Source organism: Urocitellus parryii, chromosome 13 (assembly GCF_045843805.1).
Source record: "Urocitellus parryii isolate mUroPar1 chromosome 13, mUroPar1.hap1, whole genome shotgun sequence".
Classification (NCBI taxonomy): domain Eukaryota; kingdom Metazoa; phylum Chordata; class Mammalia; order Rodentia; family Sciuridae; genus Urocitellus; species Urocitellus parryii.
In genome coordinates, this window is record NC_135543.1 from 44,003,623 (window position 1) to 44,147,801 (window position 144,179).

Genomic DNA, 144,179 nt, shown 5'->3' on the forward strand with positions numbered 1-144,179 from the left:
TTAGGTGGACACAATATCTTTATTTTATTTTTATGTGGTGCTGAGGCCCTGGATTTTTAACAGTACCAACAAAGGTCAGTTTAGCACAAGAAAGTATCAGAGCAGTTACACCTCCAATGTTTTGCTTCCAGTCTACAGAACTATCAAAAGTTTATTAGTGGCAGCAAATTAGTTACAAAATTAGCAGGGAACAAGCAGTGTTGGCCTTGATTAAGCCCTCAATGGATCCTGTTAATTATTTTTTACTTGTATCATTCTAAGGTATAACAGTTTTAGATGCAAGAGGGTATAAACAACTGCCTTTTTATTCTACCTCATTTTTTTAATGTCAAAGGGAAAAAATATTTTAAAATGCATGAACTGGCCCATTTATATTTGTTAACTACCCTACTTTCTCCCTTGATAATTCCTCTTATATTACTTTGGCTGTATTTAGAGTTTCATTTAACATTACCTTATGGAATCTGCTCATCATGCTTCATCAAGTAGAGAAGAAATGGGTAGGAAATGAATTTTCCAATGACCATAGAAGAAAAAAAAAGACCTAAAATACTGTGCTAACTTAAAAGCCTACAAATGTTTAAGAAAATGATGGCCTTGATTATCTTGATTTTGATTTCATAAACAATATTTTTCTGAAAAGACATAATTCCAGTGTTGTTTTTCTTCCAATGAGAGATTTCCTTATTTTAAAATGCTGTTGAAAGAGGGAAATCAATTAAGATAGATTAAAAGAAATCACAATCATCATCCTCAAAGTGTGGATTCATCTCTTCCTTTCCCTGTGGAAGATGTTTTAAAAGCAATACCAAACCTCCATCTCTGGACCAACAGTTCTGATTCCCACCCACCCCGGAAGGTCTTACAACAATGACTGTACCCTTACTCTCAAGAAAGCACCATTAAAACTGTAAGTAGATTCCAGAGCAGTTGTTATATAATTTTTATGTAAATAACTTTCCAATTTCAGCACCTTTGAATTAGTAACACATTTCTTGAAACACTTGAGAAATGCCTGGGGATTTCTTATCCTAACCCAGGGAATAGCAGAAACCATGCAATTCCCTGTTCTGGGGAATGTACTAAAAAGAAAGAAGCCCTGAGTGGTGATTGCTGTGTCTCTTTATAAAGTGATTTGTAGAATATGAGGCAAGTGGTATCAAAGGAGGGCCGATCAGTATTTGAACTCCATAGCAGAGTCAGGATTGGCAGAAGACCCTCAGAACCCTTTGCTTTTATTTCTTCCTTAACTCCCAGAGAATCAAAGGGAAACGTCCTTGCTCTTTTGCCTCAGGGAGAAGCTCTTTGTGGCACTGCCCTCAAGGCTAATAATGCCTTAACCAGCCTGGGGACATTTTCCTGGATGGGGAGGTGGGGGACAGATGGCTGGGTCACAATCTCCTCCTATCCCCTTTGAAAACTCGCCTCCAAAACAGAGCTGGGGGATTATTGTCTAATGTTCTCCAAGTCTCCAGAGGAAATGCCAGTTGTGTGGGCTGTGACTTTGGGATGAGACCACAGAGCCTGTAGAGTCAAGTTGAACCTCCAAGTGCCAGCCCTCATGGATTTCAGCACACAGGCTGCTCCACAGAATGTTCATGCAGATGCTCTGTGAACAGACTCCCTCTCCAATCTGCAAGTTCAGACTTCCCAGACAGATTTGACAAGTTGGAAATCTCTTCTCTATACCCATCTTCGCCCTCCCTAGGCAGAGCTGTCTTCTCCTAGAATCGTTAACCAGCTCAGAGCCTGGCCGTGCAGAGTGGGAGTGGCAGGTTCTATGGTTTGTTTTGGGACAGGAGGAGCTGGGTGGAACTGGTCCGGTGCCTTTGCAATGCAGGTGTGGGGCTGGTGGGGTAGGAAATACAGCCAGGGAAAACACAGGGCAGGAGGCGGCAGAAACTGTCCATATGGAAACTGGCTTCCTACTCTTTATTTAGGTCACAGATAACACTAAGATCCTTGGACAGATCATGAAACCTTAAAAAGTTCAAGAAGAAAATGGTTAGAACTTCCAAAATCTTGCATTGAATTACTTGGGAGAGGAAGCGATATTTAATTTCAGCTACTTGATTGCATTTCAAAATGGCAAACCATTCGATTTAATTCAGTTCAGCCAAAAATTTGTTGGTTCCCATTCTGTGCTTTGGTTCTGTGTTAAGCACTGGGTATTAAGTTGAAAACCAGAAGAGCCACACAGTTCAGACTCCACCAAGATATGAGAGTTATCTTGGGCGAGAAATGTAAAGAACACTTGTGAAAGAAACACATTTTTCTAAAATAAAACTGAACGTCATAAATCCAAAGAGAAAATTATCCAGGAATAATACACTCCTGGAATGGCAAATTCCTACAATAATAACAAAAAATAGCAATGATACTTAGTACAGATCTATTTTTGCCTTTCATCTAATGAATTCAAAGAGTTTAACAACTACTGCTGAGTTAATCCTTAGTACTAAACCTGACTTTTCCATCCTTCTTTGGAAAAAAAAATTTTTTTTTGGCACTAATATCCCAACATCCCACAGGGAAGAAATTCTGGAAACAAAAAAATGCTGACCCCATACCAGCATCAAGCAGCAAATAAAGAAGTCCAACTCATCCAGAAAAGTAGGGTGGGATTCAGAAGAATCAAACTAATGCACACAAAATACAAGCCACTGATAAAAGAAGTATACATTTAATTTCTTGCAGGTAGACAAGAATACTTCTATCATTTACCATTGGGTGTTCTTGATGGGATTTCTGTACCTCTCAGACACTTATGGTATATTCTAGGAAGGCTTGCTTCCTTTTCAAAAAGGGGATTTAAATCTTCTTGTTTAAAAACAGTAAGAAAGATAGATTTTTGTCTCCCTAATATGACAAGTAAGGACAACCTGATTCCACTGATTCTCCAAGCCTTTTAATGGGATCCTTCAGAAGCATGTCCCTATGGAGGGAAAGGTTATGAATGAAAGAATTCAATTGTCTGCAAAAAATAAAGTGGGACTCTGCCAGAGATGGAGATGATCTGGAACAGAACTGATCCCTAATTACAAAGTAGTCCAACTTAGCACCCTCACAGGTCTGTCTTCATCTTCAAAGGGTCTTACCCATATCAATGGATTCATCACTTCTGTTTCTTTCATTGATTCCAATTTGTCTGCTCATCAATGAAAAATTGGCTTAACTTTTGAGTAGAACTGACTCACACTATCATATTCTAGGGTACAGTTGTTTCTCTTTCCTTTTGGTGCTTTGTGATGTTTCCTTTACCCTGGTTTTGAATAGATATTATAATTCCTATGACCCTGTAAAGCTGTTCTTAAAAAAAAATGTGCATACCTGTGCGTGTACACACACACACACACACACACACACACACACACACACACACACACACTGTAGTCTCTCTGAGAAGGTATTATTATAATAAAGTAGTATAGAACTATTACCGTAGAATAAAGATCAGAGATGGCTACATGAAAGTCTCTAACATGTATAAGCTTGGTCATAACAGATGACAAGTATGCAAAAGGGAAGAACTCCTAGGCAGAGGAGAGTTGCTTGGAGAAATGTCCAGAACATGAACAGACATTGATGGCTCAGATATAAATCTTCCAATGCAGCGAGGCCTTTCAGGCTAAGGAAGTAGTACAAGTTAGTTGGAGTGAGACTGGAAAAGTGACCTGAAGTTTACCCAGCTAGAAAGTAGCAGTGTTTAAATTCAGTGAGACTCTCCGGCTGCATGTCCAGGCTCAGCCTAAATTTACCATCTCCCTGTCTCTCCTTGTACAGGGAGGAAGATGGACACAGGGAGCTAAGAATAATAGGAGCTCAGCTTAATAGGCAATGCAAGCAAGTATATCCACAACCACGATACATGCAACAGACATCTACAGAACACTTTCTGTGTGCCAGTAATGATACTACCTAAAGTGAATACAAAAATAAATAAGTCCTTCTCTTTTGATAAAATCCTAAGGACTGTGGTTAAGGAGAAGACTAGCAATTATAATGCATGCAACTGCTAAGATGAGGGTCTCCCCAAAGTGCCAGGGAAACACAGGGAGATTTTCCATAGATAGTCTGAGAACATGGCTCGGGGGACTTGATTTGAGACTGGACGACATAATTCTGGGGTGGAGCCGTGAGTCCTGGTAGGATCGAGGTGGTTGCTAACACGCATGAGTACTTCCAGAATGCTAGGCATTGTCCTAAGCACTTCAGCCAGATCACCTCATTTCATTCACACGTCAATCCCCTCCCTTCTACAAAGAAAGACGTAGACACAGAGGGGTGTAGCATTTTTGCCTGAGATCACACGACACACAAGTGACTGTGTCTCAATTTGTGCAGTCAACCATTACACGTCTTGCTGTAGAGAAAGGGACACCCAGCCTGCTGAAGCCAGAGAAGGTTCCTCTAAGAGGAGGTAACATGGGAAACCATTCCCAAAAGATCTCTGGGGGTTCAGCTGTTGAGCAAGAGGCTGAGGAGGATGTCAGGCCAAGGGAATCTGGAGCCAAGGTATGCAGGACGAGGGACAGTGTTGTCAAGGAAAGAATAGCTAGTAACTGGAGGGCAGGATGGGTGGAGGGGAGTGATGGTCCATCAAGGCACAGACAGGGAGCATTTGGGTCTGGTTCGTTGGTTTTCATGGAAGAGAAATGTACATAAATATCTCCAGTTAAGGACATGAAGGCATCCCACACACATCCGGGGATAAGGAGCTGAACACAGCCTGGATGCATTGAGAGGCCACTCCTCTGCAGTGGGTGGTGCTACCTCCAGTCTGGACCTCTACTCTGTTCCCTGCATCTCTGAACAGTGGAAGGGGCCTGAATTAGGGCTATGCCGTTGGAACCAGAGAATATGAAGTAAATAAGACAGATTTGACATGAATATGAGGGTGCCGTGGAGGTGACTGCCAGGTTCTTAGCTCAAATGCCCTGTAGAATGGGAAATAAAGGAGGAGCAGGTTTGCAGAGTGTGTCCCCCCACCAAATTCATACAATGAAGCTCTAACCCCCAATGTGACTCTTTTTGGATACATGGTGTTTAAGGAGATAAGTACAATAAAATGAGGTCATAAGGGTGGGGCCCTGATCTGGTAGGGCTGGTGCCTTTATAAGAAGAGAGAGAGACACCAGAGATCTCTTTTTCTCTCTCCACGCTCTCACACAGAGAAGAGGCCACGTAAGGATGCAGAAAGAAGCCAGCTATCTACAATCAGGAAGAGAGGCCCCACCGGAAACCAACCCTGCTGGCACCTTAATCTTGGACTTGTAGCCTCCAGAACTGTGAGAAAATAAATTTCTGTTGTTTAAACCGACCAGTCTGTATCATTTTGTTATGGCAGCGCATGCTGACTAATACAAAGGAAAAGACAACTCACATAAGGATAAAGACACCTAGATGGATTCGAAGCAAACAGTGAGTTAGAATTGGCAGGGCTTGGAGCTTCCATGGAAGTGGAGTGGAGAAAGAACTTGGAGTGGGGTGTTGTCCAGATTTTTTATCTTGGATTGATTGAGGTGAATTTAGGTACCTTTCCCTGTGTCTGAGATATGAGAGCTAGTCCTAAGCAGAGGGTGAAGCCATAGTTAGTATTTCTTGGAGAAATTTAAGTCAGAGCGATTAACCACAAGGACGTAGACAGTCTCTAAAGGAAGTGGAAGCTTTCTGAATATTCTAGAAGGCTCAGGTGGATCTGGACACAGAGCGGCCCTGGGGACCTCAGCAGAAACTCACATGGGAGTGGGATTGGAGTGTTTCTATGGCTCTGCCCCCATTTCTCTTCTGTACTGATTGACTGACTGGCTCTCACTGTAATTCCTCAAGAGACAGCATTCAAGTTTCTGGTTAGCCCAGGAAATGATTGGCCAGGGACCTATCTCTGGTCACATCAGTTATAGCTGCTGGTCACATGCTAGACAATTTGACTTGACAAAAGTGCCCCATCACCAATGGCTGCGGACAAGACAGCAATATTGCCTTGAAAGGTGTAGAAGCATCAGGTATTGGGGTGTCAGGTAGTGTAACAGAAGCATCTAGCGTGAAGGGTAGGGGTGGTTTCCGGCTGGCTTGGTTTGGAGGACCTGCCTGGCTTGCAAGCAGTGGACTCAGGACATATTCAATCGATACCTGGAAACGTGAGCCACTCAGAAGAGCAGTGAAGGCCACAGAAACAGGGTTCAGAGGTGTCACCCAAGCACCTATCTACTAATAAATAAACAACAAGGGAACACACCTCAGGGTCCAAAATTCAAACTATATCAAAGTAAAGAGTATAGAAAATTCAAGTCCCTTAATACCACGGCCTTCTGAAAGTCACCACTGTGAATTATTTCATGTACTGCACCCACCCCATGCATTTATTTGTGAAATACAGGTTTATCATTTTATTCCTGTTTGTTTTTCAGTAGATACATACTTTAAATTAATGGTCTTTACTTGTTTAATAAAATGCCTCAGAGATGTGCCACTCAACATCTACAAATCTATTTTTTATGTCTACAGATAGTGTTCTGTTGAGTAGACGAGACATTATTTATTTACCATTCACTTCTAAAATTCGATTATGTCCAATGATTCGAAATTATAACAATGCTTTAAGAGCACCATGTACATGTATCATTGTGCATAGTTCAGACTCTTAGAAATGAATTGCAGGGTTGAAAAGTATACACATTCTACCCACCGACACTACTACCAAATGTCCTCTAAAAAATGGTGCCAATTTACACCTCTACCCATAGAGATTTGCACATGCTTGTCTCTCCTCATCTGTGTCAATGCTGCTTAACTATTTTGGGTCACAGGCTCTCCTTTAAGATTCTACTGAAAGCTTTGGATCATTGTTCTAGAAAATATGCCAATGTACATATATGGAACATTTTTGCACACAGCTTCTGTGGGTTTGCAGACTCCTGAAGACCATCCAGAGAACCCTCAGGTCTTATATTCAGGACCCCAGAATAGAAACATGTGAACAGTTTTCTTAATCCAGGGTCATGGGTCTTTGTTGTAGCTAGCTGCACAGAAAAATCACCCATGCCCAGCTGCTGCAAGGTGAATTCAATCAGGGTCCTTATGGAAAGGATCTCATGAATATTTTGGGCAAATTCTCCAAGTGATTCTAATGTGCTACCAGAACCATTGTAGTGAGGATAGGCTTGAAGAAGAAAGAAAGGAAGGAATTTGATAACAGAGAGCGTATAAGAGACTCTCAGAGGCCTCGAACCTGCTGCAGGAGCCTTAGTAAGGGCCTCTTGCTGCTTGCTGGGATGGGACCTAAGACTGTTCAGCACACACAAGTAGAATACCCAGGAAACTCAGGTGACCTAAGTTAAGCACTTTTTAAAAAGTACTTTGCCATATTTCCCTTTTTCTTTCTTTCTTTCTTTCTTTCTTTCTTTCTTTCTTTCTTTCTTTCTTTCTTTCTCTCTTTCTTTCTTTCTTTCTTTTCAAGTGAGGGCTGCTGTTTCCCTCTTATTCAGTGACATTGGCTTTTCTTCAAATTTCCTGATTATGCTATGGTTTGGTCAACATTGAGAACCACTATGCATTGTGAAGCCTCCCAAAGATTTTTTTTTAAAGCCCAAGGACCAAGAGCAGAAGAAAGAAAAGCCAGCTGCAACCCCAAGAACTTGCACATGTCCCAAGGGCCTAGAAGAAAGCATGAAACATAAAGATCACTCACTGCTTTTACCTTCATGGAGAAGCAGGATTTGGAGTTGGGCCTTGAAGAAGCAAAACAAATTAGATCAGCAGAGGGATAGGAGGAATATCCCAGGGGAAATTCCCAGGAAAGGAAGCCAGGATTTTAGGGCCAGGCCAACCAGGATTGAGGCCTCCTATCATCCTTCTCCCATAGGCTCAGCCAAGGGAGTGATATGAGAGATTCCTTCCCCTAGTCCTGCTGAATTGCTGCAGGAAGGCTCACTAGGCTTCATGCCCTCGTCTCCATTTCTTTCTTTCTTTACTGTTTTAGTTTATTTTCTGTTGCTATAACAAAATACCTGAGACTGAGTGATTTATTAGGAAAGAAGTTTTATGTCTTCCCTGTGTCAGAACTTTCCAGCACTGTTCTCTCTGGAGTCCACCCCCACAGAGGACTAAGGAGATGCAGGAGATGCAACTAAGGACACTGGGAAATTAGATCAGAACAAAATAATGGGGAACTGAAACTAAAGAAAAAAAGCCATGATTTTTTTTTTTCCCTAGTACTGGGTATCAAACCCAGGGGCATTTTATTACTGAGCTACATCCCCAGTCCTTGGTAGTTTTTATATTGAGACAGGGTTCCATTAAGTTGCCAAGGCTGACCTTGAACTCGCCATTCTCTTGCTTCACCCTCCCAAGTAGCTGAGATTATAAGTATGCATCACCTCACCTGGCTCATGATGCTTTGACCATCAAGTGGGGTGGGTATTATAGTGGTATTGGAGACCAGATTTTAAGAATGCAGCCTCTCTGAGCCAGGGCATAGTGGCACTCATCCAAGCAATTTGGGAGGCTAAGGCAGAAGGATCACAAGTCTTAGGCGACCCTTGGCAACTCAGTGAGACCCTTTCTCAAACTAAAAACTACCAAGGACTAGGGATGTAGCTCAGTAATAAAGCACCTCTGGGTTAATATAAACAAACAAACAAACGATATAGCCTTGACCCCAATCCCTTCCTCCCAGAAACAGTAGGCAAAACTGAATAGTGCGTGTGCAACTTCTAAGAAAGGTTTCATAACTTTCATCTGATTTTCAAACAAATTCTTGACCCCCAAATGCTAGAGAAAAAATTATTTTATTATTGGATAAGTTATATTACCTTTCAGGTAGTGTTTCTCAAAGGGTGGTCAGATAAGTATTAGAATTCTCTGAGCTGTGTTTGTGAAAAATGCACATTCCTGGGCCACCCCCCATGACCTAGTACATCAGTATCTCTGGAACTGGTACCCAGGAATCTGCATCTTAAACAAGTTATCCAGGTAATTCTGATGCACTGTAAAGTTAACATACCTCTGCCTCGGGCTCTGAATCTAAAAGCCAGGAGTTCTAAGAAAGTTAAATAAATCACGAATTGAGAATGCGTGTCAGCCACCAAAGCCTGGTGTTAAGGTCTAAAAAGCCTTTACAATATCCCAAATGTCACAGAACTGGGAATGATGCCACAGCAAGCACTTTCCCAGGCCTCTCAGTGATCATCCACTTAAAAAGCTGTATTCTATATGTCACCATATGGACAGTAAAAAGGGCCTAGAGGAGGGCTCCTCTTCAATCCCCGACAGTTCAACTCAGCTTCCTAGGGTGGGATTCGAAGTAAGGTCATGCGTTTTTCTATGGCAGATTGAAATAAGATAACCAGGAGAAAGGCAGAAGAGAAAGCGTGGACTGACGTGCAGGCCTTCTGCAAGCTCAACCCTCTCTGGTGTCAGCTGAGATTCCTCCTTCCTGCCTGCCTCTTAGCGTGTGCTTGACAGAGGTGGCCAAATCCCCACTGTTTGAGTCTATTTTCTGTTGCTGAATTCAACACACTGAGTAATTTCCTTTTTCATTCCTAGGGATTGAACTCAGGCCTGCTTTACCACTGAGCTACATTCCCAGCCCTTTTTATTTTGAGATAGGATCTTGCTATGTTGCCGCTGTCCTCATTAAATTCCTGAGGCTGAACTTGAATTTGTGATTCTCCTGCCTCAGCATCCAAGTGGCTGGGATTCTGGGATTATAAGTGTGTAGCCACCATGCCTGGCCAAACTGGGTAATTTATAAAGAAATTTATTTCTGGGAAGCCCAAGGTCAATGGGCTGATCTGGTTGAGAGCATTTTTTTTTTTGGGGGGGGGGTGGACTCAAAGGCAGTACCGTGCATCACATGCAAGACAGCAAGTGTATCAGAGAGAGTTTTTATAACAAAGCCACTCCCTCAATAACCCACTAACCCACAAATGAATCACCTCCCAGAAGTCCCACCTCTCAAATACAATTAACATATGACTTCAGGGAGTAAGCCTCCAACACAAAATTGGGGAGACACAGTCAAACCACAGCATCCACTGATAACATATTTGGATTTACAGACTTCAAAATATGTAATACTTACACAGTAAACCATATGGGGCTGAACACATAGAAATTCCCCAGAATATAAAATGGTTTGCTCTAGGCAGTGGAAATAGAACCAAAAGGGCTGGTCTGGTCAATTGTAGGGAAAATGAGTGTGCTTTTGGGTCCAATTTACTAGCTGGGTGATGTTAGGCGAGTTAATTAACCTCTCTGGGTTTTTACTCATGTAGAAAATGGAAACCATTCTCACATGTACTCATAAAAAATAAAGTTGACAGTGCTCATGTCAAAGACCAGACCCCCATAAAGCACTCACTAAATGTTAACAAGAAAGAAATATGGCATATATATTCTTCCAGATTTCTGTACTTTCCAAATCTTTGCCAATGACTGCTTTTATAGTCAGGAAAAGAATGGTAAACCACAGTTTTGTTTGTGTTTTTTAATTTAAGGGAATGAGCCATAAAGAGAGAAAAGATTGTAAAACGGATGCCATCAACATTGGGGGAGTTTGTTTTTATTTGGAGTAAGGACAACATGTGACCCACACACACCCCCGCCCCCGGGGTCTTGTAATCAAAGGACAAACTGTAGGAAGACTGAATATGAAAGATTGCAAATCTTCTACTGGTTGGATCATAGGATAGAAGAGTTAGGTCACAGTGTTTCCTGCTTCCCCACCCCTCTCCAAAGCAGCCCTCCTCCATCACATGCAAAGCCTGTATCTCCAGCATCAAATTAAAGAAATAGAACAAACGCATCCAGGGCTTCTTTAAATATTCAGATAAACCCATGTGCCCCATCAGTTAAATTAAGCTTTTCTAAGAAAAAGTAAGTCAATTAGTTCAAAATGTGGGTTAGTGCTTCTGGGTATTTAAAAGGGGATTTTTTTTTTCTTTTTTAGTTCATTTAAAAACACAGCCACAGGGCAAGTACATACCCACTCTTCCGTGCGTCCTGTGAATTGCCACCATATACCTAGATATCAATTTCTGCTAGCTTCAAAATCTGGTCCTTAAACTTTCTCAAAGTCATAACAATACTGAAATATGACCTTTAAATTTTATCTTGTGTTGCTCTTTAGTTAATATCCTTTATCTTCATCATCATTATCAAGATATTTGTCAGTGCGTGACCTCACTATAGAACACTGAGAAAACATGATTCTACCCTCATTGAACTTCGTCTTTCTTCATTCAACAAATATTTACTCTTTAAACTTTTGTCAACAAAGGTAGGTCTCCAAGATATTATGAAATATCATTCTGGAGCACGATTTGTGACATAAACTGCAAAACTCATTTGTCTAAGTTGTCTAGACGTAATAAACCAAGCTAACCAAAATACAAATAAAAAGATGTTTCTTAAAAAGATTAATTTCTGGAAGTGATTTCTTGGTCAAAGAATATGAAAATTTTTATAGCTTTTGGAAAGGTTGCTTAATTCTTTCTTAAAAGGCTATCCTAATTGATACTGACCAAAAAATAATAATACGAAGAAGAATAACAGAGGTTTTGGGCACCAACATTTGAGTATAAAGTGTTTTTTTTAAACATTGTTGTTGGTTTTATTTTGATTTTACTAATTTAATAGACTTCTTTATTTGAACACAGCAAGTAGTTTCAGGAACATTTTATATTCTGAAACCATTGTAAATAGCTCCCTCTTTGTTAAAAAGGGAGCTATTTACATGATATTAACAAATATCTTTGGTTCCTTCTCCACCTTAGTATTCCATTGCAACGTGAACTGCAATGGCATTGAAATAAATGTTTTTTAATAGTAGGACTAATATCTACTTCAATCCCACATACACTTTAAAGACAAATGACTAGAAGATAAATAAATACCATAACTAATTTTATGTTAGACTTTGACAACCTTTATATTTGAATTCTTTATTAACCAAATGAAGTTGCATTATCAGATTATTATAACAAAGGGAGGTAACACATTGTTAGGATCCACAAACACACAATTTACTTATGGAAAACTACATTCCACTTAAATATTGTTTGTTTTTAAAATAGCCTAAGAAAACAGTAGGTGATCATTTGGTTGAAAGGTTCTGATTTATAATTAGCAGATGGCAATAAGAAACTCAATATTTTATTCCTGTCAATCACTATGTAGGTTTCCTCTGACCTGAAAAGACAGGTAATACCCTCCTTGCCCCCAGAAGATTTATAAAGAACAGCCCAAGAATTCAAGAGAAATCATCTCATTCTAGTCTGGTTGGGTTTGTGGGCATTTCTTTTTCTGTTTAAATTCTTCACTGTCATTTTTTTTTCCTAAGACACAAATGGGTTCCTACTTCCAGTAGCCCAGGAAAATAATGTCAGTGTACAGGTGACCAGGTGACAAAATAACACAAAATAACAGCCCATTTCTGCCGTGTTCACAGTCCAAGGCCTTGACTTAGTACTATTCTGCAAGATTCCCAAATCAAGTTACACACCAGGGTATTTTAACAGAAGGGAATCATTCCCTTGAAGTCAGTCCCATCTGTCCTTCCTTCCTTCCTCCCTCTTTGCCTATTTTTTGGTTCCTAGAGGCTGAGTGTGGTCAAGAAGCTCAGGCATGAGCTATGGAATAGAGTTGCCTGCCACAGCAAGGCCTGGTAGACCTGGCCACATGGCTTAACCCTTTAATGTATCTCTAACCTTTTTTTTTTTTTTTTTTTTTTTTGCTATTGTTAATGAAGCTTGAGAAAATTAGAGCCTTAATAAATAGGAGCTAATGATTAAATGCTTACTAATATTCCAAACACTATGTTATGTGCTTTACTGACTTATTTAATTCTCAAAACAACCCTTTATAAGATAAGTACTATAATTATTATTTCCCAGAAAATGTAATAATAAGAGAAGTGGAACATAGAAAGGGCATCAGGTAAGGCAAACTAGGATTCAAACCCATGCAGTCTGGTTTCAGAGAGGAAGCTGATCCACTTTGCTAGACAACCTTTGGTTGAAGTTAGCTCTCTCCTTACACAGAACTGTTTGTGTGTTCATTGAGTGTTTCCTATGTGCCCGCTACCCTGCTAAAAAATATGCTACGTAACTGAATTGGAAATGAATGGGAGTTACGGTAATAAGACATAGTTTCTGCCCTTGTGGAGTTATTTTTCTTTTCTTCCACTTTTAGTTAGATTACATGGACTCAGTTTTCATCAGAGTTCAAAAAAACATTACTCAAAATGATCTTCAATTGAATTCAACAGAATTAATAGTGAAACTGAAACAAAGATATGTCAAAATAGCTTCAATATGAATTCATATTTAACCTCCAAAGCACTTTATGAATCTTTTAGTAATCGAATCAAGAGAGTAGGGCATTCTCTTTTGATTTGTTTCTTTAAAGTGATTAGCTAAATGCTTTTCTGGCCTTTGCCCAAGAACCTACAAAATCCTTTGAATTTACCAATTTAAATCCTCTCCTAAACACCTCTTAACACATAAACACCTCCCATTCAGAGATCTGCCTTCGGAAAGGTCAACATTGGTTCCACTAGGAAAAACAAAAACAAAAACTGGACCTACACTCTACTTATACAATAACAGTATAGCATATTTCTCTAGAGAAAGAATTAATGTAGGAAAATATCAATTCAAAGTAATCATTAAATTCACTTTAATTCGAAAGCAATATGTTGTCTTGTAATTACTTTTTGTTCTGGTTTTACTTGCTAGAAGCTCAGATTTATGATATTATATATTTCTCACACAAAAAAAGTTTCCTGCTAAATGTAGGATTTAACTACACACAGATCCTATACATTCATTCATTCAATATAAATGACTGGAGTTCTCACCATGTTGCAAGTACCAGCCTGAAACTACAAAAGTATACTGTTGAGTAGAGGAAACAGGCAAATAAATAAGCAGCTATATATAGTTGTACATGTATGTGACATATTATGTTCAGAAAACTGGAATCAATTTATGGGTCAAAAAATATGAACACTTTCATAGCTTTTGGTGAGGTTGCCTAATTGCTTTTTAAAAAGGCTTTCCCAATTGATATTGATAATTAAAATATAATAATAATATATTTGAATATGTATCTATATGGTATAAACTTTCATAAAGTGTGAGCATACAATGCAAATAGAATTTAAAAGGGGAGAAACTTGGAGGGTTTTCTCCCCAAATAACTGCTTCACTATCTTTATGTATTCTGACAGTGTAGTAATTACGTGTTCCATATTATACTGGAATTATTTTTATAATAAAGAAGCCACAGGTCTTGCACAAGAAACAAATGTCCTTTCAAAGGAGTGATGGGCAGCCATCAGTTCTAAGTGGTGGGCTGAATGGATTTCACGATGCTAAGAGTCAATGGAGGAATTAGCAGTGTCCTTATAGGATGAATAACTAATATTGTGTCTACACAAAAATAATAAGCAGAAAGCTTTTCTTTCTCTCAGTTTGGAATTATGTGTGTGCAAACACAGAATGTTTTTAAAGGATCATTTATTAAACCTGGACTTAAACTCCTTTATGAACTCAACTGTAATTTTGTGTTATTGCATTTTAAAAATTAAGCCACTTTTTTTTTTTTTTGGTCAAGGGGGTAAAGGGTACATATTTCCTTGATTTTCCCCCCCCCGCATATCCCACCTGGTGACTATTGTAGTAACTAACCTGAACTAGTCTTTCCCATTATATGGAGTATCACTGGCCAACATGTATATATTGGTAGCGTTTCAGGAGCTGGTACGACGAAGCAGATTTACAGTTACCCGATAATCAGACCAAGGCATACTTTCCAAGGTGAGTTTTTAGCACGTAATTTAAGTGCGGGTCTTGCCCGTTGTTTGCAAACAGTCCAGGCAGTACCTGAAACTGCTGTTTTTCCAACTCCGTTAAAAAGTTATTCGCGCTTGGGGTTTTTTAGTTCTGCTACTCCCCCACCTCTTTCCCCTGGTTTTTGCCAGTAGAGACCTGCCCTGGGGGTTATTTTGTCCTGGGAGCAAAAAACTATTTTCTTTTCTGGAAATACGTTGACGTCAACTGGGAGCTGTTTTTGGTTGCTTTGTTTCCCGGAGCGTCCAACCCAGCACACAGCCTCCGGCAAACTGCAAGCAATTCAAAGCAGCTCACCCTGCGGGGAATGGATCTGGTGTGTGTCTGTTGAGGCAGGGGTGCTCCCCAACCATGCACAAGTGGGGAACGGCTCTCCAATGGGCCGAAGCATGGGCCTAGACCCCGAGGCCAACCAGGAGCCCACCCTGTAACCAGCGCGGGCTCTGGGTTCACTGCGCTCGCGGTGAGGGCTGCCAGAGCAGTGGCCCCTGCTGGGTTTCTTGCCTGGCGCCCACCTGAGTTCTAAGCGCTGCCGAAATTCTCCGCTCCAGTGACGGGTGGCCGGAAAACCTGGGGGCATCCCGGGACAAAGGGCCAGCCCTCCGGAAATAGTGCGCGACTGACGTGTGCCAGCTCTTGAGCTTGGGTCCTTGTGTGCAACTGACAAAACTGCCCACCGCCCTAGGCTCTGTCAAACTTATCTTTCTACATATTTCTGGGGGCGGGTGGGGAGGGTAGTGCATTGTGAACAAAGCCGACCACCTCTCTGGAACAATTTACGAGGGGTGCAACCTCAGAGTTCCTTGCCTCCCAGGAAGGCTCTCTGCGGAAAGCAGGGCGGATGAGAGGGAGAGAAGGAGAAAGTGTGTGTGTGTGTGTGTGTGTGTGTGTGTGTGTGTGTGTGTGTTTCCCCAAGGAGCCGGAGGGGGCCGTGAGGCTGGGACTTGCTTTAACTTGTTTCGCACCTGGCGCTGTTTCCCCGACGCTGCTAGGCGTCCAGGGCCAAGGCACGCAGAAAACAAGCAATGATCTCTGCAGAAGACGTAGTCAACTCCCACTTAGATGCCCGCGCACCCCAGAAACCTGGTCTCCCTTCCTTTCTCTTTCTTTTTAAATGATAAGTTGAGGGGCTGGGGATGTGGCTCAAGCGTTGGGGCGCTCACCTGGCACGCGTGCGGCCTGGGTTCGATCCTCAGCACCACATACCAACAAAGATGTTGTATCTGCCGATAACTAAAAAATAAATATTAAAATTCTCTCTCTCTCTTTAAAAAAAATAAATAAATGATAAGTTGATGGGTGGGTTTTTATTGATGCCTAAAATTATAAACTTCCCTAAAACAAGTCGGGAGAGCCAGACAAGGGGCAAAGGACAGTTGACAGACCTCACATAGCTTAAGTGCCCAGAATTCGAACTTTGAAACAAATTCTAGGACGCACGAGGAGCTAGCAAGGCTACCTCCCCGAAGAGCGGGCCTGGCTGGGGAGGGGGGGGCACTCCTGGGCTGACACCGTTGGTTCTCCTTGGGCCTGGGACTCGGAGCTGGCCAGCGTGCCAGGGGACACTCGGGTTGCCAGATAAGGGGAAAGTTAGGATGCAGTGCGTGCTCTGGAGGCGGCCAGAGTTGCGTAGCCCAAGAGAACAACGGAGGTCTGGTGCGGCACTGGGGCGCTTGCCCCTGGGTCGAGAGAGCGAGAGGTGGTGACGAGAGGACGCCAGGAGCTTGGGCGCGCCAGGGTCAGGGGTTTGGCTGGAAGTGGGACAGCGTCTCCTATGGGAAAGCGGACCCGGCGAGGTCTTTGGCTGCCTTTCCAGTTTCCGAGGTGCCCGCCCCCGCGCGCCGGAGGCAGCTCAGCCCCGAGGGCGAACGAATGGCGGTTGGCAAACTTCGAGTGAAAGCGCACTGGGGTTCTGAATTGCCGGAATTGTGGGGCGGCCGGGGCGGCCGAGACCCAAGTTCACTTTTTCCGACCGCCTGCGTGCCTGGCCTTGGGGACCTGCGCTGCTTTAACTCCAACCTGGTGGAGCGCCTCGCTGGAGGGTGTTGTTATTTTGCTCGGGGGCTGGGAGGGCCGAGGTCTGGGGGAGTGGGAAAGGGGTCCCTGGGGTCCTGAGAGCCTCTAGCTGCGTCTCCCCTCCCACCCGCCCCTCCCAGCCTTTTTTTCTCGCTCCCTCCCGAGGCTGGCTAGACCGGCGCGGACTTGCCCCAGACCTACGGGGAGCGCCCCAGGTCTTTAATGACAGCTTAAAAGTGGCAGTTGGAAAAGTCGAAAGGGATGAGGCTGACGTGGGGCGTGTTTCGCTCCTTTGCAAGAGTCGGAAAGGGAGCTGGGAGCCGCGCTGCTGGCCCCAGGCCCCCGCGCCTCGCCGCCAGCAAGTAGGTGGGGGAGCCGCCGCCGCCAGCCCCATCCCGCTCCCAAGCCTCGCCCGCTGCGCCCTGGCCGCGGGCGCTGAGAGGGTGCGGGGCCTCGAAGTGCCTCCTCCACCCTGCTCATTAACCTGCCTGCTCCACTCCGCTCCAGGCGGCCCCAGACACGGGCTTCTCGAAGCAGCACCGCGGCCCGCCCGGCGCAGCCGCCTCCCCGAACCCCCCGGTTCCGGGGGGCAATGAGGGGGCGGTGGAAGGGGCACTGCTCCTCGGGCATTACTTAGAGACGCGAGACCGCCCCGCCCTCCCGCCGGCCCTCCCTCTCTCCCGCCGGGGCCCGCGCGCCTCTCAGCCAGAGGGTAAGTTGGGAGTGTTTCGCCCCCATCGACAGCTCTCCCTCCCCTTCCTATTTTTTTTTTTTCCTTCAAAGTTTTGTTAGAAGTGGGGAGCGGGGTAGGGGAAGAAGAAGGTCCTGCCAACCTCCGTCCCTTACCCTCTCCCAGTCTAACTTACCCCCACCTCCCCTCCCCTGCATCCCCTGCGCGCCGCTGCCCCTCCAGAACAGCGCTCCGGAATGACAATTGGAGCGCGGCTCCTTTAAGAGCCCGGCTTTGCCTCCCGGTAGCTGAAGGTCATTAAACACAAAAGCTCTCAGCGCTGCGGTCCAATATAGCGCATGCGCCCTGCCCGAGGACTGGCAGAGAGACGGCAATATGGCGAGAATGCCTGGCAGCGGGGACTGTAACACCAGCGCGGGCGGCAGCGCCAGCGCCGCCGCCGCCGCCGCCGAGAACAATGGGGAGCGGGGCGAGGGCGAGCGCAGTGCTGGGGGCCGCGGACGCCGCCACGGCCGCCCGCACTACTGCAGCGCGGGCGAGGAGGAGGAGGAAGAGGAGGAGGAGGACGAGATCCAGGAGGTGCAGATAACGGGGGACGAGGAGGAGGAGGAGGACGGAGGTGGGGGGCTGGAGGAGGACGAGGAGGAGGAGGAAGAGGAGGAGATGGGGCTAGAATGGGACGAGCCCCTGGAGCCTGAGGACTCGGCCGGGGAGGAGCTGGAGCCGGAGCCGGTCCATATGATAAATATGGACCAGAGCGCTGCGCTGGAGCCCGAGGCGCCGCCGCGACTGCTGGCGCCCCGGGCCCGCGGCGGGCCGGCCGGGGACGGCGCGGAGCTGGACCCCGACGTGCTGCAGCGCCCCGAGCGGGCCCGGCTGAGCGAGAACACACGGCTGGCCACCCGCTATGCCGTGCGCATCTTCCGGGAGTACCTGAGCGAGAAAGCGCAGAGCCCGGACTTCGAGACCATGGACAAGGGGGCGCTGTGCCGCGTGCTGCGCTCCTTCTATGCCGAGGCCCGCTCTAAGAGCGGCCAGCTCTACAGCAAGTCGTCGCTCATCAGCATCCGCAGCTCCCTCAACCGCTACCTCAACGAGCCCCCGTACTGCCGCACGCTAGACCTCACCAAGGACCCTGAGCTGCGCAGCGCCAACCTGACGCTGGCCGCGGTCATCCGCAAGCTCGAGGAGCAGGGCGCCGGGCCGGTGGTACAGAAGCAAGCTATCACGCGCGCTGACCTGCGCAAGCTCTACACCTCCAGCGTCTTCAGCACCAACACACCCTTTGGGCTGCTCAACAAGGTCTGGTTCGAGACGTGCATGTACTTCTGCACGCGCGGCCGCGAGAACCAGCGGGAGCTGGAGGAGGACTCTTTCGGGTTGGCCATGGACGAGGACGGTCGCAAGTTCGTCTACTTTAAGTCCCTCGGGCCCTACCACAAGTCGCGCTCGTCATCCTGGAGCAAGAAGCGCGCTGAGAGCAGCGACGAGGAGAACTTACCCCGCATGTACGAGACAGGCACCGAATTTTGCCCGTATGCCAGCTTCGTCAAGTACCTGTCGAAGCGCAATCCCCTGTGCAAGGCATTCTTCCAACGGCCACGGGACCACTGCAGTGAGGGCGATGTGACCTGGTACGAGAACAAAGCCATCGGCAAAAACTTGTTGGGCACCAGGATGCAGATGCTCTCGAAGGCAGCCAAGCTGTCCAAGACCTACACCAACCACTGCATCGGCGCTGTCTCTATCGCCACACTCAACAGCATCGCGGGTATTGGCACCAAACTGGGCTCTCCAGCCCCGCAGGGCTGCTACGCCGAGGCTTTGAACGGGGCGACTCGCCACCACTCCCACCATCCCCCCACCCATCCCTCTCACCACCACCGCCCCCAGCCGCCCTCGCTGGGGAACACTTATATCCTTCCCAAAGACAGCCAGGTCGGGCCCGACGTGAAGTCCGAGGCAGCGCCCAAGCGCGCCCTTTACGAGTCAGTGTTCGGGTCCGGGGAAATCTGCGGCCCTTCTTCCCCCAAAAGACTTTGTATTCGCCCCTCGGAGCCTGTGGATGCGGTGGTGGTGGTTTCCGTGAAACACGACCCCCTGCCTCTTCTTCCAGAAGCCAATGGGCACAGAAGCACCAATTCTCCCACAATAGTTTCACCTGCTATTGTTTCCCCCACCCAGGTAACCAAACCAACCTCTATGCATGAAATATTTCTCTGGTACCACTTCGGGACTAACTTTTGTGCTAAACGTAGATCTGGGTGGGGGGGGAGTTTTTTAAAGTAGCCACTATACTGCATCGAATCTGACTTCACTTTTTGAAGTTTAACTCTCTTGGTGCTTTTCTGGGCAGGGGGGATGTTTACACCTAACCATAAAAGATTTGGGCGGGGATGTGCTACCTAACAAATCACTGCTGTGCAGTAATGCTAGAAACTTCAAAGTTCCCAGAACAAAAGGATTAGCTGGCTCTTAAGTGCGGGGAGGAGCACATATATACATGGAAAAGGTACTTAAAACATTTGAATAAAGTGTTAAAATACTCCATTACATACTCACCATAACTTAGGAAGGCAGAAAAAGTTATAAATTATTAAAAAGAAAACATGCCAATCCCATTTCCTGTTTTTTTTTTTAAAGAAAAGGGGTGGAGACTGGAGAGAAAAGTAGTTGAGTGCCCCCTTTATATTGTATCGTGCAGTCCAATCCAATGTAAAGTGACCTTTGGGGGTGTAGTTTCCATAAACTAAATTCACTCATTAATCACTTGTTAAGGTTATTATTCAGATGGGAATTTGGTCTCTGTGCTAACAGACTACACAGAAGTGTATAGGAGGTTCCAGCCGGATTGCTGTGGGGCACTGAAACATTTCTGCCTGTCTGTGTCTGTCCCTAGCTCTCCCAAGCTCAACATCTAGGGTAGGAGGAAGATAGAGTGGCACTGGAGCACCAGAGCAAGCAAGCTAGCCTAGACACGGAACCTACTTGGGCAAATCAAAATCAGTTCATCTCTCTGGGCTTCAAGGGTCCTTATCAAAGATGTGGAACTACATCCACCCTAAAGTTACTTAATCCTCAACAGTACCAAGTACCAAAGTCCAGACTGGGATTGGGGCCTGAAGTGTTAGATGCTTCTTCCCTTATTATTTTACCTAGAGAAATGTATTCATGAGTGTAATTCAAGTTACACTCATTTTTGGGATACTCTTCTCTAGGAGCCAGAAACGAGGTTCTGGGGATCCAATTCTGCAGGCAACAGTAGTCATAAGAGGTTTTACCACTTCAGCCTCCTTGACACTGAGCAGAAGTAGGAATTTTGGCCCTAAAGTTGGAGGTGTAGGGACAGATGTCAGGTACCTACCTCTGTGCTTTTTCCAAAGTGGAAATTCCAGTTCTGGACAAACTGACCCTTTGAGAGGTTTACTAGCTAATTGGCAAGCCTCAAGGCCAACTGAGAAAGGGGCTGTGAATGGCAATATAAACAGCAGAGTTCTCTAAAAATACACAAGACCTGTAGGCTGTGTGTCTTTTCTGTACTGCTGGTATAAGTATTCCATTTCTGACAGGTAGGTTGTTTTAGAGAGTTTTTAAGGATAGGAGTTTGCGTTTGCATTTTCATTGGAAGCAAAAATAAATGTTCAATGTTCACATTATTTCCTGATAAATTAGAAATCCTTAAACCCTGGGTTAGAATTGCACCTTAGTAATTAAAAGTCTAAGAAAGTTTCTTGAAGCATATACATACTTGGAATAACAATGAAACGAGTTGTCTTCTTGCATCTGTCTGCTTGTCTCTTGACACTGGTGTCATAGAGAATTGTGACTTAACAATCCACAAAAGATTAGGGTCTTTTTGGTTGTCATGGTCATTGTTGGTTTTGTTTTGTTATAAGGAGTTCGATCCCCCTGCTACAGTCTTTCGTTTACCTGAGATAAATCAGTTTCATAAAATTATATACTGATGCTTTTATTATTCTTGAATTATTGTCAGGTAACTCCCAAGTTATATTCACATTTGAGGGTCCATGTGTTGTTTATGATTATGACTCTCAAACAAGATCTTAGCGTTGTCTAAGGCTAAGACTTAGCCTTAAGTGTCATTTTGTTAAAACACTCCATAAAGTTATTCTGTTTGCATCTTTCTCTTTCCCTCTATTTCACTGCGAATGGAACCTAGACCTTGCACATACTAGGCAAGCTCTCTTATCACTGAGCTACATCCTCAGTCCTCTTTGCACGTATTTAATTTTTAGTTTTTCACTTCTGTTAGAATAAACTTTTTTTTTTAATGAACATTAAGATGTTTAAGGAACTCTTTAGTAACTTCTGAAGAACTCATGCTGAGAAGTCTGAGCAGTTTTAAGTATGAAACAGCTGTTTATAGTTTAAGTAGAAAGCCAATATTAAACTTTTCCTTCTGTATTTATTAAAATCACTGTAATGATTGAGGTCCAGGGCATTTTCCAGGAATTAATGACTGGCCAGAGTTACTGGCCAGTGGCATTTCTTGAGGCCACCAAGTCTCCTGAAGGGTTGTTAATCCCCAGGAAATGCCCTCTGTACTTAAGCTTCAGTCATTATTCCTTCATTAGTTCTTCACTCTAACCTCAGTACCGACAGGCCTCATCAAGTGGTGCCTCTGAGCCCGCTGCTGACCGCATTATTACAGACTTACTCATAAGACAGAGGTCACACACTGATGCTTTGATTCTCTTCTAATGCTTTAAGTCACCTTAAAGCATTAGAAGAGGTGACTTAAAACAAAATAATGAAGAATCTACTACTTAAAATGAATTTATAGCAGTCCCACTTTATCTATGGGATATGTGTTCCAAGACCCCCAGCAGATATCTGAAGTCACATTTAGTAGCAAACCCTATATATCCTACGTTTTTCCCAGACATGAATTGGTACAATAAAGTTTGATTCATAAATTGGCACAATAAGAGATTAACAATAATGATAAAACAGTAGAACAAGCATAACAAAATATCGTAATAAAAGTTATTTAAAACGTATGAATTGTTCATTCCTGGGATTTTTCCATTTAGCATATTCACACTGTTGACCTTGGGAAGTGAAGCCATGGGTAGGGGAGGACTGCTGCACTCATTTTTTTTTTTTCTTTTTAAAGTCTTGATGGTGGTAACAAGTGTATCATTTATGGGACTGGTAGGAAATGAATGCGCCCAGGGATAAAAAAGATTATGGGATTTGGGATTTTTACTCTTATGAAATATCTGGCTTTTGGGAGGTAGGTTTTGTAATGATTCCTTTAACTTGTCAACTCTAATTTGGTTCAGTGGGTTGTGTTACAAGTAAAGGGTAGTTTCAGCCCCCTTTCCCACCACTAAGCTATTGAAATGATTCAGTTAATGGTGCAGCATGCTAGCTCCTAAGTGTCATTGCATTTAATATATTTTATTTTTAATTTTATTTATTGGGGGGGTGCTAGAAATTGAATCCAGGGCCTTGCATGTGCTAAAACACATAGTATACCACTGAACTATGCCACCAGCCCACATACTCCATTTTAAATAGCTTAACACTGTATCCTGCATCATCATATTTATTCTCTTTGCATGAAAATCACAGCATATTTTTCCTGCCTCAGAGAACAGTATGGGTAATAGAGTTTGTAATTTTACTCTAGATCATTCATAGGGAAAAATACTAATGGAATTTTAGATTCTACATGTCATAGTTGTTGCTAATGTTTTTGTAGACTGTGCTTCTCTTCAGTACCAAACAAAAGTATGCACATAAGCTCACTGTAAGATTGTAGGATGTATTTAGGGGCTGAAGACGTAGCTTAGTGGTAGAGTATGGGCTTTACCTGAGACGGGGGGGGGGGGGGGAACTACTTAGTATTTGCAAGCTTTTGACAAAAGTGTTTGGTTGTACTTGCTTGGCCCTAATCCAGATTATTTCCGGAACTACTTTTAAGGAATTCTGTAAGTAGGAAATCTATTAGCATAAAGATTCTGGTGGTGCACATCCACTTTTTATGTTTGACTGGCCTCACTGTGAACCAGATTTGCTCCTTACAGTGTCTAATCTAGACACAGGCTCAACCACCCAGCAGATGCACACAATTGTTCCTTAATTTACTTTGGGGAAGAAGCCAGAGGCTGACAGCAGTGGGAATCCAGTTTTCATTCAGGTACTACAGTGGGAAGGAAGAAGCAATATTGGATTTATGTATTTCATAGGAAAAAAAGCATGCAGTTTATCTATTATTGAAGTAATTGCTGAAGTTCTATTTTGAATTTGAGGACTAGGTGGGAGAGAGAACTTTTTTCCCCCTTAAAGATGGAATCAAATGTCTATGCTTATGAAAGGAGTATAATAATTGTAACAAGACTTCTTTGCAATAGTTATTTCTTTAAGGAGCTACAAAGATAACTGCATTGTTTTAAACAGGTATTTTCCTTATTTTGATGTGACTACATTCCTTTTTGTACAACAGAATGTTTACAGTCTTATGAAAACTTCAAGTTGGTGGAGGAACTGAATGTCTGGTACATAAGTACATAACTTTCTTTATTCATTCAGGAAATAGTTACTGAGTACCTACCATTTTGGGTTTTGTACCGGTAATCTATAAATCTATAAATCAGTTTTCCACTGGCAAGTAATCTTGGTGAGATTTTGACCTTTTTAAATATTAAAACTTGATCAGAATAAAAGTAAAAGTTGATGCATTCTGTGTTTTGCAGAAGTCATTTTAGGAAAGCAATCTGTAATTTTATATCCTCTTTTATGTACTCATATTAATATTGCAATCAGTATTTGAAGATATAAATGTGTGTGTGTGTGTGTGTGTGTGTGTGTGTGTGTGTGTGTATATAATCTCATACTAGGAATTTAACCTAGGGGCGCTTAACCACTGAGCCACATCCCCACACCTTTTTTTTATTTTCATACAGAGTTGAGTCGAGTCTCAGTTGCTGAGACTGGCTTTGAACTTGTGATCTTCCTGCCTAGCTGCTGGGATTACAGGCATGTGCCACTGCACCTGGATATTATTCTTATTTGTTCTTTTTTTAAATATTTTTTTAAAGAGAGAGAGAGAGAGAGAGAATTTTAATATTTATTTTTTGTTTTTTTTCGGTGGACACAACATCTTTGTTTGTATGTGGTGCTGAGGATCGAACCCAGGCCGCACGCATGCCAGGCGAGCACGCTACCACTTGAGCCACATCCCCAGCCCTCTTATTTCTTCTTGAGATGAGATCTTGCTTTGCTGTTCAGATTGGCCTTGAACTCAAGCTTCCTGAGTAGCTGGGACTTAGGCATGTATTACTACACTAGGCAGGGTATATTATTTTAAACTGATATAACCCATATCAAATGCTAATTCACTATATAGTAATGCTGATGTATGAAGTAAAAAAAAAATGCTGCCAAACAAGAATATGCATACCATTAATCTAAAACTTAAATCTTTTTTTTTAAGTTGTAAATGGACACAATACCTTTATTTTATTTATTTATTTTTATGTGGTACTGAGGATCAAACCCAGGACCTCACAGGTACGAAGCAAGCACTCTACCGCTAAGCCACAATCCCAGGCCAAACTTAAAATCTTTTTTGAGCCTTAAAATCCAGCTGTCCATGCTGGGGATGTAACTCAGTGGTAGATTACTTGTCTTGCATGTGTGAGACCCTGGCTTTGATCCCCAATACTGCAAAAATGTAAAGCATATTGTCTGCCATTAAAAAAAAATCTGGTGCTCCATGCAAATATTACCTAAGGGCCACCCTCTTGTCATTGCTAAGTACATTTTTAGTAAGGAAAAGCCCTTCTTTCCAGAGAACTGCTACTTTTATGAGAGATCACCTAGGAATGGCTCTTGCTTTGGCCTCTGCCAGTCAAAGACATCCACTTAAGTTATATAATAAAAACTTGGTTTCAAGTTACCTTTTTGGTGTCTTAGCTGCCACTTCAAAAGCAGAATCAATAGAAGAGATACTGTATAGGTACCTGTGTTAAAAGTGTTGGGACCAAATATGTAAACCAGTCATCTGTGGGTCTGTCGTATGACAAAACATTTATTTCTAGAATCTGTTTGACTTCTATCCACGTATCATTTGCTGCGTTATAGCAATTGGTCAAGGTGCCTTTTTAAAGACATCTTTGGAGAATTTAGATAAGGAATGGAGTAGTGTGAATTAATTGGCCCCAAACAGGATATTGATTGACCTTGATAAAATGAAATGAAAGAAAATGTAGCCTTAGGATTTGAAACATTGAATGAGGACACTTCAGCATTTTTTTGATGTTCTGAGATTCTGAACACATTGTTCATGGAGCATCTCTGTGCTTGCTAGTGCTGCCAAGAGGAGCAGGATTCAGATGTCGCTTTCAGTGAGGATTCTCAGAGGATGGACAAGTGAGTGGGTTAATCTCCTGAAGTGGAAGACATTCTCTCCTTGATACATAAATATCTGAGTGGGAACAGGTGACCCCTTAAAGTTTGGAGCATCAAACTTCTTTTGGGTTTTAAGATTTAGCTTGTACTTCTCCTTTAAGAGTGGACATCCCAGAATGGTAGAGTTTCTGTACATCAGAAGGAGCTTCTGTGTGTTCTGGAAATGAATGATTCCACCCCTGAGATGCCTCACTGCAGTAGGGAGATTGCTGAATGTGAGGGTGTGTTATCTCACGCCCATGACTATAGACTGGATCACATACTCTGCTGTACTTGCTGCCACTGTAGGAAACTGAACCCCAGAGAGGTTTTAGGTTTTCCGTGATTCTCTAAAACCTTCTATTTAACACTTTGTTTTCTTTCTTATTTATTTTTGTTAAAGTTTTTAAAATTTTAAGACAGGGTCTTGCTATATTGCCCAGGCTGACCTTGAATTTGAGATCCTCCTGCGCCTCAGTCTCCCAAATCTCTGGAATCACCGTGCACCACTCAGCCTGGCTTCTCAACACTTTCTTTGTCATTGGATTGCCTTCCTTTCAGCTCTTCTTTAACGGACTGATGGAGTCTTCTTTCACCCTTCAAAAAGACCCATCTATTATAGAATGATGAGCTTGCATTAGTGGTACTTTTTTATATGTCATATCTTAAATTTTGCCCAACTCTTGGGTAACAGGATATTTTTAAAATAACAGAAGTAGGAACCATGTTATAGTATTGTAAGGCCAGGGTATTTTTTTTTTTTTTAATCACATGTGCTTTTAAATCATTGTGCATGCAGTTGGTTTGGGTTTTTCACATTTTCAGTCCCAGTGGGAACTTCCTTTTTACAGAGACCTTCTACATTCTGAGGTGTTTGACTTCAGCTCCTGCTTTCACCCAGGCAGTGACTTTGGTGGTTGTTTTTAATCTCGTGAGGGTTTAGACAGTGTGATGGTGCAGGTCTCCCATGGTGAGCCCTTACATAACTTGAGAAGTGAGGGAGGCTGGGGTGATCTTGAAGAGGAGGATGGGGGACTGGCCAGAGCCACTCAGGTGTTTTCCTCCCAGCCCCATCTCTACCAACGCCATCAGCCATTTAAAAATCCTCTTTGTAATTTTTTTTCCTGGAGGATCCAGATTCATTCACACCTGAATTAGAATTACTGCTTTCTCCTGACTTTCCGGCAGCAAACCCTGCAAGATGGGTGTTTTGATATGGTCTGGGAGGAAGAGGGTAAAAATGTGCCACCAGAAGGGGCTGACAGATTTAAGACAGTTAGGTGGTAGGCCTCTGGAGAGAGGCAGAGGAGTTGAGAAAGGAATGCTGAGGAATGACAGAGACAGATGTGGCTTCCTCTGTGAGGAGTTCAGTACCAAATTAAAATGTCAAGGTTAGTTGGGAAGCACGTAGCCATCAATTTCTAGTTTTACTTCATGCACCTAGACCAGGTTAACCCAATTCAGTCCAGAGTCTCACCATTCAGTCCCCATACTTACTCTCTGGGCAGAAGGAAAGGGAGGTATTATTTTTATATCGTCAGTTCCCGTTTGGGCTCATTCCACCAAAGTAGTGACATGCACTATAAATGTATTTAAAATCTAATATTTGTAGATTTCTCTATCACATCCTTTCTTTAAACAAAATGATCACAGATTTTATATATATATATTTGTTTATATATAATATATGTATATACATAGAAATGCAAATATAAGTTTGATACTTTTTAAAAATTCTTCATTTTGTTATAGTCTGACAAGTAAGTGCTTATGACAAGTTTCTTGAACTTGTGGGTTAATTCTGATACCTCACACGCTGTGGTTTCTGACATGTTGTTTAAAGGACCATATCTTAGAAATGTGAAGTATTTCCACATTCCTGGCTCTCATGGGTCAGTGCGTGGACCAGTAGACCAGATCCAGGCAGGAGGGAATGCAGGGAGTGCTGGGGCAGAAGGCTCTCATTTCATTGGGCCAAAATCTTCAGAGACAAGTATGATTCATTCATTGCAGAGTTTCGATGTCAACTCTTACAACCTCTAACTGATTCTGTAGCTATGAAGTGAAATATAATCGTTAATAATAACCAAGAAATACTGAAGGCTGTAAAGGGGTCTGCTGATTGGCAGCACGCACATCACTTGTTGGAAATACAGAATCTTGCTTCCTGCTCCTTCCCCTGGAATGAGCACCTGTGTTTGGGCAGGGATCCTAGGTGGTTTTGTGTACTCTGGACATCTTACGGAGTGCTGGTCTGCATGGTCTTTCATATAATCCTATGGAGCTCTTCAGAGAGTTATGGTTATCTTTCCATTTCACAAAAGAGGAAGCTAAGGTTAATAGTTATTAGGAACTTGCTTTAAGGCCTTGCAGCCGGCAAATAACTAGGCTGGGATCTGAACCCAGACCTCTCTGGTTCCAGAGCCTGTGCTTTTTAAATCCACGGTCTATTGGTTCCAGATTTCTCAATTCTTCAAATAAAAGAATCCAGTAGAGAAGCTGATAGAGCATTATGTCACCTCGCTACATTAGGTGTTCTCCCACAACTGAAGAGGAGGAGGGAGCTCATGGGAACATAGCACTACACGACAGTAATGCTATGTGTGGGAAACATGAAAGAGTATTTTCAGTAGGCAGTGTGCCCATGTGGCTATGTGAGAGCCCCTGGCCTTTTGCAGGGTCTGGAGACTGGGACATCCTCTCTTGACAACCAAATCACTAATGGTTAAGAACAGACTCCAGAGCCAGGACCCCGGACCAGATCTCAGCTCTGCCCGGGCCTCCCTGTGCGTCAGTTCCCCTCCTTGGTCAGATAGGGTATGCATCTGTCCCTCTTAACTTTTTTGAAAAGTGCTGAGGACATGAGTACTATTGGAACATTTGCTGTCCTTTGATTCTCTTACCACAGAATGTTACATGTGAAAAACTGCAGTTCTTTATGATCAAGTCCCAGCCTCAGGCTTCAGCTTTTCTCTTGGAAGAAGCCTGTCCAGGTGCTGGGCAGGGCCCCTGTGCTGTATCTTTTGGGGCATCCATGGACCCTGGCCAGTAGCACTGCTACTGGTATTCTGGTACACATGAAATCCCAGGGCAGGTTCCTGCCCTCCAGCCCTCTCAGACTGTCCCTCTACTCATGAGGACCTCACAGACCCATGCACGGGGAAGGTTTTATTCCAAAGCCTATTTCCCCCTCCTCTGCTCCCTTGTAAGATTTGCCTGTGCTGTGGTCCAGGTAAGAGTTAACTCTACACCTTCTTCTAGGTTTGTTCTGCAGACCCTTCCTATTTGTCTTACAAAGCCTTAGGAATTTTCAAGTGTTAAAGGTGATTGAATATCCCACTTGTGGAAGTAATTGCTGCCCCAATCCAAGAGTCTCAAAAAAGTTGATTTAGAATGAAATCAGCAGTCAGCCTGTCAGTCTGCCTGCCTCCCTCCCCAGCTCCTTTTTTCTTTCTTTCTTTCTTCCTTCCTCAGTCCTGGTGATGGAACCAAGGGGTGTTCCATATCTAAGCTATATCCCCAGCCCTTTTTATTTTTTTATTTCCAGACAGGGTATCTCTACCCAGTTGACCAGGGCGTTGAGATATTGGGATTACAGGCATGCGCCACTGTGCCTGGCTAACAGTGTTTCATAAAGACATTAAATTTGGTTTGAAATGACTTGGAATTAAGGATGTGATCACAATGCTGAGATTCTTAAAACTGAAGGTTGTTTTATGTTTTAGCAATCACTGTCATAAATCTCCTCATTTGAGTATACTAGAAGTAAGCCTCTGGTTTGATCCTATGTTATGTATTTGCATTTCCCTAATGCATAAATGGGTTACAGTTTTCTAATGCTTGAACTCTGTCTTGGATACTGTATAATAATTAATAGGCCGGGCACAGTGTGCATGCCTGTTATCCCAGCTACTTGAGAGACTGAGGAGGATCTGAAGTTCAAGACCAACTTGGGCAACTTAACAAGACCCTGCTTCAAAATTTAAAAAGGTCTAAGGGTGAGTTTTAGAGCTCCCCTAGGTTCAATCCCCTGTACTGGGGGGAAAAAAAATAATAGAAGTGCCTCTTAAAGTTGAGGTATACTGATAGATGTTGTGAATAGAATACAGGATCAAGGTAATTGGTTTTTTGATATACTAAAATGCCCACCAATTAATAACCTCTAGTGACTTGTATTTAGTGTGACAAAGTATTCTTAGAAGTAGAAATGATTCATATGATAATGTGGGATTTGGTTACCTTTGCTTTATTTTTGCCCTTCAAACATTCACAGTTTTGAGCCAGCATAGCGCTTGTCGGGTAAGTTTGTAGCTTTTAGACAATCTGTTTTGTGAAGACAGCTCATCTAGAATTTTGGTTTCTCTTTTATGGCTTTCATTTTAGGGGCAGTACTGGGGATTAAAGCCCAAGGTGCTTTAGCACTGAGCTACATTTTATTTTGTGACAGGGTCTCCCTAAGTTACCCCAGTGGCCTTGAACTTGCAATCCTCCTGCCTCAGCCTCCTGAGTTACTGGCATTACAGGAATGTCCCTCTGTGCCAGGCTTGTGGCATTCTTTCTGACAGAACTATATCTTCGTAGGTTTTAGATATTTTAGGTATTTCATCTTGAACAAATGTCTTTTTTGTTGTTGTTGTTCAAAGGGGGGGATAAAAAAGAAACTTGAAGAATATTTATTTTTTTTCAATGGATTGAGATAGCAATTTAAAAATATGTTGCTTTAGAAACACACAGCTCTAAATGAAAGTATAACAAGAACTTCAGAAAACTCGTATGGCTAGCTTCATTTTCTGTTGCCCACAACCCACTTGTTCATTCACATGTTATTTTTAAAAGTGGTGGCAGGGTATTCACAGAGCTAATGAATTTGCTGCCCTTCAGGTTCGTCATATGAGGGTGGTGATGGTTTTTAAGTTCCAGGAATATTTCTCAGAGTTTTTTTTTTTCTTTTTCTTCTTTTTTAACTTACAAGAGGTTCAGGGAATCATAGAATCCAATTACTTATGTATGTTTTCTAGAACCATCTCTTGGGATGTAAGTTATAATCTAAAAGAGATGGAAGGTGAAGGAGAATGCTCTACAGAAAAACTCTGAAAATTGGACTTGCTTCTAAAAGCATTTATTGAGTACTTAATGCATGCAAGGGTAGGAATTTGAAAGTGGGGGAAAATGGAGATATATTTAAGAGAAGATACTGGAGAAACTGCATTGGGACCTCTAGGCAAGTCCCAGGGATGGTGGGAGAATAGGGTCTCCTCTTATCTGGTGACCGTGCACTGGTAAACCCTGGGAACAAATAGCATATACTGGTATCTAAGAATTGGGACTCAAGGCAGCCTGACTAAACTAAAAGACTAAATATTTAAATCTAAATTTGTGAAAGCAGAGTTTGGAAATTCAAAAAATAAAATAAAAATATTTGTCAAAACTTAAAGCCTTTTCTTTGCTATAACACTCCAGTCCTCTTGGGAAAGACTTAGTACAGGCTGAGTGTCCCTTATCTGAAATGTTTGGAACCAGAAGTGTTTCAGATCTGATTTCAGATTTTTTTTTGAATATTTGCATCTACATAATAAGGTATCTCAGGGATGGGACATAAGTCTGAATAAGAAGTTAATTTATGTTTCATTTTCATATATACCTTATACATATAGACTGCAAGTAATTCTTTTTTTTTTTTTTTTTTTTTTTTTTTTTTGGTGGTGCTGGGGATTGAACCCAGGGTCTTGTGCATTCTAGGCAAGCACTCTACCAACTGAGCTATATCCCCAGCCCAGTAATTCTATATAGTATTTTTAGCATGCCTATGTTTTACCTGGAACCCCTCAATGAGGTCAGTTGTGGAATTTTCCATGGAGGCTGCATATCAAAGTTTTGGACTTTCATATAAGGGAAACTAACCCATCCATTAGAATTTTGATGTCTGAACTCAGAGTAAGCTGCTACACATTCACTACATATCAGATTCTCTAAATATCCACCTGTTATTAATCCTCATATTTTAAGATTGAGTCTATGTATAATAACCCAAAGAATTCAGAACCAGTACTGAGTCTCAGTTTGTTTCACTTACCACTTTTATGATCACTAAAAGCCTGGCTCCTCTGGTACCCAGCATCAGTGACATCTCATGGTCTGTGGGACAGTCTTATTAATTATCAGTTTATAAGCTACACTTGAAGAGTGCTTTACAGTTTACCAAAGACTTTCCTGTAGGTGATTTCAGTGTAAGAAGCTTTGTAGGCCTCTTCTGAGCATCAGGTACTGGGCTAGGTAGAACGTGGGATGGATAAAAAAAATCCTCTTCCTTGGAGAGATTACTCATGGGGAGGCAGACACATAATGAGAAGAATAAGCTCTTATTGTCCGATAAGTCCTGGATGCTCTATACACAGAGGAAAAGCCATGGGCAGTGGGTGCAGGAACCCTGAACATACCCATCCCACAGATGAGAAAAACAGACCCACAGAGAGCTCCGCTTTTCAACTTCTTCTACCTATGAAAAAGCCAAGTTAAAGTTCTAGTTCCAACTCCAGGTCTAGGCCTCTCACAGAGCATACTTTTTTGTTAGCTATTGTACTTGATAGCTAACAATATAAACATGGTGCAGTTAGCATTAAGGGCAAAAAGGACACTGAGTACAAGTGTGTGTGTGTGTGTGTGTGTGTGTGTGTGTGTGTGTGTGTGTGTCTTTTACATACTAAGAGAATTTTAATGTGATTTTTTGTGTGTGTGTGCTTTTGGAGATTCAGAGCAATAACAATGACATTATGAATTAGGGTAAAATAGAATGGCCCCGTCTTCCAAATGTCAGTGCTCATCCCAGATAGCAGTAACTAGAAGCTGTGGTCTTAGGTTAATTTGGGAACAGATTCTTAATTCAAAGTCAAGCTCCCCTGCAGAGCACTTTCTGCAGTGCCTGAGTGCTGGCTGGTTCCTTGCTGGGGGACTATGCTTGCTGGGACCAGTCCCAGGTCCCTGCCACTCCTTATCTATTCTCTGACTTTTTGGCTCCCCAAGGCCTTCAGTCTTTTCCAAATTACTCAGAGCACTTAATTAAAAGAACTAAAGAAAAAAAAAAAAAGAAAGAACATGATTCTGATGCAGAGTTATAACCAGTAAAAAGAACCAATAAAAATGGCTATAAAGTGCCTGACAAATAGAAAATGTTTAATGACACTAAGGCACTTTACGGACAAGGGTTTGCTTGCTGGCACAGGACAACAGGCCCTCCATGCCTGGGCCTTTCCCTTGCTGGTGGTTGGCAGCTCTTGCCCAGCCAGAACAGGCAAGTAAAAGGGGTGAGCCCTCTTGGAGCAACCCGGCTTCTTACTGCAGGAACATCATTGAGAAGTGACAATCACAGATGTGTAGAGCTTTTGTTGGTGAAGACAGATAAGACCAGGGATAGAAGCCATTTTGGTGACATGGGAATAAAAGGGAAATCAAGATAAAGTCACAGGAGGAAAAAAGTATAGGGGAGGCAGATGGGGAAGGCACCTCTAGTCAAAGAGGAAAAAAAGTACCGTCTGTTTAGAACAAAACCCATTCCCTATTGATTCCAATAGAATCACTGTAGGATAAACCAAGTTCAAGTTGTGTGAATAATTAACTTGAATGGCCGTGGGCAAGTTACTTCTCATCTGTTAAATGGGGATAATGAGGGCACAGTAGATCCCTCTTATCCTCGGGGGATACAGTCACAGACCTCCACATGAGTGCCAGAAACTACCTATTGTACTGAACCCTGAATACATTGTTTTTTCCTACACACACACAGCCATCATAGCTACACCTGTCACATACTGTGGTCATAACTTTTGTAGTTTGAGAAGCAAGAGCAAAACTAGCACACATTTCTTTTTCCTTCTGTATAGTTGTACAGAAAATTCATAATTAGTGTGGATCTCAGCAACATCAGCATGTGATTTTTTTCTCATTAAAATAAAAAACTTCCTCTCCCCTTTGTTTTAATCTCAATATCTATCTCTATCTCCCTCCTCCCCACCCCCTCTCTGACACAATATATTTATTTATTTATTTTTATGTGGTGCTGAGAATTGAACCCAGTTCCTCATGCATGCGAGGCAAGCGCTCTACTACTGAGCTACAACCCCAGTCCCAGACTTTCACCTTTTAAAGAGTACTCTATGGCTTCTCTTTGACACATGTGAATCACCATGCATCACCACTCTTGCACTTTGGGGTGACATGAACACAATCACTATGATGCCCTGACAGGAGATCCCATAACTGAGGTGGCCACTAAGTGATTCACCATGGTGTAGCGTGTAGAGCCCGGATATGCTGGACAAGGGATGGTCCGCATCCCTGGGATAGAGCTGAATACAGGATCTCCTCGTGCTACTCAGAATAATATGCAACTTGAAACTTGTAAATTGTTTACTTCTGGAATTTCCCATCTAGTATTTTCATACCTCGGTTAATCAATAGTAGCTGAAATCTCTGAAGGTCTAATCTTGGATAAACAGAGGTCTAGTAGCTTATATTAAAAATTCATAGTGGAGCTGGGGGTATAACTCAGTGATAGAACACTAGCCTGACATGTCCAAGGCCTGGGTCTGATCCCCAGCACTGCAGAAAAAAACAAAAACCAAACGTAGTAAGTGCTCAGTAGATAATAGTTTTTTTTAAAAATTCTGTTGTTTACAGATTACTAACAGGTTAGAAAAAAACTAGAGCGTTATATACATTTTACAGCTGATCCTCAGTATTTTCTTTTAAAGATAAATGGTCTAAAAGAAATCAAAATATTTATAAACACAGATGAAAGAATGGAAATCTGTAATCATTTGGGAAACTTACACATCTATCGTAAAATAATAATTAAAGAAAAATGGAAGTTTAGGAAGAATGAATATTAAATTATAGGTATTCCAGTTTGAATTAATATGTGACTCATTAAAATATAAAGTTCTCAAACTTGTATTCCCTCATTTATATAATGAAGAGGATAACAAATATTCTTTATATAAAATTTTACAGGACTAATTTTGTAGTAATTTTCTTTCCTATGTAGCAAGCGCTCTTATTACTGAGCTACATCCCCAGCCCCCTCCCATCCTGCTTTTTCTTGAATTTTGAGATCAGGTCTTGCTAAATTCCTCAGATTGGCCTTGAATTTGCAATTCTTGTGCCTCAGACTCCTGAGTAGCTGGAATTACAAGTATAAACCACTGTTCTTGGCAACTTTAAGTGGATTTTAAGCAGAAAAAAAATAAAATAAAGTGACTTACAAATATTGACAACATGTTTTCAGCATTCAATAAAACTACCCATCTCATCAAAAATACATAATTTGATTTTCCCTAATATAAGCCATGAATTTATAGTACTCACTTTTTTATTAGAATGTTGTGATACCAGTAAAACAGATTCTAAATTTGTTTCAAGAAACAGGGTTTTTTCTCCCCGAATTTGTTTCAAGAAGTGAGTAAAACCACTTACTTTTCTGGAATGTACAACTAAGATCTTTTAAGCTTTCATCATTAAAAACAGCACATAAGACCAGATGATATTTATAGGTTTTGTAGATAGTTTTTAAAATATTCTCATGGCCACTGAACCAGAAAGACCTCATCCAAATACAAGGAAGAATATGAAACTTTCTGGCAATGTACTACATAGAACAGTGGTATTCTTTGTGTTAAAGTGCTCATTTGAGAGAGATTATGTCATTCTCTTAACCCCCACCCCAACTTGTCTGATACATAAATCATCAAATAATTCACATTCTAAGCCTACTTCAGTTTACTTACTGGTTTAGAATTGATGTCAGCACCATCTATATCATGAAGTGTGATCCCAGCTGGATTATTAGCCTTCTCTGCATTGCTTGATCACAAGGCTATACTTCTTTCTGAGCAATCCATCCTCATGATCAACTTAGTAGCTGACATATATGTACAACATGTTACCATAAATTCTCAGTGTATGTTATTACATATAATCTTCCTAAAAATCTTGTAGGCTAAAGAGGTTAAATGACTGTCCCAGGAAGTATAGTTAATAAATGGCAAGTCTGGGTCTATATCCCAGGTTTCTCACTGGCTCAGTCATTCAGCAGTTATTTACTGAGCACCTACGATGTGCTGGTCATGGAGAACCCAGCGAGGAACACAATAGAGAAGGTCTAATTTCTTGTGGATTTGCCATATTAAATGGAAAGACAAACCTTGAAACTAACAGAACTGTCATTAAAATAGTGAAGTGACTGAGCAGCTGCTTTACACTCCTGGTAACATGCATTCCCTTTTTTCAACATTTGGGTCCCACCTACACAGAAGCAGGTCACACACACTGACAATCACAAGGGGCACTCCATGCAAACCTAGGGCACATGAAGTTGTGCCTGGCCTCATCTGCTCTTCGGTAGAGGTGGTCTCTGTCGATTAGCTACATCAGATTTGGAGTTCCCTAATTAAACTGTTAGGGGGAGGATGGGTAGACTGTATCAGAACAGGTATTAGCAAAGTTCTTTTTTTATGAACTCGAGTGGGGAACACATCTGACCTCCCCAACCTGTTGTCAGGTAGGGTGGACAGCTCAGTTGAGGAAATGGAGGCTCAGGGAGGTTAGGGAGCAGAATCTGGACCAGGGCCAAGAACTCACCCTGACTCACAGATGCAGAATCTCTTTCCTGGTTGACAAAGCCCTATGTCCTCACATGCCAGATTCTGCTTGGCTTTACAACATGCAGTTGGACAGTGCCTCCTCAAACCAGCCTCATCCTGGGCCGGTCTCCCACGCCACCCAAAAGTTGAAGGAGTCACTCAGGACTGAGTTCTTTCTTCTCCCAGACACATACTTTCCCCCAAACTGAATAGGTCTGTCAGAACATGTGTCCTGTCTCCTCTACTTCTGTCAAAGAAAGCCGCTACAATGTTATTGATAGGATCAAAAGAGACTGTTAAGATTGGTAGGCACTTGTTCCGAATTCTGGGATTAGTTTTTGAGAGTGAGAGCTCCTCAGGCAGGGTTGCTGGACCCAGTTAAACCATCCTGCCCTCCATGTTGGACCATCAGCAACCAATGTAGAAGAACCCCTGCTGAATGGGACCATGAGGATCCAGGAATAACACTTGGCCAGATGAGGTTTAGAATTGCTTCCTATCCTCAGAACCTATGCTTCTAAACTGGCAAAATGTTTGAAAATTAAAAGTTTGTAAATTAGATCAGAGTTTAAATACACAGAGGGAATTCCATTTTAGAGCTCTCATTTGTCCTTGATGTGAATTCCAATATTAGATCAGATTATTTAATGATAAACATACTTTTGTCTACAGATACAACAGTCTCTGTTGTTAATTCCAGTTAGCATTTATATGCTTTAAGGGTGTGTCTTTTTTTTTTTTTAACAATATTAGACTTCATGTAATGTATGCATTTGAGTAACTGAATTTCAACCAATGATTGAAATTTTGTAATTGATTTAGGGTTGTTTTATTCTTTTATTCACTATATGCAGAGTAGTTCTTTAAAAAAAATCTGAATTTTTTAAGAGTGTTAATAGCTTCATGATCTTTATTCATTATATCCTTAAAATATTTTATTATTTTATTTTATTTTATGGTACTGGGGATTGAACTCAGGGGCACTCGATCACTGAGTCACATCCCCAGCCCTATTTTTTATTTTATTTAGAGACAGGGTCTCACTGAGTTGCTTAGGGGCTTGCTAAGTTTTGAGGCTGACTTTGAACTCGTGATCCTCCTGCCTCTATTGTCCATTTCCTGTTGACAGGAATACTGTCTCTCTTGCTCACTGCTCTATTTCCCATGCCTGGCCTACATTAGGGAATTGGAAATGCATTTTAAGGTTCATTTATCATCTTTGCCCTCCTCTCTGTAAGCAGAAAAGATCTAAATATTTTACACTCATTTGAAAATATGAAAAAACTAATTTTTTAGCTGTGAAGTTTAGAAATAAAAAGCTTTTCCAGTTTCACATAAAGGAGAGAGAGAGAGAGAGAAAAAAAAAAAAAAGCATCCACTACTCTTAAATACTTACCTGCTACTGAGTGTCTGGCACTGTAGTCTGCTTGGAAAGGTCAGGGATTAAGATGGCATCCCTGAAGGTTAAAGTCAAGTTCTCTGCTATCTATGTTCCAAATCTAATTTATCTTCTGTTGATTAGTTAGCACATGGTGGGAATTGCATATGTTCGAAATCTCGAAATCTCACCTACCCTGTCAACTGTGATGTCCTGTGAGTCCCAGGTGGCTCTGGTTGGCAGGTTGAGCCCCCCTGGAAATGAGGGAGGTCCAGGACTAAGATGAACTTGCCCAAAGTCAACTCAGATTCTCTGCCTGGTCTGTGACTTAGGTCTGTACCCATGTTCTTCTGTTCTTCCCCTCTGTACCCCAAGCCTGCTCATGCTTTCTTTTCTTTCCTTTTTTTTTTTTTTTTTGGTTTTGCTTCCTCGTAATTCTCCTGTCTCCTCCACCCTTCATGGGCTCAACCTTCAACCATGGAAAGGCAACCAGGAAGAAAGCCTTTTATGAAGGCACTTAATTCACAAAATCATCCATCCATATATAGTATTTGCTCAAAGTATAGGTCCATAGAGCAAAACTGAGAATTTCTTCAGGAGGGGACTCCAACTTTGAGGACCAATGTTATAATTTGGGTTTAGGGAAAAGTGTAAAAGAAACTCTGGACATACTGCTCTGAAATACCAAGAAAATAAACATCAACCATTTCCAAAGCAAACTTCTAGAGAAGAAAGGGGAAGGGACCAGACAAGGGCTTGTATCCTGTCTGTCTGTCTAGCCATCAACCTTGGGGCTTCGCTGATGTAGTTATTGTTTAGCATGCTCTTCTCAATCTCCTATTTGATTCTATTAATATCAGCATGCATCATGTACTGTATTAGGAAGTACCAGAGTTTTAAGTACAGGAGACTGAATTACAGGAAGGATGTGAAGTAGAGTGACTTACCACTAGTCCCATTATACAGGATTTGATCACAGACCCAGTCATCTTGATCATTCACAACTACAGAAATTAAAATCAGTCTTCTTAAAGTTATTTACTATCATTTGGAAATATGTGTTCCTTTCAGCTTTAAAAACAAAATCCTTGTGTACCATTTTATTTTAAATTTAAAGACTATGATCTGAGAGGACAGAGTTAATAAAATGATAAAAAAAAAAAAAACCCATCTGTCTGTTTTTTCTTTCATTCTGACACTTTTTTTTTTTTTCAATTGGTCTGTTTCTCTGGTCCCTATCTTCCTTTGGGATTTACTCTTTGTTGTCCCTTCTGGGAGTGCAGAGAAAGCAAAGGAAGAGAAAAAGATTCTGAACTGAGAGACATGGTAGATGGAAATGCATGAGCAGAGGCCTTTATACAGGAGAGTTTGTGGAACATTCCAGAATATTCCAGAACAGAAAGTCTATGAGCTTAGAGCATAAAGAGGGATAGGGAAATGGTGAAAGAGAAAATCGAAGGGCTCTGCATGGTCCCATCCTTCAAATGCCAAGGCCATGGGAAAGGTTTCAAGCTTCACCTTATAGGCAGGGCAGTTATGGAGGAGTCTTGGAGGAGAATAGAATCCAGCTTACTGGCTCCTCCTCCTCCTTCTTCCCCCCTCCCACTTCTCTCCCCATCCAGCACTGAGACTGGAGATGTGGATGGTGGGTTGTAGAGGGACCTGAGCAGGAGAGGGGTGATGAAGGACAAGGACTCGGATGGCCTGCTGGGGTGAGATGTTGATATTTGGGAGTTGGCAGCCCCAGGTCTTGGAGGTGCTGGCATAGCAACAAGGTGAACTGGGGTGCTGCACATTGAAACAGGGGCCCCTGCAGGGGAGCTGGGGGGAATTTGACGGGTTTATTGGATTAGGGAGGCTTATGGGACAACCAAGCCAAAATGCTGGAAGAGGAACCAGTCTGGCAATGGGGGGGCGTGGGGGACAGTTATCACTTTATAAGTGATAACTGAAGTCATTTGGGTAGATTATTTTGCTTAAAAATCAGAGAGAACAGGACACCAAAAAACTGGAACATCTGGAGGCAGGGCATAGAAGGGGTACTGGTGGGGTAGGGCGTGGCAGGATCCTGAAGACATGGTGTCAAGGGGTAGAAGGAGAAGCCATGGGGTATAGTTTCAGGAGCAAGGAAAGTGGTGGATCTCATTAAATGCTACTGAGATGAGACTGCCTTCTAAGTCCTTTGACTTCTCAGCAGGGAGGCCATTAATCCCCTTTGCACCTTTATGAAGGGAGCCTTACTGGAGTTGAGGAAGGAGAAGCTGCCAGAAGCTTATTTCTGTCAAGGAAGGAGCACTGGAGCAGTATCTGGGGCAGTGGGCGGTGTTCTCTATATTTTCAAGATGAGAGAAATATAGTGTTTAAATAAAGCAGGAGCCTGTAGTCCCAATGGCTCAGGAGGTTGAGGCAGAAGGATCATGAGTTCAAAGCCAGCCTCAGCAAAAGCGAGGCACTAGCAATTCAGTGAGACCCTGTCTCTAAATAAAATACAAAATAGGGCTGGGGATGTGGCTCAGTAGTGGAGTACCCCTGAGTTGAATCCTTGGTACCCACCCCCCCAAAAAAGCAGAAAGATGGTGGCATGAGTGTATGGCAAGATCCTGATGACAGGTGGAGTGATTGGTTTTAATTAGTTTTATTAACTTTTTAATTACTTTTTTAAAAACAGGGACCAGAAAGATTGACTCAGTCTACACCAGCACTTTGGCCTCACCTCCCTGGCCTGGCCCAAGGGGATCTTTCCCCTCTGCAGGGCTCCCAGCCTTTCCTTGGGAGTCCTGGTTTGTAAAGGATCCTGGCTCCTCCATAAAGGATGTCCCTCATCGAAAACCAGTTGAACTGGAACATCATTTTTGTTTGTTTGTTTCTTTCTTTCTTTCTTTGTTTTTTGAGTACCGGGGATTGAACTTTGAGGCACTCTGCCACTGAGCCACATCCCCAGCCCTATTTTGTATTTTATTTAGAGACAGGGTCTTACTGAGCTGCTTAGCACCTTGCTTTTGCTGAGAATGGCTTTGAATTCGTGATCCTCCTGCCTCAGTCTCCCTAGCTTCTGGGATTACAGATGTGGGCCACCGCACCCTACTGGAGCATCATTTTTATTTGAAATGAGTCTGTGACAAAGCTGAGGATCAAGTTTATGAACACCATCTGCACAACATGCTGGGCCTGGTGTTTCTTAGAATTCAAACAGGCTTAGTGCCAGGCATGTTGGCACATGCCTGTAATCCCAGTGGCTCAGGAGGCTGAGGCAGGAGGATCACAAGTTCAAAACTGAACTTTAGCAGCTTAGTGAGGCCCTAAGGAACTTAGAGAGACCCTGTCTCAAAATCAAAAATAAAAAGGGTTGGAGACTTACCTCAGTTATTAAGCGCCTCTGGGTTCAATCCCTGGTACTAAAACAAAACAAAACCAGGCTTAGCATTACTTTATTGATTTTTATTGATTTTAAGTAGTGTGCCTGTGTGCAGAGAGACAATGTCTAGATTTTAGGCTGAGTTGGGTCTGCTTAAACCCGATAGATGTATGTAAGGGGAAAGGCTTCTGTTGCTGCTTTATTTTTTTTTCCTGGAAAAGTGTTACTGATTTATATATTTTTTCCTCTTATTTATCTTTTCTTAATTAATAAACTTGAATTTTTTAGAGCAGTTTTAGGTTCAGTAAAATTGAGTGGAAAGGCTGGGCACAGAGATACGCAATTATGATCCTTACTACTTGGGAAGCTTAGGCAGGATTGTGAGTTCAAGGCCAGCCCAGGCAATTTAGGAAAATGATGTCTTTAAAAAAAAAAAAGCCTGGGGATGTAGCTCAGTGATCAGTGATCGTGTTCTTACCAAGCATGTGCAAGGCCCTGGGTTCAATACCCAGCCCAGCAAATAAATAAAATTAAGTGGCAAGTACAGAGAATTCCCCTATACCTCCTGTCCCCAGTACTGGCATTCAGAAGTGGTGTATGTGTTCCAATCAATGAAACTGACACATAGGTATTGCCAAAGTCCACAGTTGACATTAGGGCTCACTCAGTGCTGTCCAAATATGTAACACCGTGAGTCCCCCTTTACATTATCATTCAGAACCACTGCCCTAAAAATCCTTTATGTCCCCTATTCACCCCTCCCTCCCCCAGTGATTTCCTTATTTGCAGTAGTTCTCTTCCCTGTTAACATACAAATTTGTTTTTCAGTCTCACCTTTCTGGAAGATCTGGATGGAGCTTTTATTAATAGCTTTGTTTTGGTTTGAGTACACAAGAGAAAAAATTAGTCACTGGCTTGGAATTAATGACATTAAAGCAATAAGTTACTTAATTTGTGTAATTGTCCTTATCTAATTCCAGCTTTATTCTTCTCCTGTCAGTACTCCCTCCCCCTCTTTAAAGCTCTCAGTAGTTAACATTTCAACAGAAGCTTTTTTCCCCTTTGGGCACTGGAGGGAAAAGCCTGCCCTTGATCTGACTCTTCCTAAACACTGGGGGTAGTCAGCTGAGGACCTGTGGGCCTCTCCTGTGTCCTGCAGAGTGGACTTGTATTCCTAAAGGGCAAGGAGGAGATGCTGTAACTTTTTAAAGGCACTCACAGTGGGCAGGGATGTTACAAGAAAGAAGTGTAGTGTGGGGATTAAGGGGTTAAAGCTCTCCTGTTCATTGTTCTGCTGCTTCCTTATTATACTTTGTACAAATTTTATATATATATATATATATATATATAAGAGAGAGAGAGAGAGAATATATCAAGGAAACTGGCCAGTGTGTATCTTGTGGTTTGAGAGCTGTTGAGGGGACAAAATCCCAAACTGTGCAGAATGCATTAGACTAAAAATATCATTTTTCCAGGGAAAGGTGCCCCGGGAATTGAGCATCTTTATCCACCTAAAAGGTTCTCCTTCACCAAGTCTGGACCCAGTGAAGCATCTCCTTCTCCTTGCCTTCTGGGTGCTGCACAAAAGGAGCAAAGAGGAATCCCTCCCAGACTTCATCATGCCCCTGTAGCTTGAGTCTTGCTCTGAGAAAGCAATTTTGCCATGTTCCTGTTCACCTTGGTGTCTTTCTGTTGGTTGTTTTAGCCTCAAGAGATAGTAGCCACCAAATCACAGGTTTCGTAGGCTAGTTAGATTTTCCAACATCTGCTAAGACGCCTGCATAACTATTTAGAAACAATAAAATAGTCATCCACAGACCATGTCAGCTAACCCTGCAACTCGGCAGAGGCTACATGATCCACTTTAAGATCCCTCTAAGATCCCAGCCTCCAAAAGCTGGAGGGGACCCTGCAGAGTTCTTGAACTTTATTGGCTGGGGAAGGTCCTTGCACATGAGTGACATGGTCTCCCTACTCAAATTGCTCTTGGTTCCCCAGAAATGCATAACTAACACATGTATCAAGGAAAGGGCTGCTCCTGTGCTGGTGTCTTTTTTAAAAAAAATTTAATTGGTGAATTATAATTATGCATGTTAATGGAATTCATTGTCACATATTCATTCATGTACACAACATAATTTGATTAATTTCATTCCTTTCCTCCCTTAGCTGGGTCCTCTTCCTCTATTACTGGTTTCCCTTCTGTTTTTATGAAGACCACCCCCTCCTCTCTCAGAACACATGCAACCCTTGACTTTCTGAGTTTGGCCTATTCCATTTAACATTTTCCTGCAAACAACATAATTTCATTCTTCTTTATGGCTGAATAAAACTCCATTGTGTACATATAGCACATTTTCTTTATTCACTCTTCTGTTGATGGATACCTAGCCAGGTTCCAGAACTTGACTGTTGTGAATTATGCTGCTATAAACATGGATCACTACATATATGCATGGATCACTACAGAATGCTAACTTTGGATCACTGCAGAATGCTAACTTCTTGGATAAATACCAAAGACTGGTACAGCTGGGTCATATGGTGATTCAGTTCCTAGGCTTTTGATGAACCTTGTGCTGGTCTCTCCTCACATTTAACTAACTGTCACAACTTCTTGCATCCTTAGATTTTTTTGTGGTTGTTGTTACTTCAAGGAAAATGCCTCCTGCCTTCGGGAACAGAAGATCTGAATTCCATTGTGAACTGAGAGCCCCAGCCCTGGGGGCTGGGATCAGTAATCTGCATATCACTCCCAGTTACTTTCATTGAACACCTAATGCAGGAGCTGTGGAAATGACAGCTGGCAACCAGACTGACAAGGGCCCTGCCCTCTCAAGCTTAGGTTTTAGGGGGGAAATGGGATGGATAAAGTGGGGACAAGAAGAAAAAACTAGGGCTGGGTATGTGGCTCAAGCGGTATCGCGCTCGCCTGGCATGCGTGCGGCCCGGGTTCGATCCCCAGCACCACATACAAACAAAGATGTTGTGTCCGCCGAGAACTAAAAAAAAAAATAAATATTAAAAAAAATTTCTAAAAGAAGAAAAAACTACATGGTAGTAAAATGTTCACAGGATATGAAAATGAGGGGAGGTGACAAGTGGTTGTCAGAGGAGAGGGGCTTCTTAGATGGGACTCCAGAGGCACGACAAAGCTGACCAGAGGAAGAGCATTCTAGACAGGGAACAGGTTGTGCAAAAGTTCTGGAAAATCTTTGGGAAATAGCACATTGCTTCGATTTGACTTGGGTACCGAGAGAGAAGGGAGATGAGGTGGGACAGTTTGTTGGACCTTGCTGGAAGCCAGCAGGGTGGGGGATGCTGGCTTTCAAGGGGGAATCACACCCTACAACTCAGACCTAGAACTCAGTGGAGGAAACCAGAGTGCACACATGCTGGCTGTCGCAGTCTATTGTGTGGCCTTAAGCAGATTACTCGGTCTCTAAGCCCCAGTCCACCTGTGAAGAGGAGACCCAAGCAGCCCTCCAAGCATCACATGAGTGGAGGTCAGCTAGTATCCTCTTCTCAACCCTGGAGGATTCTGGGAAGTGTTTACTGGTAGGGGGTGAAAAAAGTGCAGGGGAGAAGGGAGGGTAAGCTTGCATGTAAGAAATAAACCAAGATTTTAAAAGCTGGTATTTGGATCATTCTGGTTTGTGCCACTCATCAAAGGAAGGCTTTAGAGACTGGAGGCTGGAATTGGGAGGTTTTTTTTTCCCCTAGGGAAATGAACTTTTTTGATATTCAGCCTTCTTTCCAGAGGCCCTTTTTGAGTACATTGCATCCAGGCAGTGCCTGGGGACTGTGAGGACAAGGCATTTTGCTAGAGGAGGAATAGAAGTTGTGGTTCTAGCAAATGACTCTCAAGGAGCATATGTGGTTTGGTGTCTTTGGATTTTTTTTTAAGTTAAAAAAAAAAGTCTTAAAGTTTAACACATGTACATGTTAAAATTTAAAAATATACCATGAAAAATGAGCCTGCCTCCCGGTTCTGACTGCCAGTCCTTCGTTTTTGTCCCCAGAGACAACCACTGTTAACATTTTCCTATGGATTCTTCAGTTATATGTGTATGCATTGCATATGGTTTTTGAAAGGTAGGACTTTCTTAAATGTTTGAAGGGCATCTATTCAAAGGTTTGGGGAAAAAAATAGAACAGTAGAGAAAGAAAATGGAATAATGTCATCGAGATAGTGATGTCTGAGCATTAGTAAATTGGGAACTTAATATAAATAAGCATCATTGCTATGGGGTAAAATGGAAGTAATATGTAACTGTTAGATTGAGCTCCTCTGTCTGTAGAGCAGGATGTTTTGAAATAGGACCTTGAATTTTCTCCTTTTGTATGCATGAGGGAAGGAATCATCTGGAGTCTTTTCTATCAGCAAAGCTGAGATGGGAGCTTATGAGCTTCCTGGGACCTTTACCTGGGCAGGTAACCCCTAGCAGAGAAATATGTCTTATAAGTAAGGGGCGGGTATGGTCTAAGTGGCAGGCAGGCCCCTGCCAGAAGGCAGGCAGTGTGTGCTGGCCAGATGCTTCTCCAGGTGCAATAGAGATCACCTAGAGCTAGACCCCAGGGCTACCTCCTCTTCTGGCAGCAGCAGGAGGTACCAGCAGGTGGCCTGGGGGTATTTGCATTAGAAGCCCCAAGGTAGCAGTTGAGAAAGTCCTATACTAACTCCTACTGCCATTATCTCTAGTGCTACTACTCTAGCCATCATATCCTGCTTAGGTGGAGGAATTCTAGTACCGCAGATAAAGTCTGACCTTGGCTTGAGGCCACATTGGCCAACTGTGAGCATTCCCAGATCCTAGAGAAGTGGGCTGGATGTGTGCAGGGGTCAGGGTAGGGGGGGATCATTCTTAATGGCACCAGCCAGGATTTGATCACTTAAACCCTAAAAGTTGTTTCACAAACCGTTTTTGTTTTCCAATCTGCCAGAAGTTCTTCTCAAATTGGGCAGGAGGATGCATACCTGTAATTCCAGCAACTCGGGAAGCTAAGGCAGGAGGATCACATATTTAAGGCCAGCCTCAGCAGCTTAGCAAGATCTCATCTCAAAATTTAAAATAAAAAGGGCTGGAGAATGGAGCTCTGTGGTAGAGCACCCCTGGATTCAATCCCCAGTAGGGGAGCGGTGGGAGGATTCTTAATTTACAAAAGAAGAAACAGCAAGAGATTACCAGAGACTCCCCACCACTATTTTTCCAGATGCAAAAAAAAAAAAAAAAAAAAAAAAATTAGGTTAAATAGTAAGATTTCTTTTTCCATGATACCATACATTGCTTACTTTAAATATATGATTTTTTAGTTTTTAATGTCCTTCTCATATATGTCTAATTTGATCCTTAGAACAACCCCTTGAGATGGTAGGGGGAGAAAAGGACTGTTATCTATATTTTACTAATCCAAAAATCGAGTCTCAAGATAGCCAAATCCTATAGTAATTTTATACAGAGAGTATGTCATTGGGATAGTTTCCCAAGGTTAAAGGAAACACTGGTTCTGCAATAGGTATTAGAAAACATATGGTTCCACCATCAGATAAGTTCCGGGGAAACAGTGCCATCCTCTTGAAACCTCATATAAATAAAATTGGATTTTGTTTTGTTTTGATTTTTGCAGTGCTGGGAATCTAACCCAGGGCTTCTTACATGCTAGGCAACTGCTCTGCCACTGAGCTACTCCCACAGCCCGAGAAACATGATTAATTCAGTGTTTCCTAAATGTACTCGATCATTAACCCTTTCCCTACCCCCACTTGGTCATATTTAATCCTGCAATTTCTCATAACAATTTGGGAAACACAAATCTACATTGCCATGAAAAAATAAATACTTTTTCAGTAACTTGAAATAAATTTCTGTAACTTTGTACTGTTCAAAATAATTTTAATTTTAATATAGAAACTCCTGAAGTCATCCATGTGGCTAGAAATAACATTTCTAGGTTTATGGAGAGGTGTACAAGGTACTTCAGGAGGTGCCTGCAGTCTTTTTTGGGTCTCAGCCAAACCAGCTTTGTGCATTGATTGAAGTACTTAGCCTTTGTAAACCTGTTTCTCTTTTTGCAAATGGTATTCTATGAATTCCTACTGTGGTTATGGTAGAGGTGACACTCAGAGCACATGACCCAGTGCCTGGCTCACAGTAAGTGCTCAGGAAATACTGACTTTAATTAGTACATAAACTGAGCAGATTTGCTGCTCAGAAGAGTCCAGCGGACTGTCTTGGGGACAGCAACGGGCTTGACTGGAAATAGATGCCATTAGATTTGATTGAACTTAAGAAAGTGGCAGTTGGCTAATGTGTCCAATCCTATACAGCTGGAGAAAAGAAATTTACCTGATTATTTATTGCCTAGGGCTGCCATAATAAAGGACATGCACCAAGTGGCTTAAACAACCAAAATTGATTGTCTCACAGTTCTGGCAGCTAGAAATTTGAGATTAAGGTGTTGGCAGAATTGATGTCTTCTGAGGGCTATGAGGGTATATGTGTCCCATGCATCTCTCCTGGCTCCTGGTGGTTTACTCGTTCTGTTTTTTTCCAAAAATATGGGGTCTCACTATGTTAACCACATTGGCCCCAACTCCAGAGCTGAAATGATCCTCCTGCCTCAGCCTCTCAGTAGCTGGGACTGCAGATGCATGCCCCCACACCCACTGTCTACCTTGGCATTCCTTTACTTCTAGATGTATCACTCCAATCTGTGTCTTAACATTCATATGGCATCCTTCCCATGTGCTTATCTGTATCTGAATTTCTGGGGCCCACACTAATAAGCCTCCATCTAGTAAGACCTCACCTTAATTCATGGCATCTACAGGGCCCCTAGTTTCCAAATAAGGTAACATTTTGAGGTTAGGAATTCAACATATGAATATAAATTCAACATATGAATATAAATATGAATATCCACCAATACAATATATAGTCCCAAAAAAGAATATATGAGAGAAGAGATTTGATTAAACATATAGACCATTTCCATCATTTTAGACTCCTACCTATAGACCCCCTCTCACACCCTGGCAACAAGCAATCTCTGACCCACCTCCTGCCACGCCAGAGTTTCAAGCAAATGAAATTATCTAGCACATATTCTTCCTTCTAGCTTTTTTGTTCGTGTCTGCTTTTAAAGTGAACTATGAGTCAACAAGAATCTAGTGCAGTTTCTAATAACTATAAATCCAGCCCTTAGAAATCTATAGTTAGTAGATGACAATTTTGATCTTGTAAAAAAAAATAATTGCTTTCCTATTATCCCCCCTTGGCTCTTTATTAGTATCCCATACCCCCTGTCTGGCTGACTTTGAGCTTGCAATCCTCCTGCCTCAGCCTCCCAAGTCGCTAGAATTATGGGTATGTACCACCTTGCCTGGCCTTTTCCCTGTTTATTAAAGAGGCTGTTTCTAAGGATGTATTTTTGTCTTTTTAAGTCTTTGATTACTGATATCTTGAAAATAGGTCTAATTGAGGGAAACTGAGCAATTTTGCCAAGATTAGCTCTTTAGAATATCGGAGTATGCTTGTAGCAATATTTCCAGTGCAGTGTCACAAGATCATTGTAAAGAGTAAACGAGACAGTGCATGTTTCCAACGGTGCTGGCTCCCAATAGCACCTCCAAAACACAGTCACTGCTATCATTAGAGGACTCACAGGCTGTCACACAGACCCCTCTGTGATGATCTCGGCCACAGCTCTTCATCCTTCAAGGCCCTGGCCATTCCATACAACTTCAAGGAGTGTGGGTCTGTCCCTTCCTTAACCTCCAGTGGCCCAACAGCTCTGCCTGTTTCTGCTATTAATCCATCTTAAAATGTACGCACTCCCTTACAAAGAGAAGGTTCCACAATGAGCAAATGTGGCCACCCCACCAAAGGAGTTCTGCATCCTTGCTTTTGGGTGTGGCAAGGTTTAGCAGCTTTGGGCAGCAGATATGTGCAAAGAGCATTTGAACCCAGCTCCACAGACCTCTAGCCTTTAGGAAATTTAAACAGGGGAGATGCCAACTCAACCCTGGGATATTTCGTATCCCATCAATTCAGACTGGGGACTGTTCTCACCTATCTCAGAATCTCCAGTGCCAGATAAATTGGAATAAAACTTTGTAGTAATTAATAATTTTAGTTTCTTGCTTGGGACATATTAAACATTTTAGAGCAAAAATATGGAGTTGGCTGATGCCACCTTTTTAGCAGTTATTTTTAGTTTTTATTTTTTCTTAGCTCTAATTTGTCATATTTCCTCATCTCGTATCCTTCATATCACTTTAGAAATACGTGTGAATTAAGGTCAATTAGCGTGCATGTCGACATCCACCTCCAACTAAATCTCTAAATTATCTTTGTATAAATCTTGAAGAGGTAGTAATTTCCACTTAAGTGGCAATTAAAAAGTAAGAATTATACTTAATAACCTCCATGGGGGTACCTGAGGTCTTCTGTTGTAAAAGTCTTAGCAACTACTGTTAGTCATCAATAATGTAGGTGGGTATCATCTGACTTCCATTTGGTTTTACAAGGTTATGCCGCCTCCAGTTCTCTCTGGGGAGATGGCAGAAAGAAAATAGCTGGGCAGATGTGTGCACTGAAGCCAGCACCCTCCTTAGGAGGTCTCAGCTGTAGACCACCCCAGCTCTCCAAGCCTCAGTTTCCCTTTTTTTTTCTTTTTTTTTAAACAATCATAAGCCAGCTCTTTTCCAGATCTGAATTCACTTGCTATTCATTACCAATACATTAGCATGCATTCTGTTGTAGAGAATGGGGTTCTGTGTTACAGGCTTAACATTAATTTAGTTAAGCGTATTGTCAGATCTGACATTGAGGACATATTCATGCTAATTAGAACAGGTACAGTGAATAGACTCTCACTAGAGCTGTCTCATTAAGACTGAACTGAATTGATTCTGATGCTTTCTTACAGATTTTTAAATTAAGAGTAACAAATGGCAGCAATTGGCTCTGAATATATAGACTTTCACCTAGAGCAGCTACAGTCCCTCACCACAATTATTTTTTACATTTCAAATATGCTAATTTCTTACCTCCTCCTATCTCTCTTTATTATCATCTAAATTGTATTCGTGCAACTGAATATAGCTTTAGAGAGCAAAGTGGTAATCACTACTTAATTTGTTTAACATCTTAATATCTGCATACCAAGAACACAAAACAGGATAGCAAGTATATTATCAGCAGATGAAATAATTCCAGTGATAGAATTTACTTTTTTAGTTTATCTAAATGGCTGAATGACTAGGAATACTTGGGCCCTCTTCTTTGTATGGTAATAAGCAGGCCAGAAAATTAAGTGCCACTATTGTCAATTTCATCAGATCACCTTTTAGTTGAGGATTTTCATTAGAAGGCTAGTATATTTCAAACAAAAAGGATAATTTTCAGTTTGTCCCACTTTTCCATAAAAGTAATGGACTAACATACAAACAAGTAGTTAACATTTTAGCCTCACATCACTCAACATTTGCCTGTGTGATCTGTAGAAGCACAGACAGGGGCTATGTTCTGTATTGCTGAAAGCATTTCCACTTACATGGGAATTCTTTAAACAGTGGCTGAGGCCATCATTAGTTAGCAAGAAGCTCTCTGTGTACAGGTGAAAAGCAGTACTTGTGAGATTTAAACATGATTGTGAAAGTCAGACAAATTTTCATTCACCATGTGTCTTAATTGAGATAGAGGTTGTATTTTTAAAGCTTTGGCAATGTAGTAAAAACTGGAAAAATAACGAATTTACTACTTTTTTTTTTTTTTTGGTACTGGTGATTGAACACTAAGCCACATCATCCCCAGCTCGATTTATTTATTTATTTGTTTGTTTGTTTGTTTATTTATTTATAGTTGTAGATGGGCACAATACCTTTATTTTATTTGCTTCTATTTTTTTTTTATGTGGTGCTGGGGATTGAACCCAGTGCCTCACACATGCTAGGCAAGCATTCTATCACTGAGCCACAACCCCAACCCCTTATTTTTAAATTTTGAGAAAGATCTCAACTAAGTTGCTTAGGGCCTCACTAAGTTACTGAGGCTGGCTTCAAACTTGAGATCCTCCTGCCTTAGCCTCCTGAGTTGCTAGGATTATAGGCCTGTGACACCATGCCTGGCTACTACTTATGATTCTTAATAATTAATATCAAAGTTCATTAGTACACATTCAACCTCAGTCACAAAGAAAATACCTACCTGTAAAGTCTAAGTTTCTGGGTATTTGTATGGCATTGCATCCAGGGCAATAAAGAGAATGCTGAGTGATATTGCACAGCAAGTTTGGAACCACTGACAAAGAGGGGAGAAAGAGAAGGATGGGGTGTGAGCAGGGTTATGCTCTGGGCACTAATGTTTTTCATGACTTGCTACTTTGTACATGAGTTATTGATTTTTTATAGTAACCCAAAAGACATAATAATAATATTATTATTATAATATTAATATTTGAAGTACTGAGTATTGAACCCAGGGCCTCACACAGGTTAGGCAAGCACTTTACAACTGAGCTAAGCCTCCACCCCATAAAATACATTATTAGTGGGGCTGGGGTTGTGGCTCAGAGGCAGAGAATTGCCTAGCATATGTGAGGCATTGAGTTCGATTCCAGCACTGCATATAAATAAATAAAATAAAGATCCATTGACAACTAAAAAAAATATTTTTTAAAAATGCCACAGGTTATCTGGATGCCTGTGCCAAGACATTTTAAAAAGACATTATTATATTATTATTATTACCATGTTCAGGATGGGGAAATTGAGCCTGGCATGGTGACACACGCATATAATTTCAGAGAGTCAGGAGAATCACAAGTTTGAAGCCAGCCTTGGCAACTTAGCAAGACCCTGTCGCAAAATAAAAACTAAAAAGAGCCAGAAGTGGATGTAGCTCAGTGGTCGAGTATCCCTGGGTTAATCCCCAGTACCACAAACAAGAAACAAACAAAAGATGAGGACACCGAGGTGTGAAGCAGTGAAGTCACACAGCAGGTATGTGCTACAAGTAAGATGGAAGCACCCCCTGTGGCCCTGGAGCTGTCATTCCTCCTGCCTGTGTAGCACAGCTCATGGCTTAGGAATATTTTTTCCAAAAAGAATTTTTTGAAGAGTGGCTATCAATTTATAAGATTATACCTTAAAATATTTCGCTTGATCTCAAAATGTTATTACTTGCACACAAGTAAATGTACATCTCAGCTCCTCATAACATCTCTCCTGGTCTCTGTGTACCGGTAACATGTGGCTCTATTGCTGGATGACATTACTGGAAGCTTTCTGCCTACTCCAGCCCCTGGTGAGGTTTTTGTTCCTGCTTCTGCTTCTGTTCTCTATACTGACTTTGTTTCTGTTTTATATGGTCATTGGAGAGAAGAAAAAAAATCTATGTGAAAGATGGAGAACCATAGTGTACCCTCTTTTCAATTCTCTTCTGTAATTCCATATTAAGTTATTCAACAAATGTGTACTTAGTGCCAGGCTTACTAGAGACTGGGGGCAGGGGGAAGGGGGTTACAGTGAACAAAATCTACAGTTCCCCTCCCTACAGATCCTACAGTCTGGCTCATTTCCAAGAATGATTCCAATCATTTTATTTTACCCCATCCACACTCTGAGAAGCAGGATGTTAGGAGGAGGATGCTGGTATAGTTTAAAAACTGACCAGAAGGCAACCAAACAACTGGGTGGGGCTCTTTGGTCACTCAACCAAGTGTGGACATCGGAACCCTGGAGATTCCTCCACCAGAAGGGCTGCCTAGTTTCTTGTGGCACTGGAAGCTTTACTGTGCACTGTGACAGCATCAATATTTTTGTCTTGGAAAATATTACCATTTACTTTATTTCCACAAAATCCCTTTCAGTTCATTAGTACTTAAGTTTTCATTAATTCATGGGTGTTTATTAATGCTGTGGGATTTTTTTTTTCTTTTGGTTTGATGGGTGGGATGGTTAGGTAACAAATCAAAATGCATTTGAAGGCCACTGCCCTAAGGGATACATCACTGAGGTCATTTACTGGAAAAAGATCAGAGCACTCAATTATAGAGCCTTACAGACTTCCTTTATCATGGGCAGTACTGTTAATTCATTTTTTACTCTGTGCAAAAAGAAGAAAGTACTCACCAAGTACTAGGGGGAGTTGATAGGAAAAATGGTTTGGTGGTTTCACTCTGATTGCATCTGTCAGCTTTCAGTGGTACCTGTGGTCTTCCATTTTACCTGTTAAAACCACTCAACTGAACTCCTGCATTGACTCTTTCTATTGGGGTCAGGATTCTAAGGTACCTGAATCTCAAAACATTAGGCTTCAGCTCCCACCATCTTCAGAAGAAAGATCCCAGAGACACATCACTCAGATTTGTTAGCAGCGTGGCTGGAACAAATTGCAAGCCCTGGAGACCCCTTTAGCCCTTGATTCCAAACTTGTTGTGGCCGCACATCACAAGAACCCACTCACACGGGATCAAGTGCCCCCACTGTGGAATAAACAAGAGGACCTACAGGCAAACAAAAGGGCTTTAGAAACCGCCCTCTAGCAATCCAGGAGTCCAGTGTGACCCTTCCTCTCCTTGCACGCCTGTTCTTCCCGCACATCCTTCTTGTCACCTGTATTTTCCATCAGTTTCCCCTCCCACATCCCTCTCCCGCTGTTTCGCTGATTTTTGTCACTTCTTCCTCCTCTTTTCCTGGGCCGCTCTGTCCCTTTCCTGCTCCTCTGACCATGACCCCCTTTAATCCCCAGACGCATTGCTTTTACCTACCTCGCTCTCCCGCCCCCACTGTTGTCTTGGCGTTATATACCATTGCTTGTGCTTAAATAACCGGGTAATAAAATTAAGCCCGGCCTCCTAAGAATACCTAAGACAACGCGCTGCAAGCTCCGGCTGCGCGGGAGTGCTCTAGCACATGCGCATGCGCAACCAGTGGGTGGGAGCACTGCTGGGTCTGACACCACTTTCTATGACTGCACCTGTACAGTGTGTGTGTGGTAGGATAGCGGGTGGTGGTGGTGAAAGTAAACCCCAGAATGTTTAGCCTCTAATTCTCAGTGGACCAACTTTCCTGACCCTGGGCAGCTAATCTAAATATAGCCTGTTCCTTTTTTGCAAAAGATGGTGTTGGCCTTGCTTCGCCTCGCCCCCACCCCAGGACCTTTTAAAAGACTTTAAGGTTATGGTTGTTCACAAAGACTTGGAAGTTCTGGAATCTGGTAAATAACTACTTCATATGCATTAGGCAGTGTGTAAATATAAGGTATGACTTTTTTCCTAATACATTTCCAGTTTTACAGCAAACTTTTCTTCCCAATCAGGTTGATCTTTAAAAAAAAGTTGGTGTTTTTTAATCCTGTTGGTATTTATTTTAAGATAAGTCTCTAAGAACACAGATGTCCCCTTTACAGTGTGAAATTTGTAAAGAATAGCTCAATGCAATAAAATACTGAGAAAGCCGATGACTTCACTGGGTCCTAGTGCTCCTTCAAACCCTTCTTCCTATTCTCTGCTTTCCGTGTGAATTCTCATCCTCTGCTCCTAAAACCAGTTCCCATTAGCAGCTCCAAATGGGACCATGTGACAAAGAACCAGGATGATCCAAAGACCAGAAAAGAATTTGTCCTACATCTTCTGAGGCTAAAGATCCCAGCAAGCACCAGGTATCACCTAGGAGAAGAGTTTTTGGCAAACCAACAGACTTCAGGCCTGCCTCCCAGCAGAATATATGGCCCATTGGTTCTAGTACAAAAATATTGATATTTCTTCCCTCCAGTGCCTCCCTGTCTTATTTTTATCACTGTTGCCTTTTTGTCACTGTGACTTAAGGAGGAAAAGTTTATTTGGGGCTCACAATTTTAGAGGTTTCAGTTCATGGTTGGCCGGGTCCATTGCTCTGTTGAAGTAAGGCAGAAAATCATGGCAGAAGGGTGTCGCAAAGGAAAACTGCTCAGCTTATGGCATCCAGGAAGCAAAGAGAGAAAGAGAAGGCAGGGGACTGGGTCAAAAATACTCTTTCAGGGTATACCCCCAGTGATGTACTTCTTCCAACTGTGCCCTACCTGTCTACAGTTTCCACCACCTCCCAGTAGTCCACTCAGCTATCAATGGATTAATCCACTGATGAGGTCAGAACTCTCATAACCAATCACTTTCCAAGGGCTCCCCTTCTGGACATTGTTACATTGAGGACCAAGACTTTAACACATGAATCTTTGGGGGAACACTTTATATTAGAACCAGAACAATCACCCAGTATGTCTTAGGAGAGATTCTTATATTAATTTAAAAAGTATCATTATATATCTCTAAGCCAGATTTTTCTATTCTCAAACTACTTTAAGATCACTCTGATATTTTAGAACAAAGCAAGATATAAGCAAACAAATAATACTCCAATAAAGTGATATTAAGTAAAGAATCTTTCCCTAGTAGGCATTTTGCACATTAAGCACCATATTTTATTGGTCATTTCCTCCTGCTAGTGAAAGCAAATAAAAAGAAGTAGTGACTAAAATTTAATCTTCTCAATCAGCTGAAGAAAATGGTGTGATTGTTAAGAAATCTCCCGGGGTTGGCCTCTTTACACTCATGCTTTTGGAATGCCTTTCATTACATGACCAGTTCTTCATTCTTGCAAAGGAATTTAGAATTCCTGTTCTAACCTCCTAAAATACTAGCTTTCTGAAGATATTTGCATCTCAATAGTTTATATATTTTTAAAGTCATATGACGGGGAGTGTAGCTTAGTGGTAAAGCACTTGCCTAGCATGTGTGAGCCCAAGAACCACCAAAGATTTTTTTAAAAAATGAATAATAAATCATACAAAATAGTAAAAATTCAGAACTGGAAAGAGTATTATAGACCATCTGGTCCAACTGTATATATTATAAATGGGACAATTGAAGTTGAGAGATTTTATACTTTGCCAAGGCACATAATCCATTGGTGACTTAGCTTAGACTAAAGCTTGATTTCTTTTTTTCTGCATCTTCAAGAAAACATTTCTGAGTTTAGGAACCTTGATCCATGTCAACACCTAGTTTCCTATTTAACAGATAATTGGGTAGAGTTCGAAGTATCGTTCTTGTGATGTGAAATTCCAAATATAGATGTTATTTAAAAATAATATGGCCTGGATTTGTAAGACCAAGACTGGGGCATTCTTTGCTCTACCAAGGTATTGTTTACCTTCAAAATAATTAACTTAAGGGTATCCAGAAGTAGCTCTCAGAGCATGTAAAGCATGCTCTTAAAATTTTATTTACATGGGTGTCTCTTGTCTTCAGTAATTCCATGTGCATATGGCTAATTTCCACACTAAAGTCTCAATTCCCTGAGGAGCTGACTTCCATAGGGTCCTAATGTGGCCCCAAATAGAGTAGCCAGCCAACATTTTCTAAATGAATAAACAAACAAGCAAGTGAACTTTATATGAATGCATCATTATATAAAGTAGAATAAGCCATACATTTATAAAACCTATGTATCCTATTTTTAAAAATTTTTTTAATGGAGAAAAAGTCAGGTAAGTGGACACCTAAAAATCTAGGAGGAGGTTTCAAGAGACTGAATTAAGGTTGGAAGGAACACATTTGGCTTTGGATACTGTACTAGGCAAGGAATTTTTATGACCATATCTAAGAAATCAGTTAAGTCAAGCTTAGTGTCTATTTAGAGGCAGCTGGTCCTGTAGTTAGCACCTAGAATTAGGAGTTGGGGGAGTAAATAAAATGCCAAATCTCTGGGGAGAGGTGATAAGGAGACTGTGGCAGGCAGCGGGGGGGGGGGGTGTCCACTTTCTGAGCCAGCTGGCTCCTGCCTCCTCTGTGACCACTGCTCATCCTTCTAGCCTTCCAGCCAGTTATGGTTGTCCCTAGACAGGCCGGGTGAAGGAATGTGGATGGGACGCACAGGAACAGACATCTCTTCTGGGAAAGCCAGAGCACATATGTAATAGGATAGTGGCAACCTTATCTTGGTACACAATGGCCAGCGTGTAAAATATCACAGTAAATCCATTACTAGGTAATTATAGGCTAAGCCACTTGACCTCAGAGTCAACTTCCTTCTCTGTGAAATGGTGATAATACTTAACATCGTGTGGAGGTTTCTGGTTTCAGTCTAGAAGGCCTGCCATGAGTGTTAGATGCCAGTTTGTTGCCAACCGTTGCTGCCATTTGCATTTTCCCTGCAAGAGAGCATGCAGAACCTGAGCTCTGGGAGGGTGGAGGTGTAGCTGTTCTGCACCTGTCAGGCCCCAGAGCCCAGGATGAAAGCAGTGGGAATGGGAGGCAGGTGACCACATGGGCTCCAAGAGTGTGGAGACCTTGGGTACCTGCCCCTTTCTTTCAGGATCAAACTAAATAGTCCTGTGTGTCAGCTGAATATGAGCGTACCATGACCTGAGGCCCATTTAATTTTCTGTTCCACACATTTCCTCCCTGGCAAGGAAATAAAGGGAAGGAAGATTATTCCTAAGTTGAGTCCCCATTTCTGTCTTTCTTCATTTAGTTCTTTTAAAAATGTCAAAAAAAAAGAAAAAAAAAAAGAAATCCCTATTATGAAGGTAAAATATAGCAGCATGCCAAAAGGATTACTAATTGATTTAATGGGGCAACACTGTGCTGGGAATTTTTTTCTTTTTTAAAATAGCATTTTTTTTTTTTGCATTCCGAAAGTAATAAATGTTCAACTCCTTATAACATAAAAGAATTTTTAAAATCCCATAAACTGTTAACCCTGAAACTGCCAGTCATTTGAATACTACATTTTCAGTTTTTAAAATTAATACTCATGGTTGAGCTGTAGTGTGTATTTAAAAATATCCTAGTGTTTTAAAGTACATTTTTTAAAAATCTAAGCAATCTAAATTACTTGAGCTATAATAAACACATCAAAATGTCCTTTTTCCTCAAGTTCATTTTCCTTTTGAAAAAAAAAAGCAGAGAAATATTGGCAAATAGTCTTTTCATGGCCTCAGCTTGGTAATCTAATAAGGGAATTTCTCAGATGCACATTTCATTAGGGAAAAGGCATGTGGAAGCACTCACTCCAGATCTGCCGGAGAGAGACTGTGCCTTGAAACAGATAAACAATAGTGATCTCTTGTCCCGGCCACAGCAAGAAAAGTAACAACTTCAGATTAAGAAAGCATTGTAGATTAATTTAACATGGTTACTGGTCATTTCGAAACAACTTTGAAGCACCCTGTTTTTTTGTTTTTGTTTTTTAATTTCTTTTTACTCTGTGTAGTAAGATTTTTTTAATCTGAAAGGGAAAATTGGTGCAGCTCAAGTGCCATGTCATTTAAGGAACCCACAGTGATGATTTCATTCTATTTCCTTTCATGCACTTTCTCCAGAGCACTTAGCTAGCTCTTGATCTGCTCTGACTTGTTTTCTTTTTATTTATCTGTACTTTGCAATATCATGCTTCCTCATATCAATATCAGACGGTCTTTTTCATAGTCCTTGACTTCTCAACTACATAAAAGAGGTTCTATTCTTCTCACTGGGTACATAGAAGAATCTTCTGTACATATGGTTTGAGGGTTTCTTTTTTTTTTTTTTTTTTTTTTTTTTTGTGTGTGTGTGTGTGTATGCAGAAGATCAGAAATACCCTTGCCTCTCCATATCTTCTGGGGATCGATTGTCCAACCCGCAGATACCAAAATCCAAAGATGTTCAAGTTCCTCATACAAAGTGGCATAGTAAGCAAGAGGGTACATATATACGAACTGCTGTGACTTTTCCCTTTACATTCTTAGCATCAGTAAATGAATAAGGTGTTGGAAACTTTATTGAAAAGCTGCTATTCACGATTTTTTTGTGTAGTGAGCTGACTGTATATTTTACTATTGTCTGTTTATAAAAGAAGAAAAATTGTAATGTATATCCTTGTTCAGTTTATCATATTTAATTGATGCAGATTTGTTGTTTGTTTTAGAATACTAACTCAAATTTTCTAAAAAAGAAAAATAAAGAAAAATAAAATGGCACGTTATTTGCACAAAACTTAATGCACATCTTCCCATAGACTTTAAACCGTCTCTAGATTTCTTATAATGCAGTATAAATGCTATGTAGATTCTTCTTATATTAATTAGTAAGGGAATAATGACAAGAAAAAAATGTCTGTACATGTTCAATACAAATGCATTATTTTAAATATACTTCTTGTCCTCAGTTGGTTGTCTTCAGATGTGGAACCCAATGGGTTCAGTAGACCGACCGTAAACCTCATAGGTCCTTCTCTAAGCCAAGCTCTGTGTTACACACCTTCACAAACACTGTCTTATCTCCTGCCATCCTGACCTCGCTGGCAGTGGGAAGGTTTATCTCCATCCTTGAGGTGAGGAAGCTGGAGGAAGGGTTTGGAACTTCTCCAACATCACACAAAGGATGGAGCTGAACTTAATGCTCAGATTCCTCAAACCCAGGGCTCTTTCTCCTGCACCTCAATATATTCTGAATATGTAACTTTTAGCTATATACTTTTCAAAATTCTCAACTTAAAAAAATGCTTTTCATTACTATTTTTGGATGGAAATACTTCAATTTATTGTGTACTTCACAATCTGATTCTGGGGTTTGATTTCTGAATGATTTAATTGTGGATGGTTTTGGTAATTAGCTATTGTCATAGAGCTAGAAGACAGATAATCACACTTTTTAGGATGTGTGAGTTCCAAATAAGTAGACTTTATGTATTTGAAGGGGGATTTCATGACTGAAGTGAATAGAAATATTGATGTCAAATTCGGATGCTCAGGAGGTTTTTGGTCTAATTTTTTACTGTCTTCCAAATGGTTAAGATGAACAGAAACTGTCATCTAAATTATGAGTGCAGTTCTCATCAAATGTGAAGCACTTTGGTGTTTTTTCTTTTCTTTTTAAACTCTTGTGAAATTATCAGGAAAATTCATTCATATCGCTTACCAGGGTCATTCTATTATTTGTTAAAACCCATAGAAACTAGTGAGCTTATGAGAGGTGCCCAGTAAACAATGCTTGAGTGAATGAAGAAACAAATGAGGCTTCTTTCAAAATACATCAACACTGCGGTTGGGTCTTGCTAGACGATTAAGTAACTATGGTTAAGAAAGTGATGTTTTTCAACAAGACCCGTTATTGAGAGTCCAAAAGGATTGGGTCATTCCTGAAATAACACTCCCAAGGTAACCACACATTTCCAGGAAGCAGGGTCCTTGCCTAAGATACTTTGATTATAGTTGGGCTGCCAAAGGCAGATGTCAGAACTATCAGAAGTAGAATGAATCAGAATGTTCCCTTCTCCAAGTATTCTGTATGTGTGTGTGTGTGTGTGTGTGTGTGTGTGTGTGTGTGTCTCTCTCCTGTGTGTGCTGGGGGGCAAGTCCAGAGGGGATTAACACATTTTAAATCCAGTTTAAAATTTGTGGAAAAGTTCTGACCTATACTGTTTTCTTTTTCTTTTTTTTAACTGCTGTATTGAATGCTATGAAATAAAACATCAAATAACATATTCTACCATCAACACGCTTATCTGGAAGTGTCGCTAAAAAGACAAAGACCTTTCTTTCCCTAGCAAGAGGTGATAGACTCCAACTTGATAGTGAAATGTGATATAAAACAGGACCATACTTTCTTAACAAATAAAGTCATTAAAACTCATTTTAAACTTCAGCTCATTTGTTCTAAGCAGTGCCCCAGGGATCCTGTTTCAACAGCACACGGGTAGTTTAGACTTAGGAGACAAATTTTTCATTAGCTTCTTTTGGAAAATGCCTGAAGTCAAATCCCTTGAAGGATTATACCTCCAAAAAACTCATAGTTACTCTTCTGGGTAGGTGAGCAAGCTGCAGAAAACTGGAGGCAGCTGGGAGATGGAAATTTTGAAGATAAACTGATCAACAAGCCTGGAAATATGTGGGAAAAGATATGGGAAAGGGAGGAAGTAGAAATAAAATGCTAGAGGGATGTTTCATGTCAGAGTAGTACAGGCTGATTCAGTGAATTATATGAAAAGAAATAATACACACTTTTTTTTTTTTAACTGTTGCTGGGGATTGAACTCAGGGCCTTGCACGCGCCAGGTAAGTTGTTCCACCAAGCTATACCCACAGTCCTTGGCTTTTCAAGAAGGCAGCATTTCAGCTGGGCACAGTGGCTCATGCCTATAATCCCAGCCACTCGGGAAGCTGAGGCAGGAGGCTCACAAGTTCAAAGCCAGCCTCAGCAAAAGTGAGGTGCTAAGCAACTCAGTGAGACCCTGTTTCTAAATAAAATATAAAATAGAGCTGGGGATGAGGCTCAATGGTCAAGTACCCCTGAGTTCAATCCCTGGTACCCTCCTCAAAAAAAAGAAGAAGGTGGTGGCAGCATTTCACAGAAAGTTGAGTGAATATTCAAACAAGAAAATGTTCTGATTGGATGAATTTTTTCCAGATTATTTTCAGTAGAGCTTACAATAAAGTGAGTACAACTTTGGAGAACATAGGTACACACCTGTGTGACCACACAGATCAGGAAGTTGGATTTTCTAGGTCTCCAGAGGCTTCTCCTGGACCCTCCCAGCCAGTAGCCCTGGAGTGACCAGTGTTCTGGTCTTTGTCACCACAGATGTGTCTTGCCTGCCTGTCATTTCACATGACAGAACCACACAGGACAGGCTCTGGTCTGCCTGGCTCCTCTCTGTCCAATCCAGGGGAATCCATTCTGTTTTCCTCATTGTGTGGCTTTTAATTTCTATCGTTTTTCATAATGTCATCGAGGAAGAGAGAAATGCCATTAAAAAGGGTGAGGAAAAGGAATGTGTGGTGTGGGTCCGATGACTTTTGTGTTCACTTCTAAAATGCCCCTTCTCCATCACACAAGCATTATGATCAAATGTTGTAAATATTAAGAAATATTCAAGCCCAGTTGACTCTGCCATCCAATATGATAGGCACTAGCCACAAGGAGCTAAGTTAAAATTTGCATTAATTAACATTCATTAAGATGAAAAATTCATTTCCTCAGTTACACTAGCCACACTCAGGTAGCTACCATAGTGAATGGTACAGGTAGAGAACACTGGTGCAGATAAAGAACATTCCCATTACTGCAGAAAGTTCCACTATCTATTAGCTCCCTCCTCCTCCTCCTCCTCTTTCTCTTCTCCTGATGTAAGGTGGGTTTGGTTTTGTTTAATTATAAATTATTGTTTAATTCTGTGGCTCTCGGATCATCATCATCCTGGTTTCTCTTTCCTACATTATCCCACCACCTTGGAGGAAGAAATAAGTGATCGAATCCTGGTACAATATTCAAGTTTTAATTTTGAGAATGTACCATGGCTTCTCCTACTTTGGGGCCTTGGCAGTACTGCCTAGAACCGTCTTTTCAGCACCCCAATGTTTGTTAACTGCTCATCCATAAGATCTCATCTTAGACTTTCTCTGGGGACCCTTCCCATCCTCCCCTGCCACCCACAAGGCTGGACTAAGTGACCCTTCCATTAAGCTGCTGTAGTAACCATACCTTCTCCTGCCCTGATCATATGCATTTCTTGGTCTCTCTCTTCCACTGTTCAACAAGCATGGAAGGCCAGCGCCCAGTCTGTCTTGTTCTCTGGTTGCCTAGCCAGTGCCTGGCACTGAGGAGATGTTAATAAACACTGTGGAGGGAAAGAACAATGGGCTGCACAAGGAAGGAGCAAGAACCACCTGGCTTAATACTGGGGTAGGCTTCCTTTCCCTGGGACAGTTCCAGAAGGGGCTTAGCAGAGACAGCTTTCCATCTGACCAGCTTTTGGAATATCTTCGGTGCTCTCAGCTGCTTCTTCAACAGAGTAAAGGCACATCCAAGTCCTTTGTACTCTTTCTGGTTAGAGTTTATGGCTTTCCTGTCTTCAGAAGTCATACTGAAAGACATATGCAGACAAAGAAGATGATGGGGGAAATGATTAAAGGGAAAGATAGATGGAAAGTGGAGTTGAAGAAGGGTGATAACATGTTAGAAAATTCTGCTGCGTCTATCAACAGGAAGCTGTTCTTAGCCTGACAGGCTGTGTCTCCCAAAGCTGAACAACCTCCCAGGGAGGCAGCCATAACAGGAAAGATATTTTACCAGGAGAGGGGACAGAAATCCCAAGTCAGACTAGCTTGAAAAATAAAGATGGTGACCAGGCACAGTGTCACATGCCTATAATCCCAGCAGCACAGGAGGCTAAGGCAGGCGGATCACGAGTTCGAAACCAACCTCAGCAACTTGGTAAGGCCCTGTCTCAAAAATAAAATATGAAAAAGGGTTGCAGATATAGCTCAGTGATTACATGCCCCTGGATTCAATTCGTGGTACCAAATAAATAAACATGGTTATTTTCCCAAGTAGCAAGAAATCTGGAAATTGGAGGCTCAGAGTTGGTTGATTCAGTGAGGACCCAGATTCTTTACAATTCTCAGCTCTGCTGTCCTGAGCATTGGATTCATTCTGGCTTCCTAGGCTTCTAGGGAGAGGACTATGGCATTGTTGGTAGGGCATCCCACACAAGATCTCAATATCTAGGTAAAGATGAAAAAGTGTCAGCTCCAGTCACTGGAAAGGGGAGGGTATTGCCACAATTGCATTCAATGAAGCAACTTGCCTGGGGCAGTGGGGCATGCCTGTAATCCCAGCAGCTTGGAGGGCAGAGGCAAGAGAATTGAGTTCAAAGCCAACCGCAGCAAAAAGCAAGATGCTAAGGGACTCAGTGAGACCCTGTCTCTAAATAAAATATAAAATAGGCCGGGGGATGTGGTCCAGTGGTCAGGTGCCCCTGAGTTCAATCCCAGGTACCCCCCTCAGCCAAAATGAAGCAACTAGAGTAGATGGGATAGATACTGAATGATAGCTCCAGCCACCATTCAAATGCCAAGACTTCCCATCTCAAGTACTGTCTCCCAGCCCCAGTATATGGATTTTAAAAGTTCTTTCAGTCTATGCCCATACAGAAAATAGCAAATGAAATCCCGACTTTATTAGCTAATATCAGTTAATGCCTTAGAAATGACTGTGTCCGAGGGAACATGTACAGAGCAAGAAGAGCCCAGAGATGGGGAGAGAGCCTAGGAAGGGAGCCTCAAGGTCTCAGCAAGACCAGTTCTAATCCTTGCCCCTAAGAGTTAATCCCCCATTCCCAGCTGAAGAAACTGGTTTAATTTTAAATTTAGCAATATCCATTCATTTATGATTTACAGTGGCATATATTCTGAGAAATCTGGAATCCTTCAACCAATCAGTTATGCTTTAATTTTTTTTTCCCTCCTTCTATGGAGACCTCGGAGTTAGAAGCTGTGCTGAATGAGGTCACAGTCTAACGACAATATTAACCCTGCAAATCTGTTCATTTTCGCCTGAGCACCCTCAGGCAAAATAGAGAACGTGTCCAATTGAAAAACTATTACAGACTCCGCAGTACCGGGATGGGCTGGATTGTAACAGGGAGGGTGAGGGTGTGTGTGTGTGTGTGTGTGTGTGTGTGTGTGTGTGTGTGTGTGTTGCCAGGAAATAAGTTTCTCAAAGAAGTCAGGTAGTATGTGTCTCTTAAAAATAGGAGTTATGGGGCTGGGGATGTGGCTCAAGCGGTAGCGCGCTCGCCTGGCATGCGTGCGGCCCGGGTTCGATCCTCAGCACCACATACCAACAAAGATGTTGTGTCCACCGAGAACTAAAAAATAAATATTAAAAAAATAATAATAATAAAATAAAAATAAAAATAGGAGTTATATGATTGCTTTTTTAAGAGGAAAATGTGTTTGCTTTCATCCACAATTTAAAATGCTACTTCTAATACTTGTGAACCTTAACTGTCTTATATGTCCTACCATCTGTGATTTTTTAACTTTTCCCCTACCCAATACCCCTTTAACTCCCTCTCTTTGTGCATTATAAACATCATTTTGTGCCTTTAATCTCTATTTTGCATTATTAAAAATACCCAGGAGTAGAATAAAGAATAGTGAACACCTATGAACCCACCAGCCAATTTAAGAACTAAAAGACTAACTCTTTTTTTCTGGGCTCTGTTTAATTCAGCATGCAGAGAGGCACCACACAGATGGTAAACATTTTGTGCAAAGGCCCAATCACCACTCCATTCATAGTGGATGTTGAGTTTCAGAAAGCACATGCAGTCTCAGTCTTGCTTGGACATGTGGTTAATGCTAACTAGACTAACAGTTGTGCCCCAGGTAACTCCTCAAGCTGTTCCAGATCATGAAACCTATGATGTTTTGCAAATTTATATTTTATCATGCTGTGCTTTAAGCACAAAGACTTGATGACTTCCCCTTTGTAATCTCCATCAAAGGCATTTTTCAAAATCCCCTTAGTAGCCTTATCACTGGCTTTGGCACACATTGTGTGTGTGTGTTTGAAAACAGTCTCCGGCTAAATTATAAATCTGAAAGGATGTGTGTATTCTCAGTCTTACAGAATTCATACATAAATGCTATTTTAGCTTATTCCTCCATTGTATACTCTAAATATTTGACCCTCATTCAATGCCAGGGACCTGACTTGACTTGTCTGTGGTTTGGGCTCTAATTTGAAAGCAATCAACCCTGTTTGGATAGTGTTTGAGACACTTATATTGTGTCCATGGAAAAGATATAATATTTTATTTTCTCAAGGGTACAGTTTCCTAAACATGCTATGGCTGCCACCACACGCTGTTCCCATCCTGGTCTGGTGGCTCAACTTGCACCTCTGCCTGTTCGGGCTACTTATTGCCATGACAACATCTTCCTCACTTCCACTTGGGGAACCTGGTTTCTTCAGGCACAGGATGTGAGGGTGATCTGGCTGCAACATCTGTCACCCTATTGAATGCTAGGGTTGATTCAGTTGATCTGGCCGAATAGGCGGGTGTCCCCTTCCTCCCTCACCGCTCCTCATGCATCCCTCCCAAAGCTGCACGTTCCATCCCAGAAGATGACCTTCCCTGACAGAGGAGGACGATTCTTCCGTAAGGATCTATGAGTAGCTGCTCTCTCCTGCTAGAACTTCCAAACAAGCTCTCAAGAAGTGAGGCACAGAGAAGAGCCACTTGATCATGGTTCACAAGCACATATTTATCACCTGAAGGTATATTTTTTTCTAAGTGTCCCCAGACCCACAGTCTCATTGGAAGAGAAACAGGGAACAAGCCGGTACAAACAAGTAGAATATCAGTTTGTTTGTTTTTGGTTTTGTCTGTTTTCAATACTGTGGTCTGAATTTAGGGCCTTAAACATTCTAGACAAGTTCTTTACCACTGAGCAACATCGCCAGCCCTCTGTTGATTTTTTTCAATCTGTTGACTAATAAATGTATCATACCTCTTTGCAAGGTTGTAACTATGTGAGCTGATGGCTAGAACTATTATGCCCTCTTTTTCTTAATTCAAAAAACAGAAATTTAAGAAAACACTTTGTGAACATAGTGCCGAAGGTCTGTTTTGATGCCATGTGCATAACAATGAGGAAGTTTCCAAAGAGAAGTATAAATCATACATATTTTATTTAGATGTATATTATTTTAAGCGTTGATTATCTTTTCATTTGGGATGAATAGAATTTCTCCACGTGCCGTTTATCAATTGTTAAATGTGAGAATTCATTAGTATAATAAACCCTCATCGCCCTCAGAATTACTCGAAATGAACATTCGTTCAAGCTCCTGGATTTTAAACACATGAAAGTTTTCTTGTGTTACAGAATTTGTTTTTCTGATAATCATTCTAACAAAAGGGAGGGAGCTTGATGATTTTTCAGATTTTATTACCAAGTGAATATCAACATTATCACTGGCTTATTTTTTTATGATCTATGTATTTCCTTTCCACTGATAAGAGAAACAATGTCTAAACTTGCTTATCTCTCTGTAGGACAGTCGGCCCAATATGTCAAGACCTCTGATCACTAGATCCCCTGCATCTCCACTGAACAACCAAGGCATTCCTACTCCAGCACAACTCACAAAATCCAATGCGCCTGTCCACATCGATGTGGGCGGCCACATGTACACCAGCAGCCTGGCTACCCTCACCAAATACCCCGAATCAAGGTAATCTGGAATATGGGAGAATCAGACTCAGAAGTGCATGCATTTGATGACTTAACTGTTTTTCCTTTGACCAGCAGAGCAGCATGGCCTGGCCAAGGCCAGAGGTAGAACACAGGCTGCAGAGGCTGCTCTTGGACGTGTCTGTGCATCTTCCCCCATCACAGTTTGGCCTGCAGCCTAGTCGAGTACATGTACAAATGTCACTCAGGAGTGGAGTTCTTTGATATTTTGCTCAACCAAGCAAGATCTTTATGATTCTCAACGTCATACAAAAGGGACGATGATTTTTCCCCCCACTCCACCTCCTTTTTTTTTCCTGTCCTCTTCTTCTTCTAAAATATATATTCTTAAAAATTCTGACAATCTTTTTTTAATCTATTCTAATTAGAGAGATCACTTCGCCTATCACTTTGTAAACTAGGAAAAAAAAACCTGAGACACTCTTATCAGTTTCTTATCAGCTTCTCATCAGCACCATATTTAGAATAGTATGCAAAAGCCCAGGAAGCCAAAATAGTCTTGTTAAAAGTCAGGGGTGGAGGGAGCATACAGCTCAAGGCATATAAATAGTACCAAGAGGGAAAATAGTTTACAAATAGGTAGTGTACATTTATGATTATCCTCATCCACCCCTTTCTAAAGGAGTTCCAAGGAAGAAATTTCCTTTGCACCCTGGGACATTCCCCACCCAGCCACTGGCTCTGCCCAGATCCTACATGGGAATTTATCTTCACCAGCTTAGCTGGCAGCTGAGGGAGGAGGTATGAGCTCATGTGGGCCAATGTCAGGAGAAAGGGTGTTTCTCTACTTTCTTCTGTTCCTTGGAATTAGAGATGCACTACCTGGGCTTCCAGAGGGCACCAGTTTGCATTTTTTTTAAGAGAGATAGAGAAATTTTTAATATTTATTTTTTAGTTTTTGGTGGACACAACATCTTTATTTTTATGTGGTGCTGAGGATCGAACCCAGCGCCCCGCGCATGCCAGGTGAGCGTGCTACCGCTTGAGCCACATCCCCAGCCTACCAGTTTGCATTTTTAAAGACTGTCACATAAAGTGACCCATACCTGCTAGCTTATAGCCTAAGTAGATAGTACTGAATAAAACTCAACATCATCCTGAAAATGGCATGAAGCCTGCTGTTTTGTTTTCTAGTTTTTTAAATCTCTGACAACTGATATTTTAGAAAAGTGAAAAAGATGAAATATTTTTTTGATTTCCAGATTTACTTTCCCTAATTAAAATGAAATGTTGTTAAAAAATCGATTTCTATTCAATCATCCACAAAACTATTTTAAAATAAAAAAATAACTATTAGTATTGAGTCTCTACCTTCCCTAAGTAGACGCTGCAAAATCATGTTATAATAATGGCTATTTTTAAGAGTATTATTATATAAACAGTGTTCTTTAAAAAAATGCATTTTTCCATTCCTGCTAACTTTTGCTAATATAAGTGCCAACAACAGGAAATCCCTGTTGGCCCTTCAGAGGAGAGTTAATTCTAGGAGCAAGCCATAAAACATGCATGAGCGTCAAATAATCAATCCTCACTGGTATGAAATTCACTGGTCTATAACCTTTTGCCTCAGTTTGCCTTTTAAACTTCTGATATAGGAGGGAAGTTAATACGGGTGCAGGATACCTTGTCTGAAGGGCTTGGGATCAGGGATGCTTCAGATTTTGGATGAGGGGGCATGGATATTTGCATGTAAGTAATAAGATCTTTTGGGGATGACACCCAACTCTAAATACAAATTTCATTTATATTTTATATACACCTACATATGTAGGCTGAAGATAGTTCTGTATAATATTTTTAATAATTTTGTGCATGAAATAAACTTTTATAGAGTGGAATTTTCCATTTGTGGTATCAGGTTGGCACTCCAAAGGTTTTGGATTTTGGAGCATTTCAGAATTTGGATTTGGGGGTTAGGGATACTCACCCCATAGTATGCCATTTCTCCATGCCTTAGGCAGCTGGTTTTCTTCTAGCTGCTCATTGCAGCTGGGTGAGTCTCGTTCCCTGACTAATATCCCATGGGATTTGGCTCTTTGTGCAGCTCCCTGGTCTTACCTAGCCTCTTAGCAGAGGTAGAAGATAAAGCATTAAAGACTCTTTTCCTTCAGCTCTCGTCTTTCAAATAATTTGCCATTTTTATCATTTTGATGCTGCATGTTTTAGATAAAGACCTCAAATTGTGTCTCACTTGAAGAGTCTTCTCCCCCTCTCTCTCACCACCCCCCTGTACCAGGGGAATCAAACACAGGGGTGCTTTACCACTGAGCCATATACCCAGCCCTTTCTCTGTTTCACTTTGATACAGGGTCTTGCTAAGTTGCTCAGGCTCTTGCTAAACTGCTGAGGCTGGCTTTTGAACTTGCAATCCTCTGTCTTAACCTCCCTAGTTGCTGGGATTATAGGCTTGTACACAGCACTCAGCCATTAGGGATTCTTTCTTAGTCCGACTTGCCAAAAAAGAGTCCATTTTTGTCCCTTATTATCCACACCCTACAAATGCACCAGATTCCTCAGATCTCATTATTCTCTAACCTATAGTGCCTTATGGTAGTGGCCACATGCGGCTTAAAATGTGACCAGTCCAAACTGGTCAGCCTTCTAAGTGAAAAAGACATACTGGATTTTTAAGAAATAGTACCGGAAAGAAAATTCTATAAAATATCTCAATAATTCTATTGACTTCATGTCAGAATGATGATTTATTGAGTAAAGTATATTATTAAAATTAATTTCACTTGTTTCTTTTTACTTTTTTAATGTGGCTACTAAAAAATATAAAACTGTAGTGTCTTGTTTTCATTTCTATTGGATAGTGCTAAACCATGAATAGATGTTTACGGATCTAATTAAACCTGCCCTTTCCCCAACCTAATACTTATTTATACACATCAAAAATTGAATTTCTCTTTCACCAACATAATTAGGAAAGAATGGTTCATCTTCCTTTCCCAAATTTTCCCTGTGTTTCTTGTTATGAGAGAAATTGCAAAAATCTTTCCCCCACCCCTGGGGCACTAGGGATGGAGCCCCAGACCTTATACATGCTAAGCATGGGCTCTACCACTGAGCTATATCCCCAGCCCAAGTAAAATTGATTTGATCTGTTCGTTCTGTGTTTGGATGCAGACCTTGCTATTTGCCTAGCAGTTGTTAGGTGGGCAGGTAGGTTTGATTGCTGACTGCCTGTCTTCTGTCTTGTAAAATAGGTACACATATATCTTCTTGCAAGGTTATTGGAAGGATTAAATGTGATTATGAAAATCTTGCCTTGGCCTTCTGCCCAACACTAGTATAATCTTCTGCCAAACCCGGCAATTGTTTCTTTTTAGACTGCCTTCCAAATTCCACATAGATCCCATTCCTTCCTTTTCTAGGCCAGGCAACAGCCTGACACCTGGATTACCAAGTTCTCAGGGAACTCCTCACCTGCACCTCTTGTCCTTCCTCTTAAATACCCCCACCTCATGCTTATACTTATCTTTAAGAGATATTTTTAGCTTATATCAAGACGCTTTGAAAGGAGCCTTACAAGGTAACTTCTGTTTGGGTTGCTCATGCCTAGGTCAGGTGACACTGGCTTCAGATGTTGGACTGACCATTGTTTGTTGCTTTGCCCCTTCTTGGGTCTTATGGGTTTTGGGGTCAGTAATTAAATGGTTATTTCAAAGTAGCAGTCACTTCCTGGGCCCAAACCCACATTTGAATAGCCAAAGATACAGAGAAGCAGCAGATCTTCCTGCTGTCCTGGAGGTGTCGGTGTGCTTCCAATTTCTGGGGAAATCTCTTTCATAGTATTAACCCTTTGGGGTTGAATCTTGGGACGTGAGGTTGCTCCACCGAATCACAAATAACTCCCGTTCTGCTTCTCTGGATTCTAGGGAGTGTCTAGCACTTCCTTTCTTATAGGACCTCTCCTGCCTGACCCAGTTAAAGCCCTGCTTGCCCTCTCACCTGCTTCTTCCTTGGGGTAACCCAGAGGAAAGTTCTGTTTTTGTTTTTTTGTTGTTTTTTTTTTCCCTAAGACTCCAGTGGGGGATTATAGTTGAAAAGTACTCCTTTGACCATAACACAGGATGGGGCTGGTAGGGGCCCAGCTGAGTGGTTCAAGTGCTTGCCTAGCATGTGTGAAGGCCCTGGGTTATATCCCCAGCACCAGGCAAGTTCCTTTCTATAAGTTCCAAGGTCCTACAGGGAAACTTTACTCCCTTTTGAGATATTGTAGATGATTTTCTGTCCTATCTCTTTTTAACCTGCCCTCTGAACAATCCCAGACCACTGTCCCCAAAGAGTGGTGTGCTGTCCTCTACAAGTGAGTATCAGAAGTACCTGGGAAGCATTAAAATGTCATTTGAGGCTCTGCCCTAGACCAATAAAACAGGAACCTCTGCAATTTTCCTAGGAGATCCTGGTGTTCACCATCTGGCTTTGAACACCACCAAGATGGCTGATCTCTGCAAAGGAATATGGGCCTCTTCCTGAATGAATAGTTCATGCTGCATCATAATGGCCATTTCACCAAATGGTAAAACCTTTCCATCGTCATTTCTTTTATACCAAGTTTAGTGTTTGCCCACGTTTACTTAAAAAAAAAAAAAAAAAAAAACTCCAAGTGGTTTTTCAATAAGCAGCTGATTTTTATGTCTCCCAATAAGGTTAATCACTCCCATTTTTTCACTTCCACCATCAGATATGTTTTGCTAAAGATACCGATGTTTTCAAATCAACTGAAGTATTTTATCCATCCAGGATATATTCAGTCTTCACCGATGTTTGAATAAGATGCAAATTAGTTCTTTGAAGGTGTGCACAGGACAAAGGCTGGCTTACACCATTTCAGGGATAAACACTGATCCCTTATGGAGGATCCTGAGTCTCCAATTCTGATGGCCAGTTTGAATTGAAATTCTCAAGAGAAACACCTTGTTCAGATCTGCAATAATTTTACATCAAGTTTTCAAAAAGCCAGAAAAAATGTATCACTAGAAAGAAAAATATTTAAATGGATATATAAAGAAGGGAGAACACGCCAGGCCTGGTGGTGTGTGCCTGTGAGCCCACCAACTCAGGAAGTTAAGGCCAGAGGATTGCAAGTTCAAGTTCAGCCTGGGCAATTTAGTGAGGTCATCTCAAAAATAAATAAATAAATAAAAAAGGTCTGGGAATTTGACTCAGTGGCAGAGTGCCCTGGGTTCAAGTCCCAGTACTCAGTGGTGGGGAGAGAAAAGGAAGACAGAACGTATTTTATTGAACAGTCTGTTGGATTAATACATAGCTGGTGTCTAGACACATGGGAGGGAGGTGAACTCTTATCTTGTCTTGGACCCTACAAATTTTTGAACCAGGGATTTTGAACCCAAGGGTGCTTTACCACTGAACTATGCCCCCAGCCCTTTTTTATTTTTTATTTTGAGACAGGGTCTCGACAAGTTGCTGAGGGTGGCCTTGAACTTGGGATCCTCCTGCCTCAGCCTCCTGAGTTGCTGGGATTACAGGCATGGAGCACCATGCCCAGCTCATCTTTAAGAGGTCTTGGCATAAGGTGTGATATGAAAAATACATTCCAAAAATACAAAAAATCAGTAAATGCTTTAGAGAAAGACACATACCTGAGTTCAAAGCTGGGCCTCTTTCATCCTTTACTATCACCTCTAACAAAACCAATCTTAGTAGCAGCTTCCTTGATGAGTGTTCAGACATTTTCAAACCAGGAAGTGGGATTCTACAAATTATCAGGACCCATGGGGTGCCAGTAAGGTGGGGGTCTCAGCAAAACAAGAGCTCATTGTCAATCAATGACCCACAGGTAAAAGAGATCTTGTTCCAGTCCCTAAGCCATCAGACCTGATGGCTTGACAGAGCTTTTGTGTATTTAAAACCCAGTACATGAGTTAACTCCCACATAAGTAGATTATGCTAAATTGGTCGCTCTGAAATAGCAGCAGAGTTACTAAGCACACTGGCGTATGTAGGTAATTGCAAAACTCAAAAGAGACTCCACTTGTAGCTTTGCAGTCGACACCCATGGCCACCCAAGGGGTGTGTGTATTTGGAGCTTTGGGGTAGAGATGCCAAGTGTACGTGCCTTGCCAACAGTGATCTGGCTTCTGGCGTGCGTTACTCTTGGATGTATTAGCCATTACAGGATTGTTTCTGTAGAGCTACACTGAGAGAAACATCAGATGAGAGCAATATTAAAGGATTGGCTTATACAATTGAATTCTGTCGTTTGGTTTTCTATGCATTTGTCCTAAGCCAGCCTAGGGAGCTTCCTGGAATCCTGCTTCAGGACAAGGGATCCTGTGCCATTGCATTCTATGACTCCCTGGTTCCAGATTTAACACCATTGTCCCTAGACCTGGGTCCTGCAGTGTCTTCACGCAGCCCCATGTTTCATGGATCTCAACAAAAATGCCCAAACAATAAGTGCCTAGACTTTGCCAAACAGTTTGCTGAACTTTCTTGCAAACTTATTGCATGGCATTGAATGGAAAGCTTTTTATGGTAACCTGCCCTTTAGATCCTCATGTTTGGTAATTCAATGTCTATATTAAATTAAAGAGAATAGTTTACTGGGGATTTTAAAAAGAATACAAATCAAACGGCTGTAATAGTCCCCACACAAATGCAAAGGAGAAAATATCCCTGCTATTGGAAAAACTCTTAAGGAAATGCATAAAATGATGAACAGCTCTGATCTGAAGATTGGCTGCTCTTTTGAAAAATCAAATTAGTTTACAGAGGGATTTAAGGAGAAGGGGGGAAAAACACCTGGCAAGTGGAAAATGGAGAGCTTCTCTAGGGTAACAGGGAAATTTTCCTCTTCTCCATCTCTTCTTTTCATCTTACAATATTGCTTTTCCAAAATAGCTCCTCTGGTAGATAGGCAAAGAATAAATGAAACAATTGGCTTCAAAAGATTTTTTTTTCTTTTTTTAACATCGAAACTGGGTTTTCTGTTTAGGGCAGAAAAGATCATCTTTTCTTAACTTTCACTGTAGTGCTGGGGAGCTCCGCAAACTTCCTTTGCCACCAGGGACAAAATAGGCCTCACTTTTAAGCAATCTGACTTCTAGTGTCTTGTACTAGAGTGTCATTTAGAGGAAAGACCGTCACTCGGTGTCTGCAGTTCTCCCTGTCATGTTCTGTCATTCATTTAGCAGATTTATTATGTACTGCCCAATGACTGATAAAAACCCTCCCTCTCTTGTAGCTTCCAATAGAGCGGACAAACAGTAAACAAACCATCAATAAGCAGTATTTCATTAAGTCTCAGGTGAGATTAAGAAATGGAGGGAAGTATGCAGGATATGTGTTGTTTAGCCCTTTCTATTATAAAGTCTAAAAATTTAATTTTATTCCCACATGGTTATTTATCCACAAGAACCATCTTGATTTGTTCATCTAAATTTTCAAGACAAAATCTATTTTTCCTTTTAGATTTAGAAGCAGCTTCTTGTCACATCAGTGTCCTAAGTCACACCTGATCTGTGATTACTGGCATCTTCTGAGTCCTGTTATTCATTGTGAGCTGATGGGTGGCCAATGGGTCTGTTCCCCCTTCATCTCAGTGGGAGGGAACCTCACAGGAAGCCTGTCTCCTGGGCTCCTGGCCCTGGGTGTGGGTGGCTGGAGGGCAGATCCTCTTAGATTACCTTGCTAGTGCATTACCCATAATACTGTCTCTGATTAACATTTTCTTTCAATTTGTGTTTATTGATCACTGAAGTTATGTTTGGTTTTGACAAAAATACTGAATTAAGAGACATTGAAATACAGGCTTATAGAAGCCCCACAGAGGCAAATAATCTCAACACGGACTTCTTCCTAAGCCCATTCCTCCTTTTTCAGGTTAGACATGAGAAGAAGGTGAAGGCCACCCTGTCAGCCACAGGCCCTTTGCTCATCAGCCCCTGCTGGTTCCTTAATGGCAGAGAGTGACTTTGGAGTAATACTGGGTGTCACAATATGGAACAACTCAGTAAGAACCGTGGGTGGGTCTATTCTCAACTTTTATTAACTTCTCACTTGTGAGCAACCTGCCCTCCTCTTAGATAGAAACCCGCCTCCTTGCAAAGCTCTCTCTCTCTCACTTAGTTTTCATCCTTGCATTCTTGGGACCTAGTACTGTGCCTGCTGCAAAGTAGACAGTCACAGGTTTGCTTAATATGTAAATGAATGAATGGGAATCACTGTACTCAGAGGTCAGATCCTCCCAACAACAGAGAGCAAATGATTTAATAAAGTTCTTTAAATTATAAAGTAAGTTCAAAGGTTTGGCTGGGTTCATTACACATATTACCTCATTTATGTGCCATGATAACCATGTTAGGTCAGAGGTAGGGACAGCACTGACCCCACTTTTCAGATAAGTCACTGAAACTCTGAGAAGTTGAAGTGACTCAACCTTCAGGGGAAAGCCAGCATTCCAGTCCCCACTCTGACTCTAGGTCTTTACTCTCTCCTGTCTAGTCACAGTTATTCCCAACTGCAGGGGCATAACAGAATCAACGTGGACCCTTAAGAATAAAAACAATGGAGACCCAGAAAGGAGGATCACAAGTTTGAGGCCAGCCTCAACAATTCAGCAAGATGCTTAGCAACCTAGAGAGCCCTCAAAATGTCTCAAAATAAAAATTAAAAAGGACTAGGGATGTAGCTCAGTGGTAGAGGACCCTGGGTTAAATCTCCAATATAAAAAAAAAAAAAAATTTGAACAATGCCTGAAGCTAGGGGTATAGCTCGCAGTGGTAGAGCACTTGCCCAGCATGGATGAGGCCCAGTACCACTAGGAAAAAAAAAAAAAAAAAAAGCCTGAATGGCTGGGCTCAATGGTGCACACTTATAATCCAAGCCACATGAAACACTGGGGCAGGAAGATTGGAAGTTTAAGACCAGCCTCAGCTATTTAGCAAGACCCACTCTCATAGTTTAAAAAAAAAATTAAATGGGAGGGGATGTAGCTCAGTGTTAGAGCACCCCTGGGTTTAATCTCCACTACTAAAAAAAAAAAAAAAATTAAATAAAAAACCCCAAAATAAACAGAACAAAAAAACAAGAAATACCTGGCCCTGCTCCCAAAGAATAATTTTATTGGTTTGGGGTAGGGACCTGGGCATGGAATTTTTTTATTTTTTATTTTTAAGGCTTTCCATGCTCAGCCATGTAGTCTGTATGAGTCTGTTTTCTGTTGCTATAACAGAACACCTGAGGTTGGAAAACTTATAAAGAAAAGATTTATTTATCTCATAGTACTGAGGTATAAGATCATGGTGATGGCATCTGCTCAGCTTCTGATGAGGGCTATATGCCATCATGCACAATTGGAAAAGTGGAGGGGGAAGTAGGCATGTATAGATGAGAGGTCACATTTCAAGAGAGATCAGAGGAGTGCCAGGCTTGCTTTATAACAAACTGCTCTCATGAGAACGGATTCATTCCTGCAAGACCTAACTCACTGCTGCAAGATCTAATCTGGGCTGGGGAGAACCTAACCTGATTCCTTCAAGAAGGCAGTTTGCCCCATGACACTAATCACCTCCCACTAGATCCCACCTCTTTAAGGTCCCACCACCTGTCAATACTGTTACCTTGGAGACCAAGATCCATCACAGGAAGCTTTGGGGGACAAACCATAGCATAGACCATCACACCACCTTTCAGAAGTGTGTTGTAACAGTGGTCTTTTAGCCAAGAGGGCAGGTTATCTACAGTATTTCAAGCTGCTTTATTCTCAAGGTGACCTCTACCTTATTTCCTAGTCATCAAGAGCCTCTCGGTCAACGCTGAGGCACCTGCCACCCCTTCCCTGCCAAGGTAGCCAGTGTTCCTTGGACAGTTACTTCCCACCGGGAGCAACCTTCTCTCCCTACCTCAGTGTTATATAAGTTCCATGCTATGATTTTTCTCTGTGTATCATGACTTTTAAAAGTTTGAATGGGATACATGGGTCTTGTTCCTAGGTGCTGCTGGGTTTCTGAAAGTTCTTTTTCTCAGGCCATCCAATGTACAAGTCTGTCTACAGCAATGAACAAAGTTGGCCTTGGACCAAAGACCTTGCCACTTGCCTGATGGCTGGTTGGTTATGACTGTGAAGAGAAACTGTTAGCAAAACAGTCAATGACCAGTTCTGAACCCAGCCCAGTGTGCCCACTGGAAGGAATGGAGGACACTAGGACCCTGAGGGAGCTCTTCAGGGTGGAAGTACCTAGGCCTTGTGTCAGTCACCTCCTTCCTCCTGGGACCTTCCATTCTGCCCCTCCAACGCAGTTTTGTTTGTACACAAAACACAGGCATGCACGTGCATGCTCGAGCCAACCCAGAAAGATTTTCTTTCTTTTTTTTTTTTTTTAATGCCTTTGCAAAATAGACCTTCTAAACTCATGCCCCGGGTTTGGTTTGGGATACTAGGGATTGAACTCTGGGGCTCTCTATCACTGAGCCACATCCCCAGCCCTATTTTACATTTTTTAATTAGATACAGGGTCTCACTGAGTGGCTTAGCGCCTGTGCCATTGCTGAGGCTGGCTTTAAGCTTGCAATCCTCCTGCTTCAGCCTTCCTGCGATTACAGGTGGGCACCACTGAGCCTGGCTTTGCCCTGGGTTTTTAAACAAATAAAAGACCCCCTGTAGGGTCTTGCACGCTGTGCCCAAGTGCTTGATAAATAGCAACTGAACACTGAAAAAGTTTTGCTCTATATTTCTCTCTCTGACTTGGGGCAACTCTGCCTTCCAGGCCCTGCTATGGCATAAAGGTCAAATATTGTGAATCATTAGGTGCGTGGGTGACCCTACGACTTGACAACTGGCCTCCTTCAATCTAGGCAGCCAAGATTTACATCCTTTTTATCCTTCAAGACACAAACTAGAAAGAGATTTTCTAGCCTCGTTACCCTGAAGGGAAATAATGATGAGCCAGACTGACAGAAGGGTGACCCCTGCTCTCCTCAGTTGATACCTCCTCCTAATCCCCCTCCCCATTGGCATTGCCTCAGGGAGCTTGGGAAAATGCAGGGTCCTGAGTTCCACCTGCTGCTTACTTTTTTTTTTAATTTTTTAAAATATTTATTTCTTTTAGTTATTGGTGGACACAACATCTTTGTTTGTATGTGGTGCTGAGGATCAAACCCGGGCCGCAAGCGTGCTACCCCTTGAGCCACATCCCCAGCCCACCTGCTGCTTACTTGATCTGTGTCTGACAGGAAGCATCGAGCAATTCACATGCATCACCCAATCTGCAGAGTAGTACAGAGAGGGGTTAAGGTATCAACAGGCCGCTGTGAGCACCATGGGGCCTTGGAAGGAGACAGCCTGGGAAACAAGGCTTTTTTTTTTTTTTTAATTGATTCTGGCATGATTCATGTTGCTTAGGACAGTAATACTGAGTGTACTTGTTTTTGATCTGGTGTGATGAATACTGTCATTGAGCAAGGCCAAGGTCATTTTTATTGTTTTTCTAAAATCATATTTTCATGTTTTCCCCTCACCCTGCAAGGAAGCACTTTTATAATACCAAAATGCTATGGTCTATTTATTTGTTTGAAAAATTAATGAAGTATCTCATAGAAGATTCAGGTAATTTCTTGCAAGGTTAATATGTGAAAAGTACGTTCCAGTTTATTGTGTTCTCGAGAACAGTTCCATTAAAGGAGTGGAAATGCTTAAATATCTTTTCATACAGTGCAGCTCGTGAATTTCATACATCTCTTTTCTGGGGCTCACTTTGGTGCAATAAAGTCTGTAGTTTCTGTCAGGCACATAACCATGATTTGGATTTAGCACTTCATTTGGGAGCTTCTTTATAGCAAATAGTGACCAATATTAAAACATTTTACATGAACTTCCAAAAGACAAACTGCATTTTGGCTGTGGAGGGAACTTCGAAGGCATTCAACCACTGAGCCACAACCCCAGCCCTATTTTGTATTCTACTTAGAGACAGGGTCTCACTGAGTTGCTTAGTACCTCACTTTTGCTGAGGCTGGCTTTGAACTCTGATCCTCCTGCCTCAGCCTCCTGAGCTGCTGGGATTACAGGTGTGCACCACTGCACCCAGCAGTTTTTTTCTTTTTTATTAAACCAATGCAAAAAAATAAGCATTTCCAAACAGAAGCACTTATTCATGACCAAACTATTTATATGATTTTCATTTAAAATTTGAGCAAACTCACTAGCCTCAGTGGCACACACCCATAGTCCCAGCCACTTGGAAGGCTGAAGCAGAAGGATCATTTTGAGCCCAGGAGTTCCAGGCCAGTCTAGCTAACACAATGAGCTCCCATCTCTTAAAAATAAATTAATTCATTCATTCATTAAAGTAAATATTGAGCACTTAAAAATAAATCTCCTATGAGTAGTTTCTTAAAGTCACACTGAAAAAATGTCTCTTGGGCCCTGTGAACACATCATTCATTGCTCTCTACTGGAACCTGAGTTGTGGAAGTAGAAGAATCCTGTCCACCACATCTACCAGACAGTTAGCTCACTATGGTTACATAAGTCACCTGTGAAAATATCACTTATTTTTGTCAAAAATGCAGGATGCAGGCCTCAATTAGATGAATGATCAGTATTCAGCTTCTTCTGAAAGATTACTCCCAAGATGACTATGAATAGAAAGTGGCAAGCTTGTCCCCAGGAGCTAGCTGAAGTGAGTGAATAATGCCCTCTGTGCTCCTGGAGGGAGCATCAGAAGGTGTGTGGCAGGAATGAGAAGTCACATGTCCTCTTGCAAGGTGTGTGTTTTCATGCAAAATTGTATCCCAGAGGCTCCAGAAACTCCAAACGGGTGGCAAAAGAAAATGATGAAAACCACCCTGAGGTTTCAGTCCCACAGTTTTATCAGCTATTTGTGGACTGTCTGGATCTAATGAAATACAGTGTCCATGGAGATGGCACTGTCCCTGGACAATGGCACTGCCCCGGACAATGCTGCTTAAATGCCATGTGTTGTCAGGTTGCTTAGAAATGACATTGCTGTTTATCTTTTTTAGTGCCAATGATTATTTTTGCTCTTATGCAACTTTTCCTATCGTGTTCCCCATATTGAGAAGATAAATTGCAACTATGCCTAACAGTTAACCGGAGCTTTCAAACAGTGGCAAACCTTGCCAGGCTGGGAGGGCTTCATAACAAAGGTGAATCTGAGCTCGCCTGAACTTGTTGAAGCTGTGTGAGTTCCAGGACTCCCACCCAGCCTCGTTAGGCTCCATGAGGCCCCTCCACCCTCCAAAAATTGATCTCTTAAAAACAACTTAGAAAGCCCTGCAGGCTTTAGATCTCGCCTAGAAAATAAAAACTCTCCTAGTCTCAAAGTAGCTCAGTCAATATAAAAGATGAAAGATAGAAAGGAAAAGAAAGAAAGAGAGAGGGAGGGAGGGAGGGAGAAAGAAAGGAAGAGAGAAAGAGATTGATTTTTACGGGTATCTCACTGATCTGTCATTGAAGGGCCCTAAGGAAAGTACTTCATTAAGATGTCATTAAGATGATACCTGTAGAAGGAACAAGATGGCATGAAGGAGGGATTGTGAGAGAATTATTGGATGTATTAAAATGGATCGGATTAAAGGTTGTAACAACCAAGGAAACCATTTGGTAAAGTTCCTTTCTTTACCTGCTAGATGTCTCTGATGATTGGAAAAGCTGAACAGCAGAGATATGCTTTTATTTTTAATTACATGGCATTCTAGGCTCTTGAGGAACCCATGTGTAAATTTTTATGCAGTATTTTAAAACAGCAAAAGTATTTCTTTTTCATCCAAAACTTCTGAGTGAAGTTAGAAGAACAGCAAGTTACGGGAAGCAATGTTATCAAATGACTACTCAAGCTTTTCAACTTCTATATATGATCACCTTAAAAGAAAGAAAAAAAAAATAAGACGTTTCTATTAGGCAGAAATCTTCTTCTATAGATAATTTTCAGGTTAGAGCATGGTTCTGTCTTTTTTTGGAAGGGATGGGGAGGAGTATCTATAGATATACCTACTGTCCAGTGTGCCTACAGACTGGCTTGTTGCCTATGGTAAATTCTGGAAATATGATCAACCAAGCTTGAGCCCAGCAGGGTGTGGATAGTTGCTCAAGACACACACCTACAGACTGAACATTGTTGGCCGTGGGGCCACCAAGGGCAGAATGCTGTCAGCGGCCTCCTTGGGTATTTCCCAACCACACACAACCGCCAGTGTTGTCTTTGAATTGTGAGCTGATATAAACTTATATTTTTTCACATGTCATTTTGACTTGGTGACTCTTTAAGTAACCATGAAACATAAATTAAAAATCTTAAGCTTCTTAGAATGGATCATGATCCATCTATTCAAATGTCTAATTGCTTTTTTTAAATATCTCATGGATCCATCATGATGTGAAGAAGCAATTAGGCATTTAAAAAGAGAACATTGGGTGATGTGGGTATTTGAGATATTCCTTTTTTATTATTTATATATAATAGTGGAATGCATTACAATTCTTATTACACACACAGAGCACAATTTTTCATATCTCTGGTTATATACATAGTATACTCACACCAATTCGTGTCTTCATACCTGTACTTTGGATAGTAATGATCATCATATTCCACCATCATTAATAACCCCATGCCCCTCCCTTCCCCTCCCACCCCTCTGCCCTATCTAGAGTTCTTCTATTCCTCCCATGCTCCCTCTCCCTATCCTACTATGAATCAGCCTCCTTATATCAGAGAAAACATTTGGCACTTGGTTTTTTGGGATTGGCTAACTTCATTTAGCATTATCTTCTCCATCCATTTACCTTCTTTAGCATGTTTCTATACTTTGGAAGCTGTGTGAGGAGGACTCTTGTCCTAATTTCAGCTTTCATCTCTTCTTTGAAGGAGGAGGTTTTTTTAGACACTCACAGTCCTGGGGCTAAATCTCCTCCCCTTGGCTTTGTCATTGTAAAGTCAGCCTAGATTCTGAATGTGTTTGAAACTTCCTCCTCACTGTGAAGTCACACAACAACAGGACATATCATCTTCATTCATCTGATCACCTTTTGATACTCTGAATATTTAAATGAGACTCAATTGCTGTGTAAGACCCTTGAATGATGTCAGTAATGCAGGTGTGTGTGTGTGTGTGTGTGTGTGTGTGTGTGTGTGTGTGAGAGAGAGAGAGAGAGAGAGAGTGTGTAAAGAGAGGAGTGAGAAGAAGGTACAGAGGTAGATTCAATGGTTTTTGTCCATACAGCTGAAAAGTGTTCAAAAGCATTTACCTGGTCTCTAGGTAAACTATATATTTGTTCTTTTTATTAAATACTGTTAAGCCTGTGTTTTTTTTTTCTTATACATACTCAGCAAAAGATTTACATGCTTTCATTTTAAGCTGCTGTTTTGTTGGCACGATTGCAAGTGGAAAAACTGTTCACATGGAATAGAAATAGCTGGCTTGGCCATCATGTAATTGCTATGATGCTTGCATTTAGAGGGATGAGTGTGACATATTCCAAAACTCCATATTAAAAAAAAAATGGAGTTTGCCCCCACTCAACACCAATGAGTGGGGGCAAACTCCATTCCTGTCCTGTCCTCATCGATGACCACAGAGAACAGTACAGAGTAGCCCCTGGACAACAGCAATCCCAGGGGGATGGGCCCAGAGTCGGCTCCATCTGTTAGAGATACTGATGACATGGATGGAAGAGTCAAGAATGTTTCAACACACAGGAAGGCATTGGTCCCATACATATGGTTGCCAATATCGAAAAGCCCAGGACTAAGGACAGACTTCATAGATAGCTGACATTCCTTGGGAACGCTTGCAGAAGAGTTTGTCCTGTCACAAGAAACCTAGAGCACAACTGCAAGATGAAGAAAGATTGGCAGGAGGTGCCACAGCAGAGGAGACTGGTGTTCTAGGACAGATGGACATTCAGAGTCGGAGACAGCATCATATGCCTAAGTTTGGTTTTGTTTTCGTTTGTTGGCAGTGCTGGTGATTGAACCTTGGGCCTCACACATACTAGGCAAGCTCTCTTCCACTGAGATGCATCCCCAGCCCAAAATTTTAGTATGCCTAAGGTTTTCTTGGTGGTGGGGGGGGGAGAGAAGGACAGCATCACGGACGAGTTGGCCCTCCCTCATCAGGAAAAGTAGACCACATAGCTCAGCACTCATCAGCGAGTGATATGATGGCTCTGTGCCTTGGTTTCCTCCTTAATATAACTAACATATTACTTGTACATGCTTGCTAGAACTGTTGTGCAGACTTAAGCAGATAATCCATAAAGTTTTCTAGCAGAGTGCCTGACACAAACTTTCAATAAATGTTAGCTATTATAGTATTTTTTTAGTGAATGGTAATTATTATTATAAAGTGGGAAACATATTCTAGAGTTTTAAATGTAGACAAATGACTAAGGAGTATGTCAAAAAATATCTCCCAATGTAGAACAGACTGTTGGGAGGAGGGAGGGGTGGCTGTGGGGGCAGGCTTGTGTACTTATGTTCATGCTTGCCTGACCAAATAAAAAGCAAGAGAAAACCTAAACAGAAACCGTGTTCACTGGGGGGAAAATTTTAAAAAAACAAAAAACAGTTGGGCTTCCAGGAAAGTTATATCTGATTCTGGACAGATCTTAGAAAAATAGCTATTTGCCCTAGAAATCATTTTAAAACAGATACTTGTTCAAACCATAGAGCGAGCCTATGTGATCTTAAAACTTCAGTGGGATTTTATAGAGAGTCAGAATTCTGTTTGTGGGCATAACTCTTAATCTCCTCAAAAAGAAGGAACATCTGCCAGAATGTCGTGAGCCCATGCCAGGTGCTTTACAGAGGGGTAGAGGGTCCCTTGGCCTGAGAGGAGTAGGTTCAAGCCAGACTACACAGCCCAGCTGCCTGATGGGAGTTCTGGCATCCTTGTTTATTAGCTGGCTACAGCATCCTCACCTGTAAAACGGGGACCACAGTACCACCTCAGGGTTCTACAGACCCAGAACCATGCCTAGCACTCAGTAAATACTGGCCAATGCAGGTCTTATCGGATATCCATTTGTTCCTCATAAGAATTCTTTGAGGTAGGTATTGCCCATTTCACAGATAAAGAAACCAAAACTCAAACAGATGTGGTCTCAAAGATGCTAAAGCCAGGTTTCAAACCCAGGTCTGAGTCACAGCCGAATTTTCTAGGGGCTGCTAAGACATGACTGAATGTGCCACCAGTAGCTCTCTTGTGAGCAACTGTGCACCACGGCCTTAGGATAACACAGGAAGGTTGACACAGGGAGAGAAATGTCCTTCGCTTGCTGTATCGATACCTCACCCACTGTGTTCTTCCTGAATTCTGTGGCTGCACTCAAGCTGAACCCTTGGTCTCAAATTTTTTCTCCATGCCCTTTTGCCCATTCTGCTTATTCCTAATGATACCTCATTTTCTGTGGGAAGCCTTCCCACCCACCTTGGCTGGATCTCTCACCTCTGTCCCTCCCCAGCACCCACTCAGACTGTACCATGCTCCATTCAAGAGGCCCACAGACCACTGGGTACATGATGGGTGTTCAATAAATGTAGCAAAAAAGAGGACTGCTTATGTAAATTCTAGTGATTTTTTCAAAAAACTCAAGATCATTATACATTTTTTTTAGTAAACAGTCAATGTACCCCTCTTTTAATTTTTTAAAATTTTCTAGCCCAAGAGTCATGAAGAGAACTCCTAAAATTCCTAGAGAGCAAGCAATGCCCTCAGGACATTGAGCTGCCCCTGAGCTGTCAGTACTGCCATCAGGATGAAATCTCAAAGATGCTGAATTCCTGCGTTGTTATTATACTCAGAGTTTTTCTTATATAATTTAAACTTGCATTTCCTGGCTTCCCTACTTTCTTTGGTTCTATATATCATTTAAGAAAATGATGCTGCCTCAGGGAACAGGTACTGGGAACATTACTTCCCCATAAGTAGGTAAAGATTTGTTTTGTTTTTACTTAAAAATTATTTTCTCCCTTCCCTTAAATTACTTATATCCATTTCTATAACAAGCTCTGAAGTGATTTTTATCTGTGATCATGAAATATAGATGAAATTTACCAAGTCTGGAAACTCTAAAGAGCTATTCCTAGAATTTTTTCAGTTATAAGACTTCAAGCAAATTAAATGCTGTTTGTGATCCCTCAGACTTCTAAAACAGTAAATTGTAATTTTTTTTCACATTGCAATAATACCCAGCAAAGTAGTCCCCTTCTTAAAAGAAATCTTTTTATTATAAATATTTAAAAATAAATTCATAAATAGGTTTAGAAAAAAAATAGGAAGAATTGAGTCTTGAACCTCATGTTTCAAAAAGTATCAGATATTAATCTAGGATTTCTCTGCCTTTCCTTCCTCTTTGTTTACTTCCTCTCCATCTGAGCAGAAAAGAGAAGAAGGTATCTTTTTTTTGCAACACTGTCTCTTCTATTCATGTCTCCTTCCTTCCCTGCTGTCCTGAGGGCAGATTCACCCTATAGTCATAGCTCTCCCTAGGCCTCAGGTTCCCAGGAATGCACACACACCCACCCACACACAATTGTGCAAGCACACACAAGCATACACACCTCCACCCAGACCTCTACTCTGTTTGCCATCCACCTAATGTTTCAATTATGTCCTCAACTCTGAGGTCAGAAACTTGATTGGGAATCCAAGTTAGAATACTTAAAAAACAAACAAACAAAAAGCAGAGTCAAGTTTGTGAAAACAAAGTAATTCAATAGAAAAATACTCTTTAAATCGGATTTTTAAATGCTCTCCCAAATGGTGAGCTCATGGCAGATTGCTTTACTATTTTGCTGTTTTTCACCATCTATACTTTAACAATTTTCAACAATGAGTAGGTATCACTTTTATAATTTAAAAATATCTCCAAATGCCAAAGAGGTCATTTAGAAGTGGCCGCTGACTCTCTTTGCCAGCCAAATAAATCTGAACCAGAAACTAAATGAAATCTTTTCCTTAAATCCAAACCATATTTTTCTGTGGCTTGGAAACCCAGAGGTAGAGGAATAAAAGGTATCTTTTTGGCAAAGGAGAACTACATGGGTAAAAAAAGGCCCAGCAACTGGTGCCCTGCCCTTTTCTCATCCTCTTTATCCCTTGGTCGGGCTTTTCACTTCATTCCCCAGGGATCAACTCCACCCTCCCTGGGCAAGTCCATCCTGCAGCAGGAGTGCTCCCTCTGTAATTATCCTGTGTGGAGCAGCTGTGGAGGGCTAAAAGGATTATCCAGCTTGCCTCTAGGTAAAACAGAGCCTGGTGTCATGTGACCGGCATGGCCAGGACCTGACAGGGTGTTCACCATGCAGCAGCAGCCTGGGAAGGAGTGGGTGTGTGGAGCCTGGACACAGAAGGTGGCCTCAATAGGGTTGAAGTCCAAGTTGAATTTCCTTTGCAGCCACAAATCCCATAGGAGTGTGTCCAGATTAAATGTGAGGAAACAGCAAGGTGCGTGGAGGCAGATGTGTACTCCCAGGACCAGTTTCCATTTCCCTGAGTCCCCACGCTCCCCCTGTTCTGACACTCCTTTGCTGTGCTCAAAGCAACCTCAGAAGTCTTGGGGTGCTTCATTATGGTTTGCTTTGGTTTGACTGGGTTTAGGATGTGAGAAGACATCCTAAATGAAGTCCCAGAGCCTCCACTTTTTGAATGCCAGTTATCAAGCACATTTGTTTACCTACAAAATTGATAATAACCAAATAACATTAGCTATTGGGACACTGAGCTCTATCAAACTAAAACAATGAAACATTTCCCAAGGGAACATGTTCAGTCTTTTTTTGTTTTAAATACAAATGAAAAGGCAGTATAGTTAGTGGTCAAGAAAGCAAACTTTAGATTCAGACCTGGGTGGGCACCGAGGCTCCATCATTTAAAAGCTATATCCCTTTGGCCAAGTGACTTAGCCATCTGGGCTTGTTTCCTTGTCTATGAGATGAGAAGAGTAAGCCATTTCAGAGGATCATTGTAGAGATTAAATGATATAAAGCCCTTAAGAAAGCCAGGTCCCTCTTTGGTACATGATACTATTCACCAAGTAGTAACTAGCATTAGAGCGGTTGTCCTCCAATGGCTTCAATGTGACAGTTCTCCCCATATTGCACTAGGGGCAGCACAGAGAGGTTTGGAGTAGCTCTGTGTCAACCCAGCTATGGATCCTTGAGGGCTATATATTTGGGACTCTGCTTATACGTTTTTAAACAGGAGCCCAAAGTAGGTCATCCTGGGGATCTTTCATTTCTAAAAGTGTGGTTGACTTTTAAGGGTGTGCTGTGATAGTGGAAAGTGAGAACATGACTAACAGAAAGCATTTCAAGCTAATAACATTAACTTGCTCTTCTTTCCTCTCTCTGTTCAACCTCATTTTTACTGGTTTTCAACTTAATTGAGACTTACTTGGCAAACTTTAAAAAATACAGATGCCTAGGCCTCGCTCCCACCCAACTACATCAGAATAACTGGGAGTGGGCCCCCAGCGTCAGTATTTTTTAAAAGCTCTCCAGGTAAGTCCATTGCACCCTCAGGGTTAAGTGCCAAGGTACTATGCAAATGACAGTCAAAAGGTAGGCAAAGGAGAGAGAATTTGGATAAGCCAGAAGCTGCATCTATGAGGAAATATTTCAGATATGGCATCTCAATTCTGTCTCACTTCTAAATATGCTTTTTCCCCCCTTAAGATCCCTGAGGGCATGGCCTGATATCAGTCCCCATCACTCTGAGACCAACTCTAAACATCTTGACCTAGCTTGTAGGGAGGGCTCTTTTCCATCTGGCATGGGCTGCTCCAGCCTCATTTTTCAATCAGCCTGAATCTACATCCCAGTGAAGAGTAATCACATGGCAGGCTTGCTCAGTTTCAGACCTTTGTCACTTTGCCACCCCTCTCCTTTTAATCTTACCTCCTACCCCTGTACTTGGCCAGCTTCCTTGTCCTTCAGGTCTCCAATGAGCTTTCTCTTTCTTTCCTGCCAACCCACAACTGAGTTTGATGAGTTAGAGGCCCCTCCTGTGTACTCTTACAGTCCTTCTATACATCACTGACTCCCTGGATCATACTGCACTCCTAGCCCCACAGACTGTTGAATTCCACAAAAGCAAGAACTGTGGCACATCTCCAATCTGAGCATTGTCAGGCTCAGTGAATACTGGTCTGAAATAATTACAAAAAAAGAAAGAGAAATTCCTAAGGAACTGAGTCACAGTGAATTAGAGAAACCAGGTCCTATAAGTGAATGAAGACACAAGAAAAAAAAATTCTTAACAAATGACTCACTCAGCGAGGTAAATGAGATATTAGCCCTACATTCTCTTTCTCTTAAGACCATTCTGTAAATATGCAGTATGTACCACACTATACCAGGGAAAGAGGGAGTGGTAACAGGAAACCAGACTTACTTCCCTCCAAGGGCAACCTGATTTCCTCCCAGGTTAGGTCCTTATTTAAGTGTTCCTGAAAAAGCAACAAAAAAGAATATAATTCAACATCAATTAATGCATGTTTTAAATGAACCTTTATAATCCTAGTCATTAATAAAACATTTACAGATAAAATGAGGTGATGTTAAGAAATTTACTTCAAAGATACCTGTGAAGGAGATTAGGGCAAGAGGTAGATGTTAAATAAGATGGGCCAAGAGTTGATAGCTTCTGAAATTGGATGATGATTGTGTTGGAGTTGATTATAGCATTTTCTCTGCCTTGGTTATAAGTTTGAAATTGTCCAAAATAAAATGGCAAAATGATGATCCTTTTCAAAAAGTGTGGAAGGAAATCTTTCTCCACATTGCCACGTGGGTCAATGAGTGTAAAAACAAGAAGAAAAACCCAGCCATTCATCATCTGCAGCCAGCTTGGTCTTGGTCAGTTGGAAAACAGGAATGTTATCCAAGGTTAGTAAACTGTAATCAGTTCCACATAGTTTTCAGGCACCAGAGTTTACAAATCACTGCAGTTTGACTTGTAACTCCATTCTTATGTCCGCAAGAAATACAGCCTGTGTCGATTTCCCCCTTTATTTGCTTTGCCAAACCATACTTTTCCACGGCACAGCCAGCCAATCTCAAAAACCACCCAGGGACGCCATTTTATGATTACTGGCACCGCCTTCCCTCCCCTTTTGCATTGTTTTCACAACTCAAAACGTTCCTCCTTTTAAAGCTGGCAGAAAGCAGCAGCAAAACAATTCCTTTTATTGCTTCTAACATTTGTTGCTCGGAATAGGGAACTTGTTCTGCTCCAAGAGGCCTTTCACCTCACTCAGGTATGAGCGTCCATGACCCAAGTGTCCTCCCCTCCAGTCCTTTCCGTTTTCTCTGCTCCCACACCCCACGCAGCCTTAAGCAGTGGGAGTTTCTCAGCCACCTTCCACCACCCTGGAACCCCCACCATCCCCGTCTCAGGTCTCACAGGAGCACTTCCGCCTCACCCGGCCCTTCCCTATTTCTGTTCCCACTGAAGCACTTCCGCCCCACCTGGCCCTTTCCTATTCCTGTTCCCACTGGAGCACTTCTGCTCAGCGTGGCCCAAGGTTCCGGGGCACACAACCTCCAGCTGGTATGAATGGGTTGGGGATGACCTGGCTACCGCTTTCAGTTTACTAAGGAGGAGAGCATCCAGACAGGACTCAGGTTCTTTCTCTTTGTCCTTTGTAACCCAGACTGAGTTTCCTGTAGTGCTGGTTGAGTTTGTCCCTTCCTTTGCTTCTTGTCTCTTTTGGTCTTGATTGAGTGCCCCTGGAGATTCTGTTTCTCCCTCATCCACAGCTTTGCCCAGAGGCCACAGCTATCTCTAGGTCCACAGATGGAACCGGCTTTTCTGCTCATGGTCTCTGTTCAGATTTCTCTCCTGCCCTTTCCTTTACGTCTTTTTTTTTTTTTCTGTTCCACCTAAATCTAAAGTGAAGATGCCTTTGTATCCATGCCCAATTTCCTGTATCCTCCAGAGGCTGTTTTTGGTTTTGAGTTTTGCATCCGAAAAACCATTTCAGTGACACTTCTTTCTATTTTGGAAAGGTCTGTGACAGTGTACTTCTCTGCCACAGTTGTTCTTTTTCTTCCTTAAATCCTGTTCCTTTGTGCCTTCAGTCTTCTAAGAATTGCCTTTGTAGAAATTTTTGTTGGCTGGCTTAGAATACCTTCTATTATCGTGAACCCATGACCCACTGGACTTTCTCATCAACCCTGAGCATTATACTTATTTTATAAGATAAGCTGAGATAATTTTATAAAAGAATAAAGACACAGAGAAGTTGATTCATTCAGATTAAAGCTACTAACTAGCCAGGCCTCATTCTCATTCCACATTCCTCAGTTATTCTTGATTCCTTTACTTGATATAAATTTATTAATCACTCATTCTGTGCCTGGGTATATCCAAGTCTAAACCTCAAAAAGGAGCTTTTATCTAAGAATAAAAAGCACAGGATTTATCTAAGAATAAAATGATTTTCATCTCTTCCATCTGTTTACTAAATGACTTACGATCATTAATACTGATTTATTTCAGGTCCCAAAAATTATCAGTGTAGGGGCTTAGATTTCCTTGTAAACTTCTTGCTCAGCAAATACAAATAGAAATAAAAACTCTATACCAAAAGCTTTTCAGTCAGTAATGGCCATCCTTTTGATTCCCATCAGTGTGAGGAGGTACTTTCTGGATCAGACATTATACAAATCCCCCAATGCTACTTAACTAGTTGGGCAAGTTACTCATCTTTTCAAGCCTATTTCTACATCTTTAAAATGAAGATAATGGATCTGTTACACGAATAAAGTGCTGAGGATAGAGCAAGGCATCTAGAAATCACTTAATTAATGTAGCTCCCTGTTCTTCCCCTGTCAACCAAAAATTTATCATGTTATTAACTGTAAAGAGTGAAATGTTTTAATAAGAGGCAAACCTGTCTCATTCTTTCCCATCCTGCATCAGACTGTCCTGGAAACATTACAAGTAAGTGACTAATCATTTGAGTTTTGGGCCTACCATCTGTTTGACTGATGTGTCAATAAGCATGCAGTGAAGGAATTCCAGGATGACTGTAATCCACACCCTAGATCACCACCTATAGTTTATGGAAAGCTGGATAAAAACACTAGCTCAGAAAAATTGATTGAGTTTTACAAAATCTACCCTACTATTGTTTTCTTCTTTGCCTACACTATCTTCGGATAGAGAATAAATTTTAAAATTATCTTTTAAAAAATTTTACTGAAACAAACATGCACAGGGAAGAAACTCCTACTTCTTTGCTTATTGTATTTTAAGAGGGGTGAAACTGATTTACATTTCCACTGTCCCATTTCAACATAAGATTAGAAAATGATTTAAAAACAACAACAACAACAACAAATTCAAGCTGGGAGGCAGGAGGATCGCAAGTTCAAAGCCAGTCTCAGCAACTTAGTGAGGCCCTAAGACCTTCTCTCAAAATAAAAAATAAAAAGATCTGGGGATATGGCTCAGTGGTTAAGCATCCCTGGGTTCAATCCCCAATACTAAAAAAAAAAAAAAAAAAAAAAAAAAAAAACCTTCAAGAGCAAAGTTTATAACTCTATGGTAGAGTGTTTGCCTAGCATGCATGAGGCCCTGGGTGTTCCATCCCCAGCACCACAAAAAAACAAAACCAAAAACTTTTCAAGTGAATACAGTGATATTCCAAATCAAAGATAGACTTGTGAGATCAGCAATTTTTTAAAATTAAGAAATGGAGCCATTTGCCTGCCTATAGTATAATGAAAAGTAAAATAAATCTTTTGGTAAAGAAATGTATTTCTAGTGTGCAAAATCTATTTTCAGATATAAAATATTTGTGCATCATTAGCTACTCCATTGCTTGTTTGTAGAACAGATATGGCCACTTTCTGTTCACTGAATATATACTAAAATATGTAGGTTCAACCTGCCTTAATGGGATAAATAACCCTGTATGCAAAATGCTTTAACTGTATCATGCTGTACAAATGGGAAAAACACATTACAGATCCCTGTTTTTTAAAAATCACCTGGAGTTGCTTATTCTAAAACTAGGTCACATTTCTGGGTGATCAAATATTTATTTTTTTATGATGATGTCTGGCTATTAAGATTGCTCTTTTCTAAGACTTAAGAAACTAGACTGTAAAAGGAGAATATATTCTCCTAGACAAGTGATATTTTAAATTTTTCTTTTTTATAATAGATGTTGGCATACAGGCATTATTAGAAGTTTGGGATTATGAATGTAGAAAACTCAGAAAACAGATTTCTTAAAAACAGAATTGCTTCTTTAGTATCAGTTTTAAAGGTACTTTGGAGCTATTACTTTTTTTTTTTTTTAAGTAGCAGAGAAGGTTGTTTTAAGTAAGATCAGGGAAAAGACAGGAACTTCCATTACACTGACAGCACTTAGCCATAATCACCACGTCAGGAACATTTCCTTTGCAGGTGACACTGAACAAAAGAATATTCTTGAGAAAATCTGAAACCATTTTGAATTATCTCGTCCTGAGATATTATCAAGCAGGGATCAGCACTTCTGAGCAAGCCATAACTATTTAATGGATGATTTTTCCCTATTTCCATCTGCAAAAGTACTACCTTTGACGGTGACACAGAACTGTAGCTCTTAGTCTTAGTGGCCAGTTGATCTAATTGTCTTCACTGTTCCTCTTTTCTATCACAGAATCGGAAGACTTTTTGATGGTACAGAGCCTATTGTTTTGGACAGTCTCAAACAGCACTATTTCATTGACAGAGACGGACAGATGTTCAGATATATCTTGAATTTTCTACGAACATCCAAACTCCTCATTCCTGATGATTTCAAGGTGAGGGCATCCATGTTAAATTAACAATATATATGTGATTTGTTTTGACGTGCTCCAAAAAAATATTTCTAGTTCTATATTTTTAACATATGCCAACTTTCATGGCATCAGAGGTCTTTTTGAAATGGTTTTACTGTCTTTGTGAAATACAGTATATGATCATTAAAGTTTTACATGACCGAAAGCGGATTGCTTTTTTTTTTTTTTGAAAAAGATTTTAATGACAATTAAGTTCAGTGCGCGCTTCGGCAGCACATATACTAAAATTGGAACGATACAGAGAAGATTGGCATGGCCCCTGCGCAAGGATGACACGCAAATTCGTGAAGCGTTCCATATTTTTTCCAGTAAGATTGGCAGCCATTATGAAGTCAAACAACAACATGTGCTGGCGAGGATGTGGGGAAAAGGGTACACTTGTACATTGGTGGTGGGACTGCAAATTGGTGCGGCCAATTTGAAAAGCAGTATGGAGATTTCTTGGAAAGTTGGGAATGGAACCACCATTTGACCCAGCTATTCCCCTTCTCGGTCTATTCCCTAAAGACCTAAAAAGAGCATACTACAGGGACACTGCTACATCGATGTTCATAGCAGCACAATTCACAATAGCTAGACTGTAGAACCAACCTAGATGCCCTTCAATAGACGAATGGATAAAAAAAAATGTGGCATTTATACACAATGGAGTATTACTCTGCATTAAAAAATGACAAAATCATGGAATTTGCAGGGAAATGGATGGCATTAGAGCAGATTATGCTAAGTGAAGCTAGCCAATCCCTAAGAAACAAATGCCAAATTTCTTCTTTGATATAAGGAGAGTAACTAAGAACAGAGTAGGGAGGAAGAGCATGAGAAGAAGATTAACATTAAACAGGGATGAGAGGTGGGAGGGAAAGGGAGAGAGAAGGGAAATTGCATGGAAATGGAAGGAGACCCTCATGGTTATACAAAATTACATACAAGAGGAAGTGAGGGGAAAGGGAAAAAAACAAGGGGGAGAAATGAATTACAGTAGATGGGGTAGAGAGAGAAGATGGGAGGGGAGGGGAGGGGAGATAGTAGAGGATAGGAAAGGCAGCAGAATACAACAGACACTAGTATGGCAATATGTAAATCAGTGGATGTGTAACCGATGTGATTCTGCAATCTGTATACGGGGTAAAAATGGGAGTTCATAACCCACTTGAATCAAAGTGTGAAATATGATATGTCAAGAACTATGTAATGTTTTGAACAACCAACAATAAAAAAAAAATTTAAAAAAAAATAAAAATAAAAATAAGAAATCAGTGAAAAAAAAAAACAATTAAGTTCACTTCTAATGAGTCTTGGCAAGCTAGAGAATAACAGGGAATTTTATCTCCAAGAAGATAACTTTGTCTCCTATAAATCAAAAGGAAAGATTAACAGTAAAAATTCAGAACTGTTCCCTTTAAAATCAGTAACAAGTGTTAAAGGTGGTCACACCAGAAAATACCACTTTGTGCCAGTAACTCTAGGCAACAGAATTGGACCAGGACTTATAGGAAGCATCAGTGTTAGGAATATATGAAAATGTGATTTTTGCAGCTGATAATGTTTCCCTAAATAGGAGACTCTAAAGAACCAACTAAATACTGTTAGAACTAATAAAGACCTCATTAAAGCATCTAAATTCAGGATCAATATATTACAATCAATACCTTGCTTTAGAATAGCAAGCCTCAATTTCACAGTATAAAGGAAAACTTCATACCACAACAAAAATTATAATACCTAGGCATAAACCTAACAATAAATGTGCAAAGTCTGATTACAGAAACAGCAAATCTGGACCCGTAAACATAAGAGTCGGCTGATGAAGGAACATTCTGTGTTCCTGGGTGCATAGCCTCAGTATTGTTGTCAGTTATCCTCAAATCACTCTAGACACTCAATGCAAACCCATTTAAGTAATAGATTTTTTAAAAATAAAATGAAATCTGACCAATTTATAAAGCTTTATAGAGGGAAAACAAGCTTCATAATCAGAAAAATTATTATGGGTTGTGCAATTGGTAGTAATGGTGGGGGATGGTAGATGTGTCCTACCAACATCTGAACATACTATCAGGCAATAATTTAAAAGTGTGATTTGGACAGAGCTGAAATGTACAAATAGATCAATGAAGAAGAAGATCCAGAAGTAGAAGTAGTTGTGTGTGTGTGTGTGTAGCAGTTTGATAAATTATTAAGGTGGGTATTCCAAACCAGTGAGAAAAGAAAGGAATAGTCAATTATTAGCACTGAGACATTTAGAAAAATTTGGAAAAAAGCTAGAGCCCCTATCTCATGTCATAAATTCATAAAAATTTAATAAATAAATATAAAAACTGAACTACAAAGATATTAGAAAAATACAAACGAATTTCTAAAAGTATAATTTTGAGGCAGAAAGGGCTTACCTAAATAAGACTTACTACCCAGAAGGCATCACTGTAGAAGAAATATTTGTAACAAAAGATTATTATCCATCAAAAAACAGCTCCTAAGATATAAAAAACATACAAACCCAGTGGAAAACTTTTTAACTATAAACAAAATTTTCCCAAAGAAAAAAATACATGAATTGCCAATAAATATTTTAAAAGATACTCAATCTCTTTAGGCTCAAAGAAACAAAAATAAAATGATACACTCCTTCTTATCCTTTAAATTGTCAAAAATTTAGAAGTTGATATATGCAGTGGTGGGGAAAATAAAGTATGGCTGGGAATGAAAGATATTAACCATTTCTGGAGGGTAACTCAGCAGTAACTATTCACATTCAAACATATACATGCCTTGATCTAGCAATTTTATACCTATTAATTTATCTTATACTAATATTCATATAAATATGTAAACATATGTGTACATAGAATGTTTATTGCAGTCATGTTCGAAATACCAAAAACTGGACATAGCAAAGTTCAACAGAGTCAGATGGTTACAAATAGTTCACAATATTCATACACAGAGTAGTTTTGGAGAATGCGGTTCATGTATCTGCTGATGTATAAGAGGGAAAACACCAAAAGTTTATTATTTAAGAAAATGCAATTCACAGAATATTATGTTCACATTTATGCAAAAAAGAGAAAGAAAGAAAGAAAACCCTTATATATGTGTACATCTAAAAACAGAGAAAAAGGACTAGAAGACAGCCCAAATTAATAATGGTTCAGGAGCCTCTCATCTTCTGAATTTTGAACAGTAGACCATGTGCCAAGGATCATTCATGAAATGGAAAAGAGAGTACAGAGGAGTTACATTGTGTGCATATTTATTTTACATGAAAACAACTAGTGCATTTGACAAGGAAATAAGGGAGAGAAGAATAACTGCAGCCAGTACATTCAGGTCCCTTGCTACCCTGGAATAAACCTGAGGAAGACTTCTGAGCTTGCTGCTCGCAGCCAGTAGCAGTTCCCAGGGTGTGCATCTCACCATGATGAATGTGATTCCAGGATCTAAAGATGTGGGGACTTGGTTTGTGTAATGTGGCTCCTAAATAAAAAGTCAGCCACTTCATCAGTGATGATCTCTTCCAAATCAGGAAGGGAAGTGTATTGAGAAGCTGCTTCCAATATGGCACCCTCCTACAAAGTTTGTCAAGGGTAATTTGCAATGTGTACAGTTTTTTCTTTACATGCCAACTTTTTAATCTTTTTCCTATATTTTCCTGTATGCTATTTTATTAATAAATTTGGGCAAAATTTTGTCTAGGCCTCACAGGTAGTAACTGGATTAGACAAATGATATCTCTTACTCTGGTCCTCATGCTAGGGACACCCAAGCTCAGACACCACAGCAGAGGAAGATGACTGGGTTTAGGTGGCAGTTCCAAGGCCACTGAGCTTCAAGAAAGCAAGCTCGCTTCCTACGCTAGCTGCAGGTAGAACAAAGAGGTAGGGAGAAAGTCATGCTCACCACAGGAAACAGGCACTGGCCCCATGCAAAGAGAGGAAATGGGGCACAAATTCCAGCAGCATCCCTGACACTGATCAGACCTGGTGCCACCAATGTCAGGCACTTGCCACGTGGATCTGGACTTTTTTCCTTGTGGAAGGACAAGATTTAAAAAAAAAAAAAAAGGCAGGGGGCTAAGGTGTGACATAGAAAGGTAAAGAGGCACTTTTGTTCTTAATCTCATAGTTTCCTAGAGAGATGGAGTGAGGGAAGAAATTTCACTTTTAGTTCTCTACACTTTAGTTTGAATTTTGTTATTTTATTTACAAGGAGCAGGCATCCACATATTACTTAAGTAATTAAAAGAATATGATGAATTTTAAAAATGAAGTTGTCCCCAAAAAAGTCAAATTATTGTGGCTGAAGACATGTAGAAGGAAAAGCAGCCATAGGATTCCATGTGTTTTGCTATCAAAGTTGTATATACCCTGGACTTCATCACAAATAAGTTTGGTTGGTGCAATACTAAAGTCACCTCATTTTTAGGTGATTGCATTTCCAAATGCCCACTTGGAATCCCTACCTAGGGAATTCATTAGCTCCTTAAATACAAGCTGCCTGAAAGTGAGTTCACCCTGGCAGCTTCTCATTCCCCACCACCACCATGAAACGCACTCCCCTTCCCGTATCTCTTGTCTCAGGAAGATGCCAGCATCTGCCATGCTCAGGGCAGGCACCTAGGGTCATTCTGGACTTTTTCCTCTTCTTGGCCTCCTACATACATCCCATCTGTTAATCTGTCCATTTTACCTCTTGGATACTTCTGGAATCAATCTACCCTCTCATCCCACCTCCCTGGTCCCAGGCACAGCAACTCTCAAGACTACTGGGAGTGGCTTCATAATGGTCTTCCCTCTCTCATCAACTCTTTTCACCAGGAGGCACTTATTTTAGTTCCATTTTTTTTATTTTGACATGATTATAAATTTTTACACACTTGTAAAAAATACAGAGGGAGGGCTGAGGTTGTAGCTCAGTGGTAGGCGCTTACCTTCCATGCATGGGGCCCAGGTTCAACCTCAGCACCACATAAAAATACATAAATAAGATAAAGATATTGTATCCATCTACAACTAAAATTTTTTTTTTTTAATAATACAGAGGGATCCCATGTTGCCCAGTCCCCTTCTCCCAGTAGCAACATGTTGAAAAATGATAATACACCAGCACAACAAGGATGTTGACACTGGTACTGTCAAGGCACAGGACAGTCCCATCAGCACAGGGTTCCCTCTGGTTGCCCATTGATACCACACTCACCTTCCTTTCTCCATCCCCCATCTCCACCCCATTTCCGGCCAGGTGATCATAATCTATCCTGCCAGAAACTCTGCAGGATCTCCCTGTTATTCCTGGAGCAAAGCACTCTATCCTTGCCAGAACCCACGAGGCTGGGACGGCCCTGGCCCTGGTCACTTCACCCAGCTCTGCCTACACATATGCCCTACAGGACTTGCCTTAGCTCCTCAGTCCCCATCTTCTTGCACCCTTAGGAACAGGCCTCTGCCTGCTTGTCTGGTTTGCACTGCTGTTTTCCTGGATTTCATTTGAATTCAGGGCTCATCTTACTCATCACAGCCCCAGGAAATCTTCCTGGGACTGCCCTGTCTTAGCTTTCCTGTGCCCCTGACTCTCCATGGTCATGCACAGTACATTTGTAATTTTCTGTCTCTGTTAATTAGCACTAGACACCCAGTTGTACGTTTGGAGTGCTTTCAGTTGCCAGGGTCAGAATAGCCAATTAACAGTGGCTTAAAGGAATGGAAATTTGTTTTCCTCCCATAAGAAGTCAGAGGTGCATGGTTGTTGGCAGAGCTATCTGCTCAGAGATGTATCAAGGACTAGGACTCTGTCTTTTTGTTTTGCTATCCTCAGTGCTGATGTTCTGGTCTCATGACTGTCACCTCAGAAACAGAAAGTGAGTGCCATAGCTCCAGGCATCACATCTTTATTCAAGGCAGGAAAAAAGCAAAAGGTTCTTTAGTCACAATACTCTATCTTCATCAGAAGGTCCCCCAGAAGACTTCCCTGGGTGGTTCATTGGCCAGAACTGAGCCAGCCACCCGAGCTTCAGAGGAGGCTGAGAAAGTGATAGTTTTCCCTCTTTATCAGTCTTAATAGTGAGAGAAATAGGTAAGGGGTAACAACTGTGAATAGCTGTTTGGAAAGCCAGCCATCCCTGTCCGTCACACTTGGTCAATGCCTGCCAGTAAACATGTCGGTACCTGTGGCACAGGCAAGTGCAGGGTTGGGTGAATGAGTGACTCTTACGTTCACACCAGACTCTGACTCATAGCAGCTCACCTGAAACCTGGCCATGTGTATTTTTCTATCTCACTATGAATATGAGTGTTGTGCATACGTCAACTTCCTTACTGCATGTAAGGTTCTTACAGCAGGGACATTTTTATGTGTTTCTTGAGGACAATGTGTACTGGGCCCACAGTAATTTTTTTCTTCTCTCTTTTTTTATTGATTCTTTTTAGTCATACATGACAGTACAATCCATTTTGATATAATTATACTAGCATGGAACATATCTTATTCTAATTAAGATCCCAGTCTTGTGGATATACATGATGATGAGATTCACTATGGTGCATTCATATATGTACTTAGGAAAATTATGTCAGATTCATTCCACTGTCTTTTCCTACAGCCCCTCCCTTCCCTTCATTCCCCTTTGTCAAATCTACTGAACTTTATGCACTTCTATTCTTCTATCCCTCACCCCTTATTGTAGATTAGCCTCCACACATCAGAGAAAAGTTCAGAACTTTGGCCTTTTAGGATTGCCTTATTTCACTTAGCATGATAGTCTCCAGAGCCACAATAATTTCTGAATTAATTAAAACAGCACAAAAGCATCAAAATCACAGGAGACCAGAAGCTAAATATAAATAGATAATGCACTGCTTAAATCATATAGGACTAAACCAAAAATGTGAAGCATTGGTATATAATATCACCATTCTTAGCAACTTATAAGAGTGAGATATTAATTTATAATTCCTGTTATTAAAGGGGACACAGACTCCAAGGAATCACAAAACAATATGTTGGGAATTACCATTCATTTTTAGTTGCAGCATGTTCCAGAAAATGAGCTAAGTATTTTAAACACATGCTTTGGTTTAATCCTCAGCACATAACCCTACATAGCAGGCATGACTTTTCCTCCAAGAGCATTCAGATTAGACAACTGAGAAGGAAAAGTCACCCACGTGAAGTCCAGCTTCGACCGATTCCAGAAGACCGTCCCTTGAGGACTCACCCAGTCACAAACCTGCCTAGGACTGGGACAGTCGCTTCTCTTCACTTTGCATGTGCTTCCTGAGGATTTCGGAGCCCTCAAAGGCCTGCCACTCCTCAGTTCTAAGTACAGACCACATCCTTTAATTGGCTAGGATTGGGGCTGCAGCCCATGCTTGGGGGAAAAAATACCAAAATCATGTCAAAAGAAACTCTCATATCCCCAAGCCTTGAAAGGTTTCCCATGGAACCTCTGGGTGACAGGCCATAAATTAGCTCCACGGTGTTCTGGGACCTGTGAGGAGCATCAGAAGGTGGGTGGAAGCTGAGGTAGCCATTGAGCTCCTGTGGCCCATGATGAAATTGCACCCCAGCAGTTGGTCAGTTCATGCTCATCACAAATGCCAAGAGCACCTCCGAGCTCTCTGTCTGTACCTCCTGAACAGTGGGGCATCCCTCCCCTCTGGAGCTTTTCTCTGATCCTGGTTAAGGGACATGGCTCTTTTGCACGTGAGAATCTCTTACTGGCTTTGCTCGGTACCACATTGATTACTGGCTTCTCTTTCCCTCCATTGAATGCTTAGTGAACAAGTGGGTGAAATCATAGCATTCTACAACCCTTAAAATCTCACTCCATGAATGTGCTGTGTGAACTAGATACCTGCTAACAATTCAGACAATTCCATGTGTTAAAACACCATTTAAATGGTACCCTGGCTTCCAATGAGAATTATTACACTCTGTTTTCTGGTCAGTGATTGCAGAACTTCTCTGAAGTGTTTTATTATGGATATAACAGTCCTCATTCCTTCATTTCCCCTACCCCCAGGTATACTGTTTTTTTTTTTTCATTTCAATTTTATTACCAACATACAAATATGGATCCATGCATGCATACATGCACACGTGTGTGTGCATGCACGCGCGCAAACACACACACACACACACACACACACACACAGAGCAGCAATTTCCAATTTCCTTGAGTCCAGAGTTTTGGTCCTGTTTTTAATGGAGAACCATAAAATTCTCTCTCTCCAGCCTTTTACTTTTATTATTTTTTTAACTTTTTTTTATTATTAGTTGTTCAAAACATTACAAAGCTCTTGACATATCATATTTCATACATTTGATTCTAGCCTTTTATTTTTAACATCATCTTTGGTGAGTGCCCCACCCCCACAATACTAACATCTCTTGTGATCTCTCTCTGTGACTACCCACTACTTCTAGATGCAGACAAATATGTTGCCAGGTAATCCCTGACTCACATATCCATAAGTTACAAGTCCCATAACTTACATGGCTTTGTTCAAAAATATAACAACCTTTCAAATATTATAGAAGAACCAGATGTACATTGTAGAAAATTTGAAAATATAGATAAGTAAAACCAAAACTCCAAACAATGCATTCCCACTTCTCAGATTGCCAATGTTAAAACCTTAAAGAACATCCTCCTGGATCTTTTTCCTATGTTAATTTTTTTTTGGACAATAATCCACTACTTTTCCATTTTACTAAAATTTTATCTCCTCTAGTACTGTAATCACATGCAAATTTCCCAGATGGATCCCAAAATGTCTTTTAGAGGTCATTTTTCCAAGACAGTATGGCCACATAGTGAATCAGGTTATGGCCCATAATCCTCTTATTATCTGTTTATATGATAGTGATATATGATTCCTGTTTATATGATAGTGATCTGAAAAAGAGACTGGGCCAGGTGTCCTACAAAACATCCCACTTCTAGATTTGCCTGGTTGCCCTGTCATACATAGTTTAGTTCACTAATCTATCCCTTAGTTTCCTGTAAACTGACAGGTAAAGGTTTGATAGGTTTAAGTTAAACATTTTGGTGAGAACACCTCTCCAGGTGTGTTGTGAAACTCATGTTCCATCACATGTGCAAACCTGTCCACCAGCCACTGATGATGCTAGGATTGACCATTTAATCAGGATGAGTTACATGTTCCTTAAGCCGAAGCAAAAATGATCTCTGTCAGGCTCAGAGTTTTTAACCTCACCACTGTTACACATTTGTGACCAAATAATTCTTTGGGGTGGGCCTGTCCTGTGCAACATAGGATTCTGACCAGTACTCCTGGTATCTCCCTACCAAATGCCAGTATCACCCCACACACATCAGTTTCAACAACCAAGAAGGTCTCCAGACATTGCAAAATACTCTCAAGCATCAGTGACTGTAGTTGAGAACCAGTTGACTCATGGAAAATGGAAAGAAAATATTTATGGGAGGTATTTACCAGTTTCCCTCAGATAATTAGTGGATGTATTCTCCCAGGGGTGGAAACCCCAGGACGTTCTGAGGACCTCGGATGTGAGATTTCCTAAAAGCACCGCCATTAACATGGACCTGCCCCCGCGTGGTCCAGGATCTCTTTCCCTTTCCTGGGTTCTACAGCGAGACCATCTGATTGGCTCAGCTTGGCTCCAGTGTCTACCCTTTAGCCAATCAGCAGTGGCAACGTATTCAACATATTCAAGGCTTCTTGGCTTTGAAGGCAGAGTGGTGAACTGGATAACGCCCCCCAAATTTCTTCCCCAGTACCTGAAGGAGTGCCCACCTAGGAATTCTACCCCAGCCCCGGTGTCGGCTGTTGCCATCTAGGATTTTCCTGCCTGGTCCAGAGACTGTCACTGACTGGTCCTCCTGCGCACACCCACTTCTCTCCCCGTTGCATTCCCTCAAAAGCAGGGCCAACGAGGAGGGCAGAGCAGCCACCCCGGCCCCTGCCTCACCACTGGGGAGGCACCAGGCCAGTTCCGGTGGTGTAGAGTCCACATGACTTGCCCAGCCAGAGTGGTGCTTCAAAATGCTGATGGATCTGCCTCCAGTCCTGCCTTCAGCACCTGTCATTGTCACCCTTGCAAGCTCTAGTCTCTGTGAGATTCATAGGGTGGGGGCGGAGATAGTGACAGGGCACAGAAAGGACACTTTGTTGCTTCCGTTTCCTTTAATAGCCATTAGGATAAATCTGAGGCTGGACACCCTTCCCCCAGAAAAGCAAGAACAGTCAAAGGAACTGGGAGTTAGTGCCACCAGATAGGGGAGGGAGACTCCTGGCCAGAAGGAGTAGTGGGAACAGGTGAACAGGAGGAGAAAGTGGGCCAGTTCCATCCAGGCTTTGAAGAAAAAAAAAAAAAAATGTCAGTCCATGGCAGTATTGCAGAGTATCGAAGAACTTTAGAGAACCCAAACCCCAAACACCAACACAGCCATGGCGACGGCGCTAACCTTGTCTGGAGGGGCCTCTAAAAGAAAGTAAGGCCTGCAGAGGCCTGTCTTTTCTTACCATGATTGTTCTTTAGATGCTGTTCTGTGAGAAGGGCCTCCAGAGCTCCTAGCTGGTACTGGATGTCTTCCCCATAAGAAGACCCTCTGTGTGCCCACAGTACCTCAGTGGCATCTGGCACATAAACATTTTTAAATGAATGAGTGAAGCCGGGAGCAGTAGTGCACACCAGTTCAAAGCCAGCCTCAGCAACTTAGTGACGCCCTAAGCAACTCAGTGAGACCCTGTCTCTAATAAGATACAAAATGGGAAATGGGGCTGGGGGTGTGGCTCATTGATTAAGTGCCCTGAGTTCAATTCTCACTATAAAAAAAAAAAAAGATCTTAAATGAATAAGTGAGTGGTTGAGTTGCCTTTTGAGCATAAGGACATGTCAATCACTATGAAAAACTTCAATCACATTAGGAATTAAATAAGCCTCTGAACAGTTTTGTGTGGTAAGCTAAGTTGTGACCCCAGAAGTCCCAATCCCCAGGCCCTGTGACATGTTACCTTTCATAGCAGAAGGGACTTTACAGATGGGATTAGGTTAAGGGTTTTAACTAGGGGAGATTATCCTGGATGATCCAGGTGGGTCCTGTGTAATCACAGAAGCCCTTCTAAGAGAGAGACAGGAGGCTCAGAGCTAGAAAAGGAGATGTGACAGAGGAAGTGATGTGATTGCTGGCCCCATGCCAAGGAATTCAGCAGCCTCTGGAAGCTGGAAAAGACAAGAAAAGAGATTTTTTTCCACTAGAGCTTGAGAAAGGTAGGCAGCCCTGCTGACGACCCCTTGATTTCAGCCCACTGAGGACCCCTTGATTTCAGCCCACTGAGATCCATTTTGGATTTCTGACCTCCCGAACTGTAAGGGGATACATCTGTGGTGTTGTTTTGTTTTGTTTTACTTTGTTTAAAGTATTTTTAGTTGTAGATGGACACAATACCTTTATTTTTATTCATTTATTTTTATGTAGTGCTGAGGATTACACCTAGTGCCTCAAACATGCTAGGCAAGTGCTGTACCCCTGAGCTACAACCCCAGCCCCACATCTGTGTTGTTTTAAGCCACCAAGTTTATGGCAATTTCTTACAGCTGCAGTAGGAAACTAATATGACATGTGTACAGTGTTCCTCCATCCAAGGATATTTTCTGAATTTTATATATTTTATCAAAAAATAAGTTATAAGTATGGCCTATTCAAATTCTGGAGTCTACCCATATTTACCTTGTTATTCCATGTACCTGTATAAGGTTTCAGGGAAATTCACCTGTAAAATGAGATCTTGATCTTTGTGCCTTGAAGAATCATTGCAAATCTAATATATATATATATATATATATATATATATATATATATATATTTACACACACACACACATACACATATATACATATATGTTTTCTAGGATTTTAAAATCACTTAAGCACCACAATAGATCTATGCATAACTGGTTTCCCTTTAACTGAATATGGGGCTAAGCAAGTAACATGAATGATGCTTTCTTAATCAGAGATAATACAAGGGGCCCGAGAGCCTTCCCTGCTGTGCTGCACCACAGTCTTGGGTTCCTTTGCTGAAATCTCGCTCAGAAGGGCTGAAAAGTGGATGGTCTGGATTCATTTCCTTAAGGAGAATCGCTGGTGCTGAAGCAGCTACCGCCCCTACACTATTTCCAAGTGCCTTGCGAAGAAGAGACTAAAGTTATTTAGAGTTTTATAAAAGCCAAAGGAAAGACACTGTCAGATCAGAACCAAAACATGCAGAAAGACTGAGAGACCAGAAAGGGATGAACCCAGGACCAGAGAAGACACCATGCTAGCCTCTGAAAGTGGGATTTAGGTAATGAAATTAAATGAGGCTGCTTAAGAGAGGAGAGGAGGCCCAAGTTTCTAAAGGAAGCAGCCGATGAGATTGACTGCTCTCTGCAGGGAGTTTTCTGATGAGCCAAAAATGGAAATGTCCCTGAGTTTAACTCTGCAGAAAACGGTAGCACAATAAAAGGGACCTTTTTAGCAATCCAGTTGGCTACGGCTTACAGGCTCTTCGACCTGGGGAGCCTTCCATGGGTGCTCAGCTGTTCTCCCACATCACCCCCACCTCCAACATAGGCAGAAGCTCTGCCCTGGAAAGCAGACAGAGCAGCACAATAAAGGAAAACCACGGAGCCAGAGAAGTCAAGGAGAGCCAAAGAACTCCTGGCAGCTTGCAGCAGTTCAAGGCAAGGCCCCGAGATGTTGCCCAGGGATCAGGTTGACCATGGAGGGCCCTTCTAAGCCTTCGCTATTATAACCACAAATCCTCCAGAAATCACTGAGCAGGACCAAATGTCTCAAAAGGACCATTAGTTTTCTAATTTTCTAAAAGCAAGACTTCAGAACAGTTTGTTAAACATGTGGTTTATGAATTTAGAGGTAAGGAAATGGTGAGGACTCGGAGTCAGCCTAGGGACTTCTAACCCAAGTCCTCTTAGCCTCATTACATTTTATATTTTATTTTATTTTTTGAGGGCTGGGAATCCAACCCAGCCCCCAGCATGCTAAGCACACATCTACCACACCCTCACCTTCAGGTTATCCTAGACAAGTTGGTAGATCAGGGCTTTGTTATGGACATAGACTCACAGAATATTAGGGCCAGAAGCACTTTTAATATAATTCATTTCCCTCATTTTGCAGATAAGAGGACACAAGCCCTAGAGAGTCAAGGAGAATCCCTGGGCAGTATGGAGACTTGGGCCCCTTTCAGAACTCCATGTCCCCTCAGAGTCCACCCAGACATACAATATTTCAACAAATGTCATGATTATGGGCTGGATCATCTTAGAATTACAGGTTTTATAACTGCTTGAAAAGCCGAAATCCAGAGTCTTAATTTCTTATTACTTGAGCATCACCCTGAACAAAGGGCCATACATAGTCCCATCTTCTCAGTCCTTTGAGAAATGATTTACACAGAAGCAGAATAAATGACACAGGTGAGAGGGAGACTTAGGATGCTGGATGAGCGAATCTAGGGTTTCTCAAGCAGAATACATTCCAAATCTACAGTGTGAAAGTTAAAGAGTGACAGATAATGAAGGATTCAAACACTTTCACAAGGCCAGGCATGGTGGCCCATGCCTGTAATCCCCAAAACTCGGGAGTCCGAAGCAGGAGGTTCACAAGTTGGAGGCTATCCCAGGCAACTTAGTGGACCCTGTCTCAAAGTGAAAACTAAAAAGGGCTGAGGACGTGGCTCAGAGGTAAAGTGTCTTCTGGATTCAATTTCCAGGACCAGAAAATAAAAAAATAAATAAGAAATAAATAAAATTTTAACACACACTGAATGAGAAAGAGCTAACTCACAGAAGCTCTTGTGAAAAAGGTTTAGGGATTTCACTGAAAGCAAAACGTGAACTACAGAGTAATGAGATGATGAGAAAGCTGAGTTGGCCTTATACTATGTGGTAGGCAGAATAATGGCCCCCGCAAGGGGTGCCATCCTAACTCCTGGGAGCTACAAATCTATTACCTTACATGGCAATATGGAATTTTCACATGTGATTAGCTAAGGATCTTGAGTTGGGGAGATTATCCAGGATTCCCCAAGGGTGCTCAATGCAATCACAAGGCCTCTTCTAAGTCAAGAGGGAGGTAGGAGGGTCAGAGCAGGGCCACAGGTCAGGGACAATGGGCAGCCTCTGGAAGCTGGAAAAGTGAAGGAAGTGGATTCTGCCGTGGAGCCTCCAATGGAAACAGCTTTACTTCTGACTTTCTTCTCTGACCAGAGCTATGAGAATAGATGTGTATAGTTGTGTGTGTGTGTGTGTTGTTGTTGTTGTTGTTGTTGTTTGGTTTGTTTTTTCTGCCAGGAATTGAACCCAGGGGTGCTTAATCCCTGCGCCACATCCCCAGCCTTGTTTAAATATTTTATTTAGAGATAGGGACCCTCTAAGTTGCTGGGGCTGGCTTCGAACACAGGATCCTCCTTTCTCAGCCTCCCGAGCTGCTGGGATAACAGGAGAGCACCACTGCACCCAGCAAGGTTTATGTAGTTTTAAGCCATTCAGTTGGTTATGGTTTTCCCAGTTGTGATAAGAAACCAACAAGGGCAGCATTGATAATAACAGTGTTAAAGCATCAATCCAGGCAGGTGTTATGAGCTGCACTCACTGGAGCACAGCTGAAATGGCAGGCTCTGTTCTGGTTAGGATATTACCGAGCATGCTGACAAATCAAGGACACGCTGGATGTTGAGCACCTCAGATTCCTAACAAATGAGGCAGAGCTGAAAAGATCAAGTATGTTCAGCCTGAAGAATATGAAGACCAAACAGTCATCTCCGAATTTTCTAAGAGTTGGCAGGACAGTGAAAGATCAGAATCACCATAACTCTAGAACAAATATGCTGGTGCTACTGTAAGATTTAGATCTTCCTAAGGAAGACATCTGCAGCGATGCCACAACTCGCTAGGTAGTGAGTCTCCTGTCCCTGGAAGCACTGCTGAGCAATCAATGTCCAGTGATGTTGAAGGTTCTTCCAGAAGATCAAGGCTGGTCAAGAGGACTGCTCTCAGCACCTTTAAGTTGGCTCTAGAGAGATCAGGCATATTTTTCACAGGAGTCTCAGATCCTTCCTTCTGCTAAAATTTGTAATGAAATCTCAGAAAAATTAAAAGCTGCCACAGACGTTCTCATTTCTATTGCTTGTGTAAGTCCCACTGCTGGCTTTCCATCTCTTTGGACGATGTCATCTTGATAAGTAAGTATTTAGGTCAGTATCTCACGGTTGGTGTGATTCATAGATGGCACAGCCTGGGAGTAGGGAGCCAGGTAGGCCAGGGGAACCTGTGGCATCTCCCAACTCCTCCCTAGAAGGCTGGGCTGGGGGCCCCAGTTCTGCCCTGGCTTGAGAGTGGCCACACCTCAGCTTAATCCTCAACTCCTTAAATCCAAACAGTATCTCCTTACAGGTCAGGAGGCTAGGCAGGTAGGAGCATGTACAGGGAAGACTTCAAGAGCAATGGCTTCTTCTCCTGTGGGGAACCAACACTCCTGCATGCCGGGGATGCTAAGAGGACAGAATAAGAACACAGCTGATTCTGCTGAGTATCCATGAAAGCATCTTCCACCTGGCTCTAGTTTCTCAGTCTGGAACATGGATCCCCAGCTAGAGGCAAGGTACCTTGTCTCTTCACAAGGTCTTCTCTGGAAATCCTGAATAAAGCTGCTGCTGCTGCTGCTGCTGCAACTGCTTGATTTGCAAAAGAAAGAACAAAGTACAACATGAAAATAGTTCCCCTGTGGCCATCCTCGGCTCCAGGTGGCCAACGCCATGCTCTTGGAGGCATCAGGCCACAGGTTTACAGCACTGACTCTCATGCAGGCCCCAGGCACTGCCCGCCAGCTCCAGCCCATGCAAGGAAAGCAGAGATACCTGTGTCACTTGATTAAAACATTCTCAGTCAACATGTCTAGACAAGTATCCACTTATCAAACACCCAGAAATGATTGTGACCATAGCTACGTTTAGACATAATATTGACCAGCTTGTTAACATTGTCCCTAAGTTGCTGCCTCCCACCCCCGTTCTGTTTTGTCTTCTGATCTTCTCCTTCAGTGGCTTGTGTATTTTAATGCCTATGGGATTTCTGGCTTTAATTCAATCATCTTTTTTTTTTTTTTAATGCTAGAGGAAAAGAAGCCCTATCCAAAGACTGGGTGACTGTGCTCTCAGAAATGGACAAGTTCCCTTTTTGCACCTGTAACTTGCAGGTGTCAGGGTTTAATGTTTTCATTTCTGGCTTTTCCATGGCAGCACCGACAGAGGGCTTGCAGGCAGGGCGATGATGGCCTTCGCATCTCCAGCTGCCTCCCCTAAACCATCACAGATCAGCACAGGTTTAGGCAAACACTGCATGCTTGCCCCCGGGAGCCCCTCCACAGCTGTCTCCAGGCCCGCTCCCTCCATGCCCCGGCCCCATGCCCTCCCATGGTGGGTTCTGAAGCTGCCACTGAAGGTGACAAGAAGTGCGGGCTTTGGTGACATGCACATTTGCACAGCTGTGCCCAACCTTAGGGTATGAGTTCTATCCAAGAGGAAACGGGGATTCTCACCAAATCAAACTTGAAGTGCCCAGAGGCATTTTTCTACTAAAAGAGAAAAGTTTGGGGTGAATCCTTTCACATTTCAGTTTTTTGCCTGCAAAATGGGAATGATAATGGTTTCCTATTGACTGAGCCAGTCTGAGGACTTAATTCCTGTGATGTACTAAGGAGCCTGCCAGGCCCTACTCCCCATAGCTCCTCTTGTCTTCACTGAGCAAATAAATGCAAATCGAATCTTTATAAATATATTATATGTGAAAAATGTACACCTAGATTTGACTATTGAAATAATGACAGAGGTGAAAAAGTATCAGCTGTTAAATGTGGATGTTTCTGGTACTTTATGTTTGTATCTTGCACTGTGAAATGCCTTTTTATCCCCCACCCCAGGACTATACTTTGTTATATGAAGAGGCCAAATATTTTCAACTTCAGCCAATGTTGTTGGAGATGGAAAGATGGAAGCAGGACAGAGAAACGGGTCGCTTTTCACGGCCCTGCGAGTGCCTCGTGGTGCGTGTGGCCCCAGACCTCGGGGAAAGGATCACGCTCAGCGGTGACAAGTCCTTGATAGAAGAAGTGTTCCCTGAGATTGGCGACGTGATGTGTAACTCCGTCAACGCGGGCTGGAATCACGACTCGACACATGTCATCAGGTTTCCACTAAATGGCTACTGTCACCTCAACTCAGTCCAGGTACAGCAACACCTGCTGTGTGCCATCAGATGACACTTTTAGTGCTGTTGCTTGACTTCACCTTGCTAGCATCTTTCTTCCCATGAACCAAGACACTCATGTGGGAGGGTGATTATTCATCCCTCTTTAGCATTCAGTCAGTCAGTCACACGTCTTCATTGAGCACCCACTGTGTGCCAGGTGCTGGTATAAGCACTGAAGATAGAAAAGAGAACAAGATAGACAGCAGCTCTATATTGGTGGGGTGCGGTAGGGGTAGACATTGATCAACATCAATATTGTCCAAGTAGCAGTAACAGGGTATCTCAGGTAAAATGTTCCAGGGAGAGGGATCAGCAATTCTGAAGACCCCAAGGTGGGAAGGTGCTTGGCATATTGAAGAATATCAGGAAAGCCACTAGTGTGGCTTGAAGAAAGTGAATCAGGGAGAATGGGTGAATGCTAGGACACGAGGCCAGCAGTGACTGGGGAAACTTGCAGACAGCCCCAGAGAAAGCAGTGAGCACTCTAGATTTTTTTCCCTTTGGTTTCTTTTGGTTTGGGTCATTCACAGATGTGAGTCCAATGGAAAGCCATTGGAGGATTTTTGAACAAAAGAGTGACCTGATGTAGTTTGTATTTTAAAACAAATATTCCTTCAGCAAGTGGAAAAGAATAGAGGCAAGGAGACCAGTTAGAAAGCAGTGTGCCAAGAAGTCATTGAGAAGTATTTGATTCTGAGTGTCTTGAATTGAGAGCTAGCAAGGGTTTCTGACCAGGACTGTGGGTGGCAAAGCAGAGCCCCGGATGCCCAAGCTTCTTGACAGAGGAACTGATGAGTGGAATTGCCATTTTCTGAGATGGAGAAGGAGACCTGGCCTGGGATTCAGAACTCTGGTTTATACCATGTGAGGGGCCCCAGCCTTAGGCGCTGATAGGTGCTGTCATCGTCATAGCTAACATATGCTGAGCACTGATGCTGCCCTCCTGGGCAATGTCCAGTGTGTGCCTTGTCTTCTTATCAACAACCCTAACAAGTAAGCCTGCTAATCCCCCCCCCCCCCCCGTCTTGCTGCAAGAAAACAGACATGCCTGGGTCTTGACTGCAGATCAGTGTAACATGAAACTATTTGAGGTCCTTGGAGTGAGGGTTTGGCTTTCTCCCCCTCTCTAGATTTGCAGTGGGCCCATGACTTCATTCAATATCTAGCTCACAAAACTTCTCCCAAGCTCAGACTAGAAACACTCAGTAGAGCAGGCTGCCTCTGGAGGATTGTTCCACAACTATTTATAATTTTTAAAATGTATGAGCAGATGTCTGAGAGCAGAACAGAAGAAAGCGCTGGCAGAAAATGACCCACAAGCATGCTAGTGGAAAGCACATACTCTCATCACAGCTCCAGCAGGCGACATTCACATTCTCCCCTGTGTGGATGGCGCCCCCTGGAGGTGTTTGGCTGCATTGCCCTGGCTGAACAGCCTCTGTGGCTTCTAAATGCCTGTAAAGCCCACAAAGCCTTCCCCTTCCCATGCACCCCGCCCAGGCCCAGGTTCTCCACCAGAGCCCTAGGAGGACCAGAACCACTCAAAACCAGGACAGCAAGTCCGTAGTCCCCACTCCTTGGCCTTGAACCTTTTCATCAGTTCATGTGCTTGACGCATTTCCCAGATCAGATGTGAAAATGTTCATCTGCGTTAACATCATCCTACAACAGGGCCATGACCCACTCTTGCTTCCTGCTTCAACCACCAAGAAACAGATGTCTGCCTGCCGGTACTCAGAGACTTTGGGATAAGGTGTCTGATGCCTCAAATGCCACTGAGTTATTTAACATTCTCGAATGGTAGCTAAATCTAAGCAATTTTGCTGATGAGTTGGTATTTAAAAACTAATAGCATCAAAAGCTATTTGCATTATATTGAAATAAGTACTTGGCCACATTCAAGGTAAAATTGGATCATATGGGATAGTTATCATATTATGTGTATCAGAACCCCTGGGGAGAAAGATACTAGGGATTTCTTTATATTAGCAATTTAGTGACTATAACAACACTGAGAGAAAAACAGGTCTCAGAAATTATATGCATTATTGTTTACAATTTCTTCATCTTTAAATTTCTTCTCCAAATAATGGCAAAGAATCCTTCCAGAAAAAGCAGGAGCATCTCTTGCTGACAGGCTATACTTATGCTTCTGCTGGAGAATTCCTTGGAGTAGACACTTTTACGCCTTTTTATTCACCTGTTCCCAATGCATATCTTGATTTTGACCTTGAATTATATTCTTCATGCTGCCCGTAGGCTGGCTGGCACTTATGTGCATTTTGAATTTACCTATGGAGTCCTGGCCTCATGGTTGCCCACACTTGTAATCCCAGAGACTCGGGAAGCTGAAGCAGGAGGATTGCAAGTTCAAAGCCAGCTTCAGCAACTTATCAAGGTCCTAAGCAACTTATCAAGACCCTGTCTCAAAATTAAAAACTTTAAAAGGCCTGGGGATATGGCTTAGTGGTTAAGTGCCCTTGGGTTCAATCCCTGGTACCAAGCAAACAAACAAACCAGAATAGATCCCTGCACATAGAATATTTATTTAGATATTTAGAAGGACTTGGGAGTTTTCCTAATTTGCCAGAATTTGAGGTTTTAATTTTTAGAAAACATACTCTCCTGCTCTCCAATCTCATCTAGTCAGCTGTTTTCAAGGTAGCAGGTTACATTCCATATCGAGGGAGGAAACCAAATAAATAATATTTTTTAAAAAGTAGGAAGGGGTCACTTTATCATTGACTATATTTTGAGAGTTATTTAATAACACTTCACTTCATTCCAAAAACAAGTAAAGCAAGGCATTTTTTAAAAATTATTTTGGTGTCCTCTTATCTATAGAGTGATGTAGAGCAATTTAATTATAGGCAGAACCCTGGCAGGGAACATTTACAAGCCTAACATTAGTTAGATTCCTAAAGAAAAAGAATGCTTTAGGTGAGTTTCCTGTGCTTCTGCCTATCTAGAGTTGCAAGTACTGTTTCCTGCAATTAAGAGTATCAGACATGTAGTGACAAATGCAGGGATCTTTCTGGTACTAGGTATTTGATTGCAAAATTAAAGATTAGATCATCTGACTTATGTGAGAATTTTAGAATGTCTATCATGTATATATTTCCTACTACATAATCGGTGCAATTTTTCTTCTCTCCTGAAATGAATGCAAAAACAATATACCTATTTTAAATACCACAACAGAGAACAATGTAGACAGCAGCTCTGTTGTTGGTGGGGTGGGGTAGGGGTTGATATTGATCAACATCAATATTGTCCAAGTAGTAGTAAGAGGAAAAATAGTAGTAGTATTCTTTATCACCTCATAGAATATAATTTTGAAATGTGAACTTTTTTTTTAACAAAGAAGGCAGCATTGCATATTCAAAACAAAACAAAACAAAACAAACAAAAAACAATGGGATTTGAGGCCAAACATACTGGACTTGGAAACCCAGTTCCATTACTTCCTTACTACTCATGAGTCTCATTTTTCTAATCTGTAAAATGGAGCTCTTAGCACCAACTATTTGTAATTGGTATGTGAAAAGCAAGCATGCATGTTTTAGGTATTAGAATTTTTGCTCCCTCCCTCCTTGCCCATTAATCCAGGATCTTCCTTTGAGAGCAGAAATGCCAAAGGACATAAGGGTGGGCTAAGGTGGCCTAGACCTGCACGTGACCTCCAACTTTGGAACCATCCTTTGGTGTGTTTATGTCTTCAAAGAACTTATCTCACCCCTAATGAGATGCTTGTCCCTTTGCAGGTCCTTGAGAGGTTGCAGCAAAGAGGATTTGAAATTGTAGGTTCCTGCGGGGGAGGAGTGGACTCATCTCAGTTCAGCGAATATGTCCTTCGGCGGGAACTAAGGCGGACGCCCCGCGTACCCTCTGTCATCCGGATAAAGCAAGAGCCTCTGGACTAAACAGACATATTTCTTATGCAAAAAAAAAAAAAAAAAGGAAAACATACACAACAAATAACGCAATCAGAAAAGGGACATTATGTGCAGTTGGGACAGCAAACCAAGTTCTGGACCTAAAATTGAATAAAAGACACATTTATATCCAATAGAGATCACACCTGTATTCATATGGGAACAATTGGAATAGTGATATCCTCAAGGTGTAAAAAATATATAAATATATATATATATATGTCAAAAGGTAGGAAATGCAAAAAAGAGAGAAAAAAATTTTTAAAAAGGTGATGGCTACAGTCGGTGCTGATGGCCGTGAAGTGTCCTGGGCCTCTCAAGGCCTCTGACCAGTAAACAAGCCATGAGCGGAGGACACAGTCTCCTTACAGTTTCCATTGCCAATAGCCATCCATTGTTTCTTTTTCCTTTGTCTTTCTTTTTCCTTTTTTAAAAAAACAAAAACAGACAAAAAAAATAAATAAACACCTTGAATGGAGTTTCTTTTGGTAAGGAGGTTTCATGTCTCTTTAGGCCGGGACCAGGCAGGATTTCAGAGGAACTGTCATGAGCACATTGCATTGGACGTAGACATGACATTTTAAACGTAGTTTGTACAGGAGTGACACTTTTTGTCCGCCTCACAGATGTGAACTTTACTTTGTTTTTAAACTGATCAGTTTTGCAAAGGGGCCAGAATTCTTACTTGTTAGAGATGCTCCAGTTTGAGTCCGCTGCTTTCCTACAATTTTTCAAATTTTATAATGTATTAAATACAATAAACTCTGTTTAAAAAATAAGGTCTGTGTGAAACACACGTGTTGGGGTGAGGCTGCATTCAAATGAAATTTTTCCTTTTCTCTGTGTTGAGCATCGGAAGAGAGGCCTTTCTGGTGGGGCTGGCTTTGCAGTCAAAACCCATCAAAGGGCGATGATGTTATCAACTGTTTTAGACCTTTCTCTTCCAACTTAGCAACTGTTGTTTCCTATGCTTTGTTATTCTGCCTTGATGAGCAAGATAAAACTTCCTCATCTTTTTTGTTTTGTTTTGTTTTGTTTTGTTTTCTTGTACTGGGGATTGAACCCAGCCTCTCACTCAAGCCAAGGGTGGGTGTGCTTTACTACTGAGCCAGGTGAGATTTTCAGTTTTACCTGTTTGGGTCATCTATGACTATAGATACAGAGCAAACCACACCAAAATTTAGTGGCTTACAACATTTTTAACATCTCTCATGATTCTATGATTCTTGTGTGCTAATTGGCCTTGGCTGGATTGCTTCCGCTCCATGTGATGTCATGGGGAAGGTGTGATGTCATCTGGGGAGGGGGTGATTGGGCCAAGGTGTCTAGGTTGGTTCACCCAGATGGCTGCCAATCATACTGATTGTTGGCCTCTGTGCAGCTTGGGCCCTTCCCAGCAAGAAGGAGTGACCCAAGCATAACAGTGTTCCAAGATGGAGGAACAGAGAAGCCACAGTCCTCTTGAAGGCTGGGCCTGGGCCTGCGTTCCACTGGCTGAACAGACACCCAGCCAGCCCAGACTCCAGGAGATGCAAAATAACACCCACCTCCTGCTAGGACAGTAACAAAGAATTGATGGCCAACTTGGATCTAGTAACACCGTCTTAAAAAATGATCAAACTAGGACATTGTGGCTTTGGAAGAAGTAGAGAAAAACCTCAAGGTCAGAGTAATCATTTTATTATCAGCCCGAGAGGTAAGAAACCCAAGCTTTCAATATCACTTTGGAATTAAGTCCTTGGCTTTTCCAAGGTATTAGTGACTCTGGTTCCTCTATTAGCCCTCCCTCCACCATTCTCCTTACTTCCTCTTCCTCATTCCAGACACTTAAAATAACCTGGCATGCTGCTAAGATTGACAGGTAAACTATAATGTGTTTCTGCTGCAGAGATGCTCCTGTGGTGATGGGCTATTTCCATCCTGAACTTACTTTCTTTTTTTAAATTAAAAAGTCTCTGCCTGAGGACACCAGTAATGAAAATATCTCTGGCTTCTGAAACTAAGAGTAAGCTGTTAATGGCTCCTATCACTCCCCGGAACACAGAGGCGGCCCAAACACTGAATTTCTTTAATGACTGCCAGCCAGGATGCCACATCCTTCTGTAATTTCCCGTTATTTGAGACTAATACACCACTGTCTCAGATGGGAAGGGCCAGGGCTGCTCTACCAGCTGCTCTTTCATCCACATCCTACTGAAAGCCTGAACTTTCCCTATGATTTTATTAGCAATCCATTCTCATTAGGGAAAATATCACAAAATCAATAAAGCCAGGGCCCCACTTCGGGACCCTCCTGGTTGCAGTCATCAATTAACATTTACCCAGCTCTCCCTGCATGCAGCTGGCATTGTCCCAACTAAACACTTGTCCTCCACAGAACTGTGTGCTTTAGCTGTGAGCAGCCACTGTGTTTTTAAGTCCATTTATACAATTACAACCCACGTGGACATTTTTTTTTGTACATAAACTCTGATCCCATGCAATGGAGCAAACATCTCATTTGTAATTTTCACAATTTTTAGGTCTTGAAGCGCAGAGATTTCCAGAAAACAAAGTACTTCAGGAAAAAGTACATACCTGTAATCACAGGTGGTTTTGGTTATTTTTGTTATTTGTTTTGTTTTGTTTTGTACTAGGGATTGAATCCAGGACACTTAACCAATGAGCCACATCCCAGGCCCTTTTTGGTGCTTTATTTAGAGACTGGGCCTCACTGAGTTGCTTAGTGTCTCCCTAAGTTGCTGAGGCTGGCTTTGAACTCACAATCCTCCTGCCTTAGCCTCCTGGATTGCTGTGATTACAGGTATGTACCAATCCTCTTGCCTCAGCCTCCACTAGGATTACAGGTATGCGCCACCACACCCAGCTTTTTGGCCAAATATATTTGTTTAGGGCAAATAAACCACCAATCCTGAGACTGTTAATTTCTTAAAAAGACTTATATTGAGACAGGGTCTTACTAAGTTTCTCATGCTGGCCTTGAACTTGTGATCCTCCTGCCTCAACCTCACAAATTGCTGTGATTACAGGTATGGTACCACCACACCCATCCCTCTAAAAAGTACTTCAGAAAAATATAATAGAGCAAGCCACCTTTAAACTGGTTTCTAAATATTAGATGAATTTCCATATAGTGTAGCAATAGCCATCTATTAAGCATTTGCTATGTTAGGCCTTGTACTAAGCACTTTAACTACATTAACTTATTTAATCTTTGTGACCACATCAGAGGCCATATTACCCATACTTCTTTGCTAAAGTAACTAAAACTTTGAGAAATCAAGTAAATGATGTAAAGGCTAATAATGTTCAGTTAAGCTTTTTTTTTTTTTTTAAGGAAGTCCCAAAAACTATAGTATTTTTTCAAAAGTAAGTTTTCATGTTGTTTTAGGAAGAAGAATAGGTAGATTATTGATTGCATTTTCTCCAAGAAATAGAAACGTATTCCTATGCTTAAGTATTTTGAGCATCCCTTACAATATATCAGGCACTCACTTTGGGTGGTACTATAATCATGTCATGGTTTCTGTCATAGATTGTGCATCTAGAGGCAGAATTAAGGAATGTATGTACCTGACTATAGTCCAAAGTCTGTTGGGACATGTCTCTTCATCTTTACAAATCAAGGATTATGCCAAATGATAAAGGATCACATCTAGTTGGGAAATTTGAAAAATCATCCTTGAGGAGGTGCCACATGCAAGAAAGGGACAATAGAGGAGGGCAGGGGCTTTGGGCTGGGAAAAAGGCAGGATCCGGTCATGCTATGGGATGCAACTGGATTTCCCTGGGGCCCAGGGAAAGATGGACTAGAAAAGGAAGGTGGAATCCACTGGAGCTGGGGAGCGGGAGCTGATCTTTACTGACAGGTGTGAGGGCATCCCAGCAGGTAGCTCTGTGGATAGCCATCTAGGGAATCTGCAGGCTTGATTGGCTGAGAACAGTGTGTTGGTGACAGCGGCAGTTATGGGGCTGTCTCCTCTGTTCATGACCTACAGAGAGGCTAGGAGCTGACGATTGTTAAAATGAATGAGAAAATAAGCCATCAGCTTGGCTGTCCAGACCACAAGCTCAGACACCTACAGTGGCCAGAAAGTCATGTAAATTAGCAGAAGGCAGAAAACTGCAGTTTATGCCCCCCCCCCACTCAAAGAGGCTGCCCTCCCCAACTCTAGTAGACCATAGTCGTAAGAAAATAGGGTTCCTGTGCACTGAAACGCATTTTCCTTCAAAACCTGGAAATCCAGATTTTTGTGTGAAATGTCTAGGTATGTAAATATAGGAATGCTTTTTAAAAAATGTGTAGAGCAAGCAAGACATCTGCAGACTAGCAGTTTGTAACTCAGAGTTATGAAATAATAAAACAATTTTAGACAGTCTAGATGAATCCCACTTGGGTGGAATTGCATGGTAATAGCAAAAGAACTCACTTGCTTAAGGATATAACCTTTATTTAAGAAAAAAAAAAAGAAAGAAAGAAAGGAAAATAAATTTGGCAGGGGATGGTGGTACATGCCTGTGATCACAGAAGTTCAGGCAAGTTCAAAGCCAGCCTCAGCAACTTAGTGAGGGCCTGCCTCAAAATAAAAATGGGGCTAAGGATGTGGCTCAGTGATTAAGTGCCCCTGGGTTTAATCCCCCTACCCACCCCCCCCCAATTTTTTTTTGATGCTAACTTTAAGTCATATTTTATAATCATAAAGATTTAAATCCTAGCCTGTAACATAGTAATAGTAAGCCCCCCTTATTGAGTGCTTATGTGCCAGGCACTGTGTTAAGGGCTTACAATGTTCTCTCTTTTAATCCTCAGGGATTAATATATATATATATATATATATATATATATATATATATATATATATATATTTATTATTTTTTTTTTTTTGCCAAAGTCCACAAACACATGCACACCATGTTAGAGTAACACCTTGGACTCAACACTTTCTGGTTTGCTAACTCTTGCAAAAAAAAAAAAATTTTGTTCTGTTACTGGTCACCTGCAGTAACTTACTGGTTATGGAACAGGAAACACATTCATGACCCACTAGTGTTAACATCCAAGACAAAAGCTCTGAAACTTCTTGTCTCCGACTCTGTAACTGTCCAGCAGCTCCTCTTATTGGAAGTCTACCATGGGTTATAGGGTTATGTTGGTATTCCCCAAACTTGTCTTTTCTTTCATTCTTTGATGCTGAGATTGAACCCAGGGGTGCTTTACCACTGAGCTACATTCCCAGTCCTTTTTATTTTTTGAGACAGGGTCTTGCTAAATTGTGGAAACTGATCTTATACTTCTGTCCCTCCTTCTTCGGCCTCCCAAGTTATGGGATTATAGGTGTACACCACCATACCAGCAGTTGATCTTTAAAAGCATTTTAACAACAACAACAAAGAAGTCATTTGTTAGAGGTATAGATTCCAGCTCACCAACACCCTCCACCCCTCTTCCCATGGATTTCTGAATCTCAATCTCTCAGGGAAGAGCCTGAGACTCTATATTTTAACAATAACAAACAGAGGTGATTCTTGGATCGGGCAAGTGTGGAAAAAACTGGGTAATAGCATTGTGCTCTCCTCAGTTTAGGCTAGAAAGAGTAGATGAGGATCTTCTATGGGTACTTTATTTTTTGGTACTGAAGATTAAACTCGGGGTACTTCACCACTGAGCTAAGTCTCCAACCCTTGTTTTGTATCTTATATAGAGACAGGGTCTTGCCGAGTTGCTCTGGACCTTGCTAAGTTGCTGAGGCTGGCTTTTGAATTCACAATCCTCCTGCCTCAGCCTCTCAAGCCACTGGAATTACTTGTACCACCACACCCATCTTTTAGAGGTATTTTTATAACATGCCTTTTTCTGACTTCATGGGTATTTACTAAACAATGGTTGGTGCGTTATCTTTCTGTTGCTGTGACAAACTACCTGAGATAATCATCTTAATAAAGAAAATGTTTATTCGGGGGTCACAGTTTCAGAGGTTTCAGACCATGGTTGTTTGGCTCCATTGCTGTGGTCCTGGGGGTAAGGCAGTATATCATAGTGGGAACACGAGTCAGAAGAGGCCTCTTCATTTCATAGAAGTCAAGAGCAAAGGGGAGGGGCAGGGTCCCAAAATTCCCTTCAAGGACATGCCCCCAGTCACCTACCTCCTTCCCACTAGGCCCCAGCTCCCAAGCACCAGAGACTGTCAACCAAGTCCTTAACAAGATCTTATTTTTTGAGGACCATATTGAATATAGTATTTCCAAATAGAGTTCAGTGAGGCAGTGGGGAGCCGGTGTGGGTGGTGAGGTATGATTTGGGGAAGTGCTTACTGAGATTTAATTCAAAGACCTTCATCCTTTCCTAATTAGGTAGAAAACAGCCCGGTTTTGTAAGAACAGCCTACCAGTTCTAGAATTCTTCCACCTCCTCTGTACAAGCTATCAGAGGCCCATGTGAACAGAAACCAACACAGAAAATAATCACAGCAGCCTCTACCCCCTGTGACAGTGGCTGAGTGCAGGTGTGCAGGAATCCACCTCTCTCTGGATATTTTATTTATCTGTTTGTTTCATTTATTTATCTATTTATGAGAGCAGGGTTTACTGTGTTGTCCAGGCTTATCTCAAAAATCCTGGATTCCAGTGATCCCTCCAGCCTCAGCCTACAGGTGTGCACCACCATGACCAGCTTTTCCTGGATATTTTAATTTGCATGCAACCTTAACCACACACCACAACACTCCCTTGGATATACTTGGATGCACGCTAGAGTCAGCTCAGTCTCACTGCTTTTCCCAGGACTCCACTCTCCCTCCCTCTTGCCCCGCCTCTCCTCACTCAGTGTGAATCACACAGGGCTCATCACTCTTCATCCTGCTGTCAGGAGAAAGAACAGGAAGCGCAGGTATTCAATTATACTTTTGATTCATAGGACCCAAAAAGCTAGAGAAACACTGGCTGTGCAATCCATTCACACTTGAGAATTGGAAAACCTGTCCCGGAAGCTGAAGATCCAATCTTTGTTGCAGAAAAATCAGGTTGGTTAGAAAAGAAGTCAGACCAGTAAGAACGGTTGATTAAATCCAGCCTGAGGAGGACTCAGAGGATCATCTGAAGGTCTGCTCCTTGAGCAATCTGATGCAGCTGAATTTTCTATGAATCATCATTGGTAGTAGGTAACTACATGGGCAGGAGATGGCTAGCTTGGGAGCACTAAAGTATGATGTACATCCATTATCCTTTATTTAAAATATTTCATTATTTAGAATATCATTCTCCTATAAGTAATTTTCTTAAATTTTGAAACTCAAAGTAGGTTACATATTCATGAAAATAATTTCGTTACAGTTCTTAACTCTGTGTGTGTGTGTGTGCTCTATCACTGAGCTACTTACCCAGTCTTTTTTATCTTTTATTTTGAGATAGAGCCTCGCTAAGTTGCTGAGGCTGGCCTGTAGCCTGAGCTCCTCCTGCCTCAGCCTTCTGAGTCACTGGGATTACAGGTGTATGGCACCAGGTCTGGCTTACTTTAGGCAGAGGAGATATGTTTCTAAAACACAATGTTGAACTATATAATCTTTTTTCCTACTGCCATTATAATTTCAAAATCAGTCATTTTCTCATAGTTCCTAGGTGGGAGGGAGAAAAATGAACACACACACACACACACACACACACACACACACGCACACACACACCCTCCCTTCTGGTAGCTTTCTGCCTGTGTTCAATCCAGTGACCTTGCATCCTCAGCCCACAGCTCACTTTTCTTCCAAGCAAAGTTAGTTGAGTGATAGATCAAAATGATTTATGGACCATCATCACTGAAAGCCTTCTTCATTTTAATACAGGAAAATAAGCCAAGGGAGTGGCTTACCTGAACCCTGAGAAGGCAGCCGGACTGCATCAGGCCAAATCCATAGGGCCTTTAGAAGAGGTACTTGACAGTGGGAGGCTACCAACACTCTCCTTTCCCAAACTCTCGTCCCAGGTGTGAACGTCTTACCTTGGTATCTCTGTTCTTCTCAGTCTCCTCTCTGGGTGATCTCATCTAAGTATGATTTCCCCATCACCGAACTATGGGTCCACCTCTCCCAGAGCTCCAGGCCCAGTAGCCAGCCTGGAGAATACAGGTCAATAAGATGTGGCCTTGTCATTCAACTTCTAGGCAGGCAGGAGCGTCATACATGTGCTCTGATTATGTCACTATAGGGTCTGCCAAAGCATTTCCGTTGGCTGTCCACTTCTGAACGCATTTAGTTTCCTTGACCTTCCCTTTCTCCTTTCAGATTCCCTGTCTCCCTTCAGAATGCTCCCTTCCGTCCACACAGGGAGCCATTTCCTCTGGTTCTCAACCTCACTTGGTCACCAATTTCTACAGATAGTCCTAAACATTTCTCAAACCAGTCACTGCCTCTCCATTTCTGCTAGCACTTCCCAATATCATATTATCAATTCCTGCTACGTAAACCATTCCCATATAATATTAATTCCTGCTGAGAATGAGGGGTGCTGCCCCCTAGTGTCTATACTCGGCATTGCGGCCCGGTCACTCCCTGTTAAGGGCCCAGCAGGGTTCCCTCCTGGCTTTCAGAATCATCTCATGTCCTTTGTGACATTCAAGGGTCTTCTTAACCTCACTCTCCCTGTACCTCAACCTCATTTGTGGCCTCCTATATAATGCTTCCAGTACCCCATGTGCCATTCTGTTTTAAGTCTCCTTGCTTTGGAATACATTTATCCTCTTATTTTCTTAATCACCTGTCACTTATCTAACAAGATCCCCTTCACCTTCACCTATCATGACCTCTCCACATTCCCCTTAACTGGGGGACCCTTCTCTATGGTTCTAAGGCACCTCATTTGTGTTTTATTATCAATCTTATCACTAATGTTGAAATATCTATTTATATGTCCACTGATCTCATGGCCAACCTTAAGATCGTCAAAGATAGCAACAAATGTTTGTTGATGACAATGAAACAATGGATGTTATTCCCCAGACTGGATGGATTGTGGGTCTCATGTTCCTCATGCCGTCACTAGGAGAGCTTATTTGTACTCATAAGCACTAACATTTTATAAGCAGCTGGCAAAAATTAGGAATCAGTTATAAGTAATGTTAAATTCGCCAAACACTTGGGGTCTTTTTACTTTAGGTCAGATTAAAAGTCAGGGAGGATGCCTACATTTGTGCACTATGGGGTGACTGATTTACTCTTCCACCTGAGGCATCTTGAAAACTGAACATATTAGATGAATCCATAATTTTCAAGACATTGATATCTGGCAATAAATGAGATGACCTGAGATGATCTACAGTTGTTCTGCCTAATTGCCTGGAGAAAGTCTCCAGGACATGGTGCAGGGAAGGTGGCCCAGGCAGAGACCAATGGGCTTGTGGAGTTGGAGAGAAAGAGCTGGGAGTCCAGGAAGGCCACAGCAGCTGAAGTTCACAGAGCAAAGGAAAATGGAGTGGTACATAGAGAAGACCAAAGAACTAGAGAGGGTCTCCCTGGAGTCTTCAGCTGAATACTGACCCATGCCTGTGTCCAGGAAATTACTGAAGATTAGGTGTAAAATTAAGAAAAAAAAAAACTATGCAGGATTAGAGAAAACAATCCCTTTTACTCACATGGAACCAGCAATAGTTTGTGTTCCCAGCAGCCTGAGTGGAACACCTCATAATTCATGGGCACTGGCTAGAGTACCCAGAATGCCATCGTGGTGGGGAAAAATTAGACCTAGACTAAACGTAGCTCTGGTCTCACCTAACAAAGTTTAACAGCATATACCAAAAGGATCAAGCTATTTCCAAGTAATTCAACTTCATTCCAAAAAAAAAAAAATTCAAGAATATTTATAGGAATACACAAATATCCTGCGCTCAACAAGGTGGAATTCACAACAGCCAACATCTAACCAAAATTTACCAGGCATTCAAAGGAAAATACAGTAAAATAAGTAAAAAAATAAACCTAAACCAACTTGGAAAAGACAGACATGACAGAATTACTGGACAAGGACAGTAAAAGTGTTCAAACTACATTTCACGTGTTCAAGGAACAAAAGCATTGAGCATGTGAAGTGGTAACATGGGAGACATAAAAAGGAATAAAGTCAAATTTCTAGGAATAAAAATTATAATGTCTGAAAAATACATTTGATGGGATAAACAGCAGATCCTATTTTAAAGAAGATAAAAATAGTGACCTTGAAAATATATCAACAGACACTACCTAAAATAAAACATAATTTTCTTAAAAAGCTGAAACAGAACATATTGGGCAGTGGGACAACTTCAAGTGGTCTAATATCCATGTAAGTGGAGTTTCTTTCAAGAGGTGTGAGCAGGAACAGAAAAATATTTGAAGAAATAATGGCCAAATATCTTCCTTTTTTGAAATTTTCTTTTTCCAATTTTATTTATTTTTTGTACCGGGGGTTAACTGACTTATATCCCCAGTCCTTTTTATTTTTTATTTTGAGACAGGGTCTCACTAAGTTGCTAAGTATGGCCTTGAATATGTGTTTTCCCCTGCTTCAGCCTTCCAAGTTGCTGGGATTAACGTTAGCGCCAGCTTGCCTGGCATAGCTTCAAAATTTGATGATGATTTATAAACCCATGGATCCAGAAATTTCAGTAAACTCCCAACAAAAGGAACATAAAAGCCAGGCAGGTGGTGCAGGCTTATAATCCCTTCTTGGGAGGCTGAGGCAGGAGGATGACAAGTTTGAGGCCAGCCTGGGCAATTTAGCAAGATCCTATCTCAAAATTAAAAATTTTTTAAAAAGGTCTGGGTATGTAGCTCAGTGGTCGAGTGTCCTTGGGTTCAATTCTCAGGAACACACACACACACAAAAAAAAAAAAAGAAAGGAAAAAGAAAAAGAAAGGAAAGGAAGGAAGGGAAAAGAGGAGGAGGAGGGAGAGAGGAATAAAGAGGAAAGAAAAACACACCAAGCTACATCATAATCAAATTGCTTAAAACCAGTGATAAATAATCTTAAAATCAGCCAGCAGAAGGGAAAGATACATTATAGATAGAGCAAAAAATATAAGAATGATAACAGATTTCTTCTCAGAAACAATGCAAACATAAAGTCACAACTGCAAAGTCCTCCAAAATAATGGCAAAATAAAGACTTTTTTAAGGCAGTCAAAGTCTAACTGAATTCATTACCAGCAAAACTCTCAACAATACATGTTAAAGGATGTCCTTCAGGCAGAAGAAAATGATACCAGATGGAAACCTGCATCTAGACAAAGAACGAAAGTAGTAAAAATTCCTTATTGTTTAAACATTCTTAAAGAGATAACTATTTAAAGCAAAAATAGTGCATTGTGGGTTTATTATGTGGAAGTAAAATATATGGCAACAATAGCACAAAGGTTTGGAGAGGAAAAATCAAATTGTAAAGTTTTTATATGTCAAGTGATTTCACCTGAAAGCAGATTGAGATTAAGTTAAAAGATGCTAATATAATTTCTCAAGCAATCATTAAAATAATGCAACAGATAAGCCAACAACAATAAAACAAAATCATGAAAAATCATCTAGTCCAAAAATAAGGTGGTAAAAGAAAAAAAGCAAAAGAAAGTGCAGATGAGACAGGTGAAGAAATAGCAAGATGACAGAATTGAACCACACCACATCTGTAATCACATTAAATGTAGCAACTCAATCAAGAGACAAAGATTACCAAATTGGATAAAAACGTAACACCCAATTATATGCTCCTACAAGATTCACACTTCCAAAGGCAGATTAAAAGCATAGGAAAAGATACCTTATGTTAACATTAACCAATAAAAAGCTACAGTTGTTATATTAATATCAGGCAAAGTAGAGCAAAGAATGTTCCCAGAGACAAAAATGTCATTTCATATTTATGAAGGCGTCAAAAGGATAGATTTCTTACTACGTTTAAACATATAATAACAGAGTATTAACATGTGGGAACTAAAATTGATAGAATTTCAGATAAAATATAGACAAATCACAACTGTTGTCAGAGATTTCAGTCAGCTCTGCTGTCTCAGAAATTCACAGAAAAATTCCTCACTAATTTGAAAACTAAATAATACACTTCTAAACTAAACCATGGGTGAAAGAAAAATCAAAAGGCCAATCAGAAAATATTTTGAATCAAATGAAAACGAATCTACAACATATCAAAATGTGTGGGCTTCTGCTAATGCAGTACCCACAGGGAAATGAAGAGCACAAAACAGATACCTTAGGAAAGAAGGAAGTTTTCAAATAATGGCCCCAACTTCCACCTCAAGAAACTAGAACAAGATGAGGAAAGGAAACCCAAAGGAAGCAAAAGATCGAAATAAAGGTCAGTATGGAAAATCACACAAGAGAAAAGAAGAAAATCACAGAGAAGACAAATGTCCCGAGCTGGCTTTTTGAGGAAATCAGTAACACTGGTAAACCTCTGTCCAGACTGAGAGGGAAAACGAGTATGGAGACCCAGTCTACATCAGGAAAGAGTCACACTTCCTAATAAAGGGGTCCTGGACAATTGTGGAGCCCACCAATGCAGACTTTTGGGGCTTTAGGAAGGCACACCAGACCCACCATCCGATGGGGCTTGACTTACACCGAGTTTTCCTGGGTCCCTAAAAGTGTCTCCAACAAGTCAAATAACCTTGCAGATTTCACGTTTGCAACCCAAACATTTCCCAGCAACACATTTGTAAAGAATCTTTTATTCTATATTAAATGTTTAAAATGCTACTTTATATTTGATAAATTATGTGATATTTTTCAACATTAAAATAACTTTTTAAAGTAGGTTCTTATATTCTACACTTCTTTCCCAAAAAAAGAAAGTATTTGGAAAAAATAAAAGTTTTAAAGTAATTATAGCTTTAGCCAGGCGTGGTAGCGCACACCTGTGATCCCAGCCACTCCGGAGGCGGAGGCAAGAGGATTGCAAGTTCAAAGCCAGCCTCAGCAACTTAGTGAGGCCCTAGCAACTTAGCAAGATAGTGTCTCAAAATTTTTAAAAAGGGCTGGGGATGTGGCTCAGTGGTTAAGCACCCCTGGGTTCAATCCCTGATACCAAAAGATAAAAATAAAGCAATTATGGCTTGTATTTCAAAGCTGCTTTATACCTGGCAACGTGCTCAAGTCCTGGCTGGGGTGGAGTTTTAGGTGGGGCCGCCTCCTGTTCTTGATAAGCACTGGGATGTAACTATAGGGTTAATCAGAGCAATGGGCTGGGGTGGAGGGAAGAAACTTAAAATAGGCCGATCTTTCCCTTGGCCTCTACAGTCTGAGGCGCAGCTGATAAATGAGTTCATCTACCACACAAAATAGCCTTTGTTTTATTCTGTAACTTGCTGGCTTTCCACTGCTAGAAGAAAAGAGGTAATAGGGTTTGCCTCAACTTGCCCCCTTACAGCTGCTGGAGCTTTTCACTGTGAGGCTCATAGTACAGGAAAACTAATCCCTGAAGTTTCCCTTCATGTCATTGTTAACCACTTCTCTGCACCAATCTTTCCTTTGAAGATATACTGAAACCCATGAAAAAAAGTTGAATATCCTTTACGAATAACCCCGTAAACCCTTCAACTGGGGTTATCGGTTGTCAACTTGGTGCAACATCCTCTTTTCCTTCTCTGTATATATTGTCTTTACTGAACTGTTTGAAAATAAGTTGCAAACATCTTGCCAATCCAGCTCTAAGTACTTCTGCATGAAATCTAAGAGCAAGAACATGCTACTGCAAAACTCTCATTTTACATTGATGTGATAATATCTCACACTCTCACACACACACACACACACACACACACACAGAGTCGATGTTCAAATTTCCTCAATTGTCTCAATATTTTTTTTAGAACTGCTTTGTTTGCCAATTCTAGACCCTCTCACATGGCATTTAGTTGTCAGATTCATTTTATTTTTTGCGGTACTGAGAATCAAACCCAGAGTCTTGCACATAATAGGCAAGTGCTCCACCCTGGACCCACATCTCAGCCCTAGTTGTCAGATTGCTGAGCACTTTTAAAACCATATTAAATGATTTAATTAAATGTGAATTTATGGGCTGGGGCTATAGCTCAGTGGTAGAGCACTTGCCTAGCATGCATGAGGCACTGGGTTCGATCCTCAGCACCACATAAATATAAACAAATAAAATAAATGTATAAAAAATTAATAACATTTTTAAAATGTGAGTATGAAATGACACTTCCCTCAGTTAGTAAATTGTAGATAGATGAAAGCTTGATTCTGTGTTTAACCTAGAAGTACATATTGAAGCCAAGCCTTGGGTATCAGACACACTGTTCCAAAAGGTGGTCGCAGCCATTTCATTAAAGTGTCCTCCTCAATGGATGGCACAGAACACAAACTCGGGAAACCACTGTCTTCCAGCCCTTGCAATCCAGCATTTCCTCACAAGTGACGCTGGTATTGGCCTGGCTGCGGGTGGAGAGGGTGACAGAGCAACACTTCTCATCCTCTGCATAGTCACGGACACAGATTGCAATGGGGGCTGACATCCTGGAAATCACGGACACACGGAGCAGGTGGTCCGCAAAGGCAGCCCTTCTCCTCCCCAGGAAAGGAATCACCCCCCACATCCCTGCCAAGCTGCGCGGTGCCTGGGTGCTGAAGCCTGGGAGTCCAGCGGACTGGAGACCAGAACCCTGGGGATCCAGTCTGAGCTCTGCCACCTGTGAGCCAGGCGACATTGGCAGGTCACTTGGACATTCTGGTGTTAGCTGAAGAGCACACATCACCGTCCGCCCACAGGCTGTGTGGGCGACAAATAAGAAAGGCTGTGGCGGGCACCGCGCCTAAGGCACACAGGGAATCCCTGCCCGGGAGCGCGCCACCAGCGCCACCTCCACGCCTTCCATCCCTGCGACCTCCTTTCCTCGTCCCCTGTCCTTGGCTAGGTGAAGAAAGGTACTGGATCAGCCCCTGGTACTTTCTTCACTGATGGCGTAGCCCCACCTTCTTCAACCAACACCTTGACCCCGACACTGTACCCACTTTAGCGCAGCCCCATAAAGGACACGCCTGGACCTTGACTTTGATCAAGTCGGGCATCTCGTCTACTCCAGCTACTGGTCATTTATAAGCAGATCTTCCACGATTCCTGGTGAACTTTCACAGAGCTGCTATTTGTCTTTGATTCCTGCCGCTTGGGTGCCTTGGGCGTCAGATCTGTGCTCCAGGATGTTGCTTGCTCCTTCACACCTTGAGTCGCCTGAGAATTCTGCGTGTGTGTCCCACCCATCTTAGCTGAGCCAGGGACCTGATGGCTGAGCTGCAGCACACACGTGCTCCCTCCGGCAGGACGATGCCTGTCCCTTAATCGGTGTTCTGAGAGTCCAGGCGTCCCCCGCAGCTGTGAACTCAGGGAACTGCAGTGTTGCTGGACACAGTCCAACCATCCATCCATCCATTCATTCAGAATTACTGAGCATCTTCTGTGAACCAGCACTGCCCCTTGAAGATGAAGAGTGGGTAGCCAGATCGCCCTGATTCTGATGTCCACGCCTATGATGTCCATGCCTATCTAAACAGAGAGGTGTCCTCCTCTTTCCATTTAGAAAGTCCGTCAAGAAAGAAATGACTTCCTCTAAGGGGCCTAGAGCATCCACTTTTTAAAATAAACCATTAGCTGGGCATGGGGGCACACGCCTATTATCCCAGCATCTCAGGAGGCTGAGGCAGGAGGATCACAAATTCAAAGCCAGCCTCAGCAACTTAGCGAGGCCCTGAGTAACGAGTGAGGACCTGTTTCAAAATAAAAAGTAAAAAGAACTGGGGACGTGACTCAGTGGTTGAGTGCCCCTGGGTTCAATCCCCAGTATCAAAAAATAAAATAAAATCAAACTATTTATAAACATCCAGTCCAGAATTTGGCAAGATATTTAGGTGTCACCTTGGACTGAGAACAGTTTCCTCCTTCCTCTTCCCAATTTCCCAGGAATCCAGCACACCCACACAGTGCGTTCCCAATCCCCCTCCCCACACTGTAGGTAGAGTCACTCTGATTCCCCAGGACCCTCTTTGGCACTAATCCGCCCAGAGGATGATACCTGTGCCCACCAGAGTCCTTGATCTGTGAATTTGTGATCAAATCCAAAGGACTCTGGTCTCAGTCTGGCTGGAAAAGGAACTCTCCACCTCAGAATGTGGGCTGCCAAGTAACGACAGCAGTTGATGTCCTGCTTCTGGTTCACTACTGAGGCCCGGAGGACCTCTGCCCTCCCTTCTGTGAGACAGCTCTGTGCCTTCATTTGTGTGTACGTAGGTATAGTGGTACTGGGGATGGAACCCAGGGGCACTTCACCACAGAGCCACGTCCCCAGTCCTCTTTTTTTTTTTTTTAACAGGGTCTTGCTAAGTTGCTGAGGCTGGCCTTCAACTTGCAATCCTCCTGCCTCAGCCTCCCCAGTAGCCGGGATTACAGGCATGAGCACTTTATAATAAACTCCACTCTGTTTAAATGGTTCACATTGGTTTGTTATTTGAGATTAAAAATCCCATCTAATGCATAATAGAAAAAGCACCATGAATAGTTGGTTTTCAGATCTTTTTTGGTCTCCTTCTAGGTGAAAGGAACACTGTTGACTTTCCACTGCCCCCCCCCACAGCCCCCCTGCCCGCTCTCTCTAGGAGCGCTTGCTGGTTAGCACACCCCCCAGCCCTCCCTTGTCTGAAGACGCTCCGTCTCAACCAGGAGACTTCACTTCACGTAAAGCTGCCAGGTCCCAGCCCTCCTGTCCTGAGTCCAGTTCCTTCCACACTGTGTTTCTGCTGCTTCCAGTTTGAACCCATTCTTTGACACTGGGATGGCAGACACTGCTCTGCCTTGTCTTGGCCACAGGTGACATTACACAGACACTTTTTGAAGCAGCCCTGAGGAGCACTGAGGCACAATGGATACCGGTCAATTCCCTTTGTCCTTGCTTACGAGCTCTGTGACCTTGGGAAAAGAAGTTAGGTAACTTCTCTGTGCCTCACAGTCCTCAACTTGAAAAAAATAAAAGTCAGCCTCCCTACCTACCTCTTAGGAGCCTTTGAGTAAATGAAGTAATTGACAAAAGACAAGGCCAAGTTCAATGACTGTTCATTATTATCTTTCTTTTCCTATTTAAAGGAGGGGAAGTCATTTTGTGAGTGTGCGTGCATCCAAAGGTTCTATAAACTTCAGTTTCAGGTTGTCATTTTTTACATCTCATTGTTCCTTGGGCTCTTCCTGCTCTCGTACGAATGGGAAAAATAAAACCAAGACCAACACTTAACTTCAAGGGCCTACCCCATTAATAGGAAGATTCACACTGCCATGTCCACCACTGTCTCCAGATGGGGGAGTCCCTGCTGTCTACCATCCCCACGCAGAGAGGCCTCCAGGCCAGGACACCGTGCCCCACCTGTCACAGAACTGAACACCACCTCCCAGGAGCTGGGCAGCTACCCCAGTGGGGCTTCTCAACTCGGAAGCTCTTCAAGGTGAAGTGGAGAAGTCTTCCCTTAAACCCCAAGAAAGTGGCACCTGGTAGGCAGACAGCTGAGAAGACCCATGTGAGAGCCTCCGAATTCTCTTTTCTCTTCCTCCTCAACCACTTAATTTTCTTCTACTGAAATAAGTGAGTGAGGGCTGGGGATGTGGCTCAAGCGGTAGCACGCTCGCCTGGCATGCGTGCAGCCCGAGTTCGATCCTCAGCACCACATACCAACAAAGATGCTGTGTCCACCGAAAACTAAAAAATAAATATTAAAAATTCTCTCTCTCTCTCTCTCTCTCTCTCTCTCTCTTAAAAAAAAAATAAGTGAGTGAAATGAAGTTTACCAAAACTGGAGGTCCTAACTACAACAAGGTTTACAAAACAACACTCCATCTCCTTGCTGTTAGCACGGCCCGTTTCACCATCTGGCATGCAGTGTGTCGAGTAAGAAAGAGAAGGAGGCAGGGAGACTCGTTCATTTACTCACTGGTGCATTGCATGGAGTGAGTGGGGCTGGTATACCAGGTAACCTGCTGGACACCAGGACACAAGAAGGGAGGAGATGAGGTTCTTCTACCTTTGATGGAATTCTCCCAGCAAAGGAGGCAGATGGAAAACATAACCACAGCAGAGATGATAGATGCCTGTCTTACCTTTTTTCCAGTTGCTATAACAAAATACCTGAGACCCAGTGATTATCAAGAAGAGAGGTTTATCTTGCCTTCTCAGCTCTGCAGACTGAGAATTCCAAGAGCATGGTGCCAGTATCTGTGTGGCATCCGACGAGGACCTTCTTGCTGCATAATAACATGGTGGAGAGCATCACATGGTGAGACAGAAGACAGAGCAAGTGTCAGAGTTTGCTTTTATAGCAAGCCACTCCCTCAATAGCTTTTTTGTTGTTATTATTTCAGCATTGAGAATTGAATCAAGGGGCACTCTACCCTGAACTACATCCCTGGCCCTTTTGAATTGTTGATTTTGAGACAAGGTCTTGTTACATTGCCCAGATTGGCCTTACACACTAACCATCCTCCTGCCTCAGCCTCCAGAGTCGCTGGGATTACAGGCATGTCCCACCACACCTGGCTCCATGACCTCTTAATCCGTGGATGAATCAATCCACTGAGAGCAGATCCCTCAGGACCCAGTCACTTCCCAAAGGCCTCGCCTCCAAATACCATTAACACATGGATTTAGGAATGAAGTTTCCAACAGGTGCATCTGTGGGTCACACTCAGACACAGCATTGTCCTGAGGCTGGGTATTTAAGGCTGCTCTGGGAACAAAGGCAGGAACGATTCCGTCATCCTGAGTAAGGCCTCACAGAGCCGGGGTGGGAGCGGGTCTTATAGGAAGAATCCAGCAGGAAGGCCACGGAAGGGGAGGCGAGCAAAGGGTGTCCCAGGTAGACACAGGGCACAGGCGAAGCTCAGAGGCTGCATCGCAGAGGTGCTCCCCCAAGCACCACTCCAGGTAACCGACAGCAGGTTCCTGAGGGCAGGAGGAGGGCAGGGGAGGCAGGTGGGAGACCCACAGGGGAAGTCAGGAAGGGAGCTTTTTTGAATGTAGCTTTCCAGGCCCCACTACTGACCCGGAATCCTGGGAGGGGACCCAGGAATCCAAGTCCAGCGGACCCAGAGGCCCAGTGGACCCAGCGTGGAATCTGGGCCTAGGCCATCAGGCCTCCTCGACATTTTGAAGCAGAGCAATGATGCAACCAGATTTGTTTCTAAGAAACACTATTTTTGAGGCAGAATGGAGAAGGAAGTGAAGCAGGGAGCGAAGCAGAGATAAATCAGGAGATGATTCCAGCTGTCTCCTGAGCCATGATAAATGGAAGCAATTGGGAGGGAGGAGGGGGGTGAATCCACGAGACGTCTCCAAGGTAGAAACAACAGAACTTGATGAGCAATTAGATGTGGGTGGTGACAGGAGAACAGAGAGGAGGATCAGGGTCTCCGCTGCTTGGGAAGAGGAGACCAGGAGGCCAGGAAGAGCCTGCCCCTGCAGGACAGGTAAGAAGTCCCAGCTGATTAGGGCTGAGCTGTGCACAGGGGCAGGTTGAGGGCTGCTGAATGTCCAGGGACAAGGGCAGGCGGAAGGGGACACTGAGGGGATTTGGAGTGGCGGCTGGCAAGAAGGTGCTGGAGGACCAAAAAAGAAAAGAAAAGAGAAGAAATACTTTCTAGCCCAGGATTTCCTAACAGTGTATTTGGAGGCATGAGCTCAGCAAATTAGAGTAACCTTTTAGTACCGGAGATTGAACCCAGGAGTGCTTAACCACTGAGCCACATCCCCAGCCTTTTTTCATATATATGTATACTTATCATATATATAATTATATATTATTATATATTTATTTATGTATATTTATGTATTCTATATATACTTACATTTTTTTAAATTTTCAAATTTTTTATTTAGAGACAGGGTCTTGCTGAGTTGCTCAGGGCCTCTAAGTTGCCAAGGATGACTTTGAACTCATGATCCTCCTGCCTCAGCCTCCCTAGCCGCTGGGATTACAGAGTGTGCCACCATGCCTGGCTAGGGCAACCTTTTTTTTTTTTTTTCAATTTGAATATTTGAGAACAACCCTATCTGTTCATATCTCATGTTCTTGCAGTAAAATTATTTCTGCCACGTATACAAAGAAGCTTACATGCTATTTATAAGAAAGAATGCATTGTTTAGGAATAATAACAAATAAAAAAGTCTTTCATGTCCCACACAGATGAAGATTATTTTTTATATATTTTCAATCCACTTTTGGTTGAATCTGTGGATATGAAACCCATGAATACAGAACCCGTGAATAATACGGTTTCTTGACATCAATAGATTGTCAATGGAATAAGTCAAGTCAGGTAATGTCAGATCCCCTCAGATGCATGGTCCTGCCTCACCTCCCACCATTGACTTTGGGTCCTGCTAGTAAGACTAGCTTCCACTTTTTTCTTTTCATTTAACAAACGTTCATTAATAACCTATCATTTGCCAGATGCTGCAAAGTTGCTGGAAATCCAAAAAGAAATCCCTCTTCTCAGATGTCTCATAGTTGGACCTTCATGAACAGGCAGGGAGTTGTATTAGTCAGTTTCCTCTCATTACAACAAAACACAGCCCGTTCTACCAAGTTATGATGGGGCAAGAAAGCCCTCACCAGATGCAGCCCTTCAGTCTTGGACTTCCCAGCTCCAGTTCACGTACCAAGTAAAGCTCTTATTGTTTGTAATTTTCCCAGCCTTGTAGTATTCTGTTACAGCAGCAGAAAACAGGCTAAGACAGCCATGGAAAGCACTCAGTAGTAAGTCTTCCTGTGGGTCATTAGTATCCTCATGCCCCATGATCAAGGTCAATGGAAAACACCTACAGTTCATCCAGGACTGCCAAGGACCCAGATCCTTCAGGAGTGAAGGTGACCTCACCAGGGAAAGAACCAGGACAAGCTGAGTTGCTCACGAAAGGTAAAGGGGATTCAGAATCCATAGCACCTGCCAGTACTGCCATCCTGTGGACCGAGGCTTTACATATGGACTTTGAGGGGACATTCACCCCAGCCAAAGCAAGATTAAGAAGGCTCATAGAGAAGGTGCTTAAGTTTCTGAGAAAATGGGTCTGAGTGTTCGTTTTCCTTCACTATGACACAATACCTGAGACAGATCATTTTAAAGGAGGGAAGGTTTACTTCATCCTACATTTTCAGAGGTTTCCGTCCATGGTCACTTGGACTTGTTGCTTTGGGCCTATGATGCAGAAGAATATCATAGTGGGGTGCACATGGTGGAGCAAAAGTGCTCCCCTCATGGCATCTAGGAAGCAGAGAGAGAGGGCAGGGAGAGGGAGGGAGAGGCCAGGGCTGCAACCTCCCCTTTACAGGCATTCCCCTTTTAAAATGTCTCTTCCAACTAGGCTCTACTCCCCACCCACAAAGCTTCCAGCATCTCCCAGTAGCCCATTAAGTTACAGATCCATAAATGGATTAATCCATTAACGAGGCCAGGGCCCTCCTGATCCAATCACCTCCCACAGGTGCCAGCTCTGAACACTGCTGCAAAGGAGACCAAGCCCTGAACACATGAATTGTTGTTGGTGTTTTTGTTGTTGGTGGTGTTTTTGTTGTATTTTGTTTTGTTTTGTTTTGGTACAAGGGATTGAACCCAAGGGCTCTTAACCACTGAGACACATCCCCAGGCCTTTTTATTTTTATTATGAGACAGGGTCTTGCTAAGTTGCTTAGGGCCTCACCATGTTGCTGAGGCTGGCTTTGAACTTGCCATCCTCCTGCCTCAGCCTCCTGAGTCTCTGGGATTACAGGTGTGGGCCCACCAAGTCCAACTGAAAACATGAGTTTTTGAGGGACACTTCAGATCCAAACCTTAACCAGCTGGCTGGGGTTAGGGCACTGAGGAAATGAGTTCAACAATAAAACAACTGTGGTGAAGCCCAGGCCTCCCTCTATTCCCCACCCAAGACCCCAAGTCCCAGAGACACAAATCTGGCTCCCCTTAGGCACTAGCCAGATGCACCCATAATGCTAACCAACACCAAAAGTATCCGCAAAGACTGGCTTCAGCTCATTCCTAAAAATAAATACAACAGGGGCTCAAGGCGTGCTTGGGCTGTACATAGAATTTCCACAACAGAATGAGAACTGAGCCTCTGTGAGTGGAAAGCAGATTTTCACTAACGCCGTCATCTTAAAACAATCTCTTAAACCTGTTCCACAGGCAAAGTCGTGCGCATTCAACTGCCGCTTTATCCACCAGTTTCTCCCAAATCCAAAAAACACACAAAGTCGTTGCAAACACGGTCTGTGGTCCTGCCGTGATGGATGGCAAAACGGAGGCAGCACTAATGAAAAATTAATGAAAATGGTTACGTCCAGAAGAAAAATGATCTGTTTCCTCCCACCTTGGTATTGATTTTTAACCAGCCCCGTAATTGGAAGTGTATAATTTTATCCTAAGGTAAAAGCAGGCAGAGCAGAGCAGAGCATGGAATCCAGTCTGGTGTGGGCAGATCTCAACTGTGCAGCCAAGATTGACCCTGGGAGGCACAGCCTCCCTCCCTCTCACATTCCCTCCACTGGGCCTAAAACTTGATCCTGCCAGGCCCTGAAGCCCAGGTCCTTTGAAGGTTATGGAGAAGAATGACACCCCAATGTTCCCATGTGCACCAGCCATTTGGGATCTCTGCTTGTGATAATATCCAACTAAAATAAATATGGCCCCAAATGACATCAAGCAAGAAGTGCCCTCTTTGCCCCAAATCTTCAGGAATTCCTTGGGGAGGTATTTCCCATTTCCTCCAGAGTCATCTGTCATATCTTACTCAATGCTAGCCTCAGCTCCCCCAGTCCTCATCTCACCTGCCGTGGCCATCACCTGCCCACCACACCTAGCCACAAGCTGAATGTGGCCCATCACTTTGCCTCTGCAAGAGCACTAGTTTACCCCAGTGCAAGGCTAGTCTAGTTCAAGCTAGTTAGAGCAGACCACAGGAGGGCAGAGGGCACGAACTTCATTTGCCTTACTCCACCCTGAATCTCAATTCCCAAACCCCCACCTGGATCATCATAGGATCTAAAAATAATAACAGACCTAGAGCAGTCAAATTCATAGAGGTAGAAGGTAGAGGGGAGTTGCCAGGATCTGGGAGAGGAAGGAAAAGGGGGAGTTATTAGGGTTTTTTCACATTTTTTATTGGTGCGTTATAGTTGTACACAATGATGGGATTTGCTGATACGAATTTGTACATGCACACGACATAACAGGAGTTATTATTGAATAGGTACAGAATTTCAGATTAGGAAAACAAAATCATTCTGGAGATCAAATGGTGGGGATGGTTACACAAAAATGTGGATGTACTTAATGCCAGGGAACTGCCACTTAAAAGTGGTTAGAACACGAAAATTCTGTATTATGTATGTTTTACCAAATTAAAAAATTGGACGAATGAATGATAGAAGAAAAAAAAAGACTGTAACTCTGAATTTAAAATGACCTAAAAACTGAACATCTGTCCTTGAGGTTCCTGAATTTTCCAGCCTGCAGGGTAGCTGCTCAACAGTTCTCCAAAGTGGGTGTTCCAAACCTCCTCACTACACCGTCCGGTTGGAGAGAGGGAGAAATTAAAACTTCTTTCCATATTTTAAATATTTTGCATTTAAGAGATATGTTTAAATATACGTAATACAGAACGGTAAAGAAGCTCATATATATATACTGGAAATAAACAGACTTACATTGAAAAGGTATCATTAAAACATCATGTTTGAGTTACATCATCAACAAACTAAAAATCATTATTATGATTTTTTTTTCTTTGTGGTGTCAGGGATTGAACCAGGGCCTTGTGCATGCTAAGAAAGAATTCTACCAACTGCACTATATCCCCAGCCCCATTATTATTATTATTATTATTATTATTATTAGGTACCCGGGATTGAACTCAGGGGCACTTGACCACAGAGCCACATCCCCAGCCCTATTTTGTATTTTACTTAGAGACAGGGTCTCACTGTATTGCATTATGCCTTCTTTTGCTGAGGCTGGCTTTGAACTCACGATCCTCCTGTCTCAGCCTCCAGAGCCACTGGGATTACAGGCATGCATCACTGTGCCTGGCCCTATGGTCTCTGGGTTTGGTGTACGTGTATCCCACCCCAGAGCAGTGTCTGGCACACAGTAGGTTCTCGTTGGTAATTGCTGGATGAATGAGCTGTGGCCACTGTTGCTGGCACCCTCCCGGAAGCTGTTGGAGGCTCCATGAGGACTGGGATAGCTCCCCTTCCTCCCTGCTCCTCCGTCTTCTCCTCTCCTCCTTCCTGGGGCTCCTTTTGCTACCTCTTCCCTTGGTTTCTTCATCTGTAAAATGAGGATATTAGATTGGATGCCTCCAAAGTTCCTCCCTTTCTCTGATGCTGAATTTCCTGCCCAAATGCTAACGGCCAGATGACGTCATTCCAAGTGACAATATGATTTTGTGTCCGGGATGTAGGCCCCTCCTCCCTGCTGCCCCAACTGCACAGTAACTTTGGGAGCTTGATCTGACTTTCTTCTAGATCATGGACAAACTGCAAAATCTCCACTAGGGACACCAAAAGCCACATGCCTCATCTAATTTCACCAACCAACGTCTTTCTGCTGTTCAAAGCTGGTGTCATTGAAAGGTGGCCCTGGGAGTCCAAAACCAATCTGTACCGAGTTTCCATTAAGGTGTCGTTCCTGCAGGGTCCAGGTCTGATGGGAAATGGGTTTTTGAGCACTTAGCTCAGTGTTGGCTTTGCAACAGTCGTAGGTTTGAGTCCCTTGTCCCTTTACTCATTCCCTGGGTGACTTGAAGCAAATTCTAAACCTCCTTGAGCCTCACATTCCTCTTCAGACTATTCAAGAAAATAACTTTTTTTGGGAGGCGGGGGCGGGAGTCCGTTGTTAGAATAAAAAAATGAGCATAGATGGGCACACTGGTACACGCCTATAATCCCAGAAACTCCTGAGAATGAATGGTAAGTTCAAGGCCAGCCTCAGCAACTTTGTGAGAGGTGGTCGCAAAATAAAAAAATAAAAACTGGCTGGGGATGTAGCTCAGTGGTAAAGCACTCTTGGGATCAATCCCCAGTACCCTCACAAAAATGAGTATATAGCGAGACCTCAGTAAAACATAACCCTGATGACTATTGCTATGTTCATTTCCTCATATGGGAAATGAGAAACTAAATCAGTAGTTTGCAGAGAAATTCTACAATTTCTAAGGGTTGCTGAGACTCTTAGGAGATGGGCCTCCAGAGGTTCATCCTCCAACAGGATCCTTTTTTTTTTCCCCAGCTCTGCTTTATGGGGTTTTATTTCTTTAAAAAAAAATAGTTCTGCAGATTTTAAAAAGTACATTAAAATACAGGATTAGGTAATTTTTAATCCTATGAATCTAATTAAAAGACAGTAGACATCTGAACTCAGATCAATGGGGCAGATGATCGCACCTGACAGGAAATGTGGGATGTGATCCTGCCCCAGAATTCCAGACCCCTCACTGGCCAGGTTTCTTGCGAGGGCTCTGTATGGAGGAGCTTCCTATTAGAGTCACCCCTGGGACGAGTGGCCTATCTCCTCGACAGGTGGTGGCCTAGGACTGCTCATCCCTCGCCATTTGTTTTTAAGAAGGTTGGAGGGAGAGAGAGTTGGTGATTAGGAAATAATTCTGAGTACACGAGGACTGCTGTCTCATATCCAAGTCCAATGCTGGGCAGGGGCTGAAAACAACATTATCCTAGAGGTGGTCATTAAATGTGACAGATGGCAATTCGTGCTCACATTGGCCCTTCGTGCCACAGGCAATCTCCTAGACTACTCTCCTTGGGCTGCAGAGCTCAGGGGGAGATAGAAAGAGCCTGGTTCGGAAGTGGGGAGCAGGCCCATAACCTTCACTTTTTGAATGAAAGGCCTTGGGCAAATCACTCATATTCTCTAAGCTTGACTTCTACCTCTGAAAAGCGAAGGTAAGTCATGTCCATCTTGCCCACCACACAGGACCTTTATGAAGATCTCACACCAGACTGGACACCAAGCCCATATCAAACCTCATGACAGGAGGCACCAGAGTTAGCAGAGACCATCTGAGCCTGCCTCTCACAGAAAAGGTCTGGCCTGACCTGACAGGAAGTGGCCATTCTCTGGACACACCCATGGATTCCCAGGCATGAGGTCATCTGAAGAAGGAGAGGCCGTGGGGCAGCAGGTTCCTGCATGACCCACCCTTGCATCTGAACCCAACTGTTCGGTTTCACAGCTTGCCCAACGCCAGCAGGTGAGGATGAAAGTGTCCTGGCTGAGATTCCATCCAGATACCACTGGTTCTTCCCTGATATGTGGATCTCACTCCCACAGCTTCTTGAAGGCAAAGCTGGCCTTTGGCTCTCAATGGAGCCCCAGGCAGGAAAGGGTGGAGCCCTTTCTCCTCCTGATGCTCCCACCAGCTTTCCTGGAAGGTGGGCGTGAGGGATCTGCAGGCATGATCATTTATGGGGACATCTCGGGTGTGGAAAGCCAGAGAAAGCCCATAGAAGAGGGCTCATGACGCAGACCAGGGAACAGGTGTGGCTGAACTGACTTGGCAAGTCCGGCACCAAGGTCATTCAGAGGCTTACCCTGTTGTCCTGGACTGGGATTTGGAAAACCTGGCTGGCCTCCCTACTCTGGGTGGCTTTGGCCCAGTCATATCACCTTTTCAGGTTGGGCCAGAATCTTGCTTTTCAAATGGGCACAGGTGTCCCTAGCTTATCTGGTGAACAGCTGCAATTCTTTGGCTTCCTGGAGCGCTAATTTTACTTGAAGGTTGGGAGGAACCATTTTTCATTTTTTTTGAAAACAGCTTTGTGTGACGTAACCCACCTCCCATACAATCTACTCATTTGAAGCATACAATTAAATGATTTTTAGCATTTTCTCAGAGACATGCCACCATCACCACAATCAATTCAAGATCACTTCCATCACCCCTGAGAGCAAGAAGCTCCGAATCCCTCAGCCATCACCTCCCATTTCCTTCCAACCCTTCCAGCCCCCGCCACCACAAATCTACTTTCTGTCTTCATAGATTTGCCTATTCTGGACATTTTATACAAATGGAATCATACATATGTGGTCTTGGGGGAATAATTTTTATATTAAAACAAATAGCTATGTTATGAAAAGCATGCACAAAATTACATTCATTTTAAAATCACAAACGATTTATTTCAAAGAAATTTCCCTTGTATCTGGCAGCTTCATGCGAAGTCTATGTCCCTTCCAAAGACAACAGCTCGCTGTCCTTTGCCCCTGGGGCCACTTTGTGGAAATTTGGGGAAGCACTGGACTTAATGATCTTTCATCTCCACTCCAGCTCCAACCTTTAGGAGACCCCAAGGCCCAGCTGGATAAATCCAGAGCAATTTTCTAGGAGACGATGTTAGTGACCTTCTGTTGCCATTGTGTTCCTCTGTCCCTGGATCTTTCCATCTTATCTCCACACAGAGGTCTACACTTACAATAACTGAAAAAATAGGAAGGTGGTGTGAGTATTTCAGATTTCTATATAAAAGGTGAGCAGGTTGGGCTGGGCTTCTGCCTGCTCACCTCATGTCATTCCCCCAGCCTCAGAGGGAGGAGCTTCTTATTTTTGGTTCTATTGCGTTGTAATACCTGTACACCTTTATGGGCCACACCATGATCATTTAGACATATATCCAGCATGCAATGATCAAATCAGGAGAGTAAGCCCTTCATCTCCTCCATGGTTAATCATTTTTATGTGTTGGGAATGTTCACAGTCTTCTTCTCTTGCTGTCTGGGAGGATCTTCTTTTTTATTTTTATTTTTGGTACCAGGGATTGGACCCAAGGGTGCTTAAACATTGAGCCATATCCCCAGCCTTTTTTTTTTTAAATATATATATTTTGAGACAAAACCTCACTGAATTGCTTAGGGCCTTGCTAAGTTGCTGAGCCTGGATTTGAACTCACGATCCCGCTGTCTTGGCCTCCCCAGCCGCTGGGATTACAGGCGGGTGCCACTTTTGAGCCCAGCGGGAGGAACTTCTTGGCCTATTTTATTCACTGCAGCCTCTCCAGTGACGGGACAGTGCCTTGATTGTGATGGCACAGTGCAGTGCTAGCTTACTATTTGCTGGAAGAAAGAAATGAAAGAAGGGATGAAGAGAGAAAAGGGGGAAGGACAGAAGGAAGAGAGGGAAGGGGGAGGGGAGGGGAGCTAGAAATTAAAAATTAAATTAAAAATCCTGTCAGCCTTCTTATCTCCCTTTCACCACACCATGCTGACATGCAACCAACTAAAGGGCTTTCAACTGTCGAATACCAATAATTTTGCTTTCCCAGAAATCATTGTTGCCCTAAATCAAGACAACAAAACCAACTGTTTGCTAAGGACTTTGCAGATGAAGAGGTGGGAGCAGGCTGGGGAAGGTTCCCAAAGCAAGGAGCATATCAGTTTTTGGGGCGGGGGGGTACCAGAACTCAGGGGCACTCAACCACTGAGCCACATCCCCAGCCCTATTTTGTATTTTATTTAGAGACAGGGTCTCACTGAGTTGCTTAGCGTCTTGCTTTCGCTGAGGCTGGCTTTAAACTTGCAATCCTGCCTCAGCTGCCCAGAGCTGCTGGGATTACAGGTGTGTACGTACCAAGACACCTGGTGAAGCATAGCAATTTCTTTTTTCTTTCTTTTTTTAGTGTTGTCCTTTATTTATTGCATGTCTAAAACATCTTGTCACCCTGTTAACAGCAGTTTTAAAGGGCAGGTTACCAGCTGCTACTGTGTGCTTCATGACTCAATGCATTCACTAGACCACTGCACACTCGAGCAACTTTTTCATTTCAGTTAGCCACAGCTTGGTAAGATGGTCAGTGTTTTATAGAATGGGCAATGGTAAGGTAAGGAATCTGGTTTTTTTTTTTTTTTTTCTGGAAGAATCTGCTTTTTTCCTGCTTTCCACCTTAGGCTGAGATTTGGGATCTCATGGAAAGACTCCAAGATGAGGACGTAGAAGAAGCATAGCACTTTTAATAGAAATTCTCTCAGTAGACTTCCAGAAAGCTGGCGAGAAAACCCAGCAAGGGCTACAGGACTCTTTTGATGAAGAACAAAACTTTGGAAGAGTACAATGGTTTACAGCACACACACGTTCTAGAACCACTCAGCTTGGTTTAAATCCTGGCTCTGCCCCTTGTTGGCTGTGTGATTTCAACAACATTGCTTGACCTTGGTAATGCTAAGAGACCCGGGCTGCCCTTGGCCTCATACATGTGGGCTGTTTCCAGAGGGGAGGGGTGCACCCTGCCCCAGACCCCCTAATGCCATCCACCGAACAGTTTAACATGTCTCTCCACAAACTCTCTAAATTTCAGCTTCCTCATCCTCCCTTGGAGTACCATGATGAAGATAAACTGAGACTCATAGGTAGAGTCTTTTGTATGAAAGCTGGCATGCACATTGTGCTGGAAAGAGCCCTGTCCTAGACACAGTTAGAAGTGCTGGCACCTGAACCTTACCCCACCGCTTAGGCACCCACCCATGGCCTCTGTAGGGACACCTCCCCATGACCGCTGTGCTGGTGGCTTCATGCACTTCAACGTGAGGAGTTCCCAAGGTACCTGCTGCCCCAGGTTGCAGAGAAGCTAAGAAATTTACCCATGAGGCATGGAGAACCTTTTCTTTATTTTTTTCC

At 42.1% G+C, this 144,179-nt stretch overlaps 1 protein-coding gene and 2 non-coding genes across 3 annotated transcripts; 2 read left to right on the top strand and 1 right to left on the bottom strand.

Annotated features, from left to right (window-relative positions):
• Window positions 1-17,926: 17,926 nt before the first annotated feature.
• Kctd1 (potassium channel tetramerization domain containing 1) lies at window positions 17,927-115,190 on the top strand. Its single transcript, XM_026388054.2, has 5 exons — window positions 17,927-19,746; window positions 67,221-67,399; window positions 93,071-93,215; window positions 110,220-110,525; window positions 114,313-115,190. Exons 1-5 carry the CDS (start codon window positions 17,938-17,940, stop codon window positions 114,469-114,471), a joined length of 2,598 nt encoding a protein of 865 aa, XP_026243839.1. The 5' UTR covers window positions 17,927-17,937; the 3' UTR covers window positions 114,472-115,190.
• Trnas-aga (transfer RNA serine (anticodon AGA)) lies at window positions 31,678-31,750 on the bottom strand. Its single transcript has one exon. It is a non-coding gene; the product is annotated as a tRNA-Ser (tRNA).
• Window positions 93,452-93,558, top strand: LOC113182259 (U6 spliceosomal RNA). The gene has a single exon (XR_003300702.2). It is a non-coding gene; the product is annotated as a U6 spliceosomal RNA (small nuclear RNA).
• Window positions 115,191-144,179: the final 28,989 nt, after the last annotated feature.

What these genes read in the sequence shown, in the direction of transcription:
- Kctd1 (XM_026388054.2), top strand. Translation starts at nt 17,938, where the DNA reads ATGGCGAGAATGCCTGGCAGCGGGGACTGTAACACCAGCGCGGGCGGC. An exon ending in CTATTGTTTCCCCCACCCAG is followed by an intron (nt 19,747 to 67,220) that starts GTAACCAAACCA and finishes ATCTCTCTGTAG; the next exon opens with GACAGTCGGCCCAATATGTC. An exon ending in GTCACCTCAACTCAGTCCAG is followed by an intron (nt 110,526 to 114,312) that starts GTACAGCAACAC and finishes GTCCCTTTGCAG; the next exon opens with GTCCTTGAGAGGTTGCAGCA.